Source organism: Ursus americanus, chromosome 30 (assembly GCF_024610735.1).
Source record: "Ursus americanus isolate L20-20 chromosome 30, mUrsAme1.1.p, whole genome shotgun sequence".
NCBI classification, from domain to species: domain Eukaryota; kingdom Metazoa; phylum Chordata; class Mammalia; order Carnivora; family Ursidae; genus Ursus; species Ursus americanus.
Window position 1 is genome coordinate 29,054,369 of NC_142156.1, and position 138,115 is coordinate 29,192,483.

At 57.2% G+C, this 138,115-nt stretch overlaps 5 protein-coding genes across 8 annotated transcripts; 2 read left to right on the forward strand and 3 right to left on the reverse strand.

Annotated features, from left to right (window-relative positions):
- Positions 1–2,738: 2,738 nt before the first annotated feature.
- Positions 2,739–63,759, forward strand: GNB1L (G protein subunit beta 1 like). 2 transcript variants are annotated; one of them, XM_045815135.2, is made up of 7 exons: positions 2,739–2,828; positions 30,006–30,151; positions 30,643–30,768; positions 35,565–35,727; positions 40,485–40,583; positions 45,882–46,097; positions 61,214–63,759. In XM_045815135.2, exons 2-7 carry the CDS (start codon positions 30,006–30,008, stop codon positions 61,529–61,531), a joined length of 1,068 nt encoding a protein of 355 aa, XP_045671091.2. In that variant the 5' UTR covers positions 2,739–2,828; the 3' UTR covers positions 61,532–63,759. The 2 variants fall into 2 exon arrangements, with proteins under 2 accessions (XP_045671091.2, XP_045671090.2); XM_045815134.2 differs by lacking the exon at positions 2,739–2,828 and adding an exon at positions 4,874–4,977.
- Positions 4,974–7,130, forward strand: RTL10 (retrotransposon Gag like 10). The gene is given in 6 exon segments (XM_045815136.2): positions 4,974–5,228; positions 5,230–5,381; positions 5,383–5,454; positions 5,456–5,839; positions 5,841–6,066; positions 6,068–7,130. Coding segments are annotated over 6 exon segments (984 nt in total). The 5' UTR covers positions 4,974–5,108; the 3' UTR covers positions 6,098–7,130.
- Positions 63,760–76,897: 13,138 nt separating the features above from the next.
- Positions 76,898–84,820, reverse strand: TBX1 (T-box transcription factor 1). Of its 2 annotated transcripts, XM_087857507.1 has the most exons (8): positions 84,622–84,820; positions 82,945–83,311; positions 80,909–81,010; positions 79,866–80,037; positions 79,107–79,262; positions 78,424–78,491; positions 78,240–78,340; positions 76,898–77,868 (listed from the first exon to the last, which is right to left on the reverse strand). In XM_087857507.1, exons 1-8 carry the CDS (start codon positions 84,803–84,805, stop codon positions 77,387–77,389), a joined length of 1,632 nt encoding a protein of 543 aa, XP_087713633.1. In that variant the 5' UTR covers positions 84,806–84,820; the 3' UTR covers positions 76,898–77,386. The 2 variants fall into 2 exon arrangements, with proteins under 2 accessions (XP_087713633.1, XP_045671158.1); XM_045815202.2 differs by lacking the exon at positions 84,622–84,820 and having other exon boundaries at positions 76,899–77,868; positions 82,945–83,471.
- Positions 84,821–116,479: 31,659 nt separating this feature from the next.
- On the reverse strand, positions 116,480–117,732 carry GP1BB (glycoprotein Ib platelet subunit beta). The gene is made up of 2 exons (XM_045815179.2): positions 117,591–117,732; positions 116,480–117,356 (listed from the first exon to the last, which is right to left on the reverse strand). Exons 1-2 carry the CDS (start codon positions 117,598–117,600, stop codon positions 116,752–116,754), a joined length of 615 nt encoding a protein of 204 aa, XP_045671135.1. The 5' UTR covers positions 117,601–117,732; the 3' UTR covers positions 116,480–116,751.
- A 129-nt stretch (positions 117,733–117,861) lies between these two features.
- Positions 117,862–126,740, reverse strand: SEPTIN5 (septin 5). 2 transcript variants are annotated; one of them, XM_045815177.2, is made up of 12 exons: positions 126,628–126,740; positions 126,483–126,493; positions 121,756–121,852; positions 121,563–121,649; positions 121,186–121,309; positions 120,967–121,101; positions 120,664–120,781; positions 120,425–120,526; positions 119,541–119,637; positions 119,308–119,443; positions 119,011–119,113; positions 117,862–118,906 (listed from the first exon to the last, which is right to left on the reverse strand). In XM_045815177.2, exons 1-12 carry the CDS (start codon positions 126,668–126,670, stop codon positions 118,850–118,852), a joined length of 1,110 nt encoding a protein of 369 aa, XP_045671133.1. In that variant the 5' UTR covers positions 126,671–126,740; the 3' UTR covers positions 117,862–118,849. The 2 variants fall into 2 exon arrangements, with proteins under 2 accessions (XP_045671133.1, XP_045671132.1); XM_045815176.2 differs by lacking the exons at positions 126,483–126,493; positions 126,628–126,740 and adding an exon at positions 122,501–122,946.
- Between the last annotated feature and the right edge of the window lie 11,375 nt (positions 126,741–138,115).

Genomic DNA, 138,115 nt, shown 5'->3' on the forward strand with positions numbered 1-138,115 from the left:
AAATTTAAAAGTTTTGTGCCTCAAAGGAAACCATCAAGAGACTGAAAAGATAAAGCACAGAATGAGAGAAAATATTCACCAATTATATATCTGATGAGGGATTAATATCCAAAATCTACAAAGAACACCTACAAGTTTCAAAGAAGATCAACAAATGGCCAATAAACACAGGAAAAGATGCTGAATGTCACTCATTGCTAAAATTAAAACCATGCAATACCACTTCACACCCATTAGGATGGCTATTATCAAAAAAACCACAAACCAACCAACCAACCAACCAACCCAGAAAAGAATAAGTGTTCGTGAGGACGTGGAGAAATTGGAATGCTTGTGCATTGCTGGTGGGAACATAAGATGATACAACTACTATGGAAAAGTTTGGCAGTTTCTCAGAAAGTTGAACATAGGATTACCATATGATTCAGCCATTTCACTCCTAGGAATATACCTAAGAGAACTGAAAGCAGGACTCACATAGATACTTGGACACCCATGGTAATAGCAGTATCGGTCACAGTAGCCTAAAGATGGAAGCAACCCAAGTGGCCATCAACAGCTGAATGGATAAACAAAATGTGGTATGTACGTATTATTGAATATTATTCAGCCTTAAAAAGGAACAAAAATTCTGATAGGTGCTACACCGTGAACCTCTTAAACATTATTCTAAGTGAAATGACAGATAATTTATGATTCCACTTAGATATGAGGAACCCAGGATAAGTAAATTAACACAGACACAGTGGAAGAGAGGTTACCAGAGGCTGGCACAGAGGTAGTGGTGAGGAATTAGAACGGGTACAGTTTCTGTGTACACAATGGGTACACATGGGGGTGATGAAAAAGTTCTAGAGATGGGTGCTGGTGAAGATTGCACAACAGTGTGAATACACATAATGCCGCTGAATTGTACACCTAGAAATGGTTTTAAAAGGGTAAATTTTGTTATATATATTTTACCACAATTAAAAACTATATTTATATAGAAGATGGCCTGAATGAAAGAAAGCGATTTGAATAAAAAACGGTAATTTCTGATAGCCCGGCAGGCTTGGACTAGTTTTTTACACAAGCCTACTGCCTGCTCTCTGCTGACCGGCCTTGAGTTGGCCTGAGCTGCCTAGTGCCTGAGGTAAGCCAAATTGTCGGGAACTCCCCCTCTCCTTTGAGGCAGGAAGTTTAAATTATCAGGTCAATTAGGAAAGATACAACCGAAAAATACAAGTTTCATTCACACTTCAAGGAGGTGTTTCCTGGCTGGGTGCCACTTTTATTATTTTTGGCGGAGGCGGCTGAAAGCCCCACAGACCCAAGTAAAGGTACAATGTGATCTTTGATTCGCGTTTCAAAGATCAAAGAGAGTGAGTTTGGGTGTAAATGCAGATAACATTTCAGAGATGGTTTCATGAAAGGAGTCACTAGACCAGGGAAGAAAGGGAGCTGGTTTCTTACGTGTGTGTTCGCCTTGAGAAACATATTTTTCCAGTGAATTCGGACGCTGATGGCCCTAAAAACTACTGGCCTGCATCCAGGTCCCTGGCCCACAGGGCATTTGGTCTTTGGGCTGGGGGGCCGGCAGCCTCTCCCACCTCTTGGCTAGGCACCTTAAGCACAGGGAGAGGAGACATAGGGTGGTGCACGCGAGAAGCACCCAACCTCATGCTCCACTTGCTTTTGCCAAGTCTCTGGGTGCTGACTGCGCATGTCACTCCCGGGCAGCAAACTTGGCCTTGGCAGCCTGCCCTCCTTGTCCTCTCTCGGTCCAGCCTCGACCAGGGTAGGCAACACAAACCCACTCACTAGAAAACCCACAGGCCCCCGCTTGCCAGCCCCTAGGCACGCAGGTGGGGAGTCCTCACTGCCAGCCCTGCCCTGTCCTTTCGCTCCTGGGCCGGAGGTATGTAGAACCAGGCATTGGGTGGTGAGAGACACTTTCCATGGGAACGCTGCCTGCCCCTCTACGCCCAAACCCTCCCTGATGCCCTCTGTCCCCAGCATCCCTTCTGACGTTCAGAAGCGCCCCAGTGCCCAGCTGATGGAGGGCAGTGGCAACGGCTCAAACGTCTCTGGGGGAACCAGGTGGGTGACCGGCCCCTCCCTCCAGCTATCCGTTCCTCAGTCCCAGCGCGTTTCACGTCTGCCTGTGAGACACTGGCAGCCCTGGACGCCCCAGTCCTGCGAACGCTGCCCAAACAACTCCAGGGACTTCCCGCGCCGCCAGATTGAGCGCGCTCCGGGACTGAGCGCGCTCCCATGACCCCCCGCGCTGCACCGCCGCGCTGGCAGAACTTGGGAGCGCCTGCGCGGCCCTAGGCCCCAAGGCTCAGGGCGCAGGCGCGGCCCTGCTGGGAGGCTAGCGTGGGACTTATGGGGCGGCTGCGCGCACGCAGGGGGCGTGGCTGCGCGGCGTGTTCGGCCTGTGCGCGCAGCGCGGGTCCGCTCGGGAGTCGCTCATTTCGGCCGGAGGGTCAGTGGGGCGCGGGAGCCCGAGCGGCCGGCTGGGTCCCCCGCCCCTGCATCGCTTCCTAACTTCCAGTCCGCAGAGAAGCGCTCGGAGTCCCCGGACTGGGTCCCAGTTGCCTTTCCGAACGGCGAGCCTCAGTTTCTCGGTCCGCGCTGCGGGCTGGGGGGATCCTGGAATCATTTTCGGGTGGTTCCCGCGGTCTTCGGAGGTCGCCCCCGCACCCTGCCTCGCCTCACGGCGGTCGATATTGTTCTGCACTTTTTAGGTGGCACTTGGACTCTCGCCGTGGGAGGGAGACCGGTCCGCAGTCTCCAGCGGCAGATTCGTGGACCCTCTTCACAGACGCTTCGCGCAGCCTCAGGTAGGTCGGCTTCTTTTTGCAGTGGGACCTGTGAGCTCATTCCCGGCGGTTTCCTGCATGGCGTTTGCGGGAGGGGTGGTGCAGTGGTCTGCCCTCCGCTTGCTATGAGGCTTTGGGCAAGTTACTCTACCCCCGGGGCCCCTGGTCTCCTCGGAGCTGAGAACGCTCCAGCGTTCGCGGTGCTTTTTGGCTTTGAGGAAGCAAATGCGCGTGCGTCCCGGTACGTGCTCCTTGAGTAGAGCGCTGTGCAGTCCAGGAGAAGGGCCCAAATTCCTCGGGTTAGGGTGGGGAGAGAAGAGGTCAACAGACTGGTAGCCAAGGCTCCTGAGTGTTAAGAGACCCAGGCTTAGGAAACTTCAGGCTCAAGCAGGGCTGGCTGGTTGGAGCAAGGGAGCCTTCTCCCTCAGGCAGCAGAGGGCACACAGGCATGTCGATGAGCAGGCAGGGGATAGCTAGGGTTCTGATTGGGGATGGGAGTTTGGGACTGAGAGGAAGCCTGGACAGAGACCTGGGTAGTGTGCACTGTCTCCTGGGCATGGGATGTGGTTTTTGCGTGCAGCCTAGCACTTAACCTCAGATTGGTGGCAGGAGCTGGGGTGTGGTTCGCAGTCACTGGTTTTCAGAACTCAGTGAGGAACGGAACTGGACTCAGAAGTGAACTGCATTTGTGTGCTGCCCCTTGGGCCACTGCTGCTGGCAGGCTCTAGCATATTCTTTTCCTGCGTTAGCATGGGAGGGGCTTTCAGGTGGAAGAACCCCACAGAGGGAGAGCTGTACCTGAAAGGTTTCAGAATGCTTGGCTGCCAAAGGTAGGTGGTGGTGGCCCTAGCAGGTTCGAGTGCTGCAGGCTAACCTGGGAGGTGCTCAGTAGAAAGGCCAGCAGAACTGTGTCTGCCTGGAGGAACTCACTCTGATGGGGATAGGAGAGAGAAACACATGGACAACTATGCACAAAGGTGTGTGCAGGCCGTGGTGCCCCGACGTGATGAGTTGATGGACCGTTAAGGTCTGTGTGGAGAGGTTGCAGAGTGTGTTCTGCCGTGACTATAAGTGGACCTCCCTTTGCAGAGAGACTGAGGAGGTGGCCTGAGAGGGTTCCTGGCGTTGGAAGGGAACTGTGTCTGGTGATGGTTGCAGCCTCCTTTTCCACTTCAGGTCTCTCTGGGCTGCTCAGGGCTGATGACCACTGCTCTCCAGGCCCTTTACAGGAGTGACTTTGGGGTGGCGAAAGAAGACGTAGCAAGTGGGATTAAACGTGGGGGTTTGGGTGCTGGGCTGTTGGCAGGAATGGGGAAGCAGGGAGGTGGCGTTCGGGGTTGGTGACGTTGCGAGCAGGCTATACTTTGAGTGGTGAGGTGAGTCTGGAAAGCATGGGTGAGGAGGCTGGAGGGCACAGAGAATAGCGGGCCCGGGGCTTCTGTTGGGCATAAAGGTAGGCCTTCCAAGCTCCTAGTGCTTTGATGTTAAAGGATCTTGTGACACGGTCTACTCATAAAACAGTCTGTGTGTGGGGTGACTAGGGGACTCCTCGGTGGATTGAAGGGTAGTTCATAACCAGCATGGTGATGTGTGGTGGTTAAGCTGTGGTCTTTAAAGCCAGGTTCAGCTGCCTCCATCACTTACTGGTGGGTGCTTTGTGGCCGCAGACAAGTGACTTCACTCACCACTGTGCCTCTGGTTCGATGAGAGTACCAGCCTCATCGGGGGTTAGTGTTTGGCACAGAGTAGTCAGTAAAAGGTTGCTACTGTTGTTGTCCAGAAACTCCCTGACAGCCAGCCAGGCCATCCAAGGAAACCCTGGGGGTTCTGATCTGGCCCCCTTTCCTTCTCCTGGGACTGACAGCATCTGCCATCATGCCCATGAAACATCACAGGTGGCGTTTGCCCCCCTTCTCAGACCTCCCAGGCCTGCCTCTTGCGCCCTCCTTCTACTCAGAGCTCCTAGTTGGGTTCCTGGGGTTTGCCTGCTTATTGCCTCCTCTTGCTGCACAGTGGAGATGGTTGGGCCTAGTTCCTGCTCTTCCCCACCTTGTTTTTGGACAGATTGCCTCGGATGATGGCCTGCGTCTGACAGTCCCATCAGCTCTTCTCAGCGCTCCTGAGGCCACAGCTGTCAGCTCCTCTGACCCTCAGCACTTGCCTGGAACGCGTGGGTTTGCCACACCCCTTCTCAGCCCATCTCCGTCCTGTTGTATCATGCCCACCCTCCCTGCTGTGCCATCTCTCCTTTCTTCCTCCTTCCTCTTATAGTTGGTGTGGCAACTCCCTTCTGTTCCCTGCATGCCACCTGGCTGGGGCCGTTGGCAGGGCCTTTGTAATCCCATCCGGGCGGCAGCCAATTACACCAGCGTACACCCTTGGCAGCAGATGGACCAGGTCTCTCCTGGGGTCACGTATGCCCTCCCTTGTGGATCCCTGGATTGAGTGGCCCTGCTGTGGGGACCCTGTGTGTGTGCACACAACCATGGAGCAGAAGAGCACGGCCATTAGTGCTCCCGGCGGTAAACCCACAGAAAGGGGGCTCCCGGCTCTGCACATGCCTGGCCCATGGCCCCCAGGTGGACTTCCACTGGGTGCCAGTCTCACACCCATGCACCTTTGATGGTTCCCCATGGCTTCTGGACCGATATGTCCTTTTGCTTTGAGCACTATCAGGACAACCTCACCTGCATCTTCAAGATCCTAGAGCACCTGATGGGCTGAGCCCAGGCATGGGCAGCCCCCTACCTCGACGGGGACCTGCCCCTTCCTGACGATTATGGGCTCTTCTGCCAGGATCTCAAGGAAGTTGTTCAAGACCCGAACAGTTTTACTGAGTACCATTGCTGTAGCACCTTGCTCCCTGCCTCAAGCCAGCCACCAGTGGCCCTGCAGCTGCCTATGGTGAGGCAGTACTTAGCTAGGTACTCAGAGGCCCTGGCACTCAACATGGATGCTGTCCCAGTTGCTGTGGCCACACCTACTGTTTGTAGTTCCAACTCTACATCCAGAAATACTCCCCTGAACAGCAGTGGAGAATAGCCCTGAGTCTGTGGAGTCCCACACCTTGTCTAGTTCTGCATGCAGCACTGATCCTGGTCGTGTGGGGCCAGCCTTGTCCCAGCCAGGGGAGGTGACCCCTTCACCTGTCCCTGTACTTTCAGGATCTGTTAGCCTGCCTGCCCAGAAACCAAATCCAGTTCCACCAGGGTGCCCAGAACCCTAGAAGACAGAGGAGGAGGTTTCTGAGACAAGAGGTAGACCAGAAGGCATCTTTAGGTACCCCATAGTGGGTGGGGGACATCTCAGAGGTCCCAGGAGACCTAGCAGTTTCTCCCACTCCCCACTCCACAGCCCCGGATTCTGCACATAGCCTAGGCAAATGCAGCAGTGCTCCTTGTGATGAAGTGGCTTACATAGCTGAGGAACCCCACAGCCCCCCAGCGGGACAGGGTGGCCTTCCCAGATATTGCTTTATCCACTTGTTTTATTGCTGGGCAGGAGGTGCACCTGTTTGGGCTCTGCTCTTAGCACAAACAGCCCTTTTGTCCCCCTCACCACCCCACCTCCTGTTCTAGCAGAATATTGGGCTCTATGCTGTGCCTGTCATCCCCTGACTTCCCCAGTGGCCCAGAAGCTGCCTCCCTGTAGGTTCTCAGCTGCATTTCCACTTGTTGGACAGAGTTTCATATAGCAGTCCTCATCAGATATTTGTATGTCTTTATAACCACTCCACTCCCCAGACCCCTTTCTCAATGTTGACTAGACTGGACGAGGTCTGCCATGTCACCCCTGTTTGGTTCTGTCCCTGGATGGTGTCTCTACTTTGTCCTCCTTCCCCATCTTGGCTCCCTGTGACCTGTCTCCTCTGGGCTGGAATTTAAAGCTGCGTGGAGGAGGCAGCCACTTTGATCATTTAGTATGAGTGGGATGGCAGAGAAAGATGCTTCCCGATGGGTTTACCAGCAGCCTTGGCCAGCTAGGAAGGTGAGATACAGGCCTCCTTGCCAGTCTCAATTCAGTGTCAGGCATTTTCCCCTTTCATATATTAACATTCTGGTTATACCTGGTTTTCTTCAGAAGTTGGCATGAATTTCTGTGTCTCAGTGCCTTTGCCCATGTGCCTCCCACTTTCTGCTCTTTAGCAGTCCCTGCCTTCCTGCCTGCTCTCACACATTGCTGACTCAACACTTAAACCTTAACACTATAAATGACTTGTATCTTTGGGTAGACTGTGAGCCTCTAGGTCAGGGGCTCCATCTTGATCAGCTTTGTGTCCCTGGTACACAATTTGGTGCTCATTAAACATAATGTTGACCCATGGCTCAGCTTGTGGTGTGGTGGCTGCTGATGAGCAGAGCTCTTATTTTGTTGGCAGGAATGCTGTTGCTGGTTCTGTTGGGAACAGGCTAGGCCCTAGCCATGACTAATCTAGGTCGGTTTTGGAGGTGTGATTTCTGGTGGGGGCTTTGAGAATTGAAGGGTCTGATTGAAGGAAGGAGTTAGGCTGAATATGAGGGAGGGGGAGGCTTGTCAGGTAGAGTGTGGTTTTGAGAACTGACTTCCTAGAGCTGGAGGTGAAGTGAGGAACAGGCAGCAGACCAGAGCGGTGAGGCCCAGGGGCCAGAGGATTGGAATGAAGAAAGACCTGTTCTGTACAAGGATGGGTTTTCTAATAATGAGAGCTGAGAAGCTCCCTTAAGCCAACTTTAAGACAGGATGGGTACAGTGCACCTACCCAGAGGGACAATTAGATAAGAACGTCAAGGCCCTTCAGTTTTACGGTTGCGGAAACAACACTATCCTGGAAAGTAGGAAGAAAAAAATAAGTGGAAATGTGAACTGCTACTAAAACTAATTACTTTAGAGAAAAATTAGAAATAAGGAAACATCTGGTAAAAATTTTTAAGTAAAACAGACATTGTTGGGATTATTTTATTTAGTAATTATCACTTTCAAAGGCTCTAGGTTCAGATGGTTTTATGCGTGAGCTATTTTAAGGCCCAGATGCCTTGTAAATAAAACAGTTGCAAGTCTTAGAAGTAAGTGGGAAGCTGATACAACCCTAAAAGCAGACAAGCAAGCTAACAGAAGAAATCACTGTGCAGCCTCGATTCTGATCAAGTGTGGAAAATCCCTGCACATTGTAACCCAGCCCCAGACGCACTGCTGCCCCTCCACGCTATTGCTCAGGTCTGGACCCTCCTTTTTCAGACCCAGCTCAGACTGTTTCCCACCCCCACGCCCTGGCCTGCCAGTGGGTCTGATATTGTTGGCCATATCTTTTGAGTTGGTAAGATGTCTCTGACAATAGAACCTGGGGTTACTTTCTGGGGTGATGGCCCAGTCACTTAGCTGACATCCCCTCTCTTGCTGGCCTCTGCACAGGGCACCTTTCTCATCTACATTTAGTGGACCTGAAGTGAATCCCTTTCAGCTCAAGATTCCTGTCTTCCCTTCTGACCCCCCACTCCCACCCCATTGCCATCTCCCTTGGGCCCCAGGCAGCTCCTGCCAGCTTGGTTTGTAGTCTGGCATATGAGGGCCAACTCGCCCAAGGCAGGCCCAAGAGGATCTGTGGAGAGGTCAGATGACCTGTGTTTTCATTTGGAAAATGGGTCCCATTGTGGTTGGGCTCTCATGACGAAAAGAAATGAGGGCAGGGCCTTTGTGACAAAGATAAGGTTGCCAGTTGCTGGGTGCCCTCGAGGGTGGGATCAGGAGAGGCCTGGCCTTGCAGACGCAGTGCACGTGGTGTTGCAGAGTGACAGTCTCATTGACAGCCAGTGCTGTGCCCTGTCTTTGGGCACATGCAACGACCTAGCTGCTTTTCCGTTCTGAGGGGGTAGAAGGAACACAGAGAACCAGGACAGGAGGCCCTGCCATGCTGGACATGCATGACGGGAGGAGGCTCCTGGGTCATTCGCCACTCCCGGCTCTTCACACACAGGTGTGAAGCTAGAGGCTGCTTCTGGGAGCAGAACAGTCTGGCAGGGTTTGCTGGCTGTGCTCAGATTCTGGCCGATGTGCTGGGGTCTGCCTAAATGGATCATCCCATACTTGGCTTTGGAAATAACCTGGAGATTTTATTTCCTAAACGTAGGACATAGTGGGCACTATGGAAGGGTTTTTAAAGTATATGTCTCCAAGGAAAATTTTGACACCAGAAAATTTTAACACCATACAGTCCTATGAGAGATGGAACTTTTTATAAAGCTGCAGCAATGAAAGTACTTGGAATTGGTGTGGGTGGATGAACAGAGGGGAATAGAGAACTTTGAAATAAAGCCAAATAAATGCAGGAATTTAGTTCATGCTAAAGGTATTGTTTCAAATTAATGGGGGTGAAATGGATTATTCAGTAAAAGGAGTTGGAACAACTGGTTAGCCATCTGGAAAATAGTAAAACTGGATACCCGCCTCCCTCTGTGCCAGGCTCCACTCCGGATGGATTAAAGATTTCAATATTTAAAAAGCCATAAGAGTACTACGGGGAAGTATGGGTGAATATTTTTTTTCTTCCTGTGATCCCAGAACTTTAAAAGTTGTAGATATCCAGAATTGCTGAAAGTATGGAGAGAGAGGCTTTTTCTTACTGTTGGTGGGAATATCAAATATTACAATTCAGCCACGTAACACTTCTAAGCACACAGACTCTGGCCATTTGCCTTCGTGCAGGGGCCGTTCTTCCTCAGTGTGGGGCTTCAGAGCACGCACTTGGTCACATCGTGCCTCCACTTGCAAGCTCATGGTCCTTGGTGTCACCTGACCTCATAAGGCGGGGGGAAGATCGAATGAGATGAGGCCTGTGCAGGGGCCTGAGCCCTGCCAAGTGCCTAGTGGGCACTCACTGCGAAGCTGGAAGCAGCCCAAAGGTCCTGTAGTACGGAGTGAGGTACACAGAGCTGTTGTCCTGTCACATCAATCAGGATGAGCCAGATTGTGCTGCGGTAGAAACCTCCCACGTCTCACTACTCACCTGTCCCAGACCAGCTGGGGTGCCCCCTGCCCATTGCAGAGGACCTGTCCTGACAGGAGTTCACTGGATGCATTTCTCCACAACCACAGAGGCGGGGGAAAGACCACAGTGAACCACAAGTGATACTTGTCACTCCTTTTCCGTTACTGTGGCCAAAGGCAGCTGCCAGACTACACCTGAGTTCTGAGGGATGAGTGGCTAATCCCCCCTTGGGGTGGGGCCATGAGCACGGGGAACGGGAACCTGACACACACACAGTGCAGCCGTCGCCAGAGTGGGGGCAGGCCTGCATCAGTACCTGTGAAAAGATGGCTGTGAGCTTACTAAGGCATTGGGGCCTAAACAGCAGAATGTATTTCTCCCAGTTCTGGAGGCTGGAAGCCCAAGATCAAGGTGCTGGCAGGGTTGTTTCTCCTGTGGTCTGTCCCCTTGGCTTGGGATGGCCATATTCTCCCTGCGTCCTCACATGGTTGTCTCTCTGTGCCTGTCCGTTCTAATTTCCTCTTAGAAGAACACTAGTCCTATTGGATTAGGGGCCACCCATATGACGTCATTTAACCTTAATTCCTCTTTAGAGGCCCTGTCTCCAAATAGACTCACATTCTGAGAGGATAGGGGTTAGAACTTCAACATGTGAATTGGGGGGGGGGGGGGGACGACACAATTTGCCCATAATAATGCCCAAGATGCATTTCTTGTTTTTCATTTTTACAATTTCCAACAGTGCTATGGTGAGCACCCTTTGAGCATCGCTGAGTGGTGGGGTACAGAGCCCCTCCAGGCCACAGCAGCAGAACATGCTGGGAACTCTTTCTTATTTCAGAAATCTTTGCCTGCCTGAGGGTACAAAGACATTACCCTGTATTTCCCAGTTTTCATGTTTTGCCTTTTACATTGACTCTCAAGTCGGCTCGTGACTCATGGCATGGCTTGCAGAGGGCTCTGCTGTGGTCATCAGATAGCCAGCGACAGCCAGGGCCCCTCCACGCTCCCTGCACCAGATGTAGAATAGAAGTGGGAATCTCTTTGAGGTGTGGAGCCGCTGAGTTTGGGGGCTTGTGTTTTCCACAGCGTGACCTATCCTTCCCTAATGAGTAGAGGACCCTTTCCCCACAGGGTGTGGACCTTCCCACCCCAGGTTAAGATGCCCAGCTGCCCCAGCCTGTCCATGGTGCCGTCTTTCTCATGCATGCCTGGCTCTCTGGTCTGGGCTGTCCTCCACCAATGATCTAGCTTTATAGTCAGTCTTCACTATTTGGTAGAGAAATGTTCCCACCTGCCCGTCCCCCCCACTGACACTTTGTTCTTAAAGTTGTCTTGGCTAGTTTTAAAGACACATGTCATAAACACAGATGTGGAGAGGATGGTACAGTGGACCGTGGCCTGTCCATTGCTCAGCTCCAGCGGTGGTCAGTCCTGATCCTGGGGCCACCGTGTTGGTAGACTGTGTGTGCGGTGCCAGACAGAGGAAGTCCTGAGCTCACTTTCTCTTTGGGCTGTGATGCCCTCATTTGTAAATGGGCAACATGATCTTTGTTACAAAGGTGTTGATGGTGAGCCTGGGAGGAGTCCCTGGCCTGCGGGGTGCCCTTGGCAGCCCATTCCTTCTCTCCTAGCCTCAGGTGTGCACAGCCAGGGCTGGGGCCTGTGGGTGGTGGGCACTCATCCACTTGCCAGTGCGGGCAGTGTAGAGGAACATCCTGGGCTGCTCTCCACCTATGTGCCTGAGCAGCACGGGGTCTGGGCTGACAGTGGGCCCACACTCGGCCGTACAGCTGGTGAAGTGCAGGTGCTTCGTGGTCGGTGCAGGGACGCCTGGCACCGGGAGTGCCACAGCTCATGCCCCGTGGGGTCCTGGGTGCAGAATGTCGTTCACCTTGACACTTCTGCACCATAGCCAGGGTTTTCTGAAGGCCACAGGTGGGGAGATGGGCGGCTTGTGAGGGCCTGCCCGGTAGGGGAATCCAGGAAGCATGGGATGGCCAGGTACCTGATCCTGTGTGCTATCCCGTAGGGCATGGCAGCCAGCCTTCCCACCACCAAGACCCTGTGTTCCTCCCCCGGAAAATCAGGGTGCAAATGGGAGCCATGGATGGTGGTGGCCAGGAGGGTCAACCGGGGCCAGTGCGGCTCTGCGCCTGTGTTTCCACCCCGCTCCAGGTACCCGCTTCACAATGCCTCCTGGTCCCTGTCATCATGTCCCATGCCCCCGTCCCCCTCCATCCCCCTCCACCCCTCACAAGTTGTTGAACTTTTGCAAGGCTCCCTTTGCTGCCTGCGTAATGGAGAGAATTTCTGCCTTGCATGTGCTTGGAGGCAGCAGGCCCCTCAGGGCTAACATCACTGTCCCTGATCCTTTCCTCCCCCAAGGCTTCGATCACAAGGCACTGCCAGTGGCTCTTAGTGCCAGTGGCTGTGCATGTGTGTGTGCACAGACCCCACAGCCCATTGTGAACGTGCGGTGTATCTGTGGGCCCATAATTTGCACATCTGTGAATGTGTGTGTTAGATCGGTGGGGGGACTCCCCTGCCTGAGGCAGCCTTTGTCGCAGGAGCAAACACAGATCCCTTGTCAGAAAGTGTATCACCACCACCATGGTTACAGATCCCCTCTCCAAGTGGGATCAAGTTCCCAGGAACTGCCTGGGCCCTAGGCCCATGCAGATTGGCCCATTCCATGCCCACGGTGTGAGTCGTCTGGGTGCTGTCATCAGCACTGGGCACCTGGCTGCCGTGGACCAGATCTCATGGCGGAGTGGGCCCCAGAGGCTGGCACTGGCGCGTGGGAATGGTCACACTTCCTGTAAAACAACGAGCTTTTCCGTGTGTTCACCAGGGGACAAAACTGCTGCTGGCCTGGCTGGCTTCCCACCCCTGCCTGTAAGTTTGTGCAGGCAGGCTGGCTGAAAATGCCCCCGAGTTGGGCTTCCTTCCTGCCATCTTGCCAGGCTCCCTGGACCTGGTCCTGGGGGTGATGGGCGTCCTCAGCCGCAGCTTCAGGTGCCTGTTTGTGGAGCGGCCCCGCCTGCCCAGCCTGCCTGCCTCTGCTGCCCAGCAGCCCCTCGCCCTGGCATTTCCTTTCAGTCTAGCAAGATTGGCCTGTCCCCCTGTCCCAAGCAGAGGTCTGCGACTGCTGGCCTCAGTGGCCCAGCTCCGAAGCCCCTGCTGGCCGTGGGGCACAAAAACGGCCACACCTCACACACTGCAGCTGCTGGTTTGTCCGACACCACTGTGCCTTTGTCCGCCGGCTCCCTGCCGGCGTGGGAGCACTGGCTGAGCAGCCAGCAGGTTGTGGTGTGGTGGGGGAGAGCAGGCACGCGGCGGGGAGCGCCGTGCTCACCTCTGCCTCGGCACCCATCATACCACATGGGCCTTGACCCCTGCAGAGGAGCCAGGTCCCAGGGGGCGTGGCTGTAACTTTGCCTCCATTGGCCTCTCCTCCAAACACAGTGGAGCCCTTCCAGAAGGGGTGCTCGCACACCTGGCGGGATGAATGTCTAGACACAGTGTGGGGCACTGCTGGGTTTACTGCAGGAAAGGAGCTCCTATGGGACCTGGGACACTCCTGCCAAGGTCGTGAATCTTCCTGGACGGGGCACCTTCCCCCTCAGAGGAGCCAGGACCGCGTGAGCTTTGCAGTAGCAGAAGGTCTCCAAGTTACGGAGCAAATGATGTGCAGCTCTTGGACAGAACAAGAAGCTTCAGGCCGGGGATGGAGGTGGTGTCAGTCTGTCCCCCAGGGCCTTCAGGAGTGCCGCACTTGACTCTGCCACAGAAGCCTGTGTTTCTACAGCTGTCCCCCAGATTTGCTTTGTGGACTTTCGGGCCCATGGGGAGAGGCCCTGGCTGTACTCGGAGCTCACAGGGGGCTCCTGGCAGCTGGGCTTGGCTGTTTTCCCTGTACGCTCAAGAAACAGCCAGCGTGGAACCTGTTGAGCCTCAGGCCACCATCACCTGCTGCTCCGGGACACCGCTGTGCCAGAGGCAGGCAGGCCTGGGGCTGGCATTCCGTCCCTCAGGGGAAGGGCTGCTGGGGGGCATTCTTTACACCCCCTTACCCCCGTACTGTACACACAGAGTTCCATCCGTCACCGGGAGAGGTGGGGATGGCCACAGTTGGGGTGTGCACTTGCTGCCGGGGAAGGCGGGTGCGGGGGAAGGCGGGTGCGGGTCCAGGCTCCCACCTCCCCACTGGACTCTGAGGCCTGCTGTGCGCAGGGCTGCTGGGAGCACTATCCTCCCTCCCTCAGCCCTCCCTCCCAGGCGGGGCTGGCCGCACTGCGTCCCCGGAACCCCTCCCTGGGATCTGCATCTTTGAAGCCACGGATACTGACAGAGGATTCAATGAATCCAAGGTCGCCAGTTGGGTGTTGACAGATGCCCGGCCACGATACTATTTCTGATTTAATAACCGAATGGGAGGCTGGCCCTTGGTAATAATTAGGGCTAATTACTGAGGAGGTGTTGACAGACGGGCTGAGAGGAAACAAACTACCTTTATCCCCAGGCTTAGAGTCAGATTACCGGCCCAGTGCTATCTGCCCCTCAGAAAGTAGACGCTTCAATCACTCACCGAGGCTTCAAAGGGGAAAGGGCCCTGACAATGCACGGGGTTTGGAAAGGAGCTATGAAGTGCGCCTTTGACTCCGAATCGCCAAACGGAGCCCCATTCCAGGAATGGATTCTTTGTGAAGTTTGAGTTACCCCCGGCAAACCTGCCTCCCTGGCTCGGGGCCGGGGAGGGGTGCTATGGGCACAGGCTGGTGCCGGGACTGGCCTGACCCGCCCTGGTCCCTCCTAGGCTGGGCCTGTGCCTGGCAGCCCACGGGGCCTGAGCAGGGAGGTGCAGCATGCTTTCCTTGGCCCAGGGAATGTGTCCAGTTCTTTGTGGCCGTGAGCTGCAGGTAACGGGATAGGGATCTTACTACTCCAGCAGGCTTGTTCCTTCCCTTGTCTCATCTGCACATGCTTTCTAAAGCTGTTGTGGGCAGATCTAGGCTCTCTGGTTTTGTATTGTTTTGTTTTGTTTTTTAGGCGGGGAGGGGCAGAGAGAATCTCAAGCGGGCTCCATGCCCAGGTCAGAGCTCGATCTCACAACCCCGAGATCATGACCTGAGCTGAGATCAAGAGTCAGACTCTTAACCGACTGAGCCACCCAGGCACCCGTAGTCTGGGCTCTCTGGAAGGGGCTGTGCCCTTGGCCTTATTTATTGCAGGACCACCCCTCTGGGGCCTGGGCATCACTCACTGGGCTGCCCCCACCCCTGGCTTGAGTAGTGAGCCAATGCTGTGGATGGGACACTAACCCCCAGGAGCCCCAGTGACAGGGTGACGACTTGGAAAGGGGTTGTCCTAAGTTGTAGGCTCGTTTCTGATGCCTGTATGTGCACCTGCTGACTCCCCTGGGACTCCCTGCATTTCAAAGACCATAGAGGGCAGTGGTCAGACCTCCATTCCCCTGGTGGGAAGCAGCAGCCCCAGAAAGTTTCCCAGTGACCTGCCCTGGACCGCCCAGGTCGCTATGTCTGTGATGTGGCTTCGAAGGGCCAGTCTGGGCCTCTTGCTGTAGTCTGTCCTGATCAGGAAGGCAGGAGGGTGATGAAACAGTGTTGAGGACGGGCCTGTCCAGAGACCATCTTTCTGGTTCCAGCTGTAGCCTCGGAATCACAAAGTGAGTAGGTCTCTGTTCCTGCCAGCCTGGAGGACCAGCCAATTCAGAGGCTTCCCGCTGGGATGGCTGTGTACTTCAAGGAGAGAATGAGTTGGTCTGGCTGGTGAACAGTCTTGTGAGATCAGCATTCTTCCTTTCCCCGGCATGCTGCTCTGCTTCTGGAAGTAACCATGGTGGAGTGGAAGAAACCATGGTGGTGATGATGATGATGGTAAAAGTCATCAGCTAATTTGTTTAGCTGAATACTCACTCCCTCGTATTAGGGGCACTATGGATGACTTTAAATCTATTTCTATGAGGGCAAAAATAGGATGGTGAATTATTTTAAATGGGAAAAGCTGTCCCAGGATGCCATCCAGGGGATCACATTACATTTAGTTGTCAGATGTCCTTGGTCTCCTCTGGTCTCCTCTGTGACAGTTTCTTAGACTCTCCCTATTTTTATAGCCTTGACAGTTTTATGGGGTACCCGTCAGGTCTTTTGTAGAATGTTCCTCAGCTAGGATATGTAACGTGTTTGTCTCATGATCAGACTGGGGCTGTGGGTTTCCGGGAGCCAGACCTCAAAGATAAAGCACCATCTCATCACATATTAATGGTACATGCTGTCAAAATGACATTACTGTTGATGTCGGCCTTGGTCACCTGGCTGAGGTAGTGGTTGTCAGGTTTCCTCTCTGTAAAGTTAGTCTTTTCTCTCCCTTTCCAGACTGTCCTCTTAGGAAGGAAATCAGTATGGGCAGCCCCTCATGAGGGGTGGAAGTTCTACTCCACATCCTTGAGGGCGTTGTAGCTACACAGATTTTTTGGAATTTTCCTGCATGCAAGATTTGTCTCTCCCCCATTTATTTATTTCTTCAATCATTTTATTTTATCAGTATGAACTCATGAGTATCTGTTATTAATATGATCATTACTATGAAATGTACTTAGATTGAGTCTTAACACCTGCCCACAGCAGCACCACCACAATCCCAACGCAGAAACTGATCCATTACCTCAGAACTTTCCTCCTGCTCCCCCTCGGTAGTCAGCCTCTCCCCTGCCCCTGGCCCCTAGCCACTGCCCACCTGTGCTCTCTACCTGGTTGGGCCGGAACGCCATATAACTAGGCTCATACTGTATGTAACCTTTCACTCACCGTAATTCTCTGGAGATCCATCCATGTTGTTGCATTTTTCAATAGTTTGTTCCTTATTATTGCTCCAGAGTATTCCATTCCGGGCGCCTGGGTGGCACAGCGGTTAAGCGTCTGCCTTCGGCTCAGGGCGTGATCCCGGCATTATGGGATCGAGCCCCACGTCAGGCTCCTCCGCTATGAGCCTGCTTCTTCCTCTCCCACTCCCCCTGCTTGTGTTCCCTCTCTCGCGGGCTGTCTCTATCTCTGTCAAATAAATAAAAAAATCTTTGAAAAAAAAAATGAGTATTCCATTCACCTATGGATGGTCATTTGGGGCAATGTGAACAGAACTACTGTACACATTCATGTACAAAATTGCACATCAATTTTCATTTCTCTAGAATAAATATCTAGGGTTAGGTTTGCCCGGCAATATGATACATGTATATTTAATTCTGTAAGAAACTACACACCCATTTTCCAGAATGCTTGTACCATTTTGCATTCTTATGAACAATGTATGAGAATTCTGTGCTCCACCTTTCCCATCAGCACTTGGTTTTGTCAGGTTTTGTTCCTTTTTTTTTTTTTTTTTTTTTTTTAGCCATTCGTGGCCTTCAGTCCCATCTCATCTAAATTGTCAAGCTTATGTCCATTGAGTTGTTCATAGGATTTCCTTAATGTTTGTTGTGTCTCGAGTGCTAATCCTTTTTTTGTGAGGATAGTGTGTTTCTTCTCCCTTTTTTGTAGTTATCTGGCTAGATAGAGATTTGTCAATTTTATGAATCTCTCTAAAGAATCGATCTCTGATTTTATTGACTTTCTCTATTGCTTTACTATTCTCTATTTCATTTGTTTCTGCTCTATCCTTATCATTTCCCTCCTTTAGCTTGCTTTGGGTCTTATTTTGCTCCTCTTTTTCTAGTTTCTTAAGGTGCAGACTACATCATTGATTTGAGACCTTTCTTTTTCTAATGTAAGCATTTTTTTTCCTTAAGTAATCTCCACCCAGCATGGGGCTTGAACTCATGACCCTGAGATCCAAGAATCTTATGCTCTACTGACTGAGTCAGCCAGGTTTATCTCGAATGTAGGCATTTAATGCTATATATTTTCCTCCATGCTCACTTTAGCTGAATCCTACAAATTTTGATTATTTCATTTTTCATTTTTATTAAGTGCAAAATATTTTCTAATTTCTCTTGGGACCTCTTTGACCAATTATTTCAAAGTATATTGTTCATTTTCCAAATATCTGGAGATTTTCCCGTTACCTTTCTGTTACCAATTTCCAGGTTAATTCTATCATGTTAGAGAACATATTTTGTATGCTTTTGTTTCTTCTTCATTTTTTACGGTTTTGTTTTATGACCCAGGATATGGTCTATCTTGATGAATATTCCATGTGCATTTGAGAAGAATGTGTTTTTTTCTCTTGGGTAGAGTATTCTCTTAATGTCAACCAGGTCAAGTAGGTAGATAGTATTAGTCAGGATTTTGTATGACTTTTTGGCCACTTATTCAGCTAATTACTAAGGAGGAGTTTAAGTCTTAGCTATAATTACATATTTGTTTATTTCTGCTTTCAGTTCCATCCGTTTTTCCTTCACGCATTCTGAAGCTCTGTTGTTAGCTGAATACATATATAGGACTCATGTCTTTTTGATGAATGGATACCTTTTATTATTTTGTATCCTTTTTTTTTTTTAAAGAGACGTGAGATTTTTTTTTTTTTAAGATTTTATTTATTTATTCGACAGAGATAGAGACAGCCAGCGAGAGAGGGAACACAAGCAGGGGGAGTGGGAGAGGAAGAAGCAGGCTCATAGCGGAAGAGCCTGATGTGGGGCTCGATCCCAGAACGCCGGGATCACGCCCTGAGCTGAAGGCAGACGCTTAACCGCTGTGCCACCCAGGCGACCCTATTTTGTATCCTTCTTATCCCTGGTAATATTCCTTTCTCGGAGGCCTACTTTCTGTGACATTAATATATTTCTCCAACCAACTTTCTTTTATTGTATATATAGTAATTCTTTTTCACCTTTTTACTTTTAATCTGTTTTTATATTTAAAGTGGGTTTCTGCCAGGTAACTTACATTTGGGTCTTTTTTTTTTTTAATAGGTTATAATTGTTAGATCTGATAATTGACATGTTGAGAGCATTTGTATTTATTGTAATCATTTACATGATTCTATTTTGGTCTATTTTGTTGCTTTCCCTTTCCCTTTTTCTTCTGATTTTTTGGTTCCTCTGTCTCCTCTCTCCTGTCTTCTTAGGAATTATTTAAATGTTTTCAAATACTCTGTTTAAATTTTTCTATTGGCTTTTTGGCTATATCTCTTTGTATTACATGTTTTTAATGGTTCGTCTAGAGATTGCAGTGTACATTCTCAATCTTTCACAGTCTTTTTAGGGTTAATATTATTTTTCATTTCAAGTAAAATATAGAAGCCTTACAATCCTATAGGTCCTCTTACCCTCCTGCCTTCATGTGATAGCTGTCATATTGAAAACCCTACCAGATGGTGTTATCGTTTTAACAATATACATGTTCACTTAAGAGGTGAAAATTTGTCTTTTATATTTACCTGGATATTTACTATTTCTCTTCCTCTGCCTTCTGGAAGTTCCACATTTCCTTCTGATTATCATTATCTTTGAGCTGTAGAACCTCCTTTAGTATTTCCTTTATTCCACATCTGCAGGCAAGAAATTCGCTTAGTTTTCCTTCATCTGAGAATATCTATTTTTGCCTTCATTCCCAAAAGAGAATTTACTGGATATAGAGTTTTTTCTTTCTATACTTTAAAGATATTCCACTGTCTGCTGGCTTTCGTGGTTTCTGATGAGAAATCCACACCAATTCAGACTATTATTTCCCTATGTATGTGTCATCACTGTCAAGAGTTTTTTCTTTATTATTTTTTAGCAGTTTAATGATGTGTTTGAATGTGGTTTTATCCTGCTTATGGTTCATTGAGTCCTTAAATGTATAAATTTTTGTCTCTTCCCAAATTTGTGAAATTTCAGGCAATTATTTATTCAAGTTGTTTTCCTGATCCATTTCTTTCTCTTCTTCTCAGACTCCAGTTACATGAATCTCAGACCTCTTATTGTTATTCTACAACTCCCTGATGTTCTACTCATTTATTTTAATCTCTTTTCTTTCCGATTTTCTATTAGATAATTTCTGTTGACCAAGCTTTATGTTCATTGGCTCTTTCCTTTGTCATCTCCCATTCCATTATTGAAATTTTTTGTTTTGAATATTGTATTACTCAGTTTTGAAATTTCCTTTTAAAAAAATTAATTTATGTTTCTCTGCTGAGAATGTTCCTTCTGTTCATTTCAAGTATGTTTACCTTTACCTCATGGAGCATAACTGTAAAAGTTGCTTTAGAATCCTTATCTGATATTCCCAACATCTGAATAGTTTCAAGGTTGGCATCTGTAAGTTGACTTTTCCCTTGAGAACTGCTCTCATTTTCTGGTTCTTGATATGTTGAATAATTTTGTATTATATCCTAGACATATCCTGTTTGAATATTACATGGGGTCCTCTGGAAAATGTTGAGTTTTGTATTAGCAGGCAGTCAACCCAGTTAGAATTGCCACACAAGTTCTGTCTTGCCCTTTGTGGGCTATGGTTTTAATCTCTTTTCAATTTTCAAAGCTTTTGAGAGGCTCCTTTGGGTCTATCCCAGGCTTATGAAATTCAGTAGTGAGCGTGGGACTTTTATGGGTTCATTCACAGAATTAAGAGACCTTTTTCTTTAGCTCTTTCCTCTCTGCAATTCTCCCCCCAACTCCACACACACACTCCATCCAGCAAGATCCCCTTCTCTTGATTCCTGTGGCCAAAAAGACAGAGGTTTCTCTCAGAGTCACTTCTCCCACACAGTGCTGTGTCTAGGGCCCATTCTTGGGGCAGTGCTGAGAGAGAAGAGAAAAACAAACCATCAGGGATTTCCTCTCACATTCTTTAGACTTTTTCTCTGTAAAGTTGTCCAGAAACTAGTCTATCTAAGTTTTAGCTACTGCTGCCTTGTAGCTGTGCAAGCTGGGCCTACCCCAAGGCAATACCCCAAGACATACTAATAAAAATGGGAAATAATTCCCATACAGGTCACTTCTCCAAGGGTTTGCTTGCCTCCAAAATCTGTCTGTTATTTTTCATTTTTCAGAGTTTTTAGGTAATTGCTTTTTATATTTTGTCTAGAGTTTTTAGTTGCAGTCAGGCAGAGAGAGAGGCTATAGTGAACTTATTTCATCCTGGCCAGATTCAGAAGCCTGTCAATGTGGTTTTAATGTACATTTCTCCATGAGTCATGTTAAGCATCTTTTTATATGTTTAAGGGCCATTTTTAGTTTTTGTGAATGTGAATTCATGTCTTTTGTCCATTTTCTATTTGGTCTTTAGACTTTCCTTAATTTTGAAGATTTCTGTATATTCTAAAGATATTAGAATTTTTATCCCTTTTGACATGCAAAAATTTAAAAATGTCTTAGGTATTTTATCTTCTAATTGGTATTGTGAATGGAGTTTTCTCTAACAGTTTATTGTTTGTGCATATGGAAGCTATTAAGTTCTGTTAGTTTTTTTCCCTTGCTACTATACTAAATTTTTTTTAACGTTTGAATTTGTTTTATTATTAATTATCTAAGGCTGTCATATATATCATCATGTCATCTGGAAGACAATTTAATGTTTTCTTTTCCAAGTCATATGCCTTTAATTGATTTTTCTTATTTAATTGCATTGGCTTAAACCTCCAGTACAGTGTTGAATAATGGTATAGATACTGGGTATTTTGATCTTAGAGGATATACCTCCAATATTTCTTCATAAAGTAATGTGTTGACTGTAGAAGGAGGTGTGTGTATGTGTATTTTAATAATTTTTAAGAAACCCATCAGTTTCTCTTTGGTTAGGTGGGGTTTGTTTTGTTTAAGCTTTTATTTATTTATTTTGAGAGAGTGAGAGAGAGACAGCACTAGTTGGGGCTGGCAGAGGGAGAGGGAGAAGCAGACTCCCCACTGAGCAGGGAGCCAGGTTAAGTGCTTTAATAAAGACCCAGGCGCCCTGGTTAAGTGTTTTAATAAAAAATGGGTATTGAGGGGTGCACCTGGGTGGTTCAGTCAGTTAAGCATCTGCCTTCAGCTCCGGTCACGAGACCAGGGTCCTGGGTTTGAACCCTGGGTTGGGCTCCCTGCTCAGCAGTGAGCCTGCTTCTCCCACTCCCTCTGCCGCTCCCCAAGGGCTTGTGCTCTCTCGCTCTCTCTGTCAAATAAATAAATAAAATCTTTAAAAAAAAATGTATAGAGAGGCAACTGGGTGGCTCAGTCGGTAAGTGTCCAACTCTTGATTTCAGCTAAGGTCATGATCTCAGGGTTGGGCCCCATGCTGGGCATGGAGCCTGCTTAAGATTCTCTCTTCTTTGTCTCCCTCTATCCCTCCCCTACTCTCTAAAAAAAAAATGGGTATCGAATGTTGTCAGAGGCTTTTTTTTTTTTTAGCATCTATGAATCTAAATTATATGATCTCTCCATAGATTTATTAACATGGTGTATGACATTAATGGATTTCCTAATTAAACTAACCTTATGGGCACCTGGGTGGCTCAGTCAGTTAAGCATCTGCCTTTGGCTCAGGTCATGATCCCAGGGTCCCAGGATCGAGCCCCGTGTTGGGTTCCCTGCTCAGTAGGGAGCCTGCTTCTCCATCTGCCTCTGCTCCCCGCCTCATGCTGTCTCTCACTTGCTCTCTCTTTCTCACACACACATGCTCTGTCTCTCTCAAATAAATAAATAAAATCTGAGGCGCCTGGGTGGCTCAGTCGTTAAGTGTCTACCTTCACTCTGGTCGTGGTCCCAGGGTCCTGGGATTGAGCCCCACATCAGGCTCCCTGCTCAGCGGGAAGCCTGCTTCTCCCTCTCCCACTCCCCCTGCTTGTGTTCCCTCTCTTGCTGTCTCTCTCTCTCTCTGTCAAATAAATAAATAAATAAAATCTTTAAAAATAATAATAATAAAATAAAATCTTTAAAAAAAAAACTGACCTTGCATTCCAAGGATAAATTCCAGTTGGTCATCATGTATGACTTTTAATTTGATGTTCTATTTTGTTTGCTAATATTTTATTTACTATTTTTGTATGATATTCATAAGTGGTATTGGTCTCTACTTACCCTCTGGTCAAAGCTTTAAATATATCTCATGAATTCTGGTTTAGAGTGTTTTTCATTGTCGTTTTTAAAATTCATGGATTAAGTACTTCCCCTTTCACCTAAAATTCATCATTTAATAAATGGTTTTAAATTTTTAGTTGGGAGGACATTTTAGTTTTTATTTTGTTAATTTCTGATTTAACTGCTCTGTGGTCATAGCATATATTTATAATATTTCTTCTTTATGGAACTTACTGATGTTTTCTTTGTGACCCAGTATACAATTTTTACACATGTTCACATGCATTTGAGGAGAAGGTGTAATCTCTGTTTTGAGAGTGTAAAGTTCCATGTCGATCCATAATATTTACCCCATGGAATCTTCTATCTCCTTACTTATTATTTTCCACTTGGTAGGACGTGTACTAAGGGGAGTAGTATATCATGTTCTCCAATTATTGGTGAGTTTTTTCTGTGATTCCTTGCATTTCCTGTAGTTTCTATTTTATAAAGGTGGTGTTTCTGTCATTTAGTACGTAAGTATTCAAAACAATCATATATTCATCGTGAATTCCAGCTTTCAGTATTGCAGAGTGTCTGCGTTTGTCAATTCTAATGCTTTTTGGCTAGAATTCAACTTTGTTGACATCTGTATTTTAACCCCTGCTCTTTTATTGTTTCTATTTGTCTGAGATACCTTTGTCCATCTCTAGTTTTAGCCTTTTGGAATCACTTTAACATTTTTTTTCAAGATTTATTTATTTATTTTAGACAGCACGAGAGAGCATGAGTGGGTGGGGGCAGTGAGGGAGAGGGAGAGAAGTCCCAAGTAGACTCTGTGCTGAGCTCAGAGCCCGACGTGGGGGTCAATCTCAGGATCCCGAGATTGTGACCTGAGCTGAAACCAGTCAGACACACAACTGACTGCACCACCCAGGTGCCCCCCTCCTTTTTTTTTAATTGACTTTCTATTCTGAGTATTCTGGGTATGGTCTTTCATCAGATATATGTGTCATGAATATTTTCTTCGTGTCTATAGCCTCATTTTTTACATCCTTAATGTCTCTTAACGAGAATTATGATTTTGGGTTTCATCCATGTGAGACTGGAGTTTATACACTTTCAGTTTTGTGGAATATTCTGTTATATGAATGTACCAATTTTATCCTGTCCTACAGTTGATGGCCATTTGAGTTGTTTCTGGTTTTTATTAGCATGCATGATATTGCTATGAATATTTTCATACAAATCTCCCCTTGTACACATGTGGGGATTTCTTTAGGGTGTTTATCTAAGAATGGGGTTGCTGCATCATAAGGTGTGTGAACTAGTCCCAGATTGTTTTCCAAAGTGATTTTTTCAATTTATGCTCCCTCTAGCATGGTAAAGGGTTCAAGTTGTCCCACACTGTACTCAATGTTTGACAGATTGTTTAATCTTTTGCTAATTTGCTAGGAGTGTAATTATATCACATTGCGGTTTTGACAGGCATTTCCAAGATTATTACTCAGGTTAAACATCTTTTCATATGTTTATTGGCCGTTTATATTTCTTGTGATATATCTGTTCAAGTCTTTTGTTTATTTTCCTTTTTGGTGTTTGCTTTCTTGTTGTATTGATACGTGTGTTCTTTATTCTGGGTGTGAGTCCAGGCTGGGTTTGTTTTCCTCCCCCTCCTCTAGAATGCTTTCACAATTTTAAGCTTACAGAAAAGTTGCAAGTATAGCATAGTGAATACTTATATACCTTTCACTTATGTTCATCAGTTGTTAGCATTTTGCCACATTTGTTTTGCCTCTCTGTATGTAGAGGTTGAAATTTCTTTTTCTGGAACATTTGAAAACAGTGTGCAGACATCATGACATTCATGACATTTCACCCCTAAAACACTGTAGCCTGGGAATAAGGACATTCTTCTAGGCAAAATACCATTATCCTGCCCAAGAAAATTAACAATAATTTCATATTTTAAAAAATATTTTTTATTTAGAGAGAGTGAGCATGAGTGGGAGGAGGGGCAGAGGTGAGAGGGAGAGAGAGAATCCCAAGCAGACTCCGTGCCGATGCCGAGATCTCAACCTGAGCTGAAATCAAGAGTCAGATGCTCAACTGACTGAGGCACCCAGGTCCCCACAGTAATTCCATATTATCTACAGTCCATATTCAGAAATTCCCCAGTTGTCCCCCCCCCTTTTTGATCCAGTCAAGGTTCATGTGTTAGATCTGGTCACGATGCCTCTTTAGTCTCTCAGTTTAGAACCCTCACCCTGCTTTTTGCTCTTGTTTTTTCTCTTGATCTTGACCTTTTTGATAAGTCTGAGCTAGTTGCCTTGTCCAGTATCCTGTAATCTGGATGTGTCTGATTGTTTTCTGCGAGTTGTTGGCACAGATGTACAAGGATGGTGCCGTGTTTTCTGGCATCAGCTCAGGAGATAAGTGATGCCAGTTTGTTTACTGTTGGCGGTGCCAGCTTCAATCTCATGGTGAAAGTGGTGACAGCCATATGTCTCCATTGTTAAGGAACATTCTCCTCTTGTGATCAGTAAATAATCTGTAGCGTAATATCTTGGCACAGTGCAAATCCCCTGTTTCCCAACAGCCTTTCACCTGGTTGGGTCCTTTTTCAAATCTGAGTGGTGATTTTTGTGATCTCTTGCTCTCCACTTGTGATTTATTTCCCTATTTTTATTTCTTTAAAAGCATTAAACACCTTTATTTCATATGCCTGAATGCTTTGTGCTCTAGGGGTCTAGTTCTGCCTTTTGTTGTTTCTCATGGCTCTCATGGTGCCATGTTTCCTTTTTTGTTTCTCGGAGTTTTGACTACTTGCATTTCATAGGGCTTTATCGGTGAATTCGTCAGGCCTGCGATGAAGGGGGGCTCCTTCTGAGAGACATTTACAGACTGAAGTTTTGGAGACCTCCTAAGGTGTAAATTAGGACTAAAGCCCGAGGGCTGGCATCATTCTGGCACCTCTGGGTGTAGGTCTTCTTCTGGTTCAGTCTAACACTGGGCGTTTAGTCCTGTGGGGTCTCATCTTTGTGGAGATGCTCCAGTGAAATTGTCCACTTTGGGAGGGCCCTAAGCTTTGTCTTTCATAGACTCAGAGGCCTTGCCTATGAACCAGAATTCTAGGTCACTAATGTAGCAAATGCCCTCAAGGCAGGTGCCATTTGGGGGGCTCCGTAGACCTTACTGTGTTTGACTTCCACTTACTTAGTGTTTGGCCTCCAAAGGTTCTAAACTTTTTTTTTTTTTTTTTGACAGCTTAGTGATGTACCGAAGATTTGGGGTTTTTATTTTAGTTGTTTTGTGGGCATTTATCCTGCTACAAAGTGGTGCTTCCCTAGTCCGTGCTGGTTATGGAGTTCTTAGGTGCCTTGTGGGACTGCTGGAAGCCGTTCTGTGCTCTTGTGTGGCCCACTTATGGAGGGCCTGGGCGGGGGCCTGTTTGAGGCACTTGCAGCATTCCGTGCGGCCCGTCCTCGTACTCCCAGACGTAGGCAGTCAGTGAGGCAGGACCTGGTGGGCTGGGCTGGCAGGAATAGTGCTCGGGTGACCCTGGTTGTGGTTTCCCTGCTTTGGCTCCCTTCTCAGTGCTCCTTGTTGATGCCAAGCTTCTTCAAGGACCAGTGGTCCTGGTGCAGTAAAACGCAAGGGCTCTGTGACTGGATGCTCAGGGCTGACTCATGGGTCAGGCTGTGGTCTTTGGGTACCAGCTTCTCCCTTGGCCCTGCCTCCTCTGCGTTTGCCAGTCTTTGGTTGTTTGCCTGCCTTCCCGATGACGGGCATCCTTGGGTCCCATGGCTGCTGTGCCTGCCTGCAGTGTGTGTGGCTTAGTGGGAGGGTGAGTCCCAGGTGTAGCCTGGTCCCAGCCACCCATGTGCCTTTCCTCATGGGACCCTGCCTGCGCACCGCTCCTCATGTCAGGAGGAAGGCTCTGGGCCCCTCTCTGTGGGGATGACCCTGAGGCCTGCCAGGCTGCTACCTCTGAGGCGGGACGCAGGGGGGCACTGTCGTCCTCCATCCATGGGCCGAGGGCCTGAGGGGCTTTCGGGGTTCGCAGCATCAGTTGGAAAGGCTGTCAGAGTGGCATAAATTTTGTCAGATTGTCTTTCTTTTTAATTTTGAAAAGAATGTGTCTCTCTTTGACATCTCGAAGAGCAGGCAGAATCCGAAGTTGTGCTCGGTGGATTAAGTTTCATGTTCCTTTGCCCTCTGGGAGGAAAAGACGAGTGACAGAACAGGGAAACGAGGCAGCGGCGGGCGGCCGGTACCGCGCAGTGGTGTTGCACAAGGGGCTGCGGCCTCCGCTCCGGGCGGCCCGCTGCCAGGGGAGATAGGATAACGCGATTATTCTCAATTAGATTAATAAAGAATAATTAGATGTCATAAATCAAGTAATCATAGGATATTGTCATGGGAAAAATATGTAGCTAGAATTAATTAGTTTTCAAATAAAGCGTTTATTTTAATTGCTTGAAATGATGGAGCCCTTAATTGCCGACGCATCATTTTGGCCTGAACGTTTTGGTTGTTGTAACGTGACGGGTTTGTTCCCTGCAGTTCTGGGGAAACAATAGAGGAGAACTTGATTTCATCACCTCAGACTGAGCCTTGTGTTGGTGAGGTTCTGGAAACTCCCATCAGGCCGCAGGCAGGTGGCAAGTGTGGGCTGTGCTTCAGCTGGCGCTGCCCAAGGCCCCCATGCTTCCTGTGCGTGTGTGTGTGTGCATGCATGTGCGTGCGTGTGTGTGCATGTGCGTGTGTGCCGTCTGTCCGTGTGCACATGCGTGTGCATGAACGCAGTGTGTGTGCGTGTCAGCACCGCACCATGGGAGCCTGTGCAGAAGTGGCCTGTAGGACATCGAGGCCCTGACCGTGAGGATGGGATGCCCCCCACCCCCCAGCCCTGGGGACCGGGGCTTTTCCGATGGGTCGAGGTGCTTTAGTGGGGTTCTCCATTCTTGGGTTTCTCCAGATCTCGGGCCCTGGAGCTGACCAGCTGTTCTGACGGAGCAGACATAGCACAGACAGCCAGTAGCTTCTGAGGGCCCAATAGCTGCTCCTCTGAATTTTGTCCCAAGCCTGCCTGCCTGAGGGCAGCCTTGCAGGGTTCACAGCCCTGGCTGAGCAGTGTCTCCTGGCAGCTCGCCTGTCCCAGCCCAGAGCAGGGGCCGTGGGTTATGGAGCAGTGTGGGGTCAGGTCTCTGTCCTCAGGAAGCCGTCCTTGTGTTTGGGAAGAGTCAGCTGGTTTTTAGCTAAAGGTGAGAGAGGCTTTTAGAGGGAGAACCCTAAAAAAGAAAGAAAGAAACAGGGACTTGGCCATTTGTAAGGTCCATCCCAGGGACCCCTTCCTTCTCTTTGGAACCCTCGACAGAGGCGGATCAAACAATAGGGCAGCCACCTGTGGTCTCTCACCAGTAAGGGTGAACCTCTGCCCCTTCCTGGCCCTACGGTGTCTGCTCTGGGTCATTAGGATCTGTCAGTGGCCTTCTGCCGGGTCTCTGCAGCGTTTCCCTGGCTCCGGTGGTCTCCAGAGTCTCGGGTCACTGTCCCCCACCCCCACCACTGCCCTGCTGTCTAGGTGACTCAGAACCCCCTGGCTTTCAATGCCCCAGCTGCCTTGACAGTGGCATTTCTCAGGTGTTTTGAACCTTTCGCTCTAGTGAAGCAATTCCAGGCTCTATTCTGAAGAGAGAAAGAAGGAAGGGTCTGGGATGGTTTCAAGGAGGGGAGGTACAGGGCTTCCCAGTTGAGGGCGTGGCTGAAGTGGTGCCTGGACTGGTCTCCTGTTGGAGAAACCCACGCCTCTCTTGCCTCTGCACCTGCGTGTTTGCCTGTCCTCGGCCTCAGCCCCCTTCTGCGTGGGCCTCCATCCTTGGCCTGGAACCCCCTTCTGACCTCTTGGCATTGGCCAAGGCTCCCTCCTGGAGGAATACTCTCTTCTCTGTTCCTGTTCTTTGCCCTGCCCAGTTCCTCTGGCGGCTGTGGCTCCCTCAGCGGCCGGGAAGCCTCTTCCCTGCTCTGTGTACAGGCTGGAGATGGGCAGGCGGGGAAGTGTCTGAGAGCCCAGCAGGAGAGGCCCTCCTGATGAAGTTGCTGCAGCTCCCCAGTGGTCTGCTCCTGGCCTTTCCCTCTGCACCCTCAGCCTGGCTTGGGACCTGCGGGCTGACGGATGTGCCCCTGAGTCATTGGAGCAGGTCACTTCTGGCCCAGTAACCACCCCTGCACCGTTGCTAGGACGGGCTCAGTGGGGACACTGGGAGGCTTCGCCTTTCAGGTGGGTGGGCCCCACAGGACCAGTGATTTGAGGAAGGGTCACTCATCTGTGGTATCAGTCCTCCTGGGGAGCGGCAGGGTAACTCAGTCCCTGCCCCTTGCCCACACACCAGTGCACCGGCCACTCTGCCTCTTGGTGGCAGCATGCAGACTTCAGGCCTGAGTCTGAGGAGCCTGGGGAAGCTCACCAGACCATTCCCTGCCTCCGTTTCTCCAATAGTAAATGTGCTGCTGCCTTCTCTAAGGCCCTCAGGACCCAGCAGGGGTGTCTGCAGCACATGTGAGAGAGAGCCTCCTCTACATCTGTGGGTCCTTCTCCTCCACCAGCCCCCCAGGGGCCCCACACACCTCTTGTCTGTCCATTGGTTCATCCCTTCAGTATGCACTTGCTGAGCAGCTGCTATGTGCCTGGTGCCAGTGGCCAGGGCTCTGGTCTGGGGGGAGCAGGCCAGGGTGGCCCCTGTTCCCTGGGCTTGCTACAGGGCCAGAGTAGACAGCACGTCCTGGCATGTCCTTGCTCCACTGCAGGGAGGAGAGGAGATGGGCCTCATGAGGGAGGAGGGAGACTGAATTTGCAGTACTCAGCCAGGTCCAGAGGCAGGACAGACACCCCAGGGCGTGTGGACAGCCCAGGTGAGAAGAAGCCAGCCCGAGTGAGGAAGAGTCACTCCTCCTGCTGCTGTGGCCAGTGGGATTCAGAGAGTCAGAGGAAACAGACGGTGGGTGGACAACGAGCCCTGGAGGCCAGTGGTGGGCTCTACGCAGGGCACTGAGGGTGAGAGTGACCTCAGAAGGGTGTGGGCGCCCCCGTGCCCTCCCAGAAGTGGTGCAGGCTGGGGCCACGGTGATGCCATGTGGGGGTAGAGGCCAATAGGCCCGGTGGAAGACAGGCGGGAGGGGGTGGGCAGCATCCAGGGAGGCTCCTACTGCCTTCCTGAAGGCGACAGGTGGGTCACTTACACCCTTCCTTGGTCCCCAGATGACGGCACCCCTGCCCACTATGGCAGCCTCCCCGCTCCCACCGCCAGACCCCCAGTTTGTCCTCCGAGGTACCCAGTCGGCGGTGCATGCGCTGCATTTCTTCGGAGGAGCCCGAGGACAGGAGCGCCCACTCCTCCTCTCAGGGTGAGTAGCTGCGGCCCCAGCCCAACCGCAGGGGTTAGCCCAGGGTGAATTTAGGGGGCGGTGGGCTAGCAATGAGTCCGGGGCTCATTTGGGGATCCTAGTGACGGGCTCAGGCCTCCCATTACTCGGGCGCACTTTCAGAACCCACTTGACAAGCTGTCCCGTGGGCCTGGCCCCCTCAGAGGAGGCAGGGAGCACGCCCTCTCTGTGATAGACACTGTCCAGTTTACAGTGTCAGCGGCAGCCCCCTCTCCCTCTGCCTGAGGCGCCCTCAGAGGCTCCCGAGGGCCCTCGGCCCGCCGTCCCTGGAAAAGGAGCACCGTGCCACTTTTACCCGTAGTTCGCATGTACAGCCGTCACCTAAACTAGATCTCCCGACTGAAATGCCTGGTCCACCAGCTGTGTGGTTTCCAGGCCAGCCCCGCAGAGCATGCTGGGAATGCCCTCCCCTGATGCCTCTTCCTGAGCTGTGCTTGCGCTTGTCAGAACAGGTCCCTGAGTGGGCTGGTGCACATCTGGAGCCTGCAGACGCGGAGGGCGGTTGCTACGCTGGACGGCCACGGGGGCCAGTGTGTGACCTGGCTGCAGACACTGCCCCAGGGGCACCAGCTCCTCAGGTGGGTGTTGGTGGCAGCAAGTACAGTCCCAAAGGAGTCAAGTTATAGCCTTCAGCAGGGGCCAAGAGCTTGCCATTGGAGGCTCTCGGGGTCTCCGCCAGCTGCCGGGGCAGCCCCTCCCCATGGCAGAGCCATGTGGTCTCTGCCCTTGGCCTCTCCGGAGGCAGTGTCCGCATACACTGGGTGCCTGCCACTGTAGCCTCTGTGACCAGGGCTCTGTCCAGGCACGTGCCCACTGAGAAGAGCCTGATGAACGCACGAAACAGCTCTGTCTGCAGCCCCACCCCACCTGTGGCCTAAGCAGAGCCCTCCCTGGCCTGCCAGGGCTCTCCAGTGGCAGGAGCGAGGGGGCCGTGGCTGAGCTCAAGGCTTCTCCTTAGAGGAGCCTCAGCTTCCCTCCTGTGGACCCCAGGGCTCTGGTGTTGCGACACCTGCTCTGACGGCTGGTCCCCTTCCCATGAGGTGGCAAGGACTGGTCACCAGGGTGGTGCAGAGCCTGTGCCTAAAGCCCACCCACTGATTGGGCTTGTGCTCCAGACCCCGAGTGCAGCCGCCCCCCGGGGCGCTGGGAGTGCCACACCGGCTCCCAGGCCCATGGCATTTGGGCTGACTGGTGAGGCGTGGGAGTCTGGCACTCCTGACAGAGGAAACTGCACGTGCCAAAGCCACAGTGGGCCCAGCTGTGAGTGGCTGGAGGCCGGGCAGCAGACCCCAGGGGGGCTATGTTCTGGCACTGCCACCATGGCCTTGTAGAGGCACCAGGCTGGGCACTCCAGGCAAGAGGTGGGCCAGGGGGCAGCAGGAAGGGGCAGGTGGGTGAGAGAATGAGTTTATGTCTACCAAGTTTAAGTGAAACATTCCTGAATGCCCTCCAGGGCAGGTCTGTCTTCCTGCTGTGGACTCGGAGCCTGGACAGCTAGGCATCATGGTTCCCAGTCCCCAAAGGACGAGGCCTGTCAGGGACCCACCCTTCTTCAAAGCACTTCTGTGCCAGACATGCCGCTCCCACCACTTGGAAGGTGGCTCGCAGGTGATCAAAGGACCAGCAGTATCCAGGAGGACGGCGGCCCTGGACGCCTGTGCTTGCAGAGCCCCAAGCTGGCTCCCTTCTCCCCCAGTTGGTGTGGAAGGCCCTCCATGTGGTTGTGGACTTTCCCTGATGCTTAGAATAGCTGTTGCATCCCAGTATCACTAAACCAGTTGCACTGGGGGCTGCTGTTTGTAAACATTCCTCCTGAGTTTTCGGCTGGAGACCTCAGGCCCTTTGGTGCCTCCCGCTCCTCCAGGGCCCAGGTGCCTTGGGCTGTTCCCAGGGAACTCCCAGCCCTGGGCTCTGCTCCTCAGAGAGCACGCCTGATGTTTTGTGGGGAGGCAAGCAGCAAGGACAACCTGTGAGTGAGTGTTTGATGGGCCTTCCCTTTCCGAGCTGGGTGGCGCTGCAGTGGCCCTGCTCCAGGCAGGGGCCGTGGGTCAGGAGGTCCGCAGCGCAGACCGTGCAAGTACTTGGAATGCCCAGGTGCGTTTACGTTGCACTAGAGGCCGTGCGCCCAGCTGTGTTTGGAAGCCAAGTCTCTCCAGAGGGGCCCTTGAGCAGGGAAGGTACGCTTTCATGTCTAGGTTGAGGCCGGAGGGCAGAAAGCTGGGGGCCAGGCTGAGCGTTAGGCGCCGCCCTCATGCCCGAGGGCACAGCTGTGCCCGGTGACAGCCACCTGGATGGGTTTGCTTCCTCCCTTTTTTATTGTGGGCTGTAGCACCCTTACAGAAGAGTGCCTAGAACAGTTTTACAGAGTGGACACCTGGGTAACCACTCCAGTCAGGAGGCAGAACGCTGACGTCTGCTCCGTTCTCGTCCTCAGGGGGTAGCCCCGGCACCTCGCTCTTGCCTTACCCTTCTGAATGTGCATCTCCAAAAAGCATAGACTTGTCAGGTCTGGTTTTTTACTTACTTAAAAAAATGGGGCCGTGCAGAACAGCTTCCTTTGTATGTGACTTCTTCCGCTCAGCTGCACTTTGTGAGCTCCACAATGGTGCATGCGGCTACAGGGCATCGTGGGGGGTTTCTCTGTGCAGTGTTCTGCTGAATGTGTATGTATACCCCGATTATGTCTCATTCTACCATCAGTGGAGATCTGCGTCATCCGCTTGAGGCCGAGAAGCTTAAGAAGACCCCTGTCTGGGTGTCCAGGTGCCCGGTGCACACACGTCTGCAGGTTGGACCCTGGACCCAGAAGTGGGCCATCTGGGCCACAGGGCGCGCCCACGTTGGGCGGCTCAGAGGGTGCCATGCTGCCGTCAGTGGAGTGCCCCCACCCCCGCACTGCTATCTGGGGCCTGGGAGCTTCTGGGTGCGGCCTAATTTGCATTTTCCTGACCACTTAATGAGCCAGCCCTCTCTGTGTTTGTCAGCCACTGGGATAGTCTCCCTGCAATACACGTTTCTCTATCAGATTGCCTACCTTTTTCTCATTGAGTTACAGGGGTTCTTTTTATATTCTAGGTATGGTTGATATTTTTACATCACCAGGCTCTTCTCCCACAAAGTGGCTTATAGTTCTCACTCACTTAATGGTGTGTTAGTGAGCAGAAGGTAGCCATTTAAATGGGGTCGGATCTGCCGTCTTTCCCTTATGGCTGGTGCTTCTGTGTCATGTGAAGGAGTCCCAGCAACAGGTCGTGAAAACCTCCCTGATCTCCCAGGGCCCTCACTCTTGTTCCTTTTTAGCCCACACTGCATCTGGGATTGACGGTCGGTGTGGGTGAGCGTTCTTTGTTTCTGTATGGATGCCCGGCGGTCCCGTCCTCCCGGCCCTCGTGTCCCCTCCAAGCTGAGCGACGTGGGCAGTTGAGGAAGTGGACCGTGGGGGCGGGGGGCTTGCACGCAGAGGCGTTGGAGCAGCGTGCCCAGCGGCAGAGAGCCAGGGTGATGGGGGCGGGGTCTCAGAGGTGGCTGGAAGCTTGGGAGATTGGCTGCGTCGTGCAGGCAAGTCTGCCGGTGGAACGTGGCAGTAAATATCTTGAGGAAAATAGGAGGCAGGTTTTTCCCAGTCAGAGAACAGAGTCACAAACCTGAGAAGGAGGAAGAGGAGGAAGAAGCCTGGGGCATCAGCTTGAACTTGTGAGGTTTTGAAAATATATACACAAAGACAGGTACAGAAATACTTGTGTGTGTGTATGTTTGCATGTGTGAGTGTGTGTGTTTGTGAGGTTTGTGTGTGAATGAGGGGTGTGTGTGTAAGGTATGTCTGCATGAGTCAGGTGTGTGTGTGAAGTATGTTTGTGAGTGTGAATGTGTGTTGAGGTATGCTTGTGTGTGTGAGTATGTGTGTGAGTGTTTGCTGTGTGTGGGGGGGAGAGGTATGCTTGTGTGTGTGAGTATGTGCGTGTTGGCTGGCTCTGCCGAGAGGGCCTGGTAGCAGCAGCACCTCGCAACAGTGAGCACACCAGCACACTGATCTTGGTTTGCACATATCTCTCTGCACTGGAAGGAAGAAGGATTCCTTGGAGAAACAATTCTAGGTCTGGAATATCTTGCTGATGGACATGTGTCAGAAGGACTCTGAGCCAGCTCGAAGGCAGTCCCGTTGGCCAACCTGGGATGGTTTGAGCACAAAAATAAATAATGGGAAGTGTAGATGACGGCCCACTGAGTAATACAGGAACACGTAAGTCCAAACTGATAGAAGCAGAGGGAACAGAAGGAGAGGGAAACGCCCATTCTTCCTGTAGGATAGCATCTCGTAAATGGAGGAGGTGGTGGGCTTGGGAGTCCCCTGCCAGTGGCCGTGAGGGCCTAGTGGACAGGTGGGCAATGTCGCTATGTGCCAAGACTGAGCCATCTGAGGGTTAGAATACAGATGGGCCAGCTGGGGTCTGATGTCTCTGTAAAGGTATTTTGCTTTTAACTTAGCAGTACTGAGTGAGCACACTTTTCCAGAATTCGGCTCCTATCTGCCCTCCCCTTGGGTGTAGTGTGCCAGACATTTGTCACCGTCTGCAGTTCATCTTGGGAGCCTGACACACTGATTGTTTTCTTTACATATACACACTGAAGTTTGCTCTTTGTGGGGTTTTCTTGTGGGCTTGACGATGTCCACCATCACATCAGTGCCACCCCGGGGCCACCCAGGGCAGTGAGCACCCCGCAGAGCCTCCATGCTGCCCCCTGTAGTTGGTGGCCCCAGTCCCCCACGCGCCGGAATGTCCCACCAGGGGAATCTCGAGGTAGGTGGCCGTTGGGCTCCGGCTTCCCTCACTTAGCAGAACGCACCCAATACTCCTGCGGTTGTAGCATGAGTCCCAGTTTGTCCCTGTCTGTTGCTGAGCGGAATTCTGTGGTGTGGATGCATCACGGTTGGTTCCCCGGCCTCCTACTGAAGAGTCACGTCCAGTTTGGTCCGGGCAGTTAGGAACAGAGCTGCTGTAAACATTTGCGTACCGGCTTCTGTGTGAATATAGGTTTTAAATTCACTCGGGAAAATTCGTGAGGGTGGGATTGCTGGGCTGTCACGGTTAATTCACAGAGGGAGGGAGGAGGGTGAGCTCACACTTTGGCCGCATGGGGAGTGGCAGGAAGAGCACGGGAGGCTGGTCATGGGGCGTGTGTCGCAAAGCTCCTTGGAACTTGGTTGACAGTGTACGCTTGGTATGGCCCATGAATGTGTCAGGCATCAGGCATCTTGGATGCAAAGCCCTTCCTTCAGCGTCCGGCTGACCTCGGCACACTGGCATTTGTCCAGGTGGGACACCCAGTCTGCTCACCTGGGAGGCTCACAGCCTGTCTCCTCTTGGTTTGGCAGTCAAGGTCGGGACCTGAAGCTGCGCCTATGGGACCTGGCAGAGGGCAGAAATGCCGTCGTGGACTCTGTGCCCCTGGAGAGCTTGGGCTTCTGCAGGAGCTCCGTCCTAGCCAGGGGTCAGGAGCGCTGGATGCTGGCTATGCCGGGGAGAGGTAGTGAAGAGGTGAGTGCCAGCCCGCGTGGTGCCTGGCTCCACGAGCCGCTTGCGCTTGGTTCCCCTAAATGGGCATGCTCATCCTAAGAACTGTTGTAGGAATGCTGTGCCTGCCACAGGACCACCACTGAGTGCCGGATTGCAACTCCAGGGGCCTTGGTCTGGCCGCCTGTGGGGTGCCTGGTGGTGAACGTCAGGAAGGGAGGCCCCAGCACCCAGTACTGCACGGCATGAGGCTCGAGACCTTCAGGAGTTCGGGGGAGAGACTACCCGGAGAGGTCCTCCGAGGACTTAGGAGCAGGCATGTGTGGAGGGGCTGGCCAGCAGGGGGTGGTGGGAGAGAAACCGAGGCCTTGTGGAAGTCGGGCATCAGAGCCAGGGCAGCAGCGGCAATCTTTTGGGGAGCTGAACTGGGTTCTGGCATGAGAGGCCTCGGTCAGATCTGGAATGCTGGGGGTAAAGGCCAGCACCGGGGTAGTAAGCACAGTACAGGGGGTGCAGGTGAGCAGGGGACCTCAAAGAACGGGGCTCTGGGGGGCGTGGTGGAGCCTCGGAGGTGACTATCAGATGGAGCGCAGGCCAGAGTGGCCAGCAGTGTTTGGTGATGGGGATCTGGTCAGGCTGGACGGCATGTCCACACCCCAGAGGCAGAAGAGGCAGAGTCCACCAAGGGAAGCAGTGGCCAGGACATGGGAACAGATGGTGGGAAGCAAGGGTGGAGGGCAAGGTAGAGGGTGAGGGTGTGGCTGGAGGGGCCAGCACTTGAAGAGCTGAAGGGAAATCGAAGAAACCCAGGAGCAACAATCGGACAGGCCTAGTGAGAGTGGGGGGGCCAGGGGCTCAGCGTGGGACAGGGAGGGCTGGGGACGCACGCACGCAGGGAGAGGGGGCCTCCTGTCTGGCGCCCACACCCACGTCGCCCTGCATTCCCTGCAGCCCCAAGAGGCTGTGCAGCAGGCGGCGCTGGGCAAGGACCCGGGGCCCCGTGCACGCAGCGAGGTTTGGCCCCTACCCAAGAAGACTCATTTGTCTCAAAGCAGATTCAGTTCATAAATAATGAGATAGGAACAGGCATTTATTTGTTCATGATTGCGTTTAAATCACCAATTAGGAGCTACACACACTTTTCTTGCCAATTTGCCAAAAACCTGTTATAAGTTTTATTAATGTGAAAAGAGAGGGGTGTGCTTCCTCCTGGACAGCCAGGGCCAGGCGGCGCCAAGCCTTGCTCCTGCACTGCACACCGCGGAGCCCAGCCCTTCCTACGGAGGCGGGGATGCCAGGTGCAGTCCTCCACCTCTCGGCCACTCTGGGCCATCCCGGCTGCGCGGCCCTGCCCCGGAGCCTGGCCCCTGGCACCGCACATGGGCTGCTCGAGGTTGTTTTTAATGGACTTGCCGGCTCCCTATTCGCCAGTGCAGGCGGCATCTAGTCAGGACCTCAGATATCCTGGGAACATGGTGGTTTTCCATGTTCCCACCTGGAATCTGCCTGGACTGAATCTACTTGGAAAAGCATCACTGGCCTGTGCCCAGACAATGCCCGGGGAGGACATGCTCCCACTCCGCTTGGCCGTCTGGGTGGCCACACTTGCCCAAACCAAACATTTTACCTTCTGGAAACAAAGGTTGCAGTCAAGTGCCAGATGGAAAGCACACTGGTGTCTGTAGGAGGTTCTGAGCACCGACGTCCAGGCTGTTGCCAGAGCCCAGAGCTCTTCCTCGGACTCAGAGCGGCCCCTGGGCTTGACCTGGTCCTTGGGCCCTGGGCTCCTTGCACCCAGGATGTGGCTGTAGGTGCCGCCACTCATGCTGCCTCTCACAATGTCTTGCTCAGGCTTCACGGTTGTCCTGGTTTTCCCCCCTCTCCTCCCTGAGCTAACTTGCAGGGTGACTCACCCCTACCCGATCCGGTCGCCTTCACATCCCTCCTCACTGCCACCAGAGGGATCTTCCTGAGCCCGCAGACTGGGAGAGGCCATCCCTTACTGCACCGATGCTGCCCTTGTCCCATGCCATCCAGGGTGTGGGCCTGCGCAAACTGTGTCCAGTGACTTCTGTTTCTTCTGGCATCCCTCTCTCCACCAGCACATGCAAGCAATCAGGGTGGCTTCTCCCCCCAGCCCCTTACCACCCAGTCAACATCTTTTTTTTTATATATTTATACTTAAAAAAAATTTTTTTTATCAGGGAGAGAGGGAGAGAGAGAGAATCTTTTTCTTTTTTTAATTTAATTTTTAAAAAAGATTGTATTTATTTATTTGAGAGAGAGAGAAAGAGAGCATGAGTTGTGGGAAGAAGCAGAGGGAGAGGGAGAAGCAGACACCCCACTGAGCAGGGAGCCCCATGTGGGGCTCAACCCCAGGGCCCCAAGATCATGACCTGAGCCGAAGGCAGATGCCTAAAGAACTGAGCCACCCAGGTCCCCCTATTTTTTAAAAAATTTAAAAAATATTTTATTTATTTATTTGACAGAGAGCACAAGCAAGGGGAGCAGCAGGCAGAGGGAGAGGGGGCCTGATGTAGGGCTCAATCTCAGGACCCTGGGATCATGACCCGAGCCAGAGGCAGACGCTTAAGTGCCAGGAGAGAAGATCTTAAGCAGGCTCCACGCTCAGCTGGCTCCTCCCTCTCCCTCTGCCTTCACGCTGGTGGCTTGCTGCTTTGCACTTGCACAGGGCTGGGTGTCCAAGTGTCCCAACTGAGAGGAGCACGTCTTTCTTCTGTGGAGCACGTGGCCTCTGGGGTGAGCGTGCCCTGGCCGGGGCTCACAGGCTTACCATAGTGTCTGCAGCTGATTCTCGAACAATAAGCCTGAAACTGAGCTGCTGGTACTCACTGCCAAGGACACAGGGGCTCCGAAAAAGCCCCCCCCTTCCCCTGGGTGTTCACCTTACTTCTGGGCCATACTTAGGTACCATTGTGTCTTGGCGGTCACGTGGCTTTTCTTGCATTTCTTTTTATTTCTCTTAGAGCTTCTTGAGCGTCTTTGCTGTTCCAGGGGCTCCTTCTAGCAGCCTTTTATTTCATGACAGTAACAACTGCTCCCATCACGGAGGGTCTTTTCTGTCTCCTTTGTGGGCAGTGAGGGCTGCGGTGGGTGGCTGGCATGGACACTGATCTTGCAGGCCCAGCAGACGTGGGGGGGCTGTGTGCATGCGTGTGCACATGCGTGTGCATGTTTGTGGGGGCATATACGTACTCTGCAGTGAGCCCCTCCCCTAGGATACTGTGGGCCTCTGGTGAGGGCCCTTCCCGGAAGGGGGGCACAGCCTTAGCCATGGGGGGCCGCCCCCATGCAGGCCTGCAACTGAGAAGACCGGGCTGCGTCACCGGCTTTCTCCTCTGCGGGCAGCGTGCCCTCAGGCGGACCCAGCGTGCAGCTAGCAGATCTGGGGCTTACACTCAGGACTTAATCTCAGGTCTTGGGCTGGTTCTCCCATGTGGCTTAGTGAGAGAAGCTCAGACCCACATGCCTCCAGTTCACTGGGTGTCGGAGAGCAGGCCAGCTGTCCCTTCAGTGCCCCCAACCTCCCTGCACCTCAGACTCTTCATCTGCAAACCAGAAGGTGTCCTCTTGTTGGCAGGGGATGATGTGTGGCTTCCACAATGGCCACACATTGTTGTGACATTTTCAGTACAGCCCCTCTCACCGGTATCAAGCAGAGCTACGGGCTGGCTGAGCCTCCCCATCATGGAGCACCAGACCTGCTTCACACGGAATCCCCTCTACCTCCAAGCACCACCGGAGGGGGCGCTCTTGTCCCTGCTGGTGGATGAGGGAGATGAGGTGGTAGGGATGGGGAGGGGGTGGCAGTTTCTGGTCTGCAGTGCTCCAGTGCCCAGGCCTGCTCCTTGTGGCTGCAGCTGTCCCCTGCAGACGGTGTGGGGCAGAGCTTGCCCCAGCTCGGGTGGACAGGCCTGAGTGGGACCTGGCTGTGTGGACCACAAAGGCACATCTTCCAGCCCGGGTGCAGGAGGCCCTGCACCTGCATTCAGGTGACTCAAATCACCACTGTGATGCCCAGTATAGAGGTGCAGGGTGCTGGGAACAGCCAGGCCCCAAACAGTTTCCCTTGGTGCATGCCATGTTCATTTCCTAGGCTTGCTGGTGGTCCCCAGGGGTTCCCTGTGCACTTTTTTTTTTAAGATTATTTATTTATTAATTTGACACAGAGAGAGAGAGAGCACAAGCAGGGGGCGTGGCAAGCAGAAGAAGAGGGAGAAGCAGGCTCTCTGCTGAGCAGGGAGCCCGACGCGGGGCTCAATCCCAGGACCCTGGGATCATGACGTGAGCCAAAGGCAGATGCTTAACCGACTGAGCCCCCCAGTCGCCCCCCTCCCCGTGCAGTCCTGTAAACCATTTGATGCACCTGAGATAGCTCAGAGTTGTTCACGTGAAAGCCCACATCCGGAAAGAGAAGGAGGCAGAGGTCAGGAGGATGGGCAAACTGAAGTCAGTGCCAAGCGAGCCTCCTGCTCGGTGAAGAGGTAAAATTGGCAGAGGCTGGAGGCATCTGCCAGGCGGTGATGCTGGTTAGAGGGACATGCGGGTCACTCAGAAATGACGTGTGAGTTTCACAACGCCCAGCAGCGCCTGAGCCCACGAGCCTGTGCGGCCTAATTAGGAGGCTCAGCTCCCAGGTTCCTCTGGGGAGCAGACAGAAACTCGCAGCAGCCTTGGCTAATCGCCTTAAAAGTCTCTTGTTTGTATAGCACAGGCTCGACTTGGCGCCGGCCCAAATCAACTTGTTTTCTTACTGTCAGGTTCAGATTCTGGAGATGCCATCCAAGACGTCAGTGTGCACCCTGAAGCCGGAGGCAGATGCCAAGCCGGGCATGCCCATGTGCCTGGAGCTGTGGCAGGTAAGGCCCAGCGCACGCCAACCACGCCCTGCCAGCCACGCCTTCCGGGCCGTGAATCATACCCCATTCAGGATTTGGTTTATCGGAAAACGAAAGGACAGTTAGCCCCCTGGGAGTGTGTGTGCACATGGCCTTCCGCAGCCTCAGTGTCTCGTCCGGCTCCTGCTGCCCTCCTGCCGCTGCTGCCTGTCCTACAAGCTGCCCGGGGAAGGCCTGGCTTATGCTGTCCTCCTCAGGGCACCGCCCGGCCTGTGCAGTGAGGAGGGACAGCTGGGTCAGCGGAAAAGCGCCCTCCGGCAGAGGGCCGTGTACTCCACTCCTCTCTGCACACCAGCGTGCGGCCCTCCGGCCTGCGGCCCTGCACAGGGCTAGGAGGGGAATGCTGACTAACCCTGCAAGCCTGCCCAGCCCCTGCTTTGCTTGGGATTACTTTTTGTTACTTCTTTGCCTCAGAGGCAGGAGTGGGCTTAACTCGCTGACTTTCCCTGCGGCCACACTTGGCATTTCTGATTCATAGTCATTTCCTTCTTTCTTGTCTATTCTTTCTGATTGGAGAGGGTCAGAAGCCATCTCCTGGGGCTGGCAGCTGAAGCCTGGGACCAGGGAGTGGGTCACATGCCTGAGTCCTGGCAGGATGGGTTTCGGCTCCAAGGCCAAGTGTGAGGCCTTGGGAGGGATCCTCCCGGGCCCACCCACTTGCCTCTACTAGTGGCCCCATCCCTCCTCAAGACATAGCCTCCCCCCAGCCACAGGGGACAGCACCGGCTCAAAGTGTAGGTTTCTGTTTCTCAGGGCTGCTAGTGTTTGGGGCAACAAAGCAGGTGGTCTGGTGTGTTCACTTGGAAAGAATCCCAGGCAGCATCTTTGCCGTGGCAGAGACTGTGGTGGATAGGTCATTGACCAGTGCCTGCCTTGGGGAGCACTGCGTATAGGCCGTTTTCCCAGCTCTGTTCAGTTCACCAGCACCTTCTGGGAGCTACCCTGAGCCTGCCTGAGATCAGGAGGAGGTGATTCCTGCCTCATGCCGCTCTGCTTGTTCGAACTATTCACAAGGTGGGCTTGGGCACTTTAGGGATGTATGTCTGTGGGGCCAACAGGGCCCACAGGGCCAGGCAGCCCCAGAGACCTTGCCCCACGCTTCTTGTCCCTCCACGGACCTGCGCCTTCTTGCCATTGGTTTCTCCCTGTACAATTTCTTAACCGAGGACATTCCAATGGGAGTTTGTTTCCAATTGGAAATCTGATAAGCTGCTCCCGTGGTGTCCTGCTGCTACAGCACCTCTCAGAAGTCCACAGCGGGCTGAGTTGGCGGAGGCTCCAAGAGCCCCGCCTGAGTGACAGTGCTCCTGGCACCCGCAGGTGTATGGCGGGGAGCACCCCAAGGCCGTGACGCCTGGGGCCGTGGCGCCGTGCTCACACTCCCGGGCAGGGCACTGTGGCTGCATCCGCTCGTACTCTGCTCCCTGGAAACACTGTCATTGCGCAATCATGTAAAAATTCCAGCAGAAAGATGTGTACAAACGGGATGTACAAGCTTGTTAAGGTAATTAATACAGTTGACAGAAGGGCAAATCGAGTTTTTGTGTTGATACAGATCCAACGGAAAGCATTCTGTTAAAAAAGAGTCGACATTAATTTGAAATGTCCTTTTTTTCTCTTCAAACCTGAAGGTCCGGGTTGTAGTTTGTTCATTTGAGTGTGGCAGAGGGGCCTGACATGGCATTTCCCACTGAAACATTCAGACGTAGTCTTCTTTTCTCATCTTTTTTTTTTTAAGTTTTTTTTTTTTAAGATTTTATTTATTTATGTGACAGAGAGACAGCCAGCGAGAGAGGGAACACAGCAGGGGGAGTGGGAGAGGAAGAAGCAGGCTCCCAGCAGAGAAGCCTGATGTGGGGCTCGATCCCAGACCGCTGGGATCACGCCCTGAGCCGAAGGCAGACGCTTAACGACTGCGCCACCCAGGCACCCCTTTTTTAAAGTTTTTATTTATTTGAGAGAGAGAGTGAGAGGAAGAGAACATGAACAGGGGGAGGGGCAGAGGTGGAGGGAGAAGCAGGCTCCCTGCTGAGCAGGGAGCCAGACTTGGGGCTCAGTCCCAGGACCCTGGGATCATGACCTGAGCTGAAGGCAGACGCTTAACCTACTGAGCCACCCAGGCGCCCCGTATTCTTTTTTTTTTTTTTTTTTTAGATTTAAAAAAAACATAGAGCTTGCACATGCAAGTGGTAGGGAGGGGCACAGGGAGAGGAGAAAGTAGACTCCCCGCTGAGCACCGCACCAAGGGGATCCACCCAGGACTCTAGGATGAAGACCTGAGCTGAAGGCCTGACTGAGCCCCCAAGCAGCCCATATTCTTTTTTGCTCTTCAAAGTGGCTGACTTGCCTTGTTAGGATGATTATCATATAAAAGGGCAGGGGTATCGATCACAGCAGCCCTGAGAACAGGCTTCCAGACCCTGGGCCTAGGGTCCCCGTCTAGTGAGCTGGGAGCTCCCCACAGGACAGGTCCCAGGAGGTGCTGTAGGCGGGGCCTGCCTGCTGGGGTCCCTCCCAGTCAGCGTGCCCAGAGATAGGAGAAGACACAAAGCAAGTCCTTGTGGCAACTTCAGGTCCTCACCCCATGGAGATCAGCCTGTCACCAAAGGCCTGAGGCCATGAGACCGCTGTTCTGCCTGTGCTGCTGGTCACTGGGGCCACAGGGGCCCTGCAGCACAGGTGGGGAGCTGCAGCCATCAGGGCTGGAGCTTAGCCCTTGGTCGCCCTTGGCAACAGGTGAGCCCCTGCAGGTCAGTCTGGCTCCTGATCTGGCCACGGTGGGGCACTTTGATAGGTGGGTGAGTAGCATGCGGCCTTTGAACTAGCCGAGATGCTCAGAGCCCAGAGCCCCACGCATGATGCAGACTTGGGCTTACAGAGACGGACCAAAACCAATGTGTTGGCACTGGGAGGAGGCCCAGATAAGGGAGGAATGTGCCTAGGGGATTGGAGAGGAGCAGGGCCCTGGGGGCAGCGGGGGCAGGGGGGGGGGGGTTTGCAGGGGAGTCTGGGCAGAGGCAAGGTGGATGGGAAGCAGGCGACAAGACAGATTACTGCCCTGAAGGGAACAGACTCAAGTGGGCCCCAGGCGAGTTCCTCAGAGCTGACCTCTAGGGTAGGGCCCAGCAAGTCTGGCCTAGGGGGTTGGCATGAGTTCCTGGTCAGCCGGACAGACAGCATTGGGCTGTTCTCACCCGGCTCTCACCCTCCCGGGGTCCAGATAGGGCTGCTCATGTGGGGAGGCCCTTTCTGGAGAGGCCCAGCTGCCGGAAAGGAGGTACCTGAGCAGAGGACCTGACCACTTCTTAAAGCAGTCTGTACATGTCTGGAGAAAAGCCGTATAAATAATTTTATACCGCACAAATAGTTTCCAATCAGGTGACTCGAAAGATACCAAAATGGGGCTCTTCCCTGTTACAAAGCTACGGAGAAAGCGTACCAACACTCATGGCTTTGAACAGGAGGCCAGACGGAGGCAGTGACCACGCTCAGCTGCTCCCAGCCTTGGCCCCCCCGTGACAGGCATCACCGGGCACTGTGCACACATAGGGTTCATGGTCACAGGGCCCATATCCTGACTGCTTGCCCTGTCGGGCCCGCTGGGGGGCAGTCAGCCTGCAAGAGGCCCCAGGGAGGGGCACAGGCTGCCACAGGCTAAGTGAAGCTACGGAGCCTTTCTTTGTATGAACATGTATTATCCTCAGAAAAAGTGTAGGGGCCACTTCCGGGGATGTGCAGGAGGCGTCCTCCAGGCTAGCTCCAGCCTGGGGGGATTCCTGTGCTGTGGGCAGGTCTTGAGGGCTGTGTCCTCCCCATCTTCTGGCCCGCCAGAAGATGAGCAAAGAGCTGGTCTGCATCAGGCTCCCCTTGGCTCCCTTCACTAACCAGGGCCCCGGTGACATGTGCCATGCCCTAAAGCCTCAGTTTCCCCTTCTGATGCACAGAGAGAGAGCCCTGCTTCCGTGTGTGGAGGATAGAGTATCCACTCATTAGACACATGACCTGGTGCCTTCTGGCTAAACCCAGTCACCTTGCTTAGCTGAGCAAAGGTTCTTTCTGGGCGCTCTGGAATGTTGTGGAGAGGCACTCTGTGTGATTGGTACAGTCTCTGGGCCTGGAGCCCCTCTGGGCAGATGGAAGCACCCACACAGCTCATAACAGGAGCTCCAGCAGGTGGGCAAGGAGGGCTTCCATGGTGCTGGCAGCCCCTGGCAGCCCACAACCAGTGAGGCCCAGGCCCTCTGCTTGGTGCCAGGCTCGCCGCCAGCAGGGGACTGTTCTGGGAGTTGCAGGTGACCCAGGAGGCAGCCACACTAACCAGCTCCCTCCCACCCCTGCCACCGCCGCCAGGACCCCATGCTTACCATTGACCATCCAGAGGCTGGGGGCCAGGCCCAGGGTTCCCCCGAGGCTGAGCTGAGCTCCTGGCTCTTGGAAAATTCACTGGGTAGGGGATGTGCTCAGTTATTTCTGACACTTGAGTGACGCCAACCCCAAGCAGCTTAGCAGGAAATGCAGAGACAAGTGAAGAGCAAAAGGCATGGGCTGGCGTGTGCTTTGCCCCAGAAGCAACCTGGGTCCCTGTCTTGGAGATCCGGCACCGAGCACGGGGCTGCCGCTCTTAGTGCCAGGGTGACGCGGAATCCCGTGGCGCTCCCCTGGAGTGGTTGCCGAGGCTAGATAAACGAGGCGTCTGTCCCGGGTGCGGAGCCCTCTGACCCGCGTCCTCATTCATCACAATAGCTCAGGGCCGGCAGAGCTCGGCTCACACCAGTCAGCGCCCTGGCGACTCACCAGGCCTGGGGGGGTGGGGGGCTTCCGCGGCGACGTTGACAAAGCACAGAAAGTTCATTTTTCATTGAGATGGAGCTCGCGATTTCCTTTGGCTGGCAGTTCTAGACAGGTGACCGGCCTCACGAAGGGGTGGCCACAAGTCTCAGCCTGCAGAAAGGAGGCAGGAAGCAGCAGCAGCACCCGGCCAGGCTGGCGAGCATGGCAGTGTGAGGTGGGGACTGCGCTGGGCGACCTCGGGCTCTGTGCCCTCCAGTCTCAGGCCTCGGAGCACCCCAACACCGGCCCGTGCCAGCCTGGTGCCACTGGCGTCTGCTATCAAGGGGGCACACAGAGCCTCTGAACTGTTACCGCAGTGTGGAGAACCCAGGGAATAGCTCCCTGGCTGGGCCACCCCTCTCTGGAGACCCTTCTCCCCCAAAACGTACCAGGAGCCTTTGGGAGCTGACTGCTGTGCTGTCCCCGCAGGCTGACTCCAGTTCCCGCCCACTCCTCCTGGCTGGCTATGAGGACGGATCGGTGGCCCTGTGGGACGTCTCTGAGCGGAAGGTGTGCAGCCGCGTCGCCTGCCACACGGAGCCCGTCATGGGCTTTGACTTTGACTCCCAGAAGGCCAGGGGCGTCTCGGGCTCCGCGGAGAAGGCGCTGGCTGTCTGGAGCCTGGATGAGCAGCAGGCCCTGCAGGTCAGTGCGCCAGACCCGAGGTGTCATTTATCCTGCTTTGCACTAACAGTCTGATAGGCTGAAACAATATTTAGGCATGAAGAGGAGTTGTTGCAGATCCCTGGCTAATTAATCACTGCGAGGCGGGGTGCAGGCCAGCCTGTCCGCGGGGCCGGTGCAGGAAGAAGGGGGCGTGGGCGTTTGTGAACCGTTCACATGGTTTGGGTTTCTCTCAGACCTCGGGTTAACAGCAGTCACGTCTTGTCCATCTAGAGAAAAGGCATGTAGAGTCCAGGAATAGGCAAGTCCATTTGCAAAAACTCAGAGGAATTTGGTCAGTAAGGAACTGATTAATCAACGAAAACCAACCCAGTGTGGAGAAACCCACGGAGTCACGCCCCCAGGGCAGTCTGCAAGCCAACCCCAGGGAAGCGGTTCCTCTCTGCCCGCCACAACGGGAAGGGGTGTGAGGCCTTGGGGTGGAGCGAGGTGTTGCTCAAAACCTTCCCATCAGGTCTCAGTGGACTTTCCCTTCCCATGTGGCTCCTGGAGCACTTGGGGGCCAGGTCTGGGCCTGTGGCTGGCGGTCAGCATGCGGTGGCCCAGCCTTCACCCTCAGCCCTGTTTGGAACCTGGGTGGGGAGAGTTGGGGGGCGGGGAGCCTCCTGTCCAGGCCTCACACTCGTGCAGATCCCAGGGGGCTGCAGGTCACAGGGGGTGAGATGTACGATGCCTCTTGGCCCCCAGAGGGCGGCCTGGGTGTCTTGGGGTGGCCAAGGAGTCCCCATTTGCCAGGAAGCCTTGGAAAGCTGAGACTTGGCCACTTGACAGCTAGTGGAAGCTGTGTGGAAGGGCATCGCGGTAGAGCCGGGTCTTGTGCGGGAGCAGGGCCCCGGGTGGGAAATGTGTGGCCCTCAGGGAGGCTGCCGGCAGAAGCAGCAGCAGGCTCGGTGCCTGGCCTCACCTCACTCATCACTGGAGTGCTGGAGCACAGGACTGCCTGCCCTCCTCCACGGGAGCTGTGGTGAAGAAGGCATCTCCCCGGGGTGCCTGGGTGGCGCAGTCGTTAAGCGTCTGCCTTCGGCTCAGGGCGTGATCCCGGCGTTCTGGTATCGAGCCCCACATCAGGCTCCTCTGCTAGGAGCCCGCTTCTTCCTCTCCCACTCCCCCTGCTTGTGTTCCCTCTCTCGCTGGATGTCTCTCTCTCGCTGGCTGTCTCTCTCTCTCTCTCAAATAAATAAATAAAATCTTTAAAAAAAAAAATAGAAGAAGAAGAAGGCATCTCCCCTCGCCAGGTGGTAAAGCCTTGCCTACTAGCCTGGCAAGCCTGCCTCACCTCACACTTGCCCAGCCTGGACCCTCACAGCCAGAGGAAGAAGCCCTGGGCAGCCGCCACCAAGCCTCTGAGGCACAGGGTTGGAGAGGGCAGGGGCGGGCCCCCAGGGAAAATCAGGGCATACTGCAGTGCCTAGCAGGCGTCACGCGTCCTGGGTGTCAGCCGGGGGTGGGGCATTGCCACCCAGTCATCCTGAAAGAGGGACAGAGCGAGGACAGCTGGGGCAGGGGTTTCACGTAGTGGGTGACGAGTCCTGGGGAAGACAGAGGCTGAGAAAGGAGCCAGGCAGCAGGGTGCTGGAGGGAACATCGAGGCCCAGAGACGGACACAGCTCAGGCAGAGGGAGACCTGGGAAGGGCCCTTTTATGCTGAAGCTGGAGCTGGACCCGGCATCCTAAAAAGAATGGTCCTGTCTGAGAACAAAGGTGAAAACCAGAACAAGTGGCCAGCAGCAGCAGGGGCGGAGCCGTCTACTGTCCTGGTACGAGGCTGCCTGGTGTCTCTCCAGGTGGGATCTGAACAGGAATCTGAGGGTGGGGGGCAGCCAGCCAGAGCCCAGCAAGAGAGGGAAAGGGGTGGGTCACATGTGACACTTGGGGACAGGATACACATTTATGCTTCCTTAGCATTGCCCCCCCCCAGCAGATCAGCTTGTGCGAGCGCACGGCTGACGTACAGTAAAGCCAACTACCCACCCGTCCTTCTTTCTGTTGTCTTAGAGAGCCCATGGAGGCCCCAGGGGAAGGGGGTTTAGACAGGCCTCCAAATGCAGCCAGGCCCGGCTGTGGCGGGGCGGAGTTCTCATGCCTCTGTCCCAGCGGAAGGGTCCCCAGGCCTTGGAATGGTGGACCTGGGTGGGGATGGGAGTGAATGTTGTCATGATGGCTGTCATCTTTAAGACAGGCAGAGCCAGTCTGGTGCTGGGTCTTCATGTCCTCAGCAGAGGAGGGCACCTCACTGGGTATTGAGCCCAGCCAGGTGGGCCTTGCAGTTCTCTCTTATACCCCCTCCTTCCTGCACCTCGAGCCTGGTGGGGACCGGGCAGGGCTCCACCTTCCCACTGTGGGGTCCAGTGTTCCATCCTGCTGTGGCTTGAATGTCATCGGCCTGACCTTGCGAAAAGCTGAAGACTCAGGTGGCTTCCCTGAGAACCCCACCCTGGACTGCAGTACCCCCAGGACCCCTGGAAGGGTCCCCTCCTGCCGACCTGGCCCAGATCTGCCTGGTCTCTGCTGGCTTGTTGGGGAAACAGCTGCTGGAACTTAAACTTAAATTTATGGGGCACATTCCAGTCCAGAAATGAACTTTTACTGCACTGATGAACTGAAAAGTTGAAGCACAGAGGATTATTAATGAATTTGAAAGTTAAAGCAGAAGGGGAGCCCGGCACTGCGGAGTGGACGCGGTGGTTACATGACGGTGCTACACCGGGCTCGGGGGCCCGCTCGGCCATGCACATCAAAGCGGGAGGTCAGTGCTCCTCCCGCTGAGCACGGCCACTGAGAACGGCTGCCTCGCCAGGAGACGACTGCGCCTCTGGTTCAGAGTTGGCCCCAGAGGCCCTGGAGATTTTCAGGTTGTGACGCAAGGCCTCTGTGGAGGAAGCGTCAGGGGCCGGCACCCACAGGCATCCACAGGGATCATTGCCCCGAGGCCCTCAGTGCACCGTGCTGGCCCACCGATGCGGCTGCCCGCCCCGGCCCTCGAGCCACGTGGGCACAGATGTGCCTCACCTCGCAGCCTGCTGCTGGAGTCTCTAACGAGCCCAAATCAATCTCTCCCGGGCGGGCGCTGGGAGCAGAGACGCAGATGAGGTTTCCCGCAGCAGAGCGTGGGTAATGGGAACCAGATGCCGGCCGCGCCGCGTGCACATTCCTGGCACCTGAGGTCATGTGCTGCGAGAGCCACTAGTGGCCAGGGATCCCTCCCAGAGGGTCCTCATCCAGGATGGGTGTGTCCAGGGGCATGGCAGTGACCGGGAGCCTTCGGCCACCCTCATCAGGACACCGTGGCCTTGGGGGCACATGGCGGTGCTGGGCCACTCGCTTGCCTTCCAGAGGTGGCTTTCCCTCCAGCCTCCAGGGGATTGGGCCTTGGCTGTCGTCAGACACAGGTGGTGTGCAGACCTGCTCCTTCCTCCCACACTTGGGCAGGGCCCATGGCCTTGAAGCAGGGGCTGATTTACGGCCAGCAGTATTTTTAGGCCTTTAAGTAATATTGAGGCCGCCCACCCCAGCCAGCCTGGGCTGGGAATCGGACCAACCACGCTTCCCCGAGTTGCGCCCATGGCTGGTTGGCCAGGCGTCCCCTTGTCCCTCTGTGTGTCTGTTGCCTTCTCTCTCCCAGGCCCCGCCCTCAAAAGTGTCAATAGCAGGACCTGTGGGACAGGTAGGAAGGAGACTACAGGGCCCTGAGACCAAGCAAATTGTGGACACAACTCAATCCCCCATGTGCACCTCAGGAACACAGCAGAACAAGCAAGGCTCTGGCTGCCATGACCATGAACAGACCCTGATGGACCCTCCTCGTCCTCCTTGGGAATACAAGCCCGGGACAGGGGCTGGCCTCTTTTGATTTAGGTCCCCATCAAAGCTGCTGCTGCTGCTGTCTTCATTCCTGCCAGGGAAGTCCGCTTTGTGCCTTTGCTTCGGGACCAGATTCACTTCTGCCCCGTGGGGAGCGCTGGGCATACCAGCCCCTCCCAGGTGGCAACACTGGCGTGGAAGGCGTTCTCTGCCCTGGACCCAGCTTCCAGCGCATGAGGACCATGGTTCAGGGGCCTCTATGGAAGTTCAGATTCCTCTTCCATTTGCCTTGGGTTCTCGGTGATCATCAGCAGAGAGCAGACTTGAAAGCAGCCCTTTTCTCCCTGGAAAATACTTCCCCTGTTAACAAATTCACATAAAGATGGAATATGAAGGAGGCGACCCTGCAGCAGGGCCCCACATGGGTTCCAGGGCGTCCATGGCTCTGAGCCCAGGGGTCCCCTGGCTACCCCTGGCTTGAGGCAAAGTCCACGGAAGAGAACAGGATGAGGGCCGGTGATGGTCACACGCGAGCACACGTGGGATTTGCCTTCTCACACATGCGCAGTGACCTCAGCTCCCACAGTCCTTCTCCAGCATGTGCCACTTGGAGGCCTGGGCATCATGGTCCACTAATTGGTGGAGCCAGGCACTGGCCAGAGCCCTGCAAGAGTAGGAGGAGGTCCCTGACCGTGAGATGCAGGGTGGGCGTGGAGGTGCCTGGATGGTCCAGGAACCCAGGCCACGCTTCGTGGAGGCAGGGGCTGTAGTGAGCCTCCTGCGAGTGCTGCAGGTTGGACAGCGTGCGAGTTTGCTGCCAGGTTTTGGCAGGTTCTCATCATACCAGATCCTCCTTCTACTCCTAGTGGGGAAAAAATCTGAATCGTGAATAGGCGTGCTGTCAGACTCATGGCTTTTCTTCTCAGATCAGTTAATTTAATGAATTGCATTATTTGGCTTTTATGATACTGAAACAACTATTTAGTCTTAAAATAACCTGTGACAGAGCATGTCCATTTCTGTGTGGTGGGGCCCAGTCGGAGTTGTTGGGGCCATCAGTCTGTCTCTCGGTAAACTAAGCTGCACCCCCTCCCCTGTCACCCCTCTCTGTTTATGGTTTCAGGAGCCCCAGAATCGAGGCAGGCATCCCCTCCTCTCCTGATCTCTGGATAAGCTGGCAGGGGTCTGTTTGGTGAGTGGCCATGGGTCGCTCTTTCCCATGGGGGGAGGTGTTTTCTCTGCAAGGAAGGCTTGATTTTCTTTTTGGACTGATTTAGGTTTCTTGATTTTTTTTGTTAAGTTGCCTTTTTCTAAGAATTTGTCTCTGGGCATAAAAGCTTTCGAGGTATTTTCATACTACCCTTTTTTTTAGTTGTTTGAAATGATTGCATAGACTCTGCTGTATTTATAAAACTTTCCCATTTTTATCCCTAATCAGTCTTATCTCTGTTGATCTTTAAAAATCTTTTTCTATCATTAAGAGTCTCTTATGGTTTGAAAGAAGAAAAAGAAAAGAAAGAAAAAAAATCCTTTTCTGTTTCATCATTTTTGCTCTGATCTTTCCCTTCCTTCCTCCCGTGTTCTCTGGGCTTGGTCTGTGGCTCTGACTTGAACTGCATTTGAAGTCCGCTTTTTCTCTGCCGACCGACCCCCGGCGGCAGCGGCAGCCTGTGTGCAGCCCTCTAGCTGCATCCCACGTTGGGAAATGTCACCATCTTCATGGGGGGGGTGGTGGAACCCGATTTTTGTTTGTTCTCTGACTGCTGGGCTGATCAGAGTGTTTTTATGTTTCCAAATGTTTGATTTTTTTTTTCTCCCCAGTTTTTTTTTTTTTTTTCTGAATTTTTAACTCAATGCCGGTGTGGTCGGAGAATAAGGTCTGCATGATATCAGCTCTTTGAAATGTGGAGGCCAGTCCAGTTGACATAAGTATTCCACATGTGTGTGGGAAGGAAGTGCTTCTCGTTGCTGGGTGCATGGCCGTACCTGCACGTGCTCTGGCGGCCGTGGGGGCCGTGCAGCCCCGACATTGTGCGTGTGACTGGGCGCCTCCGGAAGGGGCAGGGAGTCCCCGGCGCCGAGGCACATCTTGGCAACTTCTCCTGCAGCCTGTGTGTTCTTGCTTCTGCATTTTGAAGCTGGCTCAGGGACATACCGGTTTAGAATGGCCATCTTCCTGGGGATTTGAACCTTTATACCTTAGCGACTCTCATTATCTCTAAGAGCCTATTTTGCCAACTATTCATATGGTTCATGCCAGATTTCTTCTGATTATACTACTTCTTTTTATAGTTTTTTTTTTCTAAGTCTTTTGCCGTCCACTTGTCTTCAGATGTTGGTGTGTCTGTCACAGAGCTGGTTTTGCACGCAGTGCATCTCATCGCTGCTCTTTCGTACCATAAATACTGCTCAGGCATTCTAACTCCTCAGGCACTCCTTCCAGAAGCCGAGGAGGCCGCCCATGAGGGCACGTTTAGTGGGGGCCTCTGCATGTGTGAATCTGCACATTGATGGTGCCCACAGTTCTAGGTGCTTCTCTGGGTTTGCCCTGGCCCTTCCCCTGGGCTGTGGGGGAGCCAGCCCCCAGCCGACTCACTAGCCTTGGTGGGTCTGTCCCACAGATTCTGATTTCTGTGTCTTCATTTTTATTCAGTTCAAAATACTGTCTATTTTCCCTTATGATTTCTTCTTTGATCCAGTTGTTCCTTAGAAGTAAATTATTTAATTTCCAAATATTTGTCGATTTTGTAGCCATCTTTAATCTAGCTTAATTCTACTGTCAGTGAAGGCATCTGCACAATGTCAGCATTTAGATATTTATTGAGGCTTGTGTTTGGCCCAGCATATGCTGTTACATCTTGGTGAACGCTTGTGTTACGCAGTTGTTGGGCGGGGTGTTCCGTCAGCACGACCTTCGTCAAGGCGGTTGGTAGCGTTCACGTCTTCAATATCCCTACTGATCTTTTCATCCAGTTTTTTGCCAGGTACCGAGAGGTCTTTGAGTCTTTGAGTGTCGTCGTGAATGTGCCTATTTCCCCCTTTCTGTCTGTTCTGCTTCGTGAATTTTGAAGCACTGTGATTACGTGCATTTAAGATGGTTACCACATCCTGCTGAATGGTCATCATGAAATATCCTTCTATAGCTCTTGTCACATCTTTTTTTTTTTTTTTAGTTGTAGTAATTTAATATTTTTAAAATCGAAGTGTAGTTGACACACAATGAATGTTACGTTAGTTTCGGGTGTAACACATCCTTTGTCTTGGGGTCGGCTTGGTCTGACGCTAATACAGCAGCACCAGCTTTCTCAGGTTTCCTCTTTTCGAGGCATGTCTCCCTTATTTTCAACCTATGTCCATCTCTTTTATTTAAAAAGCATCTTTGGGGCTCCTGGGTGGCGCAGTCGTTAAGCGTCTGCCTTCGGCTCAGGGCGTGATCCTGGCATTCTGGGATCGAGCCCCACATCGGGCTCCTCCGCCGGGAGCCTGCTTCTTCCTCTCCCACTCCCCCTGCTTGTGTTCCCTCTCTCTCTGGCTGTCTCTCTATGTCAAATAAATAAATAAAATCTTTAAAAAAAATAAAAATAAATAAAAAGCATCTTTGGCAGTCTTGCTTTTTTTAATCCTTTCTGACAATCTTTGCCTTCTAATTGGAGCACTTTTTGCATGTAGTGTAATTATTGGTCTGCCATCTTGATACTGGTTTTCCACTTGTCACTTCTGTTTTTGACCCTGTTTTACTCCTTTCCTGCCTTCTTGTGTGTTAATCAAATATTCATTTTTTAGTTTTCCATTTTATTTCCTCTCTTGGTTTCTTTGATATAGTTCTTATCATTTTCTTCCGAGTGGCTACTTGCAGGCTCACGGTACATATCATCAATGTACCCAGCCCTACTCAGTCAGTGTCGCCATACCGCATGTGTCATGACCCCATGCTAGAAAGATTCCATTTACCACCCGCCCACCCTTTCTCCTGCCGCTGTTTTACATTTGACTTCTACACACCTTATAAACTTTACAGTGTTATTGGTTTTGCCTTAAATTATCAGTTACTAAACCTGAGATCAAGACCTGAGCTGAAATCGAGAATGAGACACTTAACTGACTGAACCGCCCAGGCATCTCCGGATTTTTTTTTTTTTTTATAAATAAGGAATAGTACTATAAATGTGTTTTCTCTCCTTTAAGATTTTATTAATCTTTTCTTTTCTCTAGCTTATTGTAAGAATATGTGGTATATATTACATGTAGCATACAAAATACGTGTTAACCCTTCATGCTATCAGTAAGGCTTCCGGTCAACCGTAGGCTATTGGTAGTTTTAGGGGAGTCAGAAGTGATAAATGGATTTTCAACTGCGTGGAGGGGGCGCCTGGGTGGTGCAGTTGTTAAGCGTCTGCCTTCGGCTCAGGGCGTGATCCCAGCGTTCTGGGATCGAGCCCCACATCAGGCCACTCCGCTGGGAGCCTGCTTCTTCCTCTCCCACTCCTCCTGCTTGTGTTCCCTCTCTCGTTGGCTGTCTCTCTCTCTCTGTCAAATAAATAAATAAAATCTTCAAAAAACAAACAAACAAACAAAATCAACTGCGTGGGGAGTCAGCACCCCTAACCTGCATGTTGTTCAAGGGTCAACTGGAGTTTATATTTACCCATCTGTTACCATTTCTGATGCTCTTCCCATAGGTCTGAGTTTCTGTCTGGTTTTATTTCCCTTTATCTGGGAGAATACCCTTTAGCATTTCTTGAAATGTAGTTCTTCTGGCAAAAGATTCTCTAGCTTCTGTTTGTGAATAATGTCTATCTCACCCTCTTTTTAAAAAAGAATTCTGCCTACCGAATCTAGGGATGATGGTTTTGTTTTCCTTCACTCACTGTAAAGGTGTCGTTCCATTTTCATCTGGCGTCCATAGTTTCTAATAAGAATTCGTTGTATCTTATCGTTATTATCGGACACAACATGTGTCTCACTCTATGGTGGCTTTCAAGGTTGTGTTCATCTGTGGTTTTCAGTATCTGACTCTCTTGGAACTTCCATAAGTTAGACAATTGGATGTCATTCCATACTCTCTGAGGCTCTGTTCAGTTTTCTTCAATCATATTCCTCTCTCTGTTCTTCAGATTGAATAATGTCTGTTGATATGTCCTCTAGTTTACTGACTTTTTTAAATGATTTACAGTCTGCCATTAAGCCTATCCTACAAGTTTTTCACTTCAGTTACTGAGCTGCTCAGTTCTACGTTTTCAATTGTTCTTTTTTTTTTAAGACTTTATTTATTTATTTATTTATTTATTTATTTATTTGAGAGAGAGAGAGAACACGAGCAGGGTGAGGGGCAGAAGGAGAAGCTGGCTCCCCTCTGAGCAGGGAGCCCAATACAGGGCTCCATTCCAGGACCCCGGGATCAGATGCTTAACCGACTGAGCCACCCAGGCGCCCCTCTTCTTCTTTTTTTTTTTTTTTAAGATTTTATTTATTTATTTGACAGAGATAGAGACAGCCAGTGAGAGAGGGAACACAAGCAGGGGGAGTGGGAGAGGAAGAAGCAGGCTCATAGCGGAGGAGCCTGACGTGGGGCTCGATCCCATAATGCCAGGATCACGCCCTGAGCCGAAGGCAGACGCTTAACCGCTGTGCCACCCAGGCGTCCCGCCCCTCTTTTTTTTTTTAAATAAAAGACTTTTTTTTGTTTTTTAGAACAGTTTTAGGTTCACAGCAAAATTGAGAGGAAAGTACAGGCATACCCCACACTCCCCTTGCCCTTCACCCCCACGCATGCACAGCCTCCCCCGTTATCGAGAGCCCACCGGAGCGGGACAACAGGCTGATCTCACTGACACATTATCACCCGGAGTCTGCGGCTCGCAGTACGTTCACTCTTGGTGGTGTGCCTTCTGTGGGTTTGGACGAATGTATAATGACATGTATCCACCATTATGGTATCACACACAGTGTTTTCACTGCCCTAAAAATCCTCTGTGCTCTGCACAGTCATTCCTCCTCCCGCACTGACCCTTGACAACCACTCATTGTTTTGCTGTCTCTATGGTTTGGTTTTGCCTTTTCCAGAACATCATATGGCTGGAATCATACAGTATGTAGCCTTTTCAGATTGGCTTCTTTTAGTGAGTAATATGCATTTAAGGTTCCTCTGTGTCTTTTATAGTCTGATGGCTCATTTCTTTTTAGCACCGAATAATAGTCCAGTGTCTGGATGCAACACAGTTTATTTGTCCCTTCACGTATTAAAGGACACCTTGGTTGCTTCCAGGTTTGGCAGTTACGAGTAAAGCTGCTGTAAACACTGATGTACAGAATTTGGGCGGGGGGGGCAGAGGGAGAGGGAGAAGAGAGAATCCCAGGCAGGCTCCACACCCAGCACAGAGACTGACATGGGGCTCGATCTCGTGACCCTGAGATCATGACCTGAAAGCGAGGGTCGGGTGCTTAACTGACTGAGCCATCCAGGCACCCCACAGTTTTTTGTATGGATATACATTTTCAGCTCCTTTGGATAAATACCAAAGCCCGCAATTTCTAGATCACGTGGTGAGAGAATGTTTAGTTTTGTCAGGATACCACCACGCTGTCTTCCAAAGTGGCTGTAGTGCATTCCCGCCCCAGTGAGCGAGAGTTCCTGTGACTCCACAGCCTCGCCAGCATTTGGTGTTGTCAGTGTTCTGGACTTTGGTCGTTCCAACAAGAGTACAATGGGTATCTGGTGTTTTCTTTATAATTATTATTGAAGTATAGTTGACATACAGTGTTATCTTAGGTTATTGTTCTAATTTGCATTTCCCTGATAACATATGACAGAAGCACTTTTCATGTGCTTACCTGCCATGTGTTGATCTGTGGTGAAGTGTGTGTTAGTCTTTTGCCCATTTTCCAATCAGGTTGTTTGTTTTCTTATTGTTGAGTTTTAAGAGTTCTTTGCACATTTTGGTTAATAGTCCTTTACCAGATGCAAATATTTTCTCCTGTTTTGTTGCCTGTCTTTTCATTCTCTCACCAGTGTCTTTCACAGAGAAGAAAATTTTAATTTTAGTGAAGCTTAGCTTATCAATTCTTTCTTTCATGGATCGTGCCTTTGATATTGTGTCTAAAATGTCATTGCTGGGCGTCTGAGTGGCTCAGTCAGTTAAGCATCTGCCTTCAGCTCAGGTCATGATCCCGGGGTCCTGGGATCGAGTCCTGCATCAGGCTCCCTGCTCAGCGGGGAGTCTGCTTCTCCCTCTGCCCCTCCCACTGCTCCTGGTCGCACATGCACTCTCTCTGTCTCACAAAAATAATAAAATCTTTTTAAAAAATTAAAATAAAATATCATTGCCAAGCCCAAAGTCATCTAGGGTTTTGTCTTATGTTATCTTTTATGATTTTTATAGTGTTGTGTTTTATATTCAGGTCTGTGATTCATTTTGAGTTATTTTTTGCAAATTAGAGGTGTGAGGTCTTTGTCAAGAATCATATTTTTGCACGTGGATGTCCAGTTTTTCCAGCACTGCTTGTTAAAAGAGTATCTTTTCCTTCATTATGTTTCCTTTGCTCCTTTATCAAAGATGAGTTGATTCTATTTATGTGGGTCTATTTCTGGGCTCTGTATGCTGTTTCTTTGATCTGTCTCTTCTTTCATCAATACCACACTGTCTCGACCACTGTAGCTTTCTAGTAAGTCCTGAAGTCAGGTAGCGTCAGGCCTCTGACTTTGTTCTTCTCCTTTAACATAATACGTTGGCTGTTCTGGGTTCGTTCTTTTTTTATAATCTCCATTTTTCTGCTAATAATTCCTGTCTGTTCACTCATCAGGGAAATTGTTCTTTATAATTATTTGAATGCATTTTCTTTCATTTTTTTGGAACGTACTTAAGTAGCTGCTTTAAAGTTTTTGTCTGATATGTTCAACACCTGTGCCGTTCTGGGCCAGTTTCTATTTACTGCTTTTTTTCCAGTGGACTATGGGTCATATATTCCTGCTTCTTTGCATGTCTAATAATTTCTTTGTTTGTGTGCTCAACATTGTAAATGATACGTGATGGAGACTCAGAATTCTAATCTTTTGCTCTGAAGAATATTTACTTCTGTCCTTGCAGAGAGTTCGCTTACTGGCTGTTCACCTTGAACTTGTGGGGGCTTGGCTTTACGCTCTGTCAGGGCAGATACGTGGGAAGCCCAGGGTCCTTCCCAGGCTCCTCTAATGTGGCAGCACTCCCCTTCTGCACTCTGCCTCGCCTTCAGACCATGTAGAGCTCTGTCTCTAGCATTGTTACAGTAGGTCCAGGGTAGGCCCTACCCGATTATTCCTGAAGCAAGACCATTGTAGCATCTCAGCTGGTGTTGGGTTGCCAGGCCTTATTTGCGCTTGGGCCGGCTGGACCCAAGATCACAGTTGATCTCCTGTATCTGTTCCATTTAACTTTGCTACAGTCACAGTCCGGTAAACCTCATGTGGTGTCGTGAGCATGCACAGCCCAGCCCTCCCACAAGGACTGATGGGGAACCCAGATGCAACTGCAGGCCAGTTGCCTCCATGCTGCTGGCTCACCCCACAGATTAGCTGCTCCAGCTGCCCCCACGCTCTGATCTCTGCCTCCTCAGCTTCATGTGGCCTCTGCGCACCACCTAGGTTTTGTGGCTGGGACACTTCCCCGGGCAGATTGCTGCCAGAGCGTTTGGGAGGCTCTTCTCATCAGCTGCCCCTCCCCACCTGTTGTCCACTGCCTGCCTGGACACGGTTGCTAGCTATTTTTTGTCCAGTCTGATGGTTGGTTTATAGCATGAGGACTGGTCTGGTACCAGTTACTCCATCATAGCCGCATTCCTGTTGTTCTCACTTCATGAATGATACGCCCGTTTATCTCTAGAACAGCCAGCCATAGCTCTTCATTGCGAATTGTACCCTTTATCATTGGTAAGTATGGTACGTAGTCTGTCTTCGTGCCTTTTCCTCTGAATTCAATGTTTCCTATTACTGACACTGGACCCCTGTTTCTCTTGTCTGCACTCTCCTGGTATATCTGCTAATCACCCTTTCGGTGTCTCTCTTACACATAGCACAGATTTGGATTTAACTTTGGAATCTAATTATAAATCTGTTGAGTATATTTTTGTGGAGAAATACAAGGGCAAATACTAGGAAAACATGGCACCTCGTGTCAGGGATGGGGAAGGAAGTAATGTTGTTTTTGTCATTACTTACAGTGGATTGTCAGATAATCTCTCAAGTATGAGGTTGACGATTTTATCTTAGCCCCAAGTGACAAAAGATGAACAAATCAGTGAATTTAACAAATATCCCATCCCTCACTATCCTCCCATATTTCGGTTAGTTACATAACCGGTTCTATAGCCGTAATCCGTGTATTGTTTTAGATCTAATCCTACTGGTAAGTAGATTACTTGCTTTCTGCCAGATCATCTGCTAAAGTTCTCTGGTTATCTCTTATGAGACTGGAGTTAATCTTCCAGTCCTTCAAGAAGAGCTTATGGGAGCATATTCTTTAAGTTCTTACATGTTCAAAAATGCTTGTCTCTTGTTTTTATACTTGAACAGCAGTTTGGCTGAATATAAAATTCTTGGCCCATGCCTGCCTTCGCAGCTTCCACCATCTGCTGGCACAGAGGTGGCCGTGGAACATTTTGAGGACGGCCTAACCTTACCTCACAATCGACATGATCTTATTTGCCTGAGTACCAAAAGGACTTTTTTAGCTGTTAAGTCCAGTGATCTTCCTAAGGCGTATCTTAACATTGACCGTCCTATAGCCTGTCTTTGGATCTGGATCATAAGGCTTCAATTTTTCTAGAAATTAAAAGTGATTTTCTAAATCCCTGAATGTTAGAGCACCTCTGCCTGTCTTCCATGTCTGCTGTTTTCTCTCCAGTCCGTTGTAACTCTTTGTTTCCCTTTCACTTTGCTCACTTTGTATCATTCCTGTTCTTACTGTCTTGTTCCAGGCTCCTTCTGCCATTTCCCATTCCCTCCATTTCTCTGAGGTCTTCCTTCCTCTTCTTTTCTGTGCTCTGTCAGTTCAGCTTTCCTCCTCTGTGTTTTGCTGCTTCAGGTTCTTGTTTTATAGAGGTAACTGCTTCCTGAGGTTTGGGTTTATTAAATTATGGAAAAAAAAAATCCTTGGTGACAATTTCTGTTTGCTTCCAAGGGATGTTGCCATTTGTTTTTCCATGTTTCTTTCTTCCTTTTCCCTTGTGTTATCTTTGTAGAGATGCGTGATTCTTAACCAGGACCACCATGGCCCCATTAGGAAGTGAATTAGGAGAAAAGGGTGTGCTGGTAAGGGACAGCAAAGGCAACCTCAGGGCAATGGGGGCTCATGGTGCATGGGGCTAGGCCAAACACAAGGTCAGTAGAAGGAAGTGGCTACTATGTATTGTCACAATGATGGCAAAGTGCCTTTGTCATTTAGTGCGTGGGGACAGAGATGCCAGATTGCAATGCATGAGACAGTGCCGTGTAACCATAAATAGCTGTGACCACAAAGGCAGCTCCGATTCCCTACCTGCTGCAGGAGGCACGTGTCGGTGAGGGTCATCACCCAGCACTGACTGTGGGAGCGCTCAGCCTCCAGAGAGAGGTTGGCTCCCAGTGTCTCCATGCAGATAGAAGACGCCTGTGCAACTCCTTGTTTAGTTTTGCCTGCCCTCCTCTGAGAACCAAGCTAGGGACTAAGGTTTCAGCCATGGCCAGTGTGGCAGGTCTGCAGGTGCTCCTGCACCCACTCCCCCCCCCGTGGCCCTTCAACCCTTTTGCCGAAGATGGACTCCGCGTCTCTCATCTTCCTCATGCTGTGGACAGGCGTGAGGTTTCCCCAGGAGAGAAACATGCAGACTTTATGCTGCTATCAAGCTGGAGATGCATCTTGCTGGGATGCTAGAGTGCAGTGTGTTTCCGTGGTGAGGGGCCCCAGGACCTGGCCCACTGAGGTCTTTCCTGAGGGCCTGATAGGCAGAGAAACAGCAGCCCCTGTGTTCCTCCCAGACCTTGTGTAGGGGAGCAGCTCTGCGGGACCACAGGGGCTCTCTGAGGGAAGGGCCTGAAGTCTTCTGTCATAAGTCAAGGGCTCAGTCAAGGGCAGCGGTCAGGCTGCTCCCCTCAGCAGGTCTGTGCCTGGCTCCTGGGAGGTAGGGAGTAAGTTTGCAGGAGCATATGGCCATCTTGGCGGCCTACATTTCCCTCCTTGTTCTGGCTGCCAGACTAGGACTGTCCATGGGTGGGAGCCCCTGGGACAGGTCTAAGAAGCCATTTCATGGTTCTCTTGATCTTACAGGTGTGCAGAACTCACGAACTCACCAATCCTGGGATCGCTGATGTCAAGATCAGGCCAGACCGCAAGATCCTGGCCACTGCGGGCTGGGACCATCGTGTCCGTGTGTTTCACTGGCGGACGATGAAGCCACTGGCTGTACTGTCCTTCCACAGTGCCACTGTCCACTGTGTGGCCTTTGCCACCGATGGCTTGCTGGCCGCAGGGTCTGGTGATCAGCGCATCAGCATCTGGTCGCTCTACCCGGTCCGCAGTGACGCGTCCACTCCCTTGTTGGGACACGCTGAGGGCGGGGAGGTGGGCGCCCATGCTTTGGCCTGATCCAGGCATGTGGAAACCATGCATCGGGACTCCCCCCCGCCCCCAGCCAGCCAGTCACAGTTCTCCTCTTCCAGTTACAAGAGGTGCTTGGTCCATGGTCTTCATTTTCTGCACAAGGCGTGTGTTTCCTTTTGTGGAATACAGCATCTGTACGACAGTGACTCTGCAGTTTACCAAGAGTAACTGGGCAGGCGCCTGGGCAACTGTGGCCCAGGCGAGAGGCCAGCCCGGGGCTGCTTTACAATAAACCTCTAGATGCAAGCCCACAGGCTCAAGGGACAAATTCTCCAAGGTGACACCCCGGATTCCCTCTTAGGGTCAGCTCCAAGAGCTCGCCTCAGACCTTCCACTGGGTAGGGTTGACCCCTGTCCAGTGGGGAACACCGAATGTGATCCCCAGGTCCTGCTGACTCGTGTGGCTCCTCACTCCGGGGATGGCCAGGGGCTCCTGACGCACAGGGCTGAAGCCAGAACCAATAGAAAGAAGTGGCCAGACCCTGCAAGGGAGCAAGGCAGGAGGCGGGTGGGCTGTGGATGGCGGCAAAGGCAGAGAGAGCTCGTGGTTCAGGGCCAGGCCAAGCGCAGGATCCATGGGAGGAAGTGCCGCCCCAACAAGAGGAAGACCAAAGATGGCAAGGTGCCATCTTCAGGGTGGAAAGCACGGCAGAATTAAGTGTTGCCGACACAGCCACCAACAACACAGAGCCAGCAGTGTGCACACAGGGCAATTGGGAATTAGCAGCCAAAGCAGGCAGTGTGTCCGGTCTCCTTCCATGCATGGCTGGGCCCAGCCATCAGGGCAGCTTTTAAAGCTGGGCTGTTGATTGGGAAGGAATGTGACCCTGGAAATTGGGATGGGGGCTATGGGCAGCCACTGAGGAAGCTGGGAGCCTCAAACCCCTTTGTTCTGCTACCTTTTTTGCCAGAAGAGCCCCTTTCAGTCTCTGACTGAAGAGGTCAGTCCTCCTTTACCTGGAGGACCCGGAATGGCTCCCCCTGGGGTGGGGTCCTTGTGGGACACTCAGGACCACCTCCCCCCACGCCAGCTTTGCTTATACTAGACTCAGGCCCCAGGAGGCCCCAAAGGGTGAGGTACAAAGTATGGCCTGTGATGAGGTGGCTATGCTCCAGAAGAACTTCATGCAGATAGAAATCTGGAGAACACGTGTGGGATCCAGGTGGCAGGAATATGAAACGCATCAGGCCAAATCCATGGAAACAGGGCCACTAACAGAGGGTCTGGACTTGTTGCAGCCCAAGGAGTAAGAAAGGGGCCCAAGGGTGTGGTTGCTTGGTTAAAACCTGGACCACAAGGCAGGTTCGCTGAGGACGGTTGCAATGCCAGAACCAGCGTGCCGCAGAGGGAATGGCCCAAGGGGTCAGGGAGATTGGGGTATTTGAGGGGACTTAGCCCATGAGAGCTGCTCACCCTCCACAAGAGGGGCCAGAGCCTTTCCCCAGGACGTTGAGGAGTGCATCCGCAAGGGGAACCCAGCATCCCTGGAGAGCTGCGGTTTCTCTTCTCTGCAGGTCGGTTGGAGCCACTGTCACACAGCAGGACCTCTAAATGCAGCGGAGTCCTTGGCTCTCAGAGTGGCAAGGCCTAGTCGTGGCACTTAGCCCCCAAGATGGAGTAGGCGTGGTTGTGTGGTGGGCAGCCACGGCCCCCGGCAGCCAGACCGGCAGAGATGTGGGCATGGGCTGGCGACCTTGGGGCCCTGGAGGCGGAGCTGACAGGCAGCCCGATGAGGCTAGCTTGATCTCGGGCAGAAGCGTTCTGGATCGAGCAGACACATGTCTGACCCGGGCCACCAAAATAAATTCACCACCCCTCAGTCCCCGCCCCGGGCTCCTTGAGGAAAGACCCCACCACACTGCCGACAATGTATACTGCTGGTCTTCTGCCCAGCCTCCGCGGGGACCTCTGGCCCCTTCCTCGGGGACTGAATACCGCGGGAGCTCGTGCAAGGCCCATCCTGGGGACTGGCCTACCCACGTGGGCCCTGTTGGACAGAGGTGCTGGCGAGTATCCTCCAGCACCTCTGGGAGGGACCCCGCCGGCCCCTGGGTATCCTGTAGCCACGTCACTGGATGTTGGGGGATACACCCAGAAGGATTTCCACATGATGAATGTCAGAAGGGGAGGCTCTGTTTAGCCTGCAGGCGTTTGAACCTCCCAGTCGTGAGGAAAACCGCCGAGTAAGCCACTCTCGGGGTGCTCCTCATGGGGAGGCTGTCAGGTCAGAGACAACGGAGCGTGGCCTCACCGAGCCACAGCCCTGCATGGCTCCCACAAGAGGCCCCATGCTGAGGGTGTTCTCCTGGAACACGGCTGTGGCCTGCTCAGTGCTATTTCCCACCTCCCTCTTCTCTCTGCTGACACGACCCAAGGCACTTGGGGTGCTGGGTTGTGGGTGGTCATTTTGGGAGGTGACCCTCTTGTAATCCCATCTGTGGCCAGGCAGCCACAGGCTGATGCCAAACAGCGAAGAGTAGTCCAGTGAGTCTCAGAACGCGCCTGGCCTCCTTGCTAAAGCAAAGCCATGAACACAGAGCAAGTGGTGCCAACATCCCGTCCTCGCGAGCACTCTCGGGAGAGTGCGCGCCCTGCAGGCGGTCACAGAGGGGAAGGGCCACGCCTGTACAGGAGGGCAGGGGAGAGGTGACCCCCTCAGTTACTTCGCACCAGTGGCCCTGCCACAACCCACTGCCGTGGCCAGGAGGCCCCTGTGGCAGTGCCAGCCACCCTGCCTCAGCTGTGACCCCGAGGCGCAGGGCGCCGGGCTGGTGCAGCCTCCAGAGGCTTTGAAACGGCTGGCTGAGGAAGGGCTGCCCCTGCCCCCACACAGGCCTGTGTCATCAGCTCAGCAAGAATCTCGGTGACTCCGTCCTTTGGTAGAATCACCGTATTTACAAAAACAGCTATGGAGGTGTGTGTTCCAGACAGAGGGACAGGGCACTGTAAGTCAGCGTGAGGTTTATTAAACCCAGAGATGCTTCCAGAATGTGTGAGGTGAGCTGCGCATGTTGACTGCCAGTGCGTTGCCCCTGGAGACGGTGAGGGGAGGTGTTGGCAGACGCGCACCCAGAGTCCACCCCTGGCCCTCACCTCCCTGTCGAAGGCACAAGCAGAGGTGCATAGAAGATCACAGGCAACTGACCCTTACCGAGGTCACGTGCTGGTGAGCAGTGTCCCAGGGACATCTTGTGGCCGAATCTTGGTGTACAGGGGCCAAACTGGGCCGTCAGAGCCCTGCTAGTCCTGCGTGCCTGATGGATGTCGTGTGGAAGGACTGGTGGCCAGGACTTTCGTCCACTCCCCTGAGCCACCTGGAACCGCAGTGGCACCAACCGTACTAGAAACATGGGCGTCTGAACCACTGGGACCTCCTCTGCCCGCTGGGGGGCCCACAGCTTTGCCCAACACAGCCTCCGCATCAACACGATCTGGGGCGGTAGCCAAGACCCGACCAGTCGCAGACTCCCTAGAGATAAGGAGAAACAGGCCCCACTCCGACACCCAGCCTGGGGAAAATACTTGATGTTCGCAAAGCTCAGAGGGTCCTTGTCGTGTTCCTCGGGCTGAGTCCTTCCCCAGACCTGAGCCACTGTTGGGGGCTGGCTGTGCCACGGGACCCAGGTATGCAGGGGCGCTGCCATCTTCCAACAGCTGTGTGGTCCCCTTGCTGGAAAGGCTCGAGCCGATCTCCCTGAGTATCCTAGGGTGGGCCGCAGAGTGGGCACGGCGCCGTCCTTGCGGCCCTCCACGGGACAGGCAGGCACTCTACAAGGAGGAGCCTCGGTGCAGATCCAAGGTTGCCCTTCACGAGAAGGACGCGTGTGCTCTCATGGCCAGTCCCTTTGATGTCAACGGGCCCTGAATGTTCTGGGAATGGCTTTCTTTCCTTTGCACGGACGCTCATAGTGGCTTTATTCATAACAGTGCCAAACTAGAAACCACCCAAATGTATCGATGAATGGACAGAGAAGCAAACTACGGTGTAGTCCCACGAGCCATGAAGAGGAGCCTGGATGGACCTTGAGGGACTGGGGTGGGGTGGAAGCCACAGTCGTCCGTGGTCCTCACAGTCCAGAAAGCTCAGCGCAGCCCAGGTCTGCCCCAGGCCGTGCAAGGTGTCTGCGCAGGTGGGGTCCATGAAGTGAAGGCTGCTCTGGCCGCGGCCTCAGGCAGAGGCCCATGGGGGGCCTCCCACACCCCTGGCAGAGTTTTCTCCACTTTTCACTTTACCACAATTCAAAAAGGCCTGCTTTTCCTTTAAGATGCTTCCACCTGCCTCTTGTCTGTAAAACGTGTCCTTGGAAGTCCAGTTACCAGGGGTAACTGTTAAACAGACAGAAAATGAGAGCAGGGCTTGGGCCAGGCCTCCTGGCCCTCACCCCTGGCCATGTGGGAAGCCCCACTCCTTCCTGGTCACCCGCCTGCAGGCCAACAGCAACCTCGGTTGCTGACAGAGGCGTCTGCCCGTCCCTGTGGTGGCTCTGGGGCCGGGCCGAGGGTGGGGAGGCAGCGTCCAAGCATCTCGGGCTGTACGCCTGTGTGCCTTCATGTCCGATGTTTTCAGCAAGACGGCCCGGGCCCAGCCGCTCCTCCACACACCCAGCCGCATCTGCCCGTGGCAGCCGGGTGGCTTTGCGAAATCAGCCCTGGGATTTTCTGCCCAGTTCCTAAGTGCCTTTCCCGGCTACTTAGGCTGTTCACTGAGCAACGTTTTCCAGGACTTACACTTAAGCGCCGTTTCACTGAGGATCCCCTTGAATTTAGCACAGTCCACAGTGGCCAGACCGTGGTGATTCTGTGCCACCGACATCGATGTTGTCATCCAGGACAACGAGGAAGGCTGTGGCTCAGGTGCCCGGCGGGGAGGAAATGCAGCCAGGCAGAGACCTGAGGTTCCCCAGGCAAGCGAAGGCGGGGTGGGGGGGGACCCGCTGGCCAAGCATCGCTCATCAGGTGTCCTCAGGCGTCCTCCCCCATGGCAAGGCACTTTCCGGTCCAACCCAACAACTGAGGGAGGCTCACCAGTCTCTCGAATTCTTCATTAATACTCTCTCAGTGGAGAGGCTGCTCACAACCAGAGAAAACTTGTTCGGAGTAGCGATGGAATTTCTCGTGTGCAGTCCTGGCTCTGGGCGATGTGTTCTGCTGTTCTGTCCTTATTGGAAGATCTTTCAGGGGCCAGGGGTGCGGGCACAGTGCAGCCGGGGCCTCTGGCCGGGGCCTCTGGCTGGAGCCTCACAGGCTGTAGTTAGGTGTCAGTGGGCAGGCTACAGGACTGAGGCCCTCAGCTCCTGGAGGCTGCCCGGCCTCTCCACGGCCAGCAGGAGTGGCCTTGGGGTATTCTGTGCCGTGACTTGGGTGGCCCAGGGTGGGATCTGGATGTTCTACTGGGGAGAAAAGCATCCCCAGTCACCAGCTCCGGGGCGAAGGGTGCCTCTCATCAGCAGGGCAGACAGGCCGGCAGTGGGTCCCCCCTCCAGGCCACCCCCCGGAAAGGCAAGGCAAGCAGCTGTGGCATCCTAACCAGCCAGCCCAGGCAAGGGAGCAGCCCAGCCTCAGGCACCTGCTGCGGATCATCTTCCAGACCCGTGGTAACCCTGCAAGGGCGGCCTCACGGTCATTCCCACGCAGCACGTGGGCAGGTGGGCAGCGCTTACCCAGCATCCACTGCAGGCCGGGTCCCTCGGACAAGCAGGAGGCTCGTGGCAGACCAGGCCGCGACCCCAGTGTGGCCCCTGGATCCTGAGAATTCACCACCTTTTCCTGTGCTTTCTGGGTTTCAGAGGCGGGACAGCGTCGGACAGCCACGGGCTTGGGAAAGCCGCGAACCAGTGTCGGCAGGAAGCTGGACGAGGCCCTCAGACACCGAGGATTAGCCAGGGAAGGGCTTGCTGCTCGGCGTCCTGGGAGACCTGGCGGCGCTCGCTCGGCAGGCTGGCTTTGTGCTGACGTGCAGTGCGTGTCTTTACGCCCCTGAGTGAGTGACGTTCAATCAGGTGTTACCCACCTGCGTCTGTGCCAAGAAGCCACAGAACACCCTCTGCACAAAAGGACTGTTTGCACAAAGAAAAAACATTCCTTCAGGGGGTTCTTTAGAAACGCTTGATACTCAACTAGCTATAACTTCATGGGAAAGCCTGGTGTCAAAAACGAGCTGGCACAGATGAAAACCTTACAGCTGAGTTGCCGCGCACCTGTGCCTCAGGCTGGGCAAGCCGCCGCTCCCCAGCCCGCAGCCCCCCAGCCCACAGCCCCCCAGCCTGCAGCCCTCCAGCCTGCAGCTCGGGGGGGCGGTGGCGGTGCTGCTGCGGCGGCCACCCGGCCTCTCCTGCATCATCGCATCACCACGCCCACTCCTGCCTGGACGCAGCATCCCGGGGCTGAGCTCTCCAGATTGTCCGGGAGCTCCCCTGGGAGCCAGGTGGGAAGGAAGCCCCCGGGCCTGGTAGAGCCGAACAGGATGCTGAGAGCCACGGCTGGTGAGTGGGGCAGGCATCCACCCAACCCGCCCGGAGACATGCCCACCAGGTACAGGACTGTCCGTCCTACAGAAGAAGTTCTAAAACTGTGCTTAGGGAATCCCCGCGGGAAAACACCCGAGCGGGAGATAAGAGCCACAGACCAGAGGAGGTCGCATACCCGTACTGTGTGCTAACCTGAGCAAAGGTGCTCAAGGGCCTTCAGATGAAATGCTTCTGCCTCCATCCGTACCAGGAGGGGGCCGAGAGCTGCTCCCCCTGTCCACTCAGAGCCCACGTGGGGCCTCCGATCTTGGAGCAGCGTCAGGAAAGCCCATCCTGTGTGCCACCGACAGACACCCTTGGGCCACAGTGTGTGGGCCCACAGAGCCGTGTGTTGGCCCCTGCTTCCATGGCACGGGGCAGACGTGGGGAGTCTGCTACTGCCACAAAACCAGGAGGCATTAAGAGGTGCCAAGAGCAGCACTGAAGGCCAAGGGGCCTCCCACATGGGCCCGGGACGTGTCAGGCAGTAAGGTGACGGTCACCATCGTCTGTTCAAACAGGCAAAATTCCGATGTGCGAAGAAGTCTCCTTGACACTCAAACAAGAAAAGTTAACTTGAAGTAGACTAACAAAGTATTGTAATAGTGACGTAGGCCAAGTGTGCCTGAAGATTGCTATGGGCTGAGTGTCTGTGTCCCCCCCAAACTCATAGGTTGAAACCTAACCCCCCAGGTGATGGTACTAGGATGGGGCCTTTAGGAAGTGCTTAGGTCATGAGCTGGAACCATTACGAATGGGATTAGTGCCTTATAAAAGAAACCCCAAAGGGCTCCCCCTGCCCTTCTGCCACGTGAGGACACGGGAATGGGGCTCTCACCAGACACCGGCTCTGCCTTGATCTTGGACTTCCAGTCTCCAGAACGGTGAGAAATGAATTTCTGTTATTTATAAGCCACCCGTCTGCGGTATTTTCTTATAACAGCCTGAACGGACTGAGACAAGATGCTCTATTTTTATTATTTTTTAAGATACGGAATGTTAAGGGGGCGCCTGGGTGGCTCAGTCGATTAAGCGTCCAACTCTTGATTTTGACTCAAGCCATGATCTCTAGGTTGTGACATGCATTCTTTTAGAGCAGAAACTGTATCTCAACAACTACTCCGTGGCAGCCACTTTGGCGTGTGAGAGTATGAACGTGTCACCCCACGCTCCCTACCTCACACCACACCTTTGCCTCCTCTGAGAGAGGGCTTGTGGGGGCCCTCCCAGAGCTAAGTGGCCCTCTTGAAGAGTCGGGGCCCCTAACGAAACCTATACAAAAAAAGAGGGAGACACTGTCCCTGTGAGAGAGACACATGAGCTAGCTGGACTGGCCAGGGCACAGGAGCTTGGAGAAGCATCCCCCAGGGGTCCTAAATCCCACACCCCAGGCTGTCACCAGCATCCCCAGGGTATAAGACACACCGCTCAGGCTGGGGGCTGGACTGCCGACCTCATGGGTGAGTCTGGGTCCCCGGGCACCAGAGAGGCTTGTGGAGAGAGCCTAAGGTGGACTCGGTCTGGGGCAAGTAGCACCAGGAGGGACGCTCGCTTGTCTAGCTGCTGCCCGGTTACGTGGGGCTCAAAAGACTTGGGGCTGTGGCTGTTGGCTGGTCCAGACCCCGTGACGTCTGAGCCCAATCATTCTGTGTTGGGACCATCCTACCACCGGAGGGTGCCGAACAGTATGTCTGGCCTCCACCTACCCCATGTGGCCTTCAAAAGCATCTCCCGACATTGCCCGATGGCCTCGCAGGATGAAATTGCCATGTTAAAAACCCCTGGTTTAGAGACAGGTTAGGACTTGGTCCATCCGAGATGAACAGAGTGGCTTTTGTAGATTATAGATAATCCAGGCTTTCTCTAATTGTTAAATACATGCAAGCATACATTAAAAAGATAAATTTGCCTTTTTAACCACTTCAAGTGTCCAGGTCGGTGGCATTAAACACATTGGCAGTGTTGAGCACCCATCCCCACCACCCATCTCCAGAACTTTGTCATCTAAACGCAGCTCTGTCCCCATTAAACACTAACTCCCCCTTCCCTCCTCCCCCAGCCCCTTGCACCCCCTCCAATACTTCCTGTCTCCATAGATCTGTCTCCTCTGGGACCTCATTTAAGTGGAATCCTACAGGATTTGTCCTTTCGTGTCTGGCTTGTTTCACTGAGCATAATGTCCTCAAGGTCCGTCCTCGTCGCATAGCTCGTGTCAGAATTTCCTTCCTTTTTATGACCCACTGTATGGCCATCCCACATTTTTATCCATTCATCAGTCCGGCTTTTATCCACTGGGTAGTTGATGACACTTGGTCTGCTTGCACCTCCCGGCTATTGTGACTAATACTGCTACGGACACAGGTGTACCAATATCTGTGTAAGTCCTTGCTTTGGTCTATTCTCTGGGGCATACGCCCAGGGTGGAATCGCTGGGTCCTACGTAGTTCTAGATTTACTGTTTTCCACAGTGGCTGCACCGTTTTACATTCCCCCCAGCAACGCACGAGGGGCTCGATTTCTCCACGTCTTCACCCATGTGTATTCTGAGGTGTGTGTGTGTGTGTGTGTGTGTGTGTGTTCATAGCAGCCATCCTAATGGGTACGAGGTCTCTCTTGGTTGGTTTATTTATTTTTATTTTTTAAAGATTTTATTTGTTTATTTGTAAGAGAAGCAGAGACAGAGCATGGGGAGGGGTGGGAGGCAGAGGGAGAGGGAGAAGCAGGCTCCCCGAGGAGTAGGGAGCCCAACATAGGGTTTGATCCCAGGAGCATGAGATCATGACCTGAGCCGAAGGCAGACACCCAACTGACTGAGCCGCCCATTTGCCCCTCTCTTGTGGTTTAAACGAAAATTTTCATTCATCATATATTATTTTCCGGGTGTACACGTGATAGGATCTCCATCTTCTGGAAACTTCAATCCTCACTGGGATGAGACACCCGCATGGGAAATAGCTGGAAACTGGAGGGAACCCCAGCAGCAGTGTGTAGCGGGAGTGGGCAGGCTTTGAGGAGCCGAAGGGCCTCACCAGCACACAGACGCCGCTTGGCCCTCTCACGTGTCCCGGCCCACCTGAGACCAGTCCTCTTCCTGGCGGTGACCATGTCAAGGTGCCTAGATACTGGGGGCTCCCACCTACAGCCCACCTGTCAGAGGGGCAGGATTCGTACACGTGGCCTCAGAGTCAGGAGAGCGGGTGGTGGCAGGGAAACGACAGTGGCATATGAAGAGGCCAGAGACATTGCGGCTCTGGGGACAGCCTGGCAATAGCTTCTGGGAGTCCAGGTCTCTGGAAAGGGGTGCCAACTCTGGCTTTGGGCTCTGTCTCTAAATGGACCCTTCTGGCTGGCCACCCAAAAAGAAAGAGGGCTCGATCGTTGGAGCCCAGGAGGTAAGACATGCCCAGAACCACCCAGGCCCACAAAAAGGGCCCACTGTACGAGTCCCCATGGGGCACTGGGGAAAGTGAGTCCCACTGCGCCTGGCCATCCAGTAGAGCTGCCCGGTGGAGACGGCAGCAGGCACGCTTGGGGCCAGTGGCCTCTCTTCAGCCACCCCTGTGGGGATGGTGACCTTCCCCCAAATGCCCAGAGTGTCTGCTCATTCACAACCGGCTGCTGGGTGGTGGATGTGTGGGAATCTGGGTGTGAGTGTCCACCTCCTCGCTCCGCTGGCAGCTCCCTGCAGCCCACTCCCCACCTTGGCCAAGATGCCCTCGGGGCCGGGTGCAGAGCCTGGCAGCCGCTGCTCTGCCACCCTGTGCTCTGCAGGCGCCGCCCAGAGAAGGGCCAAGCCGAAGCGTTTTCAAGCTGGCCAGTGGCATCTAAAGCCGCTGGCTTTTCTTAGTCCTTTTAAGACTTTACTTAGTGTTGACGGGGCGCCTGGGCGGCTCAGGTCATGATCGCAGGGTTCTGGGATGGAGCCCCGCGTTGGGCTCCCTGCTCGGCAGGAAGCCAGCTTCTTCCTCTCCCACTCCCCCTGCTTGTGTTCCCTCTCTCACTGTGTCTCTCTGTCAAATAAATAAATAAAATCTTTAAAGAAAAAGGTGTTACTTAGTGTTACCAGAAGAGTGATTCTTCGCATGGAAGTTGCTGCTTCCCTATTTTGTTGCAGCCCCTTCCCCCACCCCACAGGCTCCGAGTTCCCGCTATGACGTTGCAGACCCGACCTGTCAGTGCCCAGAATGGCAGAGAACACACTACAGTGAGGCTTTCTGCAGCCCTGGGCCCCACCTGCAGACCTTGCAGGGGCTGGCCGGGCAGGCAGCCTCAGAGGTCACGGGGGGGGGGGGGTGCTGTGTCCCAGCCGGTGACTCAAGCCTACCTTACCACAGGTGTACGGTGTCCTTGGACGGAAACACCAGAATCTCCGAAGTCAGGATATGTTTCCCTCGAAGGGGGACACAGTCTGATTGGAAGGCCTTTTCCTTGGTGGCACAAGCGTGGGGGGGGGGGGGCGGGGGCGGACCCTCACGTGTCCCCAGTGCAGGTCTTCGAGGCCAGAGCTGGGCCGGGCTGCTCTGTGAGCCCAGGGGAAGACCCGGGCGGCTGCTGGAAGCAGAGGATTAGGATTGGGCACGGATGGGATGCAACTGAAAGCTGATAGATAAAGGATGTCGGCAATGCCATTCCTCTTTATAATTAAGAAGATAACTTAATTACTGCTATTAAAACCTAAGCTTCTCCCTCATGGGGACTGCTTTTCACAAAACACCTTTGGTTCTGCTGTTCCCCACACGCAGACCTGGCAGCAGTTAAGTGCGGGCGCCGAGACTCCAAAGTCTCGTCTTGAGAATCCATCTGGTTTGAAGTAGTAGGACAAGCGGGGAAGGGAATCGAATCAAAGGCAAGATTTGTGGGTTTTTTTAAATACGGAAAATGTGTGGGGTAGACCAGGAAACAACCCCAGCCTCCCCTCCCAGGGCCAGGAGGCGTGTGGGACCACGTCATGTCCACCCCCACCTGCTCCCCGGCTGTGCCCATGTCACAATGCGGAGGTGGCCTTGGGGGTGAGGGAGGCGTGTGCAGGGGCATCAGACATGCGCAAATGTAGATGCCTGGTCCTGCCCCTGGGACCTGTGCCAGGGCACAGCCTCATTGGACCCCACACAGAGGATGGGAGGATGGTCCCCGCTGCTCACATGGGCCTGCACGACTCACACCGCTCCCACGGGGCAGGGGTCAGCACCCAGCATGAAGGGGGAACTGAGGCACAGGGCTTGTGGAACCTGGGAGGTGTGCTCTCCCTCGCACCCAGCTCCAGGCGAGGCCACACTCCTGCCGCTGGAATCGTTCCTTTGGTCCTAGAAGAAGCACCTCAGGCCCCCGCCCTTGCTCTGTCTGCCTGCACGCCCGGCTCCCCTGGCTGTGCCGGCTCTGCCCCCTCCCCCGCGGCTGTGGCCCTGTGGAATTCTCTAGCGCTCCAATGCTTTGATCTGCAGCACACCTGGAGATCAGTGCCTTGCGTTCACCCACCGTCGTCGTACAGGTCCCGCACGCTCTGTGGACGTCCCCGGCCAGCGGAAAAGGGCTGGCTGAAGCCCCCGCACCAGGCTTCCTCTTCCTCTGCAACTCCAGGACGAGTGCCACCACGCAGACTCCCCTCATCCTATGGCAGGATCCCAGTGTACTGCGTCTGCACCCCAAACCCTTGCCTGTGGAGGAGACTGTACCAGCCCCTCGGGGAGGTGTGTCCTCAGAGACCTGTGCCCACAGCCGCCTGTGCCCCACGGTTCAGCCAACGTGCGTGCTCAGGGCACCTTCTCTTGATCTCAGGAAAGCCATGCGGTGTTGCCAGCTTTACTACGTGGCAGTACAGGGGGAAGGACCCATTCCAGAGCATCCCTGCCCCGGCTGTGGGCCGGCAGGCGAGACCCTGTGGGCAGGGGGGTTGTCAGAGGCCTTATGTCCTGGGCTTTTGGAATACCTAGATGTGTGGAGGCAGCAGCCACAGGGCTTGCGAGGGTGCCGGGCACTTGGTGAGTCCTCCAAACACGCCAGTGGTTTGTGCTGGGGCAGCGTTTCCCAAGCCTTCCTAGGAGCGGGAGTGTTTCTGTCAGACAGAGGCCCCAGCGCTGGAGGAAGGCAGCACAGCAGACCCTCCCTCCTCTCAAAGCAGCAGGCTGGGGTGCTGGGGGGGGAGGCGGGGGGCCGTGCCACCACACCCCAGCGTCCTTGGGTTCGCTAGACCCCTTATGTGGGACCCAAAGCAGTGAAGAGGGGAGTAGACAGGCCACATGCTCCTCTACTTAGTCAAGAGTTAGCCTGGTTTACTCGTTGGGCATCCATTCTTTTTTGAAGGGCTTCGAGGTTCCCGGACCAGATCTCCGAGGTCCCTTCTAATCCAAGCTCTTGTCCTCCTGAGTCCTAGCAACCGGACACGTGCAGACAGGTGAAGGGAGCCGAACAGGACCTCTGGGCCAACTGAGGGACCCAGAGGAAGACACTGAGGGGTGAGCCCACAAGGGAGCGGGTCGGATGGGACCCAAGTCCCTACACAGTGCAGCGTGGTGGCTCATGGAAGAGGCAGCCCAGGCGTGTCCGCAGAGGAGCCCAAAGCGAGGGACATGGAAGCTGTCAAGACAGTGGCTTTACAGGGAAGTCAGGGACTGTCTGGGGTAGCTGGCCACGGGAATGTCAGCCCCACACGGCAGGCAGGGGCGACAGCGCTGGCAGAGCTCACCGGGCACTTGTTTCAGGAATAAGTGACTAAGAATGGCCCTAGTGCTTTTCTGAAATGAGGAGCCCCCAGCAGAAGCTGGGTGACCCGAACCACCCTTCCCTCGCAACCTCCCCAGGGCGGAAGGTGGGTGACAACAGCCCACTGAGGTGTTGCGTGGCTGCCCGGAGGAACCAGTCCCACCTGCAGCACCGAGGACCACAGCATCCATCTTAAAACCACTGAGCGTCCTTCGCAGGAGACCGGACACTGGTCAGCAGTAAGAACTGGGTGCGCGGCAGCGTGGGCCAGCCTCGAAACACCCCGGCGTGGAAAGCAGCCAGCCTGGGCACCCTGTTGCATGATCCCATTTGTGAGAAGTTCTGAAGAAGGGCAGACTCGTCTATGGGGGCAGAGGGTAGAAAACCATGCCTTCGGGGGCCTCTTCCCCCGTGCAGGGCAGCCCTCATCTGCCGCGTTCGGCGAGCTGACCTGCCGCGCATGTGCTGTCCAGCACTCAGAATGCAGCCAGGGAGGAACCGAATGTTTCATTTTATTCTATTTTCGTCCGTTAACACGTAAGTGGCCCACCATGGCCAGCAGCCACCGTGTTGGACAGCAGCAGCAGTTTCCATCTGGAGTGGGTGATGATTATGGGAGCGGGCGCACATGCGGGAGGCTGGTGGGCTGCACACCCGTGCGCTCAGCTGCGTCCTCCCATGGCAAACACCCCCGCCGCTGGTTCAGAGGGGACCTTCCACTCACTTTAGCTTTAAACAAAACCAAAACAGAGATCTTTCCAACTGTGGTTCTCAACCCCTGACCCTCACCATGGCCCGAGTGTAAAGTGTGCAGGGGAAAGGGGGCCTCAGAATCGCAGTGCGCCTGGGAGGGGTGCCCAGCACCTGCAGGAGAGACTGGCCCCTCATTCCTGCAGGCCTCCCAGAACAAGAATGCAGGGTGCATTTGTGGTACAAACGGGAAACAGGCTGCATGAGTGGTGCACGCGGCTCACCCAGAGGGAGACGCTTTCGTGGACCCTAGTCCAGAGCCCATTCCTCAGCAGCTTGGTCACCCCCTCCCTTCGTAGACCTGCCTCATGGAAATGCTTCCTGCTGTCCAACTGCTAAGCCTTCTGTCACCTCATGCCACCAGGGTGAACACATCCAGGAAGAAAGTGTCCCGTCTAGGACAGACATTGGGAAATGCCTGGCTGTGCCGGGGAAGGGTGGCACCAGGTTGCCACGGCCATGTGGCAGCGACTGCCACAGACATTCTGGGACAGACACAGAACAGGGATAGAACCTCAGCCACTTGCATTTCCCGTCCATCTTGTGTCCAAGTTAGCAGCCTTGACGTTGACCGGTTGTCAGCTTTTCCTGCCTGGACTCAGGAAGGGAGGGATCAAAGAGTTCCTCTGGCCCCATCGCGGGTGTTGAGTTAATGGGGAGAGGTCCCTCACCACCTGGCCTGGGAAAAATGCTTCACAGACAGGTTTCAGGATGACTCACGACCACTGTCATTGTGCCCCCTGCCCAGGTCACTCCGTGGGGACATTCACAGGGAACAAAGTCAATAAACAGGGGAAAATGCAGGCCTGGGCTAGGGCCAGCCAGGGGAAATGCTAGAACAGCAGAATTGCCTGTTTTTGTCTTTCTGCGATCAGAGTCAGAGCTCCTCCCCTTCCCAACCCCCAACGGACAGGGTCCTGTCCTGATGGTTATTTCCAGCTTCCGTGGAAAAGCACCCAGGACAGGCACTGGTCCTGAAAACAGGCCAGGGCTGCCTGCCTGAATCCTAGAAAACGGCCAGAGTTAAGTAAAAAGGCCCTCAGCACACCTGGGGCTGGGGCGGAGCCCCTGTAAGTTCAGCCTCGGGGAAGACGGGATGAAGCTGCAAGGTGGAAGTGGGGGCGGGGAGAAGGCTGGCCGGGCCTGGAGGAGACCCTGGGAGCGAACCCGGATCGGGCCACCGCAGAGGGGGCGGGGAGAGGACGGAGAGGGGCGTGGCCGGGAAGAGGCTCTGGAAACGGGCCGGGAGGAGGCGCTCGGAGGGCACCTTAGGGACACCCACTTCGCTGCGGCTATGGGGACTGGAGCTGGGGAGACCCCGAAGTCCCCGAGTCGACCGGACACGCTCTCCCCGACATCCCCCGTGCGATCTAACTGGACACAAATAAATGGACACGCAGGCAACTTCCAAAAGAGGCGAAACCTTTATCAAGTCGGCGCCGGCGCGGTATCTACAGTATCTACAAATATCTACACGTATCTACACCGCCTGCAGTCAGGCTCTCGGGTCGTCTACACTGCAACTGCCGGCCGGGCCGGGGGTGGGGGGGCGACGCGGTCTCGCGGAGAACAATAAATATCACTTCCTTCCGCCGCTGACCGGGCGCTTTGGCACTGGCGGGCGCGGACCCCGTGGCCCTCCGGGCTGGGGAGGGACCCGCGGTGGCTCCCGGGACTGGGGAACCAGATACTTCAGCAGCCCCGGAGCTGGAAGGTGGAGGACCCCGATGGCTTCGAGGCTGGGGAAGGGGAGACCCGCACTGACCCCCGGGGCTGGAGGAACACGTTCTTGGACGGCCCTTGGGGCTGGGTGGACGGGGACCCCGACGGCCCTCAGGGCTGTGCGGGGACCCCGGGCGGGGAAGCAGCCGGCGGGCGCCCGCATTATCTGGGGCAGTAATCGTAGGAGCCGGGCGGCGCGGCCCCGGCCGACGAGTACATGTTGGCGGCCGCGGCTGCGGCGGCAGCGGCTGCGGCTGCAGCGGCGGCGGCCGGACTCACGGCCGGGTGGTGGTGGTGCGGGTGCGCGTGCGGGTGGTAGCCGTGGCCGCGCAGGCCGGGCAGCGGGTAGGGCGCCGGCCGGCTCTTGGCCCCGAGGTAATGGTCGTAGGCGGCGGCCGGGTACTTATAGGGGTGGTGGTGGAGCGGCTCCGATGCGCCGGGCGCCTCCAGGCGCAGCTCGGGGTGCGGAGGGCTGGGCCGGCCTCCGGGCGCCCCGGGCAGCGGGACGAGGCCGCCGGCGCCGCCGGCCCCGGGCAGTGCGGGGCTCAGCACCCGTGCCAGCAGCTGCGGCGGGTGCGCCGGGTCCCCGAGCACTGCCGGTCCGCCCGCGTCGCGCTCGAATTCTCGCCGAGCCTCGGCCGCGTCTGCGGGGAGGGCCGAGGGGTAAGCGCGCCGGGTCAAGACGGCAAAGGGGACCCGCGAGTGCCCCGTCGCTCCTGGCGGGGAGGAGACGCAAGCCCGCACTCGGGCGCTCCCCACCCCTTCTCGCCGAACCTGCGGGAGCCCCGGGCCCTCCCCAGGGGCCCGTGCCCCTCCGCGGGCGGCAGGCGGGGCGGGCGGGGCGCAGCCGTCGGGCCGGGCGGGCGAGTGCGCGCTTGCCCGCCGCCACTGCCGTTGTGCAACCGGCTCGAAGGCCATGGGCGCCCCTGGGGCGCGGGCGAGGCCAGGCTCGGCCGTCTGCCCGGGGCGGAGCGCGCTCAGGGCCACGGCCCGGATCCCACGACCCCGGCCCTACCTTTCTCTGCGCCGTTGGGCTGCGTGGGGGAGGCCACGGGGTTCCGCGAGCGCGCGAAAGCGCTCATAAGCGGCAGCGCGCCGGGCCGGTGGTTCCGGGGCCTGCGGGAGGGAGGAGGGCAGGGGTCAGGGGGGCGCCCCCGCCAGGCTCCGGAGCGGTCGCTGTCTCCTCAGAGGTCACTCACCAGTCCTCCGGATCGCAGTCTCGGAAGCCTTTGGCGAAGGGGTTGCTGGCGATCTTCAGCTGCGTGATCTGCGGGGCGGGGGAGGGGCATTGAGCAAGTGGCTGGAGCCCCTGCGCTGGGGGTGGGAGCACCGGGAGAGGGTAGTTTGGAGGAGCTGCCCCGATAAGGGCCCTTTTACTCTTCCGGGACAAGAACCTTCCCACAGTTAACTCTCTCCTTCACTGAGGTTATCCCTCTCTCCTGTCGAATGGGATAGCTCCTTTCTGGCTAAGAAACCCCTTTGTGGCCCCAAGTGATTGGGATGGAGACCCTGTGTCCCTGCCTGAGATGGGAATGTGGTCACCTCCACTGCCTGACCCGCAGTGTGTGTGTGGGGGGGGGGGCGTGCCTTAGGAATTTGGGTAAACCGTGGATCAGGCCCCTGATGGGGAGTTTCCGGAATGGTTTGGAAAACAAACTTTCAGGCTGCACTGACAGTTGCTGCTAGAGAGGTCAACCTGATAGGAGGCTGGGCCAGGCTGCAGCAGAGGGAAGGAAGCTTCTTGAGGCCCTTGGGAGTGGGACTCCATCCGTGTTGGGTTCCACCAGAACCTACAACCTTTGGGTCCAAACCTCTGTCCGCCAGGCAGCAACTGGAAATCGCAAGCCAAAAGTATTGAATTCGCCCATCCCCAGGGCCTCACCCGGTGGTTCTGGTAGGCAGTGACCGCGGTGAAGCGAGTCTCCTCAAACACAAAGGTTTTAAAGTTCTCCTCAGCGTATTTCTCACTATCTTTGCGTGGGTCCACATAGACAACGTGGAAGCGGGGCTGGTATCTGTGCATGGAGTTGAGAATAATCTGGAAGACAAGGTGGCAAGTTTGGAACTAGGAAATGGGCGAAGGTCCAGATAGGCAGTGAACTCCCCAGAGAACTTGGACAAAACTCTGAACTCCCGAAGCGAGGTCTGGCCATGGGGCTCAAGCGGAGACTGCAACCAACGGGGGACCACCAGGAAAGACACTCAAAATGGCAAAAGGTCAGGGTTTCGATCCTTTTCCCGTAGGTCCCTGAGAACTCCTTTGGGCCTACAGTGGGTGGGTGGTAGGTGGCTGCCGGCCAGAGCTCAGCCCGCAGGAAAGCGGCATCGCCCGCCTGGATTTATTCTACAAAGTTCTACCGCTATCCCCACGCGCGGCCCCATCCTTTCCAGTTACAAAACCTCCAGCAGAAAATCAGGAGTGGAGTGCAGGGGGCAAGGGGACACCCTCTCCCAGGCCTGAGGGCCACCAGGCCCTGGGAGCCCCTGACCCAGAGGGGCCTCCTCTCCTCAGCCTCCTCTCCTGTCCCTTATTCACACCCCGAGCTGCCCAAGCTCTGCTTCTGGCTCTGGGCCACAAGGACTCTGGAGGGCCCGCACCGGGGAGAGCGGCGTCGCCTGGGGAGGTGCGGGGATCGCTCACATGGCCGTTGTCATCCAGCAGGTTGTTGGTCAGCTTGAGCTTGTCGAAGGACACGATTTGCTTCATCCACTGTGCACCTTTGGCAGGCGAGTCCGGGTGGTAGTGCACTCGGCCTGGAGTGGCGGGGTCCGCCTTCCCGGCCACCAGCCAGGAGGAGCTGTGGAAGGCGTACCTGGGGCAGCACCGGAACAGGGGTCATGCCATGTGGGGTGAACCGAGAAGGCCTTGCTGAGTGAACCCCAAAAGTGCCTCTGATGCGTTTCTCCATCATTGGGGTGAAATTGAGCCTTCGGCTGCCACACAGACTGGGAGCATTTCTGAGGGGGATTGTGAAGAACATAGAAAACTCCCTCCCATCTCAATATACAAGACGGCAGGAAGCCCGGCACCGAGGGAGGAGGCTGGGCTCCCGGCGCCACAGTTCCACATTTCGTCGCACGCGGGTCTGCCTGCCCTGGGCCTCCCCGCCACCGGTCTCCCAGTCCGCCGCGTGCGGGCCCGGAGTTGGCTGCGCCAGCGGCCTCGGGTGCAGGGCGGACCACGTTCTCTTTATTAATTGCTGTTAATTGTCCGGGCAGCTGAGGCCCGCCCTGCATAATCTTTCCCGGCCACCCCACCTTTCCTGCTCGGCTCCAGGGCCCAGCGTTCCGGGGAATGGGGGAAGGGGACAAGGTGCCCACGCTCACCCCGTGGGAGAAGGAGACGAGAATAAAGGCAGCGGCTGTGTGCGAGGGGCCTGCCCACCTCAGGCCAAGCTGGCCCAGGGGCGTGGGAGCCCTCTCGGGCCTACTGCTGGTGGAGAGGCCCAGCCTGTGTGACCTCCTGAGGGGAGTTCCCCAAGAACTGCTGGGGGTGGGGTGTGTGGGTCTGGAGTCTGACAGGGACTGGGAGGGGGCAGGTCAGGGGAGTTGGTGGGGCAGCCGGGGCAGGTGCCGGGACTCCCGGTCACTAACGTTCTCGCGGGCTGCCCTCCGAGGCATCACCAGGCAGGGACCGGCCGCTTCCCAGGGCACCCTCCCTCCCAGGTCCTGCTGGGCGCTCACCGGTAGCGCTTGTCGTCCACCGGAACGAAGTCCATGAGGAGCATGTAGTCCGCCATGGGGTCCATGCCGAAGAGCTTCACTTGAAACGTGGGGAACATGCGCCTGGGGGCGGCGAGGCCTCCGGTCACCTCGGGTAGGGGAAGGCAGGGCCGCCCCACCTTGACCAACCCCAGACGAGTAGCTTCCCGCTGGCTCCTGCGTTCAGCCGCCTGCCCCCTCCACCTCCTCTCCTCTCCCTCAGCTACTCTAACCCAACTAGGCCCCTGCCCAGCCAAAGACAAGTGGAGTGGCAGGGCAGCCCCCTGCCCCCGTTTCTGAAGCCCCCAAACAGCTCACTCAGCACTAGAGCTGAGCCCCCGCGTCCCAGTGTAATCTGTGGCTGCTCTGCCGCATCTGCCCGCACAGGGCCAGCCTAGCGTTCGCTACTTCTCGGCTGTCCAGGCCAGAGCTGGCCTCAGCTGGCAGCACCCCATCGGCAAGACTCCCCAGACTCGGTCCCAGAGATTCTCAGCCCTCCACAGCACCTCCTCCAGCTCGATCTAAGCGACGGATGTAAACTCCCGGCTCGAACAAAGTGAAACCGGGGCGCTCTGTGTGCTTCCCAGGAGTCCCAGTTGCCCTTTCGGCTGGTTCTGCGGCTGCTCCCCAACCCCTCCAGCGACGCTGAGGCCTCAGAGCCCACAGCCCCAACAGGCCCTGTCTCGACCCAATGGTGGAGTCCCCCCACCTTCCTCAGGGTTACACGCAAGTTCCCACCCCGCGCCTCAGCTACTCTGGCAGACCTTGGCTTGTGCCCCCATGGTCACCTAACTCTCCCTCCCTGGACTCTGACTCTATGACCCATGCAAGCTCCTGAAAGGACATTCTGCAGCTCCCGGATGGGCCGCCGGCCGTGGGCCGGCCCTGTCCTGAGGACACAGCAGTGCCAGCCACTGGGCCCTGGAGGACAGCATGAGGCTTGGCTCCCACCTGCCCTTCCTAGGCGTCCCCTCATAAGCAACTCCATGCAGGCAGTGGGCAGAAAACAGATGCCATGGAGCTGAGCCTCCTGGTCAGGCCTGCCACCCCCACCTCTGCAGGCTGGTGGGTGCTACAGAATGTTGGCTTCTGGGATGAAGCCTGGCCACCGCCAAGGCCCTTGCAGGGCTGGACTGGGCCCCTCAGGGGACAGTAAGGAGAGCCCGCAGAAGACCCACTGAACTGAAGCAGAGCACAGGCCGCCGGATCCCCAGGGAGGACAGCCGCGGCAGGGAAACAGAAACCGCGAGAAGGCTCTGCAAACAGGCCCTGAGTTCCCCTTGGCTGTGTGGTGGAAGAGCTGGTGTCTCCGTGTGTACACTAGACACAGCCCGGCACCCGCCTTTGTCTGCCGGTCGAATCGGTTGCATCGCAAAACTTGTTCCCCTTCTCTCTGGGCCCTTAAAACAAATACAGGCCAATTGGAAGGTGGCTGGCCCCAGCAGCAGAGCCAGGCCCCACAATCACCCGAAATTTAGGCCCAAGGTAACTGGGTAGCAACTTCCACAGAAGAGACCATACTGTTTTTAAGGGTCTTAACTTTCTCCTAAAATTCTCCAGACAATTGTCCAGCGGCCCCTCTTTATCTAACCCGTATATACTGAACTGGGAAACTAAAGACATGAATTTCCTTCCAGGTGGGATCCGTTGGAAGCCGGCTTGTCGGCGAGGCCGCTCAGGGGCAGCTGCCTAACCCCTAGCCCGGTGTGCTCCGAGTCGGCTCGGGCTTCCGGCGGCGGGCGCCGTGGGGCTGCAGGAGGGGCGAGCCGGTCCTCCAGGCTTCTCTCCACCGGCCTTCTGAGGCTGCCCGCGCCGTCCCCTGGCCCCGCCCGGCGCGCCAGGCGCCTGTCGCTGGAGCCGGGACCGCGGAGAACGAAGAGCCAGCTTGCGCCTAGAGGGGGCCGCAGGTGGCGGGGCCGCGCCCCCACCCCGCTTCTCGGCCACACTCGCGTGGATCGCGCTGCCCGAGACTGGGGCCACGTGGGGAGTGTCGCGGGCAGTGAGGGGGGCACCCTGACCTGCCGGCCTTGGTGACGATCATCTCGGTGCCCAGCTGATTGAACTCGTCCCACAGCGCCTTCATCTCCAGCTGCACACTCACGCTGGCCACCTTCGCGTTCTTCTTCACTGGCGCCTTGGCGGCGGCCGCGCAGCTGGCCCCGGGGCCCTCGGGCTCGGCGGCGGCGCTGGTGGCGGCCCCGGCGGCCGGCGCGAATGGGTAGGCGTGCGGCGGCGGGCCCGGGGCGCCGGGGGCGGCGGCGGCGCACGGGTCGTAGCGCGGCGGCGGCGGGGGCTCGCGCGGGCCGTACGGGTCGGCGCCCGGCGACGCGGCGCCCGGGAAGCCCCCCGCGGCCCCCAGGCTGCTCAGGCTGCTGGCCGTGAAGGCTGCAACGTCGCAGAAGTGTGAGAGCTGCGTGAGCCACGGGCTGGACACGGCGGAGATCATGACCGGCGGGCCGCCGCCGCCGCCGCCGCCGCCCCCGCCGCCGAGGTGAGCGCTGCCCCGCGCCGAGTGGCGGGCGCTGCGCTGCGCCCCGGGCCGCGCCGCCCTACACCGCGGGCCGGCCCCGAGGAGGCGCCCCGCCCCGCCCCGCCCCGCGCGCCCCCCCCCAAGCGCCGAGACAATGGCCTCCCTCCCCTCCCCCGTCTCTCGCCCCTCCCCCGCTCCTTCCCCCCTCCCCGGCCCCCAGCCCGCCCGCCGCGGCTCGCTCGGCCCGGGCCCCCCGACCGCCCGGACCGGCTCCCCAGAGCGCCGGGCCGTCCGCCGCCCCTCGCTCTGCCGCCCTCCCGCGTTGCATTTCTCCTTTCTCTCTCCAGGCTCTTTTTCCAATTTGTTATTTCTTTACCTTTGTCTTCGTCGATGAAATTTTCCCTCCTAATCCTCTTTCCTTCTTCCACTATCTCTTTCGTTTCTCTTTATTTCTGTTGTATTTTCTGCCTCTTTCTTTCTCCAGTTCTGTCCCTCTCCTTTCTTTCCACTTCATTTTTCATCACTTCGTCTTTCTTTCCAGTCTGCCTTTTGCCGCTTATTTCTGTAGGTCTTTTCCTGTTATTCAGGATTTTTTTTCTCTCTCTCTCTCTTTTTTTTAACAAAATAAAAACTGGAGATTTTCTCTAGTTTTCCCTTTTTTTATGACTTTATTTTCTGTCTTAAATTTCCTTTCACTTTCTTCCTTTTCGTTCTCGCTCTCTTTATTTCTTTTTCATCTCTCTCATTTTTTCCGACCTTCCTTTTGAGTTTTCTGTGTTTTCTCTCTTCTCAATTTCTTTTCCTCCCGCTGCCCTCACCCCTTTCTCTAGCTCGTTTTCCTGGGTTCCCAGACTCTGTGACATTCTCCTCTCCTGCCACCTTCCCTCCACCTCTCCCAGCTTGCGGCCACCTCCACCACCTTTCTGTGGTCCTCCTCTCCCGTCCCTCCTGGCTTCCATTAGTCCTATTCTGGGCCTGAGTCTAGCTGCTTGCTCGTCTCTGCAGTTGGGTCCCCAGGCTGGAGGGTGCACAGGCTTTGGGCAGGATGCCTGCCCTTCTTCTCTGCTCCACAGTCACTGGAAGCCTGGAGCCCACCCCGATAGAGCTCCCTCCACCCACTCTGGCCCCCAGGGGGGCCTTGCCAACACTCTTTGCTTGGGCCCCACGGCAGCAGTGGCAGGGGGTCTGGCCAGCGGGTCCCTGTAGACACGGCGGGGTGGCTCACCTTCCATGTCCCTGGTGACGGTGCTGAAGTGCATCCCGGCCGGGGATCCCGACAGCCGGCGAAGCTTCGCCTGGTCGGAGGACCGGGGGCCCAGGCGAACGGTGCGCTCTGCGGCCTCTGCTGCAACCAGAGAGGCGATGCTGAACGCGCTGGCCCGGGGAGACAGCGGGCTCCGCGCGTCCATAGGCGCCCGGGCGGCCTGGCCGGCGCCGCCTCCGACTGCGTGCACCCAGCCGCACCGAGGCCGGCCCAGCCCACGGGACCCGGGGGCGGGGGCCTGCGGTGCCACTCACAGCCTGCAGCCCTGGGCCCAGGGGATTATGGCGTCACAGCCCCCCACTCCGGGCTGGTGGCAGCCGAGGGGCCCAGATGGGTGGAGCGCCCTGGGAGTGTGGGGCCCTTCTGTTTTTCAAGCTCCCTGCCCCTGGCCTCTGCTCCCAGGGACCTCCGTGACCAGCGCCCTTCAAACATCCCGCTGTTCCCACCGAGGCCGGGGTTCCCTCTGTCCGGCGAAGCCACTGTCGGGTTCTACAGCCCCCGAGTGGAAGCAGCTGCACCGGGAGCGCCCAGCCTCAGCCCGTGTCAGTGAGGCAGCGATGGATCACCGTGGGGCCGCCTGGGCTCAGCCTTGCCCCTGCCCTCAGCCCCTCCCGCCTCCTCCTCCCTGGCTGCCCCTGCACCTGGGTGAGGAGAGGGCAGTTCGGGCTCCGGCACTGGCCACAGGCGGACAACCCCAGAGCTGTGGCGTCGTCCGTCCCTCAGCGCGGCGGAACAGGACCCGGCCCAGCAAACGCCCCCCAACCCCCTTCAGCCGGCTCACTGTCGTGGCTGGGGACCCCAAGCAGAGGGACGCCGCCCAGGCCGCGCAGCCCGGGAGCCCGAGTGTCACGCGCACCCGCGCGCACCACCCGCCTCTGGCCAGGACGCTTATACATCCGGAGGGTGGGCAGTGCCCGCTCCTCCGACCTCCCCGCGCACCGGCCGGGCGCAGGGAGGGCCGGGGGCGGGGCCTGGACTGGCCCAGGGAGCCGAGGACACGTCGGAGGAGTTCAGGCCGCCGGGTCGGATCGTATGCTGCCCCCTGCCACCCACCCTGCCCACCTGGGAAGGCCCTGCTGCCTTGGTGTCCAGCAGGCCCAGCAGAGTGAGGCAAGGCCCACCCTGAGGCCTCAAGGCCTCTAGGCCCAGGCATCCAGGACACTAAGGCCTAACTCGGCCTATGCCTTCCCTCACCTACTGCCACGGAGGTCTTCTCTGACCAGCTCAAGACATCCGTGGCTTTGCGGCCCAGAGTCTCCCCGGGAGAGCATCAAGTCTCTCAGCCTCCCAGGAGCCTCTCTGGCCCTTCACTGAGGCTCTGGCCGTCAGGGCCTCTGTTTGCAAGGCTTCTCTGCCTGCAACCATGTTGTAGGCCTTCGCCTGCGCTTGCCTGGGATGAGGGTGGGAGGCAGGCGGCCTCTTCCAGAGCTTTTACAATCCCTGGGCCTCAGACCCCAGGCTGGAGAGGGTGCTGGCTAGGAAGTGGGGAAGGCTCAGGAACTGAGGACCAGGGCATAAGCTCCAGTAGGAAGGGACTGGCTCCTGGGCCTGAGGTCCAGGAAAGAGCATGAGGCGGTGAGTGCAGCGCGGGAGCATGTGGGTCTATGACTGGGGTGTGGTGTGTGTGACTTCCTGTACAGTGAGCCCCCCTACTTGCCCCCTGGCTGCGGCTGTAGTGGCTGTAGTTGTGGAGTGTGGAGGGAAAGGGAAGCTGATGCCAGAGGGTGCCTTCAGCCCTGAGTGGCTATTTGGGGCTGTGACAGTGACAATGACCTGTGCGACCGAGGGTCAGGTGGGGGGGGTGAGATGTGGGATCAGCTGGGCTTGAGGTCCCTCTTCCTCTTCCCTGAGCAGGACAGCGCACTGCCTCCAGGACCCCAGGAAGAGCTTCTTCTGATGGAGGGGAGAGCCCAGCTGGGAGGGGGCATTGGTGGGGCCAGGTTGTGGCAGTGTTGCAGGAGGTGTGCCTACTGCTGACAGTCCACACCCAGAAAGGTGTGCAGGGCAGTGTCACCAGAGAGGCCCTGGGCCCTCCAGGCTGTGTATAGGGCCCATGTGGGGGCTCTGGGAGGGGCTCCTGTGTGCGGTTGTGCATTATCTGGGATGCATGCTGCCCCAGCATGTGGGGATGCTAGTGGTTGTGTCCTGTGCACCTGGGGAGCCGTCTGCGTGTATCTGGGCACACACCTGAGGGCAGTGGCCAGATGTTGGAGTCTGAGGGTGACACCAATATTGAGAAGGGAGAAGTGAAAGTGAAAAGCCCTGGGGCTCCCTGGATGGGCCTCTGGGGTACCTTCCTGAGGCCCTTGGCCCTCGGTGTCTGAGGTGGTGGAGGGGAGCGCAAGGTCCTCCCAGCCCCTCATTAACCCCTTCGTGCCGGAACTGGGACCCGCCGGGGCTGGGCTGGGAGGGCAGAAGTGCGGGAGCAGAGGATTCTGTGGGGTGGGCAAACCCTGGTCGAGGAAAAGGGCCCGGGAAGAGGTGGGGGTCCTTCCTCCCCGAGGCCGCTCCGTCGTCGCGGGGTCGACCCCTTTCCACCCGCGGCCGATACTCACCCGCGCGACCGCAGCACCCCCGACCCCGCTGCTCAATGCCCGGGCCCTCCTGGAGCCCTCGACTGGAAGGGCCCGAAGCGCTCGAAGCGCGAGCCTCCAGCCCGCGACGGAGTCGCTGCCTCCACCGCCCACCCCGGCTGCGCCTCTCGGAACCACCCTCCGTCCCTCCTGGGGCGCGCACCGCCCTCTCGCGCTGCGCTCCACCGCCCCGCAAGCCGCCCGCGCGCTCGCCGCCGCCTCCCCGGCCCCGGCCCCGGCCCGCAGCCCGGAGGATTGCGCCCGCCCGCCGGCCCGCGCCCCGCACACCCGGGCCCGCACGCGCACGCCGCGCGGCCGCCCGCGGGAAGCCTTCCTCCCTCACCTGGCCGGCCGCGGCTCCCTTCCGCCTCGCTCCCCCTGCCGGCCGCGCCTCCAGTACCGCGAGGTAGGAGGCCTGGCGGGGCGCCGGCCTGCGCGGGCCGGGAGGGCCGAATGGCCGGCGGTCGGGAGCCGCCCGGGGTCTGCCTTCTCGGGGCGCCGTCCGCCCCTCTGCCTGGGGCGCAGAGAGAAGACAAGAGCCGCATTTTGCAGCCCGGCTGGCTGCGAAGTCAGGGTTACTATGAGACCATTTCACAGGCCCTAAAACCGAGGCTGGGCGTTGCTGGGCCGCCGGTAGGTGCGGGGTGGGGACCAGAAGTCCAGCTGAGGGCAGGAGGCGGGAGGAGCGGGAGGAGGCTGAGACCCAGGCACGGCCTCCGCACCAGGGCGGCTGCAGCCTTTGCTTCCCTCTGGGCCCCGCACGGGGTCCCACGTGTGCACTCGGCTCTGCCCCAGCACCACCCTGGAAGGCTCAGCCACCCCTCGCCCCGGCATCTTTGGAGTTTGCCTGAAGCAAGCCCTGTGTCGGAGGTTTTCTCCCCGGCGTGCAGGAGGTGGCCCCTGGAGAGTCTTGACTAGCGGGCTGCCTGCCCGGCTCCGCCTCCGGAGAGTGCACGTGTCTCCCCCAGGGGAGCTGTCACCACAGGCACCTTCACACTCTTCTGGCTGGACCCCACTTCTCATCCTCCGTCCATTTGCAAAGGCACACCTCTAGCGCTGCGCCGGCTGCTGCTAATTGCCTCCGAAGTTTTCCATTCCCAGCCCTGGAAGGACCTGTGCACCCTTGTGCATCTCGGGCCAGCGCAAAACCCTCGGATCCTTGCACTCAGCTGCTGCTGAAGACCAGGGGCACAGCACCCGCGCCCCCAGCGTGGGTCTCCCGGCATGTGGGGCAAATGCATGCGCAGATGGATCCGTGCAGGCGCCCACAGGGTGTGGGTGCGTGGCGCACTGGAGACCCCCTCCTCCAGGAACCAGAGTTTGGATGAGGGCAGAACCAGGCTGCGCCTCCCAGGGCATAGACAGAAAGAGCCGGGCTGTACTCGATCCCATTAATTCGTTTCAGGATTGATCAGCCGGGAACTGCCTCAAGTGCCTGCTTAGACTTGACCTCAGGGGTCTCAAAGGAAAGTCCTGCACCAGGAGCACCCTGTATCCTGCTTTTCTGCCTCAGTCAGCGCCTCCACCCCACGATGAGCGAGTCTTGAGCCTTCGGAGCCAAGTCTCCACAGGGCAGCAGCAGGGGCGAGAGGCTAGCTTTGCTGGAGCCCGGGGAGGCAGGCACACTGGGTGGCTCCGTTCTCCCTTCCCAGCTCCATCCCCACCTCAACACTCCGGCCAGCCACTGGTGCGCCACTGGTGCCTCATTGGTGCCTTAGTCCCTCAGGTGCGCCCCATCATTCCTCCATCCAGCGAAGGTGCTTTGGCCCCGACGCTGTGAACCTGGCTTTCAAGGTGGCGCTGGTGTGGATAGGCAGGGACCCCAAGCTCTGGAGGCAGATGGGTGGGGCTGCCATGCCCACATTGTCTGCACAGCGGCTGGGCTGTGGCCTCCTTACTCTTGATCCCCAGCCACTGAGCAGGGATAACCTCCAGCTCCCTGCTGAGGAGAATCAGGCTCAGTCGTTCCCCCTCCCCCCACATCTCCCAGGAGCCCAGGCTGCACAGTGAGCAGGCGCCCTGCATGGGGTACTGCTTGCCTGAGTACCGTCTGACCATGTGCCATGGATTTACAAACCCTCTGGGTGCTGGTCTGGCACTGGGCGGGGGGATCTTCAGGGGCTATGGTGTGGCCCGGGGCTGGGGCCAGAATGGGGGCAAGAGCAGTTTCCTGCCCTGGCCCTGCAGTGCACACATCTGATCTCTTGTGACACTGTCCTGCAAAGCTGGAGGAGGCGAATCCCTCTCTCCAGCTTGAGGAGTCAGTGTGCCCAGAGGAGCAGTGACTCCGTTGACCTCTCATTGCTCCCTGGCCCTTCCCTCCTCATGCCCCTCCCCCTACTGAAGCAGAAGCCCCTGTGAGCCCACCTCTAGGCATCCTCCTTGGTGTTGGGCTCTTACTGAGACCTCTGCTGGGCGGGAACGCATGTCTGCCCAGTCCCGAGTTCTGTGGGGTGTGCCAGAGTACCATCCCAAGTCCTGCCTGGGGGCCCCACGCCCACAGAGGGATTCACACGAGGGGGACTGAGGGCTCTGAGGGGATGCCCAAGTGAGCCCGGCCAGGCACATCCCATGAAGTTCTTGGCAAAGGTCCAGGAGTTAGAAACAGCCTGGTGTGTGCACTCTGGTGGCTTGGAGGGGACATGGGGGGGGGTGTTGAAGCATGGCTAGGGAAGGGGCTGGCCCTCTCACCCCTCCCGTGACCTCCCTAGGACTCTTTCTGGACCCCAGTGTCACCTGCCTCCTGGTCCCAGAGCAGGGCTTGCTGCATCTTTGGAGTGCTGGTGCCTGGATCCTGGGGATGGTGACTGCAGGGTAGCAAATAGGGAAACCGGGAATTGATGGGTAGATACCAGAGGCGATGGCAGTAGTGGGGAGAAGAGAAGACAGGACAGAGAGACACACAACCCTGTGACACCAGGCCCCTCAGAGCCAGGAGGGGATGGGCCTGGGCCTGCACAGCCATGCATAGCTGGGTCACAGCCTCCCTCTGCCTAGGGCCTAGCTGTGCCCCTTCATGGGGGTGCTGTCTTCCAGGGGGACATGACAGGGAGATGGGGAGAGGGATGGCCGGCCGGATGGGGCTGTCAGCTAGGCCTGGGTGGTAGCACCCCTGCCCCCCGCCAGGGCCTCCTGCAGTCTGGAAGTTCCCACAACTCCAGAACAAACAAACAAACAGACCGATGCATAGCCAGGCCCTGGGCCCCTCTCCGATTTCTGGGCCTGTTGATTTAGCTGCCCACTTGGCGGGAGGACCCAGCCACATGGAGAGCCGGCTGTCCATCTGTCTGTCCATCTACTGGTCACGCCAGCCTCTCCACCCCAGGTGCTGTCCGGCAGAGGTGGGGCTCAGAAACCCAGGTGACAGAGATTTAGGTGTACTACTGGGAGGACTGAGGACAGCAGCCCCACCAGCACCCCTTGCTTGCCCTTTTTGGCCAGGACGGGACTGACACTTTCCAGGGAAAGGGACAGGCCCCAAAAGCTCCTGGGGTGTGTTGGCTGAAGTTGACCAGGGAACCAGCACCCCCTTCTCAGGCCCTGACATGGCATCGACACCACCACACACCCACACTCACGAGCATGAATGTCCATGCATGCATATACCACACACACACACACACAGGTGTGCGCACACATGCACATTATACACACACGTGGATACGTGGACACATGCACACGCTGGACATAGACATGCATACCTGTGAGCACGGGCATGCACACACATACTGCATACACACGTGTAAACAGGGGCACACGCATGCATGCACTGTTCGTACACACAGACACCAATATGGGCTAGAGTGCCCACACCGGGAAGTGCAGAACACGCATACAGGCGTGCATGTGCGCGCGGCTGTACCCTTCGCAGGTGGCTACCATGGTGGGTCCTCAGTGTCCAGGACGCTCATTTCACTAACTTAAGTGAAACTCGTCTTCCTTGACTTGGATGAAGTCCATGGGGGGCTGCAGGTACCCCATGGTGAAGGAAGACTACAGTGCGGCAGTCCACTCATACTGGGTGATTTCCTGAAGGTGACACACTCAGGCGATGCCCCGAGGCAGGGAGGTCTGATGGCCAGGATGATGCCATGGGCACTGGGACAGGAAGAGTCTCCCAACAGGGTCACTCAACAGGGATCCTTCCGTGTGGTCAGTCTTCATGCTCAGGCCCCAGCCCCGAATCAGGCTTGGAGGCCAACCTGAGCCCGGAGAGGCTCCAAAAAGAAAGTAACTGGGGACGGGGCCAGAGACAAGGAGGACTGTCCACTAAGCCAGTTACGTCAGCACCGCTGTTGATAGGTGCTAGTGAGAGCACGCTCCCTCATGGTCTTTAGATCGATTACGTCTCCCCTTACGGATACTTAGAACATGTCAAATAGTTGCATATGTCTAACTTGAAATTTTTGCTCAATGTTTAAGTTAGCAATTAGATTCAAGTTGTCCACATATTTGCTGTGACAACAAAGCGTGACTACTCGGAGAAGTTCTGTGTCAAAATCTGGTCCAAGTACAGTGGAGATTTGGCTCTGCTCCTGGACCCCTCTTCATCCACTCTGCTCCCTGGCTCAGCCCCCAGGGCGGCTGGATTGTCCCCATTAGCCAAGGACCATCCCCAGGTGCCGTAAGCCTGGCAGCCGGAGCCTTTGCACCCACTGCCCTCAGCAGGCCCACCCTGGTTCTCTCTGCCTGCTGACCTGGCACTGAAGGCAGGAGGCACGTGGACTGTCTAGCCTGGGGCAGGCGGCAACAACGCTGCTATCATGGCAGAGTTAGTGGGAGGACACAGGGGCCTGATGGGCAAGGCTCTAGAGTGGGGGCTCCTCTACCAAGGGAAAGCACCCAATGGGTAGATGGGAGACTAACGCCCCCGAGAGATCTGGGGAGGCAGCCGGACCTCCATGGTGGATGCCACTCCCCAGCAGATGTCCCCGCCCTGCCTGGTCTCCTGCCTTTCTGGAGAAGGCTGTGTGCGTTGGGGGGAAACTGCTGCGGGAAAACACCAGGAATAACATATTGGAGAACTGACTCCTTTAGGCAGGGCTCTCTGTCCTCTCGGCCCTTCAGAGGAGGACAGAACCAGGGGTGGCTCAGTCCTCATGAGCAGGGGGCAGGTGTGATCCTTGCTCTGTGGTGTTCCGTGTCTGGGACACACCTTGGCCTCTCCAAGCTTCAGTGCTCCTGTGTGAGAAATGGGGAGAATTCTCAAGGCCCCGCAAGGTGGACACGGGGACCCATGTCAGCTCTTGAACATGGCTCCTCCACTGATCTCACCATTGCAGCTGCCCTGGCCCCCTTGGGCCACCCCCCAATCTCAACTAGTCCGCCGGGACTGGGAAGGGCAGCTGTCGTCTCTGTGATTCTGTGGGGCCGCCAGGCCTGGCTTGGGAGTCAGTGGCCCAGTGGGGAGTGGTCCTGGCTGTGTCCCCAAGAAGCCCAGTTACAAACACTCTGCCCAGCTTCCACACCTGGCCCAGGTGCCTAGACTTAGCCTCAGTTTCCCCATGTTCATGAGCACAGCTCCGCCCTGCCGCAGCCAGACAAACCCCTTCCCTCCTCCAAGACTCCACTGAACCAGGTTGGAATTTCTCAAAAGCAAACAAACAGGCGAGCTCAGCGTTGTGGTTTTCAGAGCTCATGCTCCTCCGGTCTGTCTGAGCTGGCATCCAGTGCAGCCCGCCGCCCCCGACAGGCTGGACCGGGCCCACAGCTGAGCCCCTTAGGTCGCAGAGTGGGGGTACCAGGCTCAGAGCTAACCCGAAGCACTAGGCTGCCCCCACTGCCGTCCTGAGACCCCGCAAGCATGGCAGGAGGCCGCCGGCGGTGCTAAACAGAAAGGACACCTGGTGGGGACATGGCTGGACGTGAACAGGAATCTGCGGTGGGGACAGCAGCTCGTGACGGTGCCCTGCTGAGGTCAGGCGGAGCTGTCTGTCGGAGCAGGGCCAGTGAGGACTGGAAAGCTCGGGCGCTCAGAGGATCCGTGCCCTGGGGGGTCGACCCTAGGCAGCGGGCAGAGCGGGTGGTGATATTGAGGCTCCGGGGCAGGGCCATGGTGGCTGTGTGGGAACGCGGGGGTGGGGAGGTGGGCCAAGGGCGGGAAGGCACCTCAAGGGGCTGAAGGGGCTAGGAGGGAGGGCGGGGGTGAGGGGAGGGGTGGAGGGGGCTCTCGCCAGGTGGTCTTAATCTCCTCAGTGAAATAGGAGTCCTGGGGGCGGGCGGGGGAGGTGGGAGCCTGAGACAGCTGCGGGGAGGGGACAGCCTGACAGCCCTGAGGCCCCCCAGACTGGGAGCCCCTGCCTGCCAGGCCCACTCCCTGAGTCAGTCCTGGGATGGGTCCCTGGGCCAAGACTTGGAGCCGGTTCTTCTACCCACCCCCTCCCCCTTGGCCTCTTTTGCCTTCGTGGCCCAGAGAGTCTGGCCTGTGTCTGTATTGCGTGTATAGACGGTGGCCTGGCCTTTCCTGCTGTCTAAACAGCCTTCAGTGACTGGGCGGGGCAGAGGCTGGGTCACTTTTGCCTCTACTGAAGCCCCCTAACTTGGATCCCCACTAACCTTAAGCTATCAATTGCCCTGAGGTAATGCCTGTGGGTGGCAGGGGGGAGGAAGAAGGAGCCCCTGGCCAGGCCTGGACCCTCAGTTTCCCCTGGGCAGCCCTCCACAGGGACCAGGACAGAAGGGAGGGACTGGATGGGTCTTCTCCTTTCCCCACCAAGGGGCCTCCCACAGACAGGGAAACTGAGGCTGAGAGGAGGTGGGTGAAATTGGCCTTGGCCACTAAGCAGTGGGGACAGGAGGGGACGTGGGCCGCGTGGAGGCGCCGGCTGCCCCATCCTGCTAAGTGGGTGCTTGGCACCAGCTGTGGTGGGCGGACAGACGGACAGATGCGAGCTTTCACTGGTGTCCCAGGCCAAGCCAGCCCCTCCTTCCAGGGTGTTTGCCAGGACCTAATGCACCCAGGCTGCCCCATGATGGGCGGGGTATGGGCAGCGCCAAGCTGTCTCGGGCCTCCCTGGGAATGGCCAAGCCCTGGGGCGGAGGCGGGTGTCTGAGGCGCCCACCCGAGAAACCGGGGTGGCCCTCCAACAAAGGCGATGTGAAGTGGGAGCACTTGGGGCTTTCCAGGCCTGGCCTTTCTTCTGAATCTATGGCAGGCCCCTCTCTGAATTGTCCGCCTGCCTGGGTCCTGGCTCCTGTCTGGGCCCCTGGCCCTGTGTCCTCTCCTTCTTGACTCTGTGCCATGGTTCTGCCCCTCGTGACAATTAAACCCGTCTTAGGACTGTACCCCTTTGCACCTGCTGGGCCCTGCACCCTGTAGGGTGGGGCGGGGGAGCGCTCACTCCAGGGTGTTTGCCAGTGCTGTCACTGTTCCCTTCCAGGCCGGGAACTGGCGGGCCAAGAAAGGAATCAGGAGACCAATCTGGCCCACATGTGGACAGCAGCAGTGAGCGGCAAGGCAGGTCCAAGCTGTTTTGGTGGGTGGCCTCAAAGGTCGCTGCAAGAAGGTGGCGCATGAGTCAGGGCTAAGCCAGCCCTGGTGAGCTAGACCAGGCCTGAGGCCTGGAGAGTCGGCCTGAACTGGTGGGGGGAAGGTGGGACTGGTCCCTGAGCTTTCCTCTCCCCAAATCCCCATCAAGTCAACGCCCAGAGAGTTTGTTGACAGGGCCTCAGGTGTCACTGTTCCCCCAAGCACCTCCCATCAGCCTCCAAGAAGAAGACCGTTCCTCACTAGAGGACATTCTTACAGATTCTTTCCTAACATCTGCTAAGCGCAGCCATAGGCTTACTTCAGGGGAGAGTACCTTTCAGTCTGGGAAGATGGAACGTGGCAATACCCTGTAGTTGTCTGCAGGGTTGTCCTTGGGCACCAGGTCTCAGGGGAGAAAGTTCTGGAAGGAGGTTTGTTGTTCCCAGAAGAAGAGTAGTGAGATTGTGCAGAGTGTCTGGGAGGGAAGCAAAGAGGTGGCCGTTGGGAAGGGAGGAGGACAATTGGGGCGGCACAGGCCGCAGGGGGACAAGGGGACACGCAGCCACTGTGCTGAATCTGAAGAACATTTTCCTGACCTAGCTTTGGGCTTCTGGCCTTGCTTCCGGGGACACTCAGTGCGAATCTGTTCTCTGCACGTCATCTGCCCTGGGATCGAGGGCTGACGACCTGTGGCCTGGCTGCTGAGGACTTTGGAGTTCGCTTTCCTTGTCCACAGGCCCAGTGGGAGCCTGAGACCTTCCTTCCTACCCCAGGACTGGGGCAGTGAGGACTAACCATGTTATGGATCAGGGGATAAGGGCAGAGGTGTGAGGCTGTAAGACATGTCCCAGGGCAGCCCATGGGGGCCTCAGGGGCTATTGCTGTGGGAAGCAGTCATTGATTGGTGGGTGCTTAGTATGGTTTCAGTAAATTACACCTGTTATGCACACACTTCACCAAGTAACAGTGGTCGTGGTATAGGTGCTGAGAACACTGCTCTCTTGGTATCACATGTCACCTCCTCCATTCTGCATGTGCTGTCTCTCTTAATGTGGCCCCAAGTGTCCCTGGCTCTGATCTTGAGGCTGGAAGTCTCCAAAGAGGCGTCCAGGCCCTTCCTGACCTCCTGGCAGCACCCCCACCCCAGCCCACCGGTTGGTCTACAGCCTGGTCCTAGTCCCAGAGCAGCTCATCGCAGCCATACGACAGCCAGCATCAACCATCTTGGATTTCTGACAGAGGGACCCCCCACCTGGTGGCAGTTGACACCTGAGCCCACCCCACCCAGTGGCAAGGGGCAGGGGTGAGTGACCTGGCTGGAGACAGCTGCTGTGGGAACAGTCAGAAAATCCCAATGTCACTAGCCCTGGTTTCAGAGGGGAGACTGAGGCACGGAGCAAAGCAAGGCTTCTGGCATTGCCCAGCCAGGCGTCCTGCCACAATCCATCCCGGCCCTGCCCTTGGTGCCCTGTATGCCTCCGCTGTCCACCCGCCCGCCCAGGCAGAAAATGGCCATTTCCTCCGGCCCCTGCCCCAGGGAGCGACACGGAGCTGGCAAAACAAACAGGCCGTTCCTCCTGTGGCCGCCGGCTGGTGATGGATGGCCAGAGGGGCTGGCCTCGCTGATGGACGACCGCCCATCATGTGTGGGCCGGAGGCGGGGGCCCAGTGAAGCCTTGGCCACAGGCACAGACACACACTCGTGAGCCGTGGTGCTGGCCTCACTCTACCTTGAGACACTCCTGGGCCAGAGACCCAGGTGGACCGAGACCTGGGCATACCAATTCCCCCAGCATCAGTCTCCCCATTGGTGTGTGTGGGGGGATCGTAGCCTAGGTCCCCATAATGGGTAGGGGTTGAGCCAATGTACCTCGGGGTGGGGTCCTCCAGAGCCCCTCTGAGGCTCCCACCTGTCTCACGAAGGACTAGCATCCTTCCTCGACCTGTACGCTAGTCCCGGCCAGGCTGGGGTCCTCTGAAGCACTTGCGCGTGCACGCTTGGGCTTGCGGGGCCTCCGCGGCCGGGCTCCCCGGCAGAGCTAGAGCACGCTGTGCAGAGCCCGGCACCTGGCTGAGGTTGGGTCCCTGAGCTCAAGGCAGGGTCAGGCAGTCACACTGGGAGTGTCTAAGGTGCGAATGAAGGCTGGGCAGTGGGACCCCAGGTCTCAGGGGTCTGACGGGGCCTGGACCCACTGCACTGACCCAGAAGGCCCTGGGGTCCTCTGTCCCTGTTATCCCTGTCCAGCCTTCATTGGCAACCCTTCGATCTGTTTACCTCAGGCGGATGGGTAAACCAAGGTTCGGGGGAATTCTGGCTTGAGGGAACAGAGGCCTGGGCTGAGGTGGACCCCACTGGGCGCTTCTGAGTCCTGCTGCACCCAGCTGACAGCGACTCCCACCAGGCAGGGCCGGATGTGCTGATGGTGCTGACGGCCCCACGGAGGCCACAGCTGACAAGCCTATATGGCACTGGCAGGCTCCGAGAACTTCCGGCCCTGACCGTAGGCCACCTGCAGGGCCCGAGGGCTACCCAGCTACCCAGCCCGAGGCCGGCAGCAGCACAGGCCACCCAGCTGGTGACCGGCTGGAGAGGAAGGGGCAGCTGTGGCCGGGCCTCTGACCCCCCTAGCTGCCCTGCCCCACCGGGAGCACGTCTGGCCAAGAGGAAGCTTCTGAGACCCCCACTTCCTGAACCTCAGAGCAGGCTGGCCTGGGGCCGCCTACTTCCCTCCAGAGCCCCCAGCCCTGCCCTCAGCTCCTCCAACCCAGTCCTGCAGCTCCACGACCCCCAGCTATGTGTCTTCCGGGGCGGAGGGCAGAGGGGGCAGGTGGTCGACTTGCCCTGATGTAGGGTCAGCAGGGGCAGGAAGCCCCGTTGAATGGGGTGTGAAGACCTGGTGGGTGAGGGGCCTGGGCAGCGGGGGAGGGCTGGGCCAAGGGGGGACCTCTCCCGGAGATGAGGCTCCCCACAGAGCAGGGTGATGGTCTCTGCTAAAGGACCCCTCGAATGCAGGCTAGCCCCCGGGTTCAACCTTGTGGGTGCCGGATGGGCCCACCTCAGCCATGGCCAGGGTGATGCCCTGATTCAGCCATCAGCTTCGAGAGCTGGGCTGGGGACCGCTGAGGTCATGGTCCCCCGCTGGAATGAACTGTGGGAGCAGCTGGGGATGTTAGAGCTGGAGTGTCTGAAGGAAGGCCTTTGGGCAGGGACACGGGGTCCTAGGTGGAGGTTCTCAGGCCCTCAGCTCTGGGGAGTTTGGATTGTGCCTGTGGGGTTGGGTCAGGCAGCGACGTCTTGGCCCCTTCACACTGCTGGGGGCAGGAAGTCTGGGTCTGGCCTGGGCTGGCAGAATCGGGGGCAGGACCAAGCCCCAGGCAGGGCAGGAAGCGGCCCTGGACTCCAGCAGGGATGGGGTGGCCTCTGAGAGGCCATTTCCTCCCTGGGAACATCCTGCCCAGGCAGCAGCGGGGAAGAGGACTCCAGTCCGGGGGGGCAGGAAGGGCCTGGGGCTCAGTGTCCCCTCAGGCAGGGCCCTGGGAGGTCCCAGGAGGGAATGACCTCATGGATGTCTGAGCTTCAGGAGCTAAAAGGGCAGTTGCCCCCCTCCCCCCCGCCCCCAAGACTTGGAGCTCCTAGGCTCCCACCTCAGGCTGAGTTCCTGGAGTTTCCAGCAGCCAGCATTATTCTGCTGTGGCCAGGTGCTCGGACCCCCGCCCAACCTCAGTTTCCCATATGAGCGATGGCTGGAATCCATGCCTCCCCAGCCTGCATGCAGCTATCAACAGAGGGCCAGGAGCCGAGGGAAAGGCGCCACGGGCAGCAACCTGCACCTCAGAGCTCAACCCAAGCCATCAGGCTGGGCCTGGGCAGACGGCCCAGCCCCAGCTGCCCCTGCTCCAGGCCCCGGGAGGGGGGCAGCAGCCCAGCAGCCCCCCCCAACAATGTCCTAAATATAACCAGAGCAGGCGCCTGGCCGGGAATAGAGACCTCTGTCAGCCCCTAGCAGGTGCCAGTGGGAGGAAGGTCAGTGTGATTGGCAGGGGTGCTGGCCGGGCAGGCAGCCAGATGTGGGTCATGTGAATGTCCGGTGGCAAGGCCCAAGGGTGGGGTGGCGTGTCCTCACAGGACAGCTGGGTGCCCGGCCCGCCCTGTTTAGAGTAACCCTGGACCCTGCCCTCACCCTCACCCCACTTCTGAGGCTGTCGCCAGGCCTCCAGAAAAGGCAGGCCTGCCCAGCACTGGCCATGTGCCTGAGCCTTTCCCACCATCCCACCCTGCCACTCTGGCCCCCACAGTCTGAGCCCCCGACCTGCAGCCCCACATGGTGACCATCTGGCCCCATGGGGTCACTGAGCAGATGCTCAGAATGCTGTCTGGCACTGCCCAATATCCCTCTGTCCCTCACCCCTGCAGGACTCTCCTGTCCCCTCCGCACTTAGGCCTCTTCTTGCCCTGTATGCTCATCATTGCACTACCCCCAGACCCTCTACTCTGGGCTGTTTTGCACTGACCGCCAGCCTGGCCGATGGAGCTGGCCTCCAAGTCCTCCAGAGTCCCCCTGGACCTCACCTCCTGTCCCAGCATCCAGCTGCTCCCGACCTGTCAGGTGAGGCTCTCTTGAGCCCACATCACTGGGGTCAGGCTCTGAGGAAGGCTGCCCTCCCAGCTCCCTCGGGCAGCATCCTGGGCTCCAGGCCAGGTCCCGCCCTGGCCTGTCTCCGGAGCCCAGCGCTGCATCCCCCTCTGCTGGGCGAGTCCTGGACGCCCTTGGACGTGGCTCTCACCAGCCAGCTTGCTCTACTGTTCACTTAAAGCAAAGCCTTCTGCCCCACTCCTTCCTGTTGCGAGGAGATTGTCCAGCTAAGAATCTGTAAATATCTTGAAAAATGCCAAGCAGCCTGAGAGATGGATCCTTGCTGGCTTTCCACTGTGGTCATCCCAGTTACTTGAATACAGATCAACAGTTTCTCCCCTGCTTGACTGAAGTCACAGGCAAGGGAAGTGGGGTGGGAGTGGCAGGTGCTGGGGTGGGGAGGCCTGTCCGAGGCATCACAAGGGTCCGGTGGCCTGTCCTGACCCTCAGAAGTGACATGGAAGGGCAAGGCTGGTCAAGACATCCAGCTGCCCCTGGACCCCACTGGGGTGTTTGTTGATTGAATAAATGAGTATTTGTCCCGCACCTACCACGTGCCCGGCACTGTGCTGGCCACATGACATGCCGCCATCCCGGAGGTCAGAATTCTGGAACCTGGGCTCTAGGAGGGAGTCTTGGGTCCAGAGACTCTTGTCTGAAAAGGACCTGGGGAAACTGGCCATACCCTCCATCCTGTGCCCCACCCCCGCTCTAGCCCCCTGGCTGCAGTCTTCCCACCCTCCTCGCGTGCCCTGGTGATGAGAACCTCACGCCTCACAAAGAGCACACTGCACCCAGGACAGCAAGCTTTGAGCTTTGTAGTTCTCAGTTCTCGCTTTGCGGGTCTTTGAGGAGAAAGCCTGTCCCCAGCACAGGGGGGCGGTGCCCGGAATGGGAGGAGTTGGGTGGGGACACAGAAGGGGGCGAACTGGGGAGGCTGGGTGCCGGCTGCAGAGTGTGGACTGTGATCTGCACCCCCTGTCCCACTACCCCTCCCGGCCTGACTCTCAGGCCCCCAGAAAGGCAAGCCCCAGCTCCCTGGCCCTGCTGGTGCTGGACATGGTAGCGGCTGCGGTGTGGGCTTGTTTGTTCTTCGTCTAGTTTTTCTGGTTTGCAGCCTGGATGCCCCAGCAGGGCTAGGGGCCTGGGAATGGGTGGGGGTGGGGAGTGGGGAGAGAAGCAGAGGGCCCTGGCAGAGGTGTGGCTGAGCGAAGGGATCAGACTTGAGCGCAAGGCCATCCCTGGACCCGCCTTGCTGTCACCTTCCTGTCCTTACCTGCCCTCGCCTGCGGACAGGTGGGGGAGCTCCACCCTGAGCCATGGGGGTCTCCCACATGGACTTCCAGGAGGAGGTCTGTCCTGAACCCATCTGCCTTCACCCTCTGGCCTGGCTGCAGGTTCCTAATGACCACCTAGCTTTCGTTCTTGGCCCCCTCCACCTTCCTTGGAGAGGCCTGAGTAATGCACTCCGTGTGTGGGAACAGTGGGGACAGGGGCAGTGGGCAGTGGCTAGAGGCTCCAGAGTGTGGAGCTCTTGGGGGAGGCACCTCCCACCCACATGGCATCCATCTGCCTTCGGTTTAAATCCAGGCTCCTCCGCTTCCTGCGGGTGGAGCCCTAGGCCTCTCTGTACCTCTGGAGGGGGCTGCTGGGGGTCTTCCTCTTGCTTCCTGGCCCCCATGCCCCATGGCCCACCTCATCTTCCAATAACCCCTGACCAAAATGCCTGGGATACCCTCTCCTCTTCCCAATTAAATTCTGCCCACTTGCCCTTCTCCCAGATCAATGTAGGGAAACTGAGGCCCAAGGAATGGAAGGAAGGGCTGAGATGCAGCAGCGCTGAGTGGTGTGGCCTGAATTCTAATGATGGCAGTGGTGGTCAGGTGCCGGGCCGTAACCACCAGAGTCAGCAGCTTCGGGGCAGCATGGGAGGGGCTGCTCTGCAAGCTTCAGCCCTAGTGGGCACAGTCCCCCGGTCCCGAGCCTGGCAGGGCCATTAGTCAGGTGTCTGCCTGCAGACAGCAGGGACCTGGAGAGAGGGCCCTGAGCAGCTAGCCAGACAAGGGAACTAGGGAGAGCATCTGCACCCCGCTGTGGGCACCACTCTCAGACACTTCCAGCAGCTGTCCTTCCTCTGGGCAGCCCCCCCTGATCTCCCCCTGAGCATTCAGTCAGGATACCCAGGGCTCATCACCCACTAGACACTCACCATCTCCTTTTCGGAGTTGGGGAAACTGAGGCACTGTGACCTAGTGTGTCTGTCCTGACAGCATGAATCCAGGCCTAGCAGTGAGGGTGGCCTGTCCAGTGAGGTGAGGAGGCAAGGCCAAGACTGGGACTGCCAAAGAGGGGGACTGGTGGGCTCCCAGTGGGGCACGAGGCACAGAATTCCCACCGGGAGGGGGAATTAACAGCTGAAGATGGGGCTGGGAGTGTGTGTGCCATTTGGGGCTCATGGTTCAAACCCTCATGGGTTTTGAGGGGGCATAGGAGTTCACCAGGGCAGAAGGGCAAGCGAGAAGCACAGCCTGATGATGCTCACCAAGGCCCTGAGGGGAACTGGGACTCAGGGTGAGTAAGCAGCATCCAGGCCCCCGAAGCAGGACACCGGGATTTACTGAGGTCTGTCCTGTACACCCAGCGGCCAGAACCGTGTCCCTCCTATGGGCAGAGATTACAGGGCTTTGGGGACTGGGACAGACTCGGGGGAAGGATTCTGTACAGCAGGGATGGCTGTAGGTCTTCCCTCTGACCCTGGACGGGCTGCCCCCTCTCTGGGACTCAGTTTCCCCATCTGTAAAATGGTGAATATGGCCCCCCGGGGAGGCTCATGGCTCTGAATAGGCTTGCTGGCTCAGGGGTGGGGATGTGGCCAAGTCCTACCAACTGAGACCAGATCAGGGACTCAGCCACAGGTGCTTTGAGGGCTGGGGACCCAGCTGGCTGGGGAGCTTCTGACGGCCTACCCTGGAAGAATCACCAGAGCAACTGCCCCTGTGCTCCCCCACATTCCCAGCTAGGCCTGGGCTGGCCCAGCCCCCAAACATTTCTTAGAGATTAGGCCCTAATCCTCATCTGCCCCAGGGGGACCCCAGCCTCCCTTTGCTGTCACTCACCCACCCAGCTCCTCTACCCATGGTGCTCCAGTCCTCAAGGCCCTAAGAAGCTTCCAGAAGGAAGATGGCGCCACTGAGTCCCCAGGTGGGCCCTGGAGCCTGGCCTTGCCCTGGCCAGCTCTACTCAGCCTGAGGCATGCTTCTGGTCCCTCTATTGTTCAGGTGGTGAGGGGTCCCTTCTGATGTGGAGATGAAGAAACTCTGTCCTGTTGCTTTTTAAAGCCAGTTCCAAGGCACAGATTCCCATTCTAAGTCCTGCACCCCAGGCAGGCATTGCCAATCCACCCCAGATCTCCTGCTCCATGCTCTGGGAAGCTTCGGGTTTCTAGCAGCCCTGAGCTCCAGGTGGTTCTGCCAGTGGGTCAAAAGTGGCGCATCAACTCGCCTGCCCTGCTGACGGTGGGGAAGGCAGTCTGGTGGCATTCCCGGGGCTCCCAGATCAGGGAAAGCCAGCCCTAGAGGAGTTCAGGGCTCCTTACGGGCTTCACATGGTGCTAGAGGCCCAACAGAGAAGGACCAGCAGAGTGGGAGCTGACACCAGGCCCCCCACCCTTGGCACTGAAGTGGCCCCCGGCTCTGACCCCTCATGGGCGTTCTCACCTCATCACCACCAACCCCCGACCCCAGTCACCAGAAACTTCGGTCCAGGAAGGGGCATGTTGGTTCATGGGTAAGGGTAGGGGGGCTGGCCCTGCCCCCACAAGGCCTGGGCGGGCGCCTTGACACAGCTCGGGCTCCAGAAACATTTGCTTTAAGTCTTAAAATATCAGGTTCCTGCATCACAGGGCTTCCCTGGGGGCCACCAGGCAGGCGGGAGGGATTTCAGGAGTAAGAAGATTCCCCCACTGGCCCCCACCCCATTAGCCACTCTGCCCGCCTCTTGGCCTCAGCCGAATCCAGCCTGAGTGGTGGTGGCCAGCTGGGCCCCTACCCTCCTGCTCTGGGGGAACCCCCAGTGGGCCACATCAAACCCCACCTCTTCAGAGCCCCCAACCTCCGCAGAGCCCTGGGATGGGGTGGAGGTGCAGGACCCAGCAGCCTGTCTCCCCCTAGAGCTCAAACTGGCTCCAATGGACCCGGGGATGCTTTCACCCAAGGACAGTTCGGATGGGGAAACTGAGGCCCAGGGGAAGCAAGGCTTCCTTAAAGCCACAAATGAGCCTCTCGCTCAAGGCAGTGGAGCTGCGTACCCCATCCTAGTGTCCAGCCCTGTGGCAGATGCAAGGCCGCTAGAGAGAAGTCTTTTTTTTTTTTTTTAAGTAATTTCTACACACAACGTGGGGCTCAAACTCACAACCCTCCAATTAAGAGTTGCATGTTCTCCTGGCCCCTCAGAGGAAGTCTTGAAAAGGTGGTGATACCACTTTGGTGCTGGGCCCAGCATTCCAGGTGGCTTCCCAGGGACAGAAGCAGACCCTTTGCATGGGGTCTTGAAGGGTGAGTAGGAGTTCTATGATGGTCCCGGTGGGCAGGCTCCCTGGACTTAAGGGCCAGCTTTAGCAGAAGGACCAGCCTGGACAGTACAGGCTGGTGCCAGACCCATGGTGTCCACAGAATGGATGGCTCTGAGAGGGCGGGCCCTGGAGGGCCTCAAACACAGGCCCAGGAACTTGGTTAGCCCTGCCGCCAGGTGAGGGTGGGATGGGGACCTGGGCGAGTCTGGTGCCCAGAGGCTTTGGGACCTGCTGCTTGGGGGGTCAGAAGAGCCCTCCTGGACGGCCAGCTCTGCCACTCAGCATGAGGGTGATGCCCTCCTACTTCTGCTACCCCTGGGACCGCTGTCCAGAGGAAGGCACAGCCCCCATAGCCCGCCCACTCCCTCCCAGGCAGACCACCGGCCTCGGCCCGGGGGACCAGCCTAGTGCAGAGCGGGAATTGGAGCCAGGCAGCAACAGCTGGCCCCACTCGAGCGTCCCCGGGGGCCACCGCCTTCTTCCCAGGCCCCCATCCCAGCCCGTTCCCAGGCTGCACCCCACCCCCCAAAACACACTGCTAGGGACGTGGTTGGGCGAGGCTGTGAAGGGACCACCGGCTGGGAAATCTCCTACTCCCTCGCCACCAGGATGCAGGACCTCACCATCAGGCTGTGGGGGGGCCCAGCATGGCCCCCACCCCACGGGGCCCCTGCCTCATTCCACTGCTTGTGTTCATGGGCTAGGTCTCCCTGCAGGAATACACGCACTTCAGATGACTGGAAGACTCCAGGGGAACCTCACCAGCCAGAGGGGACCATAGGGGGGGCAGCGAGACCCCCCCCAGCTTTCAAAGAAGATGCACACAGATCTGTGTAGGTGCAGAAAGACATCGTTTTGGTGGCTGCCATCCTTCTTGGTAGCACAAGTGGGATGAGCGTCTACTTGCTTCCCTGGGAGTTCCAGGGGGTCTTGGAGAGCTCTGGGTGGTGTCCACAGACCTTGTGTTTCTGTCCTCACCTCCCTCCCCCCCCATCCCATGCATACCCCGGGGTGCCGATTTTCATCTGTGGCTGAGGCATTGAATGCCCGTGCACCAGCAGTGCCCGTTAGAGGATTTCAGACCCAGCCACACACCCGGCGTTCCCCTCTCAGAAGGGTCACCGCTGTGCTATTTACTTGGCGACTGCTGAGTGTCTGACCACCTGGCTGCCCTATCTGTTCTCAGAGCCTCCCACACCTTGGCTGGGAGAAGTCTTCCATTTTGCAGATGGGGGAAACTGAGGCTAAAAAAGGCTGTGAGGCTGAGCCCATGGAGGTGGAGGTGTCCTATAGATTGTCAACAGTGGCTGCCAAGTGTCACGGCGAGTTGTGGGAGGGATTGGAGGCAGAGTCTTGGGGGTGGGGGTGGGGTCCAGGGACAGATCCCCAATGTCCACACTGACCACACTGCCCACACCGTCTTGCTTCATGGCTGGGGCCAGAGGAGGCAGGGGCCAGAGCAGCTCCCCCACAGCCCTGAGGAACCAGGTGTTGTGTCCCCGAAGGGTGGAGAGTTACAGCCAGGAGGATTAGTAGGTCGTTGGCACCCCTGAAACCCAAGCTGGCTGCCGGCTCTGGGAATGGGCGTCTGACCCCTCTGCGGCCTCCGGGATCCCGGAGAAAATCCTCGAGGCCGAGTTAATACCAAGACCAATTTTTATTTCAACAAAGTTAATTCTCAACAATGTGACACTGAGGGAGAGGGATTTTCCTGCCGCAGGGGAAGGGGGGCTGGGGTCCCGACACGGCACCGCCCCTCCCCCTCCCCAGCTGTCCCCACCATGCGGGTAGGGACTGGGCTGTCCTGAGGATGAAGTTCTGGACAGAGCAGTTCAGGCGGCTCCTTTCAGGGTGATCCCGCCACCTTCACCTCCTCTTCCTCGGGCCTGCAGGGTCTCTGGGCCTGGAATGCCCTCCCCCATCCCTCTCTGCCCTCCCAGGCCCCTGAGGTGAGTGAGGGGAACTCCAAGCCCCCCCCCCCCACCTCCCTTATCTCCTTGAGGAGGGTGGGGTCTAACCCCTGTCTGTGACCTGGGCAGGCAGGGCTCCGGAAGGTTCACTGAGCAATGCATGAGCCTGTGTCCCTTGGGTCACACGAACTTTGTGGACCCTGACCACACCCCATCGAACGGGCCACACGTCCTCCCACTTCCAAGGGTGCAGCTGGCCTGGACTCCGACCTGGCCCAGGGTACTCGATGGGAGGGCTGCTCGCGAGGAGCAGGGGCTCTGGTGGCAGAAGGTGTCCCCCACCCAGCCCCTCCCGCCCACCCCCGCAAGCCCTGAGGGGAGAGGGTGGGAGGGGCTGGCACCAAGGGCTCTAGGACTCGACCCGCTGGCCCCGGCCGAGCCTGGGGCTGGACCCGGAAGCTGCTCTCCGACCAGATAATCGATGGTCTGGGGGCTGCTGCGGCTGCGGGAAGGTTGGGATCCCTGTCAGAAACCGCTCCTGACGATGACCACATGCGCTGCCCGAAGGGACAGGCTCCGCCAGGCCCCACCCCACTGCCCCGCCTGCCCTCCGCAGTGGCCACTCCATCACTCGCGCCCCGGCTCTTGCCGCCCTCCAGGCGGGGCGGCCGTTACTCCCCTCCGATGGAGGGGAAGCGGGCCTGCTTGGGCCATGGCCTCTACGCACACCCCAGCCAGCAGAAGTGCTTGCGGACCCCAAGCGCTCTAGGGTAGCCCCGAGGGGACCCAGCCACGGGAGGCCCGCGGCGGTGGGGGGACACTCACCGGGCGGCAGAGGGACCAATGCGTGCCAAGGTTAGAGGTACTGTCCACACGGGCCCCCGGGCTTCACTCTGAGGGTACTGCCCGAGGGCAGGACTAGGGGCCCAAGGGCACCTACGACAGGCCAAAGTCAAACCAGATGGGCTAGGGGCCCTGTGGGGCAGGCGGGCCATTCGTCACCGTTATCTGCTCCGCCGCCGAAATCACAAACACATTTTTAAGTGAAGGACTAGCTGCCACCGGCTTGCGGGCCCTGATGCCGCCCAGCTGTGGCCACACTGGGCCCGGGTTGGGGAGGGGGGCGGGTGTGGAGAGGGGGTATGGGGGGGCCAGCAACTGGCCGGCCTGAGGGAGGAGTGCCTGCAGCCCCCAACATGCCCCCCAAGGCTGCTCTGGCAGCGAGCCGGTGCCAAGCCCCCTGGTCTGACGTCTGCTTGAACCCCTCTGGAGCTGGGGTGACGGGCCCGGGGAGCACCCTCATCTCTGCTCCGGCCATTGGTGCCTCCTGCCTTCGTCCCACAGCCTTAGCAGCACAGAGCCACTCTCCGACTCACACACTGACCTGGGCTGCGCATCCGGCTGCTCGTGGGGACAGAGGCCTCCAGGTCAGGGCCGCGCCTTCTGCATGGGGCTGGCGGCTCAGTGGTCATTCCACGGGAGGGGCTGCGTCCAAGACCCAGAGCGACCAAGACAGAAACAGAGGCAAGAGATAGAAAGAGACAGAAATGGGAGAGTGAGCCTGGCGCCTGTCATCAGAGACCCACCCTGTGTGTCACCGCAAAGCCAGCAAGTCTCGGTGGCATGGCCCAGTCCCGCTTGTGCTGTGGCCTGGCTTTGCAACGCGGCCGGGCATGTCCTCCAGGGTGTGCAGGAGGGTGGGGCTGGGCTTCTTCTGGCCGTCACTCTGGGAGCTGAATGCAGGTCCTGCCCAGCACCCTGGACCCCCGGGCAGGCCCATGGGGGTGGGGGGCGCCGGGAGAAATGGCCTGTGACGGGGGTGGGCGTCCCGGGCGGGAAAGCAAACAGTGTCAGCGGCTAATGAGCGGGAACCGGGCCTGGGGCCGAGGGCCCAGGGAGGGGCATGGCCATCGCTCATCCTGACAGGCGGGCAGCAAGGGGGGGCTGGGGACTAGAAGTGGGGGAGAGCATGAAAGCCGACAGCGGGTACCCTGGAGACCCGACCCCACACACAGACAGACAGACGGACAGAGTGGAGGCGGCCCGGCCTCTCACCCCTGGTTGGCTCCCATCCCAGCTGTGGCCCCTATGGCACTTCACTTGCTCCATCATCTGCCCTGTCTGACCCGGCTGGCTGTCCCCCTCCCCCACACATAGTCTTTACAGGACAAAGGAAACCCTCCCAGGAGGGGGTGCTGAACCTGGGACCCCCACATTGCACACTGGGGAGTAAGAACTGGAGTCTTGAGGTCCTGCCCCTCCCTGGGCCTCAGTTTCCCAATCTTTACAAGGCTGAGGAGGGAAGGTATGCTCTGAGAGGTCCTCCCTGCCCTGACTTTCCATGGTCACTGTTCCTCCCTCCCTATGTGCAGCCCCAGCTGTCCTCAAGGTCCCCACCCTTTCACACAGTCTTCCCCCAAACCTCGATGCCTCCAACGGGCCCCATAGCAGTGGGTGGGCTGACTCCACCCCTGAGGGGAGCGGCCCCTCCAGTCCTGTACGGTAAAGCTGCTGTCCCATTTCATAGGTGGGAAGACTGAGGTGCAGAGTGGGAGGGCAGATAGACGGGTTGGACGTCAGGCCCAGCACTTGGCTCTCCTGCCTCTGGCAGGTTAGGAACCCCTACATCCCAGCCCTCCCCTGGGCCGAACTGACCCAGCCTCTTTGCCTCTCGTCTGCCTTGAGCACCCTAAAACTGCAGGGTCTCTGAGCAGGCAAGACCTCGAGAGTGCCCCTGAGTTCCTCCTGGCCCAGCCCTGGCCCTGGTGGCCCCAGGACAGCTTGGTTGGCCGAGCGGCCTGTAGGTGCCTGCCTACGGGGGTGTCCAGGCCCCTGTCCTGCCTCAGCTGGGAGGGAGGGGCAGCCATAAATTCACACCGCCAGCCGCCCGAGGGATAAATGTGTCATCGACTGCACGATTTACGAGCACACCCCTGGCCCGCAAGGCAGAGCAAACAAGCCTCCGTGTACACATGGCGCGGAGGGCAGGGCTGGGCGGCTGCCGGGGGGCAGGTGGGGGCACGGCAGGCCGGCAGGACACGTGCACGCGAGAGGTATGGGGGTGTGGACGTGGGGCTGTGGGGACACAGACATGTGGACAGGTATGTGTGGGCACGGACACACTCATATAGGGAGGTGGGACCATACATCCCCGATCTACCCACAAACACACGTGCGCACACACACAGTGGTGTGATTACACAGACCCTCACACCTGAGAAGGTGGCATAGCATGCTCGGGGACACTCAGTGGCATGTCACCCAGAAGCGCGCATGGTTAGCCTATGCTGAGCCCACCCTGGAGGTGTGCTGTCTCCCAGCCCCTCGAAGGAGCCAGACCCAAGGAAGGGAAGACAAGGAAGGCTCTCTGGATGCTTGTGTGCATGCATGCGTGCGTGCATGTGTGTGTGTGTGCAGGGTCTCTCCCGTCCCCAGACAGCTCATGGAGGGGGCCGTGGTGGAGGGGTCACCGCATGACGACACAAAGGCAGAGCAGGAGACCAGTGGCCCAAGGAGGACACAGGGCAAGCATGAGGGGAGGCGAGGATGCGCGGGGACAACGGCTGGGTGGTGATGCCTCAGTCCTGAGTGCATCCTGCCTGCTTTGAGGCTTGATTGTCCGAGAGGCCCAGGAGAACCTGGCAGCCGGGCCCCACCAGGCCAGCTCCCGAACACACCTCAGGCAGCCGCGCTAAGGAGTGAAGCCATAACTCAGCCTTGGCTGCCTGGCCTGCTGACCATATGCCCACGGCCCACTTTGTCCATAAGAACCCCGTGGGGCAGTTCCAGGCTTGAGGCTCTTCGGGCACCAACTGAAGTCACCTGCTGGGACCAATCCTGAGGGTGCGGGGTGGGAGGCGGGGACTGCAGGCGTGCTCCTGGAAGCTTCAGGGAGCGCTGGGAGGATTCCAGGGAGACTCAGTGGACCCATAACAGCATCACTGAAGTCTGGCAAGGACTCGGGAGCTTTGTGGAATTGAGGCTGTCAGCCTTAGCTTTCAACGTCCTTCCACTGATGATCTGGGGACACACCCTGGCCACTCATGCTGCTGGCCTTGCCACAGGGGTGTCGGTAGTGTGGCCCCTGGGAGGGTTCCTGGGATGGGGGACCCCCAGTGCAGGGAGGAGGGGCTGCCTGGTGTCCTGGAGACCACGGTGGCAGAACTGCGGTACCCCCAATGAAGAGAGACACCATCACCAACTTCCACACTGGGGACCCCCAGACGCAGAGCAGGCACCTGGAGAGCTGATCAGGGACCCTTGAGACTAGAGACCCACCAAACAGGGACCTCAGGCTAGGGGTCCACAGAACAGAGACCCCCGTACCACGGACCCCTACACCGGAAATTCCCATACCAGGGATCCACAGAGAAGAAATCTATACAGCAGGGGCTTCAGATAAAGGATCAGCAGCAGAGAGACACATAAAATAGGGATCCCCCCAACTTGGGACCCCCAGAGCAAGGGGTACTCAGGTGAGGCATTTTGTGCCAGGAGGGACCCAGGGCTCCCACAAACAAGTCTGTCTCTACTTTTCCCATAAAGAAAACCAATGGTCTCCCCCACTCCCCCTTTTCATGAACATCTCAGGGTGGTGGTCACGTCCACGGGCTCCGGCTCTGCTCTGGGTCCGTGTCGCTGGTGCTGTCGTGGGTGCGGTCCCCCAGGCTACACTCCTGTGGGAGAAGAGGCCGCCTGAACACGGTGAGCGCCTTCGGTGGGCACACAGGGGCGCGGGCAGGCGTGTTTGGACAGGCGGCTCTCCAGGGCGCCCGCCCCTCCCCAGCCCTGCCCAGACAGAAGCCCTTCCCTCGGTATCTGCAAAGCCTGGCTGGAATCCCTCACGAGCATCTTTAAATAAACAAAGCATAGAGAACAGGGAACTCCTAAATACAAGTCACATCAGCATAGATTTCCACGCAGACGCAAGGTGGAGCGTGGCCTTTAGGCCTCCCACGGGCAGCTCCTCGAAGCCCTGCCCAAGCCTGGGAGGGCTTCAAAGGCCCACGGGCACAATCACCTGGGTGATGCCCACGCTGCCCCAGTAACTTCACCCCCACCTCCCCAGGCCCCCAGCCCCAGGCTGCATCCTCCGTCTCGGGGATGGGCATGCCAGGCCTATCCACACACCTGGGCAAGAAAAGTGGCTACCACGGGGACCCTCTACTTCCCCTGAGGTCTGTAACGCCCAACCCCCCCCCCCCACCCCGTGGCTCCATCAGGCAAAGTTTGAAGAATCCCCTCCAGCCCTTCACACTTCTGAAGGGTCTTTTCCCTCACTGGGAACCCAGTGACCTTGTGGGGATGATCCCAGGGTCCCATGTGACTGGGACGGAGGCCGAGAGTGCAGCACTGGCCGCTGGCCGGGTGGGGAGAGCCAGGCAGACTGGCCCTTGTTGGTGCAGGAGCCCTCCCCTCCCCCACCCCTTGCCGCGTGAGGGTCGGTCTGGTCCAGAGCCCCTCAATGTGTCTGACACACTTACACAGGGTGAGGTAAGCTCCCCAGGGATGCCTCTAGTAGAAGGTGAGAGAAGGGGGGGCCTCTACTGGATGAAGGTCGGGGACCAAGAGACCTGCACCCCGAAGCCCTCCCCCAAGCAGCCAGCGGCCTCCAGACAGGGTTGCACACTGCTGGGAACAATGCTTGAGAACCAGTGAAGGCCTGGACGGCAGCTCCGCCTGCACACTCGGGGGGGCCCTTTGGCCCTCGCCCTCCCACAGGCTGAGCCCAGTGCACCTCTGGGCCGTGCCCTCCCTGTCCCCTCCCCTGACAGGCATCTCCGGCTGCAGGCTGCACAGAGCGGCTCCCTCAGCCTGAACATCCCCAGGAGCCCCTCCTCCCCAAACACACACACACCGCTCAGTGCTTTTGATGTCCCAAGGCTGGGGCACTCAGGCTTGTTCTGAGGGTCAAGAGGCTCGTCCACATAACGAGGCCCAGGGCTTCTCAGGCACAGAATTCCAAGAGCTCTGCAGGAAGCCCCGTCCCAGCTCCCACTGCTCTTTGAGAGAATTTATGGTGGACATTTGTTTCCCTGTGTACAAGTGGCCTTATTTCGGCCACATGAGCCCTGACGGGTGGTCTGTTGGACGGACCCCTGGGGCAGGGATCGCTGACGCCAGTGGCTGGAATCGGGGGCCTGGGCAGTGGGGGTGCTGAGCACACCCCACAGGTCTTGGGAACACTCCCATGGCCTCTCTCAGGTTTCGCCCACTGAATACTGACCCCCCCCAGGGGTTGTTCACACCCATGGAGGGGTCCCCACCTCGTCCATCTCTCAACACCCTTTGTCCAGCTGTCCCTCAGCACCCTGCGGGGCGGTGGTGACAGGAAAGCAGGACAGAAGAAGGGACAGACAGTGTTTCCTCTGGGACAGAGCAGACCCCCCTGGGAGGGCTTCTCCGGGGAGGACTGATGACCCCCAGATCCTGCAGGACCAGCCCAGGGGTTCTCCTGATAGGACAGGACATTCCCCACAGACATTTCCTGTCTGTGCACAGAGAAGATGAGCACGGTGAGAGTGCCTCCAGTAGAGACAGCACTGGGTGTAGACGGTTCTGGGCATGGGACTGCGCTGGGGAAAAACAGAAGTGGGCCTGGGGGATTCCCCTAGGGGCTTTTTAAGGAGGGAGGGACACAACAGCTAAGGCCAGGCCCAGTCACCAGGACCAGTGACCCCAAAGACCCCCCTCAGCCTAGGGGGGGAGTGCTTTCCGAGAGCCCCCCGCTGATTTATGGTTCTCCAGGGTGGACAGAGTTATGGCTGCTAAGGCCTTGCTCCCTCCCTCCTCCTCCTCCCTGTTGGGGGTCTGCTGGGGTGGGGTGGCTCTCAGCTGGTTTCCAGATGGGACTGGTGGAGGGGGCACCTGGGGGTGGCAGGCCAGACACCCTGAGCAAAGGGACCTGGCCGGTGTCAACTGGCCAGCCCTAACTGCCTTTGTCTCTCTCTGCGGTTGTCTCTCTGTCTCTGTCTCAGGCTCTGTCTCTGTCACATGCAGCCCCCCTTCCCCAGGGCAGCCTGGGTGGGTGGGAGTGGGAGCCGGTGATTTATCGCCTGCTGCCTGTCTTCCATCGGAAACGCCGGGGGTGGGCGCAGACGGTGCGGTGAGCTATGGGCCCCCAGGGCCCCGCCACCCACTCCAATGTTGTTGCTCTGTCTGGGCGGCGGGTGCGCCGCTCCCCCACAACGTGGCCAGAGCTTAGGCCCCTCCAGACCTTCCCAGGGCCTCGTCCACTCGGGCGCCACTCAAGTCTCTGCCCAGTGAGGGGCCGCCCCCCCGCCGCACGCTCCCCCTCATCTCCCTAGGCTGGAGGGGGCCCAGGGAGGGCCCGCGCACACACACCCCGCCCCCAGGTTGGCTGGGAGGTGGCGCAGGCTCTGTTCCACTTCCCCCAGGAGCTGGCTTTACCGTCCCCACCCGGTATCCTCAGCAGAAGCGGCTGAGGCCAGCTCTTCACAGACACCCTCCACGCCTGCCACGCAGCAGCTCCTTCCAGCCCCGCCGCGGTGTACACAGCAGGGGCTCAATAAGTGTTTACGGAGCAAACAGGCGGCGGGAGGGCGGATGGTGCACCTGGGCTGACACCCCCTCCGCCCGAGCGGAAGAGGTCCCTTATCTTCCCTGTTGATGGGCTGTCAGCGATCCAAGGGAAGGGAGGGGTGGGGAGGGGAGGGGAGGGGGAGGATGCAGAAGGGGCGCTCACCCCTCCCCGTGTGTTAGTGGTCGCTCGGCGCACCCTTCCCTGTTCCCATGGGGGTGGGGGTGCGACCTGTCCGCCGTCTCGGCGACCACCCCCACCAGCCTGGGCAATTTCTCCCTCTCTGGGCCGCTGTTTCTCCGCGGACCCTGGCTGCCTGCACACCCGGTGCCCACCTCGGCCTCCCCTGCCCCACGCTGGCGGTTTCCACAGACCGCGAGCGCCCTCTGGTGGTCTCCCAGCGTCATGGCGAATGAGGGGAGAGCAGGATGCGTTGTTTTGGGCGGGAGATTCTCAGCCCACGCAGCACCCACGCATTTCACGGACAAGGACACGAAGGCTACCAGCGGGAGGTAACGGCTGTGTCTTCCCCAGGAATGTTGTCTGGCCCTGCTCAGGGGTGGCCAGTGGTTTGGTCAGAGGACCCTTGGGCTGCAGGGCAAAGGGCCCTGAATCAGCCAGCCTGGGGGCTGAAGGTGTGGGGGGATGGGTAGCGCCTTGCGTGATCACCGCCTTGTTCCCATCTGGAAGGAGTCTGAAGCCACAGAGAGGACCAGATTGTCAGTGGGGAACAGAGCCTGGGGCAGGTATGTTGTCCATTAGATGGAGGACAACGCTGGGGGAGGGGCATGATAGGGCAGGGAGCCCAGGTAGGGGTGTACACGCCCCCTCCCGGCACCGGGCCATTCAGGGGCGTTGAGCTGGGACCATCCTCTTCTCCACACTCCTTGGAAGCTGAGGCCCCTGGGTCAGTGCATGGAGGGTCAGCTCGGGGTCAGAAGTTGAGACTGGGGGCTCCCAGGCAGCCTGGAAAAGGTTGGCCAATGAGGCCAGGCCAGCACCCTCTGTGCTCAGTACCTTGGCAGAAGCCAATCCAAATCATGGAGAACTGGCAAAAGAGAGAGAATCTTGGAGAAACCGTGGAATTCAGCTGCCCTATCTACCAGGGAGTAAGGAAGTTCTTCCTTAGGTCTGACCACACTGTGATGCCAACCTCTTTCCTCCATCAGAGAAGCTCCAGCTGCTTCTGCAGCTCCAGGCTCTCAGAGCTGTGTGCCCACCCTTTCAGCTGGACACTGGCCCAGAGGCCCTCAAGCTTGTGGGCACTGGGCAGCAGACCTGGGCTCCTACTGACCCTTCCCCATAGTTTCTGCTGGAGCCTCAGCAGAAGAGGGGCTCCTTCTTTTAGCTTGGGGTCACCTAGGACCCCCAGGTCATTTTCTCCTGGGCCCTGCATTTGTCCCCTGAAGGCCTCAGTGAGGAGGAAGAGAGAGGGGTCCTGGGGGCCTCGTGTTAGCTTTGCCCCCCCTACAGCTGTGGACATAGCTCTAGCTCAGTAGGAGGACCCCACTCTGGCGTCCGGCTTCCTCCTCTGGAAAGTAAGGGGGACACTCTCTCCCCCTACCACGTTGGGACTGAGTTAGGAGGTTGCCTGTGTACCTTGCTGTGACAACGACTATTACCTCTGACCCCTACCAGGGGCTCTGAGTGTGCTGGGCCACCCCTGGGGGTGGGGAGGGTGGCAGTTCATTTGTACAAAAGGGGCCACCATCCCTGATGTGGTGATAAGGCCGGATGGACGATTGGACAGTCGGCCACAGCCCACAATGGGCCGGATGCCCCGCACCTGCCCACAAAGGAGGGGGTGGCTCCTGCCTCATGTCTGACCGGCAGCCCCGAGATAGCATCAGCCCAACCGGAGGGCCATCCATCTTGTCCCACAAAGACTGGGACAAAGGCCATGTCAGCGGCAGCCTCCCCGACCTGGTCATTGGGGGCCAGAGCCTTCCTGTGCCAGGCACCCCAGACCCAGGCCTGAGGCTTCTTGTCAGGGTCCTATTTTTGGTTGGTGGAGAGCAGGCTTGTTTATAGGGCCAGCCAGGTGGGGGCCACACGAGGGCGGGAGCAGGACTCTAATAGTGAGGAAAGCGTCAGCCCCTCATTTCGGCACCCCAGGCCCCTTGTTAGCAGCTTGTGCCTTGCTGGGGCACCCCGGAGTCATCCCAGGCCCTGGCTGCTCAGCCCGGGCAGTCAGAGACGCCAAGTCCAGGACCTGATTCCAGATACCATGCAACCCCCTGGTACCCACTCACCCCTGCCTTGGAGGCTGAGCCTCTAATTCAGATGCCCAGGGAGTTCCCAGTCGGCCATCAGACCGGCCTCACCACCCCCAGTCCAGCCCCGACCGCCCTGAAAGCTGCTCACGTGGCACAGTCCCTGTCACTCATGCTCTGAACAGTCCTCACGGCCCCTCACCAACGCCCAGGGACTGCTACTGCAAACTCTCCCTCTCTTTCTCTCAACCACACTGCCCTGCAGTGCCCTCGATGTCCCCCACTGTCCCAAGTCCTCACTGTTGCTGTGTCCTCACTGCCCCTACAGTGTCCTCACTGTTCGCTCGGAGTCCTTACTGTCCACGGAATCCTCACGGCACTCAGTTGTCCTTGCTGTCCCTGTGTCCTCACTGCCCCACAATGTCCTCACTGTCCCAAGTGTCCTGTCCTCAGTGTCATCATTGTCCCATGTCCTTGCTGTTCCCACTATCCACTGCCTTCACTGTCCCCACAGTGTCCTGATGGTCCCATGTCCTGTCCTCAGTGTCCTCGTTGTCCCCAGTATCTTTGCTGTCCCTGGTGTCCTCCTTCCCCAGTGTCCTCACAGTGGTTCACACTGTCTTCATTGTCCCCACAGCGTCTTTGCTCCCTGAAATGTCCTCGCAGTGACCTCACTGTTCCCCCACTGTCCTCCCTCCCCTGCAATGTGGTCACTCTCCGAGTTCTGTGCTTTCCTCTTCACCTTCTGTGAGAGTGAGTGGTCTGGGAGAGTTCACTGCCTGACCCCGTGTTTGGCCGGCAGTGATCCTGAGTGTACAAAGATGTGATGCGGCCCTTCGAACCGCCTCCCAGGGCTGTTCCTGCGGTTTGTGGAGGGGAACTTCCCGGTGGCGGGGCGCAGAGACCAGGCAGATAGGGAGAACGGTTTATTCTGCGCTGGAGTTTGGCGTGGGGAACTCGCAGGGGCAGGGCTGCAGCTCACCCCCTTGACCTGCCTCAGGGACCCGGGCTAGCAGAGGGCACTCAGCGGTGGGGCGCGCCAGGCCCGGGGGCCCGCAGGGGTTTGGCGTGGTCTCGGAAATTGTGCCCAGGCGGAGGACGCGACCCGGTCCCGGTCAGCGCGAGGGTCCCCACGGGGGAGGGTTCCTTCGGCTCAGCGCGCCCGCGTCGCTCGGCACTCGTCTCAGGACTCGCCTGCTCCGGCCGGCCCCGCCACCAGCGGGGAGGTCAGCGACAACGGGTGCGCGGCGCGGGCGCGGGCGCGCAGCCGGCGCAGGCGGCACAGCAGCAGCAGCAGCAGCAGCGCGTGCAGCAGCCCGAGGCCCAGCAGCAGCAGCTGCGCCACCAGCGCCCCCCAGCAGAGCGCACCCGGCGCACAGGCTGCGCGCAGCTCGTCCTCCGCCAGGTAGGGCAGCAGGCGGCCGCGCAGGGCGGGGGGCGCGGAGCAGCGCAGCTCGCGGTAGGGCGCGCGCTCCGGCCGACCGGCCAGCCAGGCGCGCAGCGGCACCAGGTGGCAGTCGCAGCGCCAGGGATTGGCCCCCAGGTACGCGGTGCGCAGCTCGGGCAGCGCGTCCAGCAGTCCCGGCGGCAGCGCCGTCAGATTGTTGCCCGTCAGCACCAGTTCGGTCGTGTCCAGCGGGAAGGCGGCGGGCAGCGAGGCCCACGTCAGCCCGCGGCGCCCGCAATCCACGCGCGTCCCCGCGCAGTCACACGGCGCCGGGCAGCCCGCGGCCGGGCGGCTGGGCGGTGCTATCAGCAGGAGTAGCAGGCTCAGCGCCCCGCGCGGCCCTGGAAGGGAAGCGCCGTAGTGAGCCTGACAGCCTGTGGGGCACCTGGGCGGGGATCCCTTTCACCCGGAGCGCTGGGCCGGCTCCTATTGCCCCCAAGCCTCTCCATCTCCATCATCTTGCGTGCTGGCTAGAGGTCCCTTCGAAGTCCGACCCAAACCTCCCTACTGCAGTGCCTCCCAACCCGATTTGGCTCAAGGAGCGCAGCCCGGACCCTGCCTGACCCCAGACTCACCGGAGCCCATGGTGAGAGGATGGTGACCCGGCTTGCTCTGGAGCGCGTAGCCTTGGCTGGCGAGCCAGGCGATAAGGCCGCCCCGCCCCTGCCAGGCCCCAGAGCCCCCGCCAAACCGACCACAGCGCAGCCATCCGCCAGAAATAACCCGGAGGAGGCCGAGGGGACAGGCGCTGCGGCCCCAGATACAGCGCTATCACCAGGGCCCGCAGGCCGCCAGGGCTTCCGCCCCCACAAACTCCCAGGGGCGCACGAATCACTCTGACACCAATGCGACTTCACCAACATTGTTCTCCTGTCACCAGGACAGGACGCAGCATTCACAACTGAACAAAACTGGAGAGTGGGGTTTGGGGGAAGGTATCATGCTGGGGGCGGGGTGGGGGTGGGGGATGGGCTAGGGAACCCGGGGCAACAGTGCTGCTGGGAAGAAGGGACCTCCAGCCACAGGCAGGGAATGGCAGTCTAGGGATAGGGGGTTGTCAGGTTGCCCACCACCCACTGCTCCTGGAGCCCTCAGGCCAGGCCACAGCCATGGGTGAGGAGTAGAGGTGATCACAGGTGTCCCAGCCCCACCAGCCCCACGAAATCCTTGCCTGCAGCCAGGTGCCCTCCTTTGGTCTGGAGGGATCATGAATGCTTCTGTTGCCCAACCTGCCCCCTGAGCTACCCAGTGAGGGGGTGAGGAGGTAAGGAAGGACCTGGCCCACCTCGGCACAAAGTGAGGTCTCAGCATAAGCTGGGTGGCCCAAGGGAGTGGGCATATGAGGGCTCCCACATCCATTCTGCGGCACTGGGGTGGGGAAATAGGCCCGGGATGCTGGGGATCTGCTCCCCTATTCTGGCTTGTTTTACCCACCAGCCTGAGTAGGGCCTGGAGTTGGAGTTCATGACCTTCTAGGGTAGGGGTAGATCTTAAAAGTCATGCCCCAACCTAGCTGCTGCTCCCCCAAGGCCGAAGGCGGCCAGCTGTGGGGGCTACTCTCCAGGCCCCTTGGAAGCAGATACAAATGAGGGGAGGGACTGATGCTGAGAATAAATTAGGGTTGGCTGGGGGCTGTGACCCCGCGTCTCTGGGTCAGGTCAGGAACAGCTGGGAACAGTCCTGGTCCTGGTCGCTCTGGGACTGGGGTGGTGCCCAGGCCTGTTGGAGATCCAGATGATTCCAGGGTTGAGTCCAGGCCAGTCGGGGTCCAGGGACGGGAAGGGCCAGCCCAGAAACTGGCAGTCTCTCCGCGGTTACTTGGGGCCGGGCTGGGTCACTGGTCCTGCATCTGCTGCTTCATCTTCTGCAACATCTCCTGCATGCGCCTTAGCTGGAGGTGAGGGAGGGACAGGGGAGGACGGCGGGAGACACGTGATGGGACGGGCCTGCCGCCTGCCCCCACCAGCCCCTGCTCCTCCCCGTGGCCCTACTAACCTCCTCGTCCTTCATCCTGATCAGCTTCTCTGTCTCAGCGTCGGGCGTAGGCAGGGGCAGGATGGGGATGGGGCTCTCCATGCGGCTGTCCTGGGTCAGTTTGCTGTGGGGCCGACACGAGGGCCTGAGTGACACCCGGCACTAGCGATGCCCTCCCCCTCTGAGCTCCCACACGCTCGGGGGGCGCTGGGAAGGCGAGGTGCACGGGAAGGGGGCGTCCCCGGGGGTGGGGACCACGTTCGGGTCTGGGCGGGCAGCAAGGAACAGCGAGGGAGCCGGGCCTGGCAGGCCGCGCACCTGGTCATCTGCTGGATGCAGTGCGCGCGGTAGTTCTCGTAGTGCACGTCGCACGTCACGTCCTTGAGGTCGTGCATGTGCGTGCGGATGAGCATGTTGCGCAGCTTCACGAAGTCGCAGTGGGCCTGGTTCTCCACTGCGGGGCGCCAGCGGGTGGTGGGTGGGTGCCGGCCCCGGGGAGCCTCCCCACCCCACCCATCCCCCCCCCGGGGGCGCCCCAGGCCGGAACTCACCCTCCACGATCCCCCAGGGGTACAGTCGCCCCCGGACCCGCTGCCCTTTGGCCTCCACCACTGTGTTGCTGCCGATCACCGCGAAGGGCGCGCTCTCCTGGGGAGGGCAGTGCCAGGGTCACGCCCCGTGAGTATGAGTATGAGTTAGTGGCTGCAGAGGGGCATGGGCACACCGCACCCGGCAGGCCCCTCCAGCACCATCAACAGCCTCTCCCCAAAGAGCTCCTACAGTTGTCCCGCTCTTGGCTTCTCTGAAGCCAGAGCTAGCACAGCTTAGACCCTAGGGGCCTTTGCCAGGCTGGGCCCCACCGCACATATCCTCACCTTCTGGCACCACCCCCCATCAGGAACTGCTCCAGCTAGCTACCTTCGCCATCCCACCCCAGGGCTGAGCCCACGGCCCTGTTAGTGAGGCTGACTTTGGCGGGGGCCAAGGCCCCACCCTGCTCCCGGCCCAGCGGCCGCCTGGCCCGTGTCTTGGGCTTGGTTGTTGCCACTCTACATCCCAGGGCACCCAAAGTCACAGCCACCCTCTGGAGCTCAGAATTCTGGGAGCCGGGTCATGCATAGGCTTGTGGGCCCCTGGGCCCTGGGCCGGACCCTTCTGCTGGTGACCCCTTGGAAGAAGGCTAAGGAGTAGGGTCAGAGTGGAGGCCTGGCCAGCACCGTGCCTTTGGGCCTGGCAAGCGCTCCATGACACATGAACCACACGGGGCCCACATTGCACAAGCCAGTGGGGACATGGGGGACTGTACCCCCCCAGCCCCAGGTGGAGGGGCTCTACTGCCCAGACAAGACTCCTGTCCCCACTGGGTTGGACCTGAATGCTTGGCCCCATGTAAACTAATCTCCAGTTCCCTCCTCTGCCACACCAGGCTGCTCACCTTCAGCTCCCGATCTTGCTGCTTAAAGTCCTCATCCTCGTCGGAGTCACACTCGGGGAACTGGTACACATGGATACCGAACTTGTCAATCTCCTCCCGGATCTGTAGCGGGGCAAGGGCTGTCAGATTTGAGGCTGGCCAGGTACCCAGGGCTGGCCACGTTGGCACCCAGACTCAGCACACCCCGTGGTCTCCGGCCCAGAGACCTGGCCCAAGCCCCACCGCCACAGCAAGCTCACCCGCTCCTTCAGCTTCCGGATCTCACCGGGGACAAGACAGTCAGCTTTGGCGATGAGGGGCACGATGTTCACCTTCTCATGCAGGGCCTTCATGAAACCCACATCCACGGGCCGCAGCCTGCGGAGAGCAGCCAGGATGGCGAGGGGCAGAGTGGGGGTGGCAGGGGCCCGGGGAGAGGCTGGGGTGGGCTCGGGGAGGGCGCGCTTGTACCGCACGGGCAGGGGATAGGCAACGGCCGGTACAGCCGTGCGGATCCGTGGCGGCGGGTGGCCCCCGCGCCTGTCCCCAGGCCAGTCACGCACCCGTGCCCAAAAGGGGAGATGAAGTACAGGCAGCAGTGCACGCGGTTGTCTTGGATGTTCTTGCGGTTGAGGCCGCTCTCGTCGCGGAAATACTGCTCAAACTGCTGGTCCACGTAGTCGGTGATGGGCTTCCAGCTGCAGGGAGACAGCAGGGTCCGTGAGCCGGAGCGGAGGCTGGGCCAGCCTAGGCAGACTGTCCCCCCGCCAGGCTTTGCTCACCACTCAGAGTTGTTGACAGCATCCCCGAAGCCGGGTGTGTCTACAATGGTGAGCTTCAGCTTCACCCCCTTCTCCTCAATGTCCACCGTGTGCTTCAGGATCTCCACAGTCTGGCTGATGCGCTCTGTGGGGGTCGGGGCGTTGTCTGGAGGGGGTCTCTCCAACTCCCACCCCCACCCCGGGCAGCCAGGCCCCTTGTTCTCATTCATTCTAGTGTTTTGGCTCTGGCCTATGATCCAGCCACTCCTCCTGGACCCTGAACAGGAGATCCAGGCTGTGGGAAGAGAGGAGCGAGGTCTGGACCTGGAAGGGAACTCTGAGGGGTCACACCGCAGGGGATGGGGAACCCGTGCCACGGCTTCCCGGGGCCCACTCACCCTCAGCACTGAGCAGCTTCCGGTCCTTGTACAAGTCGGTCAGGAAGAGGCTGTGGACCAGTGTGGACTTCCCCAGGCCCGACTCACCTGCCAGCAGGTATGTGAAAGAATCAGGTTAAGTCTGAGGCCCCTATGACAGAGCCTGGCTGGCTAATGGCCCAAGCCACCCTACCTGGGAGTCCAGCCCACTCACCGGCCACCATGAGCGTGAAATCAAAGCCCTTCTTCACAGACTTCCGGTGCACCTGATTGGGCAGTGTGGCGAAGCCCACGTACTGCTTGTCGATATCCTGGGGGCCAGGGTGGGGCAAGTCAGGGGCACGCTGGCGTTCCTGGGGCAGTCTGATGCCCTGTTCCCTACCTGGCTCAGACATGGAGGCAGCAGGGGGCAGAGGCCCCTGGGTGGGGAGTTTCAACGGCACAAATGGGGTGAGGGCCTGTGGGCAAAGGCCTGGCGGTGGAAAGGCAGGTAAGGAGGTGGCAGGCATCCTTGCCCCAGCCTCAGTGAGGGGCTTTGCAGGGACCTGACGTCTGTGTGTGTAGAGTTTAGGATGTCTGGCTGTAGCAGGCATAGGCTGTGTCCTCCCTTGGGTGGTGGGAAGAGGGCGCCAGGACCAAGACCCCTCAGACACACCCAAGGTCCTCCACAGGCGGGAGAAGCCCCCTGGCCTTAATATTCACCCCTCCTGAGTGTACCAGGGGGTGGGAGGCCCCATCTGGCCGTGATCCAGCCGCGGGGGTGGCTGGCTGCTGCTACCAAGGCGAGCAGGGGCTATTTATAGACAGCGGCACCGAGCCTCCCCCGCCAGCCGGGTCCCATGGCCCACCCCGGCAGACCCTGGCCCTGTGGGTCCCTGTCACGTCCCAGAGCCCTGGGGACCGTGACCAGGCGGGCGCACACACACTGACCCACATTCCGCTCCCCTCTCCACACACACCTTGAGCCGCCTCTGGGCCTGGGTCCGCGGCGACAGCAGCTGCTCCACCAGGCGGTCCTGGGGCGCTGCCAGCGAGTCCATCGCTGCGTTCGCACCCCAGACCCGGTCAGGCCCACAGGGGCCGGGCTTACAGGAGGGACTTACGCGCGGTTCTGCCCTGAAGCCCGGTTCTCGCCCCCGTTTTACGGGCCCGGGAACTGAGGCCCAGAGAAGGGACGTCGCCCACCCGGGGTGCCGCCGACCCCGGAGGCCGTGCGTGCCATGCCTCTGCCGACCGGCCCCGAGCCGCCCGCGGCGTTGCAGCCACAGGCAGGCCCCGCTCCCGCGCCCGAACCAGAGGCGGGGCCTCGCCGGCGCTGGCTGGGGGTGGGGGGGGACAAGACCGCCCCACCCGTGCGGTCGCTGGGAAACAGTCGCCTGGAAATTGGGCCGCGGGCGGAGCCACCGGAAAGCTGCTGCGGAGGGCAGGGCCGAGCATAGGCGCGCATAGGCGCGGGGGCGGAGTCCTGCTGCCGGACCTGCGTCCTGGGTGCCCGCGTCGCGACCACCCGGGTGGGCGGGTGGGGGAAGCCCGGGCCCACCCAAGGGCCCAGGGGGACGGGGTTGTGGCTGCCCCGCGTCCCGTCCCCCGCCCAGGTGCGGCGCGGCTTACGCCCGCCAGAGGGCGCCGGGGGAACGCTCCCGGTACCCAGGCGCACCCACGCGGGAACCGGCCCCGCTCACTCCTCTCCTCGCAGAATTGGCCCGGAAACCTCCCGGCGGTGTCACGGCGGCCCAACTACCCACGGCCACACCCGTTCCTGCACTGCTTCCTCCTCCCTCGTGCGCGCGCGCGTGGGCAGGGGTGTTCTTGACTGGTGTGGCCTCCCCAGACTCGTGGGAACTGGGAGGGGGCAGAGCCCACCTCCCCAGCCTGGACCCGCTTCCCCCGCCACCCCCCCCCCTGGTTTTGCAGAAGCTTAAAGCGGGGGAGGGGGGCTTAGTTAGAGCACTAGAGGCCTACCCACCCTACCTCTGGAAACTTGGAAGCTGCAGCCAGCATGGGCCACAACTGACCCCAGACCACTCCTTCGAGCAAAGATGGTTGTGGGGCGGGGTATGTGGAGTGAACTTACTCCCTCCCCAGTATGCGGGTCCCTCTGAGTTTCCTCGCCTGCTCTGACCCACAGTACTGGGCCTAGGGGGACTGGAGAGCTCCAGCCAGTGTAGCTCTCACCTTCTGTGACCACCCCAGGGACCATAGGCATCTCCTGAGTCACCAAACCCTTCCTCACCCTTTCCTCCAGGACCCCACCAGAATTTGAACCAGCCAGTACCAGCGGGGCAGAGGGACACTTGGAAAGCAGCTGCAACATGAAGAGCACCGCCCCCCCAGTTCTTCCCCACCCCGGTCCTCCCTTCTTGGCTCCCCTGGTTGACGGGCCTCTGTCTCTCTGTCCAGGCTCATGATGCTGCTGTGAGGCCTGGAGGCCACTGGCACCTGGGGAGGAGGGCTGGGCCCACAGCTGGGAACAGGAGAGTCTTTCATCCAGAGGGGAGCAGGGGAAGCCACAGGGCACCTCCCTCGGCTCTCCCGGATGGGCCCTCAGTCCTTGCCCTGACAAAGCCTCCATACTGGCCCCCGCCTTCTGCCATGCTAACCTGAAGGAGGTGTCTGGACCAAGTCCCAGCCAACCTCCACCTGTAGGCCCACTGCAGACACAGCCCCCAGCCTAGCCCCCCACCCCCACCCCAGACAAGCTGGCATCTCAGGCTCAGGGCATCTATAAGCTAGACACCCCTGGGTCTGGCCCTCAGGCTAAGAAGGAGCCTCAGCAGGGGCGCCTGGGTAGCGCAGTCGTTAAGCGTCTGCCTTCGGCTCAGGGCGTGATCCCGGAGTTCCGGGATCGAGCCCCACATCGGGCTCCTCCGCTGGGAGCCTGCTTCTTCCTCTCCCACTCCCCCTGCTTGTCTCTCTCTCACTGGCTGTCTCTCTCACTGGCTGTCTCTGTGTCAAATAAATAAAATCTCTAAAAAAAAGAAAAAAATAAGAAGGAGCCTCAGCACTGCACAGCGTGGTGGCTAATGGAGCTTGTCGATTCCAGATTGCCTCAATTTCCCCATTGGTAAGGCATAGCCTCTGGGGAGGCCCAAGTCAGGAAGTCAAGAGTCTCACTCCCAGCTCCCAACCCGCCTGCCCCATCACCCAAACTCACCCAGACAGGGCCTGTGGATTCCCTGGGGGTGCTCGAAGGAAGGACCCTGCCACCCCTTCTCTCTGGCCCATGAAGTACAACAAATATTCCTCAGGGCTTCCTCAGCCATAGACACAGCTGCGCCCACCTCCTCCTGGTGCCTGAGACTCTCCAGGCATTTCCATTCTTAGAATCACTGGAGTCAGCTCTGGAAGCAGCCGCCAGAGCCAACAGAGCCCCATTACTGCCTGAGACAGGGTGGGGGTCAGAGAATGGGGGCAGAGGGCCACCAGAGCTCCCCCGGGCCCTCCTTCACAGTGCGGATAGACTAAAGCTCTGTAACACCGACAATGCTAACGGTGAAACTGCCACAGCTCTCCCCAGATCCTCGGGGAGCCCGCCCCAAACACCTGGCTCCCTGGCTTTGTTCCTGGGGCTCCCCCCTCCACGTGATGGGAGTCCCCCCCCCCCCGGTCCTAGGGGCAGAGAATGGGTGAGGCTGCCTCCTAACTGACCTCGAAGGATGGGTAGACACAGGCCTGACAGGGTTCATACCTCTGCAGGAGGGGGTCCCTGTGTGGTACTGGGCAGCAGCTGCCGGGCAGTGACTCCAAATGCCTGCAGGCCCAGGAGAAGCTGAGGGGGCTGGTTTCCTGGGCCTTCTCTCTCTCTCCCTCGAACAATAGCCTGGCAGCATGTGTCCCTGCATCTCATGCATTGTCTGACCTGCCTTGATAGGAAGGCAGCTCCTGGCTCAGGCTCCCTGAAGCAGCCCTGCCAGCAGGGTGAGGTTGAGGGGCCCCTCCCCAAGAGCCTCACCTGTCCCTGCCAGGAGACTGGCACCTGGTAGCCAGTGACTCCCAGCCCCCACCCTACCTGCTGGGTCGCTCCTGGGGCTGCCACCGCACCCTGGGCCAGGACTTCAGGGTTCCACCCAGAATCTACCCACTGTGTAAATTCCTATCCCTGACGAGGGCTGCCAAGGCGACCTAGGTGCCAGAGTTGGGTCCCAGAAAATCCCCCAAACTTGACGGATCTCAAGCCAGAGAGGCCCCCAGCAGGGCTGCCTCAGAGCCCCCTGCCACCTGGTTACCCACCCCTACCCCAATCTCAGCGTCTGCCAGCTCTGTTTAACCCCAAGCTCAGCTGGGTTTCACAGTGGGTGCCCAGGTCAGCCTCCTATTGGGTCCTGCATTCCTGGAGGGTAGGGACCAGGCCAGCCCCTTTGGAAAGCCACCAGCCTATTTGTACCCAATAGATTGGAAGACCCGCGCTGGGCACAGGCATGACTCAGACCAGGCCCTGGAGGCTCCCAGTCTGGGGAAGAGGCCTGGCCACAGATCAGCCCACTCAAACTGGTGTGTGGGGAGAAGAGGCAGAAGATGCACCAGAGTGGGGTGGGGCTGCTCAGGTTCTAGGTGCTGGCTGGCGGACAGAGACCCCTCCCCCAGCCTTTGGCCTGCCCTGTCTGTGCCCTCAGGACCCCCAGCACGAGGCCCAAGGCCAGGTCAGGGAGGATATGCTGGCGCTGGATCAGTGGGAAAGGGACACCCGGCCCATCCCCCCGGCCTGGGAGGGGTGTCCGTGCTGTAAGGGTCAAGGGCCAGGCCCCCAGCATCCTGGCGCCCACTGCTCCCCCTTGTAGCCCCAGGCGCGATGGCACTGCCCCAGCTGACAATCGGTTATCGGTTATCGCGACAGGGAAGGATTGACTGCCGGCGGGGGCGGGGTCGCGCCTGGGCGCCGGCAGCGTTGGTGCCACAATGGGTGACAGCAGGCCAGGGAGGGGAGCGGCGGCGCGCACGTACCTGCTTGTCCTCTGCAGGGTCGGGGTCGGGTCAGGGTCCGCGTCCGGGCCGGCGGGCGAAGGGGAGAGGAAAGACACGGTGAGAGGCCGGCGGGCGGGCGGCGGGGACAAAGGCGCGCGGGCGCGCGGGCGGGCGCCGGGCTCACCTGGGGTCGCCAGCTTGCTCTTGTACCGCAGGCCTGTGCTCATGGTGGCCGCCGGCGGGGGGGACGGGCGGCGGCGGGCGCGCGGGCGGGGCGCGGCGACGAGCGGCGGAGGCCGAGGCCAGGCTGCGGGGTGACCGGCCCTCCGCGCCGCCGCCGCCCGCCCCGCCCGCGCGCCCGCCAGCCAATCGGCGCCCGCCGCGCCCACGCGCGACCCGGCGCGGCCGGCGGGGGCGGGTACCCAGGCGCCCCCCAACGGCCCCGCGCCCGCCGCCCCCGGGCGACGCCCTCGCCTCCGGCAGCCCGCCGGCGCCCCGGGAGCCCGGCGACGCCCGCGCTGCCCCCGCCCACCGCGTGGCTGCCGCCCGACTCCCTCCCCACCTCGCGTCTCCCGTGCACAGGCCCGGACGCCGCCTGCCTTGCTCTCGAGGGACCCCCAGTCCATGCCTCGGCCTCTGACCTTCCCAACGTGTGGCCCCTCCAGAATGCCTGCCCTCCCCCACCCCCCGCCCCGGGTCTGGCGGCCTCCTGCCGGCCCCTCCTCACCTCAACGTAGACGCGGGAGGTGCTGGCCTGGGGACTCCTGCTCGTGGCCACAGTAGGAAAGGTGATGGTCACCGCACGGAAGGTCCGATGCCTGGTGCAGGGCCAGCGCCCCAGCTGCCCTCCTGCACAGACTGTTGGGTGCTGTGCACACCTGCTCTGGAAGGAGACACACCTGGGCGAGCTGCAGAGGCCAGGCCCCCGGATAATTGTCCCTCTTCTCCCTGGCTTTTTTTCTGGGATTATTTCTGAAGAGTAACTGAGCTGACATCTGGGACAAAATATGGCCTGACCTCGAGCCTGCCTGCCCTCCCCCTCCGCAGCCCTGTACCCCTGCTCTGCAGACCCACAGCCAGACCCGGTGACACCCCAAGAATGGACATCCCAGCCTTCCGTGCTAGAGGGCAGTGAGTGGCACTGAAGGCAGGGTCAGGGCCTGCACCCCATTTACAGATGGGGAAGCTGAGGCCCCAGACCTCAATGAATCAGCAGGACTCACAAGCATGACTGCCTCCTGTCGTCTCGTCCTGTCACTCTCCCAAGTACCTTCGGCTTCCCTGGAGTGCCGCCAGGTGGCACATCAGGAGTCTTCAGTCCCATAGAAAGGGACCGTCGGGCCTGTGGTCACCGGTTCCCTAGGCGAGGGCCCCCTTAGCAGGAGATGGCTGCTGTACCCTCCACATGCAGGAAACCCTCCTTTCTCCCCAGCCCCTTGTGTGTCCCTTGGTCCCTCCGCTGGTCTGTGGGCTCCTCTGTCTCGGAATCACCAGCACCTAGCACATTATTTGCTCAATAAATGAAAAAGCCATCATTGTTCTGCCAAATTCTATGGCAAAAGCCCATTTTCCCTCTACTGGGACCGCCACCTGCCCCAGAACTGTGACCGGTGTGGAGACACTGCACCGCTCCGACCCCTCATCCAGAGCCTCAGGGCCAGATGTGCTTGGAATTCAGAATTCGTGGTAGATCTCGAACAGAACATGATCCCTCACTGGCGCCCCGCGGCTGCTGCTCGTAATCAAACTCAAGGCGTTTGTAGTGAAACGTGGTGTTCGCACAAACGAGTCAGCAAAGGCCATGATTCAGCGCCGCACGTCAGCTCGAGGCGGGCCTTGCTACAGGGTTTGAGCACCTTGAAGTTGCAGAGCTTTGGGGGGATGTGAGGCTGTGGATGAAAGAATGGGGCAGGGAGGGGCACTTGGTAGACCAGACTCCCGAGGCTTCCTCAGCTCCGACAGGCTCAGTGGGAACTCCATCTCGGGCCTGGAGCTCTGCAAAAATGTCAGTGAAAACTGACACTTGGACATTTAGCATGAACTGACCCGCACAAGCCTGTGCTTGTGGGGACAAAGGAGGAGGCTGGAACCTGTCCTCGATAAGGCAGATGTGTTCCTGCAAAGGGCCCCCGCGGGGCTCCAGACAGCCCCAGGTCAGGCCTTGTGGGGAGTGGGCTGCAGGTCAAGGGCATAGCTCGGGCAGAGGTGGGAGGTGTACGTGTAGAAGAATCGTGGGCTTTAAAACAATTCTGCAGACGGGAGACAGCAAGAACAAGGTGCTACACAGATGCGTCTTCGGGTAAGCGCACTCCGATAGATTCCGTGCAGAAATGCTGTTGGTCTAGCGTGGAGCTGAGGAGCAGTGTGGAGCTGATGGAAAGAAGACCAGAGCCACTCCCTGGAAGGAGAAGGTGTCAGGGGCGGGCCTGGGTCAATGCCTTCTGTGAAATGCCTGAGGGTGACCAGAGGCTGCTGGCCTGGAAGGGGGAGGGGAGCTTCACTCCTTGCTCTAGGGCTGTGGTCACCCAGGACCGAGTCCAGGAGATAGCCCCAAATCCCACCACAGACACACCCGAGCTGTCCCCTGTCTGGCTGAGAGACCCTCGGGGTACCAGCACCCACTGACTGGCAGGCAGAATATCTGGGACATTTCCGAAACCAGGACGGAGAGGTGCTGGTGGGGTGCGCCTCCAGTTCTCCTAGATGGGACAGCTTAAGGCCTCCTTCCCTTTCTCCAGCGCGGATCCTGCAGGGGGGGATGGCCCGAGCGAAGCCCTCACACAGCTCCGGTTTATCAAACAGTGCAACCCTGAGGGGGATGGGTGACATCCGGAGGGGGCGAGAGGGACAGGGCCTGGCCTGGACACACCGCATTAACCTAGGTAAGGAGCTGTGGCCTCCCCGAATGGGCTGTGAGTTGGCTTCCCCAACAGGCGGAAAAAGTGCTGGCTGTGGTTCAAAGAGAAGTAAATAAGACACTCCTGGGTGGGGAAAAAAATGCTACTTTTTAATTCACAAGGAAAAGAAGTTAATGAGTGAAAAAATAAGTTACACCCAGAAAAATCTGTTCAACCAACTTGGGCTACAAATAGCTCGATGCTTTCCAGAAAAAAAAAAAAAATCTTTTAGTTAAATTCTCAAGAGGCTGCATTCAGCCCATGCTGTGTTTCCCTCCCCCTTTCCACAGACTCGTGGGCATCAGTGTGGTCACACAGGATGGAAGATGGCCTCACAGTAAACCACGATGATGGTGACGAAAGGACAAGTGGGTGGCAAGTGAGGCAGGAGCCAGGATTCAGAGGGTTGCTGCAGGTGACACACAGATGTCAGGTGGAGCAGGGGCCACCAAGGACAGAGCTCCAGAACATTCAGTTCATCCTAGAGGGCAAACTGGGTATACAATGTGTTAGACTGCTGAGACCCCCTCACAGGGGTATTGGAGGGAAGGGGGCCTGCAGGTCACGCTTGCCCACAGAGGTCAGACCACGTCCTTGAGAAAAGGGTCACCACGAGAAAAGGAGAAACACACGTCCCTTCGGCACTGGAGGAGATAATGCTAAGTGAAATAAGTCAAGCAGAGAAAGACAACTATCATATGGTTTCTCTCATCTATGGAACATAAGAACTAGGATGATCGGTAGGGGAAGAAAGGGATAAAGAAAGGGGGGGTAATCAGAAGGGGGAATGAAACATGAGAGACTGTGGACTATGAGAAACAAACTGAGGGCTTCAGAGGGGAGGGAGGTGGGGGAATGGGATAGGCTAGTGATGGGTAGTAAGGAGGGCACGTATTGCATGGTGCACTGGGTGTTATACGCAACTAATGAATCATCGGACTTTACATCGAAAACCGGGGATGTACTGTATGGTGACTAACATAATATAATAAAAATCATTAAAAAAACCACATGTCCCTTTATCTGGACAGACGTAGTACAAAGAAGGACCTTATATCAGCTCAAAACACACTGAAGCCACTGAGAGAAATCTTCCTAAGGAGAAGTGGAAATCTCATCTGCCTCCCTACACTAGGATAGCACATGGGGCCACAAACTCCAAGTGGCTGGGGACAGTGACATAACCACGGTCCGAGCCCTCTGGAAGCTGGAGACTTGAGGGACAGCATGGAAAGAATGAGACAGATCGGATCTTCCCTTTGGGACTCCAGGCAACCCAGAAACTGGGGGCCTTGGAATACTCCTTCCTGCTCTGACTGTCCCCAGGGAAGCCCTGGCGGTGGGGGTGACTCTCTCCCCATGCCTGGCAGCTTGTGGGACCCTCCCTGAGGGAGAGTGTTAGGGGAGGCCCAAAGTAAGGCTTGAGGCTGTGATTCATGGAGTCCACCCCAGTGAGCCCCAAGGTGGGGCTTGGGTCTCCCACGGCACTCCCAGGAATTTGTCGCTAAATATGGGAGCAGTGTGCAGAACCGGCCAAGACCAAGCTAAGTAAGAACCAAGAAAAGGACCTACTGCTCTGGCCAGATGGACGCTGCTCTGCCCAGGGCCCTGCTCTCCACCTTGATGCCGCCCCTTTGCCCACCTGCTCTGCCAGCTTCCACATCCAGCCCTGCCCGCTCCCTTCCCTCCTGCCACACGGTCCTGGACACTTCTGTGCAGTGTCCTGCAGCTTCCGGCTTGGGGGACTGTACCCCAATGTCCCATGTCCGCTTCCTGAGGTGCCCGCTACTCAGTGTGCAATGCTGGGGCCGTGGATCGGGCTTTGGGCCAGGGTCAAGTGGTTCCTCCTCTCCTGCTGGCAGTCTGAGCTCCCTGGTCTCAGAAGGTGGTTCCCTGGTCTGCTGGAAGGTGAGTTCATTCTCCCCACCCCCACTCTGTCAACCCTCCCCCTACCTACGTGGCCCTCTCTGGAGGAGAGGCATTGTCCCCAGCCTCTCCCGCCTTCCTGAGTGGGGTGCGTGGGCCCCGGGAGCTCTGGGGGCAGCTGTCTCACAGGGAAATGTGTATGGAGAAGGCTTTTCTTGATCTCCTTGTTAGAAAAGTGTAAGGGGGTCACTCCCGTCTTCCTCACCAATCGGAGCAGGGTCCACAACAGCTGCCCAGCCCCGTTAAAGCGGCCTGTGTGTTGCAGGGGACAGAGCAGGGTTCCAAGTGGGGCAGAGCCATGGTACACACCGAGTCCCCCATTCACTGGGCAGCTGGCGGAAGGCTACAAACGGCGCCTGTGCTCCGTGGCAGTGAGCCAGCATGGGGACCTGGGGACCCAGAGCAGCGGGCGATGGCTCTCTCCCAGGCAAGGGTCAGTGGGGGGTGGCATGGACCTCCAGCCACATCTGGTGAGACACAGTCCCCCGAAGTGTTCTGGAAGAGGATGCAGGGAACAGCTCAGGGCAGGAGCGGGAGCGATAGGGACCCAGAGTGCAGAGTGACTCAGTACAAGGAAATGTCTGACCATGTCGCCCCCAGGGGCCCTCCAAAGGTATACATGAGGGGCCAGCAGGAGACAAGTCCTCCTCCAAAGTGTCTTAGCACCTCTGAGGCTCTGTCCTTGCTGCAGCCCTGCGATCTCGGGAGAAGCCCAAGGTAGAGACATGAAATGTGCCAGCATGGAGATCCTTCCAGAGGCATCCATGCATTGTAAAACCCCTTGTGAAAGGCCAAGTGTGGGGCTCAAGCACGGGTACCCAGAGCAGCCAGGAAAAGGAGGGAAGCTTCCAGGCCTTTCCTTATGACCTGCCTCTCCTGCCAGAGATGGCCAAGGGTTGGGATTCCAAAGGCTGGCCCCAGCTCCCCACTGCACCCCAGCTCCTGGGTCTGCCATGGGAGCATCAGGTCAAGACAGATCAGGAAATCCCCCAGAATAAACAGGAAACAGGGAGGACTCCCACCCTGCCCCCCAGCCATGTAGGCCATGTCCCTCACTGGACTTGGCACCCACCTGGTCCTTGGCACCCTACCCCATGCACGCTGGCCACGGGATCCTGGCACCCCCCCAGGGAGGGTGTGGCAGGTCAGTGGTGCAAGTGCCCTGCCTATCACACCCAGGTGAGAAGGCAGTCACCAGGGCCCTCAGAGTGGGCGTCAGTCACCTGGTTTCCAAGGTCTCTGGTGACTGGTCGCAGCTGGGTGAAGGCAAGGACTCAGGTCCTCCTCCCGGTCGCTTGAGCTGGCTGCATCCCTCGGCGGTCCCTGGGCATACCGCTGAGGTGGGAGCCAGGGTCGGGGGCCGGTTGGTGGTTAAAGGAGCTGTCATCCCTGAGGCCTGGGTGGGCATCTGCTCCCTCCTCCAGGGTGAGGACAAGGGCTCTCCCTGCCTCCTCTCTGCTCCCAGGTGGCCAATCCCCATTGGATATTCTTTGCATACCCGGCAGCCCGGAGCCTAGTGCTGCCCTCAAGGGGGGCTCCCAGTTGGTGGGAGACAGACAAGCCGCCATACACCAGGAGGTCTGCACACTCCTTCTACTGGATGAGGCCAAATGTCTAAGGTCTGTGGCAGCTAGAGCCAGCCTTGATGGGAGTGCGGGAAGGTCTGTGTTCCCCAGCAGGATGCTCTGTGCTCAAGTTGGTGCCTGCCTCTTCCGAAGGTTCTTTCTTTTCTTTGTTTTTTTTTTTTTTTAAGATTTTATTTATTTATTTGACAGAGAGTTAGAGAGAGAGAGCACACAAGTGGTAGGGAGGGGCAGAGGGAGAGGGAGAAGCAGACCCCCTGCCAAGCAAGGAGCCCCATGCGGGGCTCAATCCCAGGACCCTGGGATCATGACCCGAGCCGAAGGCAGACACTTAACTGACTGAGCCACCCAGGCGCCCCTCCAAACGTTCTTTAAAGTGAAGCCCGGGGAGCTCCTCTGAGGCGGATGGGAAGCACCATCAGGGTCTTCTCGTGATGGGAGAGCAGCGGGAGATGGAGCCCCCCGAGCCTGGGCAGCTTTTGCAGGAGAGGAGAGCCCCTCTGAATGGCACGTGGGGAGCATGAGGTTGGGCCACCAAGCATCAGTGCTTCTGGCAAGGGTTCAGACCAAAGAAGCATCACCGGGGTGCATTTGGGTGCTGGATCTGGGAAGAGGGCCCCCTAGGAAAAAGGAATCCCTTGGACTCACTCAAGCTCTTGCCAAATGCTCATTGTTGCAGTCACGACACTTCCCAGCCACCCACAGGCGCCGGCGTGTCCTAGAGTGAGCCCTGCCTCACGCTCTCGCCTGGTGAGAAGCCACACGTGGCCTCCTTGGCAGGACACACTGCTGATGTGTGAAACTGGCCCTCCCTCTGGAACTTCCCAGACAGCTGTGGGCCGCAGGCGGAGGGTGCCTCTTGCGGGCACAGCAGCCACCAGCCCTGCCCAGCTATACAGCACAAATAGGACAAAGTGGTGGCTGCCAGCCTCTGTCCCCAGGGTTTCACGCTGCAGCGTTAGCACGCCACAGGCCCCCAGAGAACACTGCCCACAGGCCAGGAGGGAGGGTGTGAGCTGTGACGGTTGGGCACAAAGGCCCGAGGAGCCACCTGGAGCAGGGCAGAGGGGTCCTGGGTGGATGCTGGCCAAATCAGGATCCAGGAGAGCCGGGAAGTCTGTAGAGCTGGGGATGACAACACGCACTTGCGAGCGTGTTGCTGGGCTGGTCGCCCCACTTGCATGCTACAGGGAGCAGGACCCGCATGCCGCATGGATGGGGAGCTTGAGGCAGGCCAGCTCCGACCTCAGGACGGTGGGTCCTGCGGCCAGGGGCAGGGCATCTGAGGCCTCAGAGGAGCTCTGGTTGGACCTCTGGTTAGACCAGTGTCTGTTATGGGAGTTGTGGCCCCCCACCCCGGGCAGGGGTGCTGGCAGAGCTTTTATTGCTGCCTTGCCAGCAAGGCCCACACCCGGCATGCGGGTCCTGCTCCCTACAGCATGCAAGTGGGGCGACCAGCCCAGCAACACCCTCGCAAGTGCGTGTTGTCATTCCCAGCTCTATAGACTTCCCTGCTCTCCTGGATCCTGATTGGGGACCAGGGTAGGGGACCCCCACCAGCACCCCCGGCCCACCAGGAGATACTACGCTTCGTCTATCAGCTCAGTGCTGAAAGATCCGGACAGTAATCCCTACAGCCTACTGGACACATCTGAGCCAGAGCCCCCAGCTGATTCAGAGCCTGGGGAACCCCCCTCCCCCCAGCAAGTGCCAGGCGCCGCACGAATGAGGACAGGACTGTCATGGATGGAGGCCTGGACTCTGATGGGCCCAGCATGACAGAGAATGGCCTGGAAGATGAGTCGAGACCCCAGCATCAGAAACTGGAGCCACTGCAGCTGTAACCGTGGGAACCGGGCTGTGGTTCCATCGGTGGAGAACGTCAGCCCGTGACTGTGGCTGACTGTATCTCCTGAGCAGAGTCTCAGAGCTGCCAGCGGCACCCCCCTCCGGAGCACAGCAAACCCTCAGAGGACTCTTTTTCACGATAGAAGGGCGACTCTGTCAGCAAGCTTCCTAAGGGCCCCTCAGAGAATGGGGAGCTCTCTGCCCCCCTCGAGTTGGGTACTTTGGTGAATGGGGTTTCATAAAACCTCCAGCCCACATCCTTCCCTTCTCCCTCTCGCCTGCTGCCCAACACCATGGCCCTCACAGGCCCGACTGACTTGTGCTGGAGCTGCTCTTATCTTTGGGGGAGGGGGATGGCACAGCAGCCTGGGTGCCCCTTCAACCTCGAGGAGGTAGTGGGAGGGTGTGTAACAGGGTCATACCCCCTCCCTCTTGTCCTCCCTACCTCCAGGGTGAGGGGAGCCTCTCTCCTTCCCCATCAGACTGGATATGCTTTTATCCTCTAATGCCCTAATCTCTCTGAACACCCCCATCCTCCCCCTGCTGGTGTGGGGTGCTCCTTGACCCACCCAGATTTGACAGTTCAGGGGGCTCCCTGCTATCCCTCCTCCCATCCTGCACCCCCGATTTCTGGGGCCTCATACTGTGGAAGATGGGGATAGTAAGGATGTAAGTGGGTAGGAGACCTGGGGAAGGTTTTGGACTAGAACCAGAGATGTGTAGAAGGGGGGTGACAAGGTCCCCCAAGGGAGGGGACCACCCTTGTCTGGTGGATGAGAAGTTGTATTTATTTTTCACTGTACAGTATTTAAAAAGATAATAAAAAAATCCAAATAGCAAACAAAACAAAACAAACAAAACAAAAAACCCCAGAGATTGTCAACAACAAAAAAAGACAACCTAATTCTAAAATGGGCAAAGAACCAAACTGATATTTCTCCCAAGAGGAGCCAGCCAGAGACGAGGGCTGGAGATTCTTGAGACCCACCTCATCCCAGCCTTGCTCCCCTGGCCGCACACCCAGCTTCCTGTGGGCCTTCCTTCCTGTGTCCAACGTGGGCCTCGGGCCATTTTCAAAGACCTTTCTGAGGACCACGACAGCCTACCCATCCTGGCTTCTGTCCATACGGCCTAAGGTCAGACCCCTCCCCTCCTGCCATGCTCTGCCAAGGCACTGCCCCTGGCCACCCTCCTCTCCCCTCGCTTGGCAAGAGCCTTTCCATGACTCCTCCCCTGAGACTCATCTTGGCAACCCCAGTCTTGACTGGGAGCCCCTCGCTCCCTCCTGGCATCCCAGCACTCCCAGGAGTTGGCACATGGCAAATGCTCTCAGTGAGGTCTGAGTGGGAGAGTCAGGGCAAAGGGGCACTCACAGACAGAGGCCTGGGCTCCAGACTTTGTCAGACACTAGGACATGACAAGGGACCCTGTTTGGGGGATGGATGCCGGCAGGGCCTTCTGGAACTCCAGAGAGGAGACAACTGTGAGAAAGAGTGTGGGGATGCCAAAAATGGAGGGAGGCCGACAGCAGTGGTCTTGGTGCCAGAGTGGTAACGGATGGCATTCTAGGTTTTCCCGTGTACTGCTGACAGATCAAGGCTATTCCAGAGGGGAGATGGGTAAACAGGAAGTGAGGAGCGGTGGTCCGGGAGAAGGATGTGAGAACGGGGACCCTCAGTGTGTTGGTAGGCTGTGTCATTACCTGGGAGAGGAAGGGGACTGGAAATAGCCAGAGTTATGGGGGACAAGTGTGCGTGAGGCTCCCCACGGCCTCCTTCTGGACCCAGCAAACTCCGGTCTCAGTGCCCACTTTCCTCCACACTGGGCAGGTCACTGATGGGAGGAGGGTGGCGTTGGGCACAAACCATCTGTCACTGGAGACGCTCCCTGGGAGCAGAAGATGGGGCTGCATCTCGTGGCTGCCAGGGCTTGTCCCTGGCATAGAGAACGTCTCTGAGAGCTGATGCTTTTTGAAACTCAGATGAAAGACAGAGGCACACAGTTGCTGTGGAAGTGGGGTCTGGGACAGACAAAGGCTGCCTGCAGGATGTCACAGCCATGGGTGGTGAGGCCCCCAGGGAGAGCCCCAAGGACACACTGTGGGCCCAGGGAAGCCTCAGGCAGCACTGGCTACGTGCATGTCCTCACGGATTTGCTCTGCTCTCACCTGCCTCCCAGGATGGACATATGAGCAAGCCAGTCATCAGAGTTTACATGTCTTTTTAAATTAAACTTGTTATTTGCTGATGGAATTGTAAGAAATAATACAGTGAGATCTCATTCACCCAGTTTCCCCAATTGTAACATCTTGCAAAACAATATTATATCTCACAGTGCACCCTCTTTAATCCCTGGGAACCTCCATTTCTATAATGTTGTCATTTTATGAATGTCATGTTAATGGGATCACAAGGTATATAGCATTTGGGCATTGGCTTTTTTCACTCGGCATAATTATCTGGAGATTCATCCAGGTTGTTGTGTGTGTGTAGGGAGCTCCTTCCTTTCACCGCTAAGTAGTATTCCCGAGGTTTGTCGAGCCACTCACCTGTTGAAAGATGTCTGAGTTGTTTTCCGTTTCTAGCTATTACCAATATAGCTGCTATGAACATTCTTGTATAGGTTTTTGTGTGAATATAGTTTTCATTTCTCTGGGAGAAATGCCCAGGAGTGTGGTCCTATGGTAATTACATGTTAGGTTTTGAAGAAACTGACACTGTTTTCTAGAGTGGTCAAACCATCTTTCATTTCCACCAGCCATGCGTGAATGATTCGGGTGCCCTGCATTCTCACCAGCAGTTGGTACTGTCACTTTTCCCCCCCTGTTCTTAGACATGTAATGATATCTCACTGTGGTTTTTTTTTTTAAAGATTTTATTTATTTATGTGACAGAGAGACAGCCAGCGAGAGAGGGAACACAGCGGAGAAGTGGGAGAGGAAGAAGCAGGCTCCCAGCGGAGGAGCCTGATGTGGGACTCGATCCCGGAACGCCGGGATCACGCCCTGAGCCGAAGGCAGACGCTTAACAACTGCGCTACCCAGGCGCCCCCTCACTGTGGTTTTAATTTGCATTTCCCTCATGGCTAATGATGTGCTTTCCGTGGGCTTATTTGCCATTTGTATATCCTCCTTAGTGAAATGTCTATTCATGTCTTTTGCCCATGTTCTAATTAGATTGGTTCTTTTTTGTTTGTTTTTTTACTGTTGAGTTTTGAGAGTTCTTTATCTATTCTAGATACTGGTCCTTCATTGGATATGTTATTTGTGAATATTTTCTCCTCATCTATAGCTTGTCTTTTCATCCTTTTAACAGGGGGTCTTTTGTAGGGCAAAAGTTTTTAATTTTGATGGAGTCCAATTAATAATTTTTTCTTTTTATGACTTGTGCTTTTGGGGTCAAGTCTAAGAATTTGTTGC

Bases quoted from the DNA above. Each gene is read 5' to 3' on its own strand.
- GNB1L (XM_045815135.2), top strand. From the start codon at position 30,006: ATGACGGCACCCCTGCCCACTATGGCAGCCTCCCCGCTCCCACCGCCA. The intron at 35,728-40,484 runs GTGAGTGCCAGC...TCTTACTGTCAG, and splicing joins CGGGGAGAGGTAGTGAAGAG to GTTCAGATTCTGGAGATGCC. The intron at 40,584-45,881 runs GTAAGGCCCAGC...CTGTCCCCGCAG, and splicing joins TGTGCCTGGAGCTGTGGCAG to GCTGACTCCAGTTCCCGCCC.
- TBX1 (XM_087857507.1), bottom strand. From the start codon at position 84,805: ATGGACGCGCGGAGCCCGCTGTCTCCCCGGGCCAGCGCGTTCAGCATC. The intron at 83,312-84,621 runs GTGAGCCACCCC...GCGACGTTGCAG, and splicing joins CGTCACCAGGGACATGGAAG to CCTTCACGGCCAGCAGCCTG. The intron at 78,492-79,106 runs GTGAGGCCCTGG...CCCGCCCCGCAG, and splicing joins CTGCCTACCAGAACCACCGG to ATCACGCAGCTGAAGATCGC.
- SEPTIN5 (XM_045815176.2), bottom strand. From the start codon at position 122,581: ATGGACTCGCTGGCAGCGCCCCAGGACCGCCTGGTGGAGCAGCTGCTG. The intron at 121,650-121,755 runs GTGAGTGGGCTG...ACCTGCTGGCAG, and splicing joins TTTCACGCTCATGGTGGCCG to GTGAGTCGGGCCTGGGGAAG. The intron at 119,444-119,540 runs GTGAGTTCCGGC...GGCGCCCCGCAG, and splicing joins CCCCTGGGGGATCGTGGAGG to TGGAGAACCAGGCCCACTGC.